We start from the raw sequence: 135,662 nt of genomic DNA, 5'->3' as shown, positions 1-135,662 counted from the left end.
TTCTGACATATTATTCCTTGAAAAAAGACAATATGTTTTGCTTGTCCAGGAAAATGCTTCTTGATTAAAGAAGTATTAGAAATTTGGACTAGAAACAAGACAAAAAAAAGCATTTTTGCAGTGTACCAAAGCTTATCATTGTATTATCATGATATTGATGTACGCTAGGGATAGGATATCATGTCACGATATAAAAATATCATATCACGATTAAAGTAATCTCAAATCCTGATAATGGTATCAATCAATCAATCAATCAAGCCTTTATTTGTCACTACACTTTCGCATAGCGAAATTGGACCCCCCAGACCATACACAAAACATCACAAACAACTTTTCAGGGGAGACAGATCTTAGGAGGTAGCATTTAGAAACGAAGAAAGATACATTTGGACAGTTAGGCTAAAAAACACCCCCTCAGCTTGCCCTTGATTAGGACAAAGTGAGAAAAGGGAGAAAAACAGCCCTATCTTAGCATAAGCACACCGGCAAGACACAACATAGACAGAGGGGATGGGAACAGGGGTAATGGAAAACAGTCCGTTGAGTGCGGGCAGCCAGCTGGTCCAGCAGCCATTTCCGGCGCAAGTCACAGCCCCGCCCACGCCCCACGTGGGTAAAAGCACACGAAGGCGTTTGGATGGGGATCGGTGGTGAATGTTTATCTGTAGATATGTTTGTGTGTGTGTGAGCCTGCATAGTCCAGAGTCCCGCAGGTGTCCTTGACAGGGGCAGGAATTTCAGAGCGTCCGCTTATCTTGCTTATCCCAGGGAGTTGTTTACTTCCAGCCGAGGCCGTCTGGCAGGAGTAAGAGGAGAGCCGAAAAAAAAAAAAGACAGTAAGATACTTCAACTTTAGGTCAATATCTGCCAATTTCACAGATATTTAATGTCCATCACTCGTCTCCCGATCTGGCCAAAATTTGTTGCAGAGCCGCTAGCTTCACCTCGATGGTTTCCAGTTTGCGGTCAAGCACCGTAGTCTGATTCGCGACCCTACCCATCAGTGTTTCAATCAAGCCGGCCAGCTTAGTGGGGTTTTGAGCTGCGCTGACCGCTTTTATCAGTTTCCGATATCCCAGGGCCCCGCATAAGCCCATCAGCAGAAACCCTGTTATCAAAGTTCCGAATAATAATTGATATCTTCAATATCCTCCAGAGACAGAGCAGCTAGACAGAGGACTCTCCACTTCTCCCACTTGGTATATCACAATATAGTAATTATTTTATATATACACTACCTGACAAAAGTCTTGTCGTCGTTCCCATTTGTAAGCGCAACTAATAATAACTTGACTTCTAGTTGATCATTTGGGAAAGTGGCAGAAGGCAGATTTTTCCCATGAATCATCTGTTGAACTGCATCCCAATCATCACTAATCCTGCAGAAGACCTACTGGAAGCTGCCTAGACCCAAGATTCTCATAAAAATCAGTCAAGTTCGGTGAAGGAAAAAATCATGGTTTGGGGTTACATTCAGTAAAGGAGAGATCTGCAGAGTGGATGGCAACATCAACAGCCTGAGATAATAAAACATTTGTGCTGCCCATTACATTACAAACCACAGGAGAGGGCAAATTCTCCAGCAGGATAGCGCTCCTTCTCATACTTCAGCCTCCACATCAAAGCTCCTGAAAGCAAAGAAGGTCAAGGTGCTCCAGGATTGGCCAGCCCGGTCACCTGACATTAACATTATTGAGCATGTCTGGGGTAGGATGAAGGAGGAGGCATTGAAGATGAATCCAAAGAATCTTGATGAACTCTGGGAGTCCTGCAGGAACGCTTTCTTAACCATTCCAGATGACTTTATTAATAAGTGTTTGCAGAGATGTATGGATGCAGTTCTTCAAGCTCATGATGGAGTCATACACAATGTTAATTTTTTTTCCACTGCAGCATGACTTTATATTCTATACTGGACATTATTTCTGTTAAGTGACAAGACTTTTGTCTAAGCAAAGTCAGAGCTTACTGTCCTAATTAAATACTTAAAAATCAAGTCATGATCATATTTTATTGTGGTAAAATAAGCATAATCCAGAGGCCTTTGCCTTTCATATAAGTCACTTCTGATACCAAATGATCAACTAGAAGTCAAGTTAATATTTGTTGTTCCTAAAACTTAGATAGGCGACAAGACTTTTGTCAGGTAAGGTACTGACCACATTTAAAGGAGTAATTATTTATTTGATAAATACCCCAATACTGAATTATTGAATATCAGCATATGTCTATGTTCAGGTGAAGCGGAAAAGAGGGCGTCCTAAAAAGAACCAGGATTTAAGCCAAAAAGAAAATCCAGAAAGTGAATTACAGGCACAATCCAGCTCGGAGATTCAGGAAGTCAATGAGGAGCCTGCATCTCCTGCAACAGATGGGAGTGATGGAGAGTTTAACCCCAGAGAGGAGAGAAGACGAGAGGGAAAACGCAAAATCAAACAGCCAATCAGACTGAAGGGCTTCAGAATGGATGATCTAATGGAGGGGAAGGAGCCGGGGAAAAGAGGACGCAGGAGGAAATATCCAGACACAGAGGCCAGATGTGAGGAGTGTGGAAAAGTCTTTAAAAGCCACCTGTTCTTGAAGATACATCAGCGAACACATACAGGTTCAACACACTTTAACTGATCCTCTGTAGAACTTATTAAAAGCACTGATGATGACGAGCAGGGACATGGAAGGGAAAATAGAGTAAAAGAATTAAGACATAAAAAAAAGATTTAAAGGTGCATGAAGCATAAATTTATCTAATTCTGCAACCAGGTCATTTTTCATTTAACATTATATAGTCTGGTCTATTATTATAATGCTAAAAAAAAAATCTAAATGTATTTACTTTGCCAAGTATGTAATTGTGTAAAATGTTCATATTTATGTTAAAGTTTGGATAAGAGTTTTTCCAGTGTTTTATTTGTATTATTTCTTGATTTAAATCCTATGCTATTTAATTTTTATTTTATTTGTAATTTATGTAATTTTTCATTTGATTTATATTTAATTTATTTTATTTTGAATTTTCATTTATTTGAAATTTTATTACATTGTTTAGTTTTAGTTTTTTTTGTTTGTTTATTTTTTATTTAGTTTTAGATTTAATTTAATTTTGGTTTATTTTGCTTTATTTTTAATAGTATTTTGGTTTAATTTAATTTTAGTTTATTTTTATTTAATAAAATTTTATATTTATTTGAGTTTATTTTTTATTTAATTTGAGTTTATTTTTATTTAATGTTTATTTTTTATTTGATTTTATGTTTATTTTTTAATTTTTTAATGTTTATTTAATTTAATTTTTAATTCAAGTTTGTTTAGTTTATTTTTAATTAGTTAATTTTTAATTAAATTTAAAGTTAGTTTATTTTAAATAAAATTTTAAATTTAATTAATTTTCTATGTATTTTATTTAATAATTTTTTGCTTTATTTTTAATAAAATCTTTATTTTTAATAATATTTTGGTTTAATTTAATGTAATTTAAAACTGTATTTATTTTTTATTTAAATTTATATTTAGTTATAATTAATTCAATTTTATTTTATTTTGCTTTATTTTTAATGACTTTTTGTGTGTTTTTAATAAAAATTGGTTTATTAAATTTTTTTTGTTTTTATTTAATTTAATGTTTTTAATTTGATTTTAGATTATTTTTTATTTAATTTGATTTTATATTTAGTTTCATTTATTTTTAGTTGATTTTTAATTACATTTTTATTTATTTTTAATAATATTTTAGATTAATTTAATTTGATTATTTTTTATTTAATTTGATATTTAATTTAATTTTGGTTCATTTTTATTTATTTTTTTAAATAATATTTTAGTTAAATTTAATTAATTAATTTTGTATTTAATTTGATATTTAATTTAATTTAAATTTATTTTTAATTCAATTTTAATTCATTTTTAATTAAACGTTAGGTTATTTTTGTTTGAGTTTACTTGTAATTTAATTTTATATTTAATTTAAATTTAGTTTATTTTTATTTATTGTTAATAATATTTTGGTTTAATTTAATTTAATTTTTTATGTTATTTTTATTTTAATGTTAATTTATTTTTTATTTAATTTAAGTTTTTTTAAATAATATTTTGGTTTAATTTAATTTAATTTTAGTACATTTTTTATTGAATTTTAGTCCATTTTTCATTTAATTTAATGATATTTTTAATAAAATCTTAGTCATCTTAACATCATTCTGATTGCTTGCAAATCAGTGAGATATTTACAACAGATGTCTTGCAATAAATGCAACATAACGCTATGATGAATTCAATGACACGTCAGTATGGAAATCTAACTAAAGAAATTTTTCTTGCATGCAGGTGAGAAGCCGTTCAGATGCAGTGTGTGTGGGAAGGAGTTCACGCAGAAACACACTCTTCTGGTTCATCAGCGGATGCACACTGGAGAAAAGCCCTACATCTGCACCGTATGCTCTAAAGCCCTGTCCACCAAACACTCTCTGCTGGAGCACATGAACCTGCACACAGGTGACCGACTGCTCCACCAATACACAAATACACCACATCTATACCACTATATGGTGTCATGGCTTTACACTTTAAAAAAAACGTCATTATAAAAGAAGTCAATTGAGCAACGACCACTAACACTAACGAAAGGGTTGTCAATTTGCAGAGAGTGTATTGTTGAGTGTAAAATAAGACTTGTCACCAAAAATTATTCCATTTGCTGAAACAATGTATTAACTAATGTTAACAACCATGAATCTGGATTTTAATCATGCAATAATAAATGTTAAACTATTACTAATAAATGCTGCATTCAAGTATTGTTCATAATTAGTTCATGTTAGTAAATATATATACTAATGAAACCTTATTGTAAAGTGTGATCTGAAAAAGTGAGTGGTCTAAAAAATTGTTTTTATGTAGAGAATAAATTGTTCACCTGTGAGGAGTGTGGGAAGAGCTTCAGTCAGCAGCGGCAGCTAAAGAGCCATAACCGCGTCCACACTGGAAAAGGCTTGCCTGAATGTGCTGAGTGTCATCATAAATTTATGGATGCGGCTCAACTGAAGAAGCACCTGAGAACTCATACTGGTAATAAACAGATTCATTCATTCATTCATTCATTCATTCATTCATGCTACTGGATCAACATCTGTGTTATTCCTGCAGGTGAGAAGCCGTTTACATGCGAGATCTGCGGAAAGTGTTTCACCGCCAAGAGCACATTACAGACACACATCAGGATACACAGGTCAGAAACGACACACTTTTACTGTTCAGTCATGTTATCTGTGAACTAATTAAATAGGAAACACTGGATGAAGTCCATTTAAAGGGATACTTCACCCTTTTTTTTTTTATTTACATTTTTGAGTTTTTTTCTTCTGTTGAATGCAAGATCTTTTGAAGAATGTTGAATTCCAGTAACCATTAACTTGCATGGTATTTGTTTTCCTACTACTGATGTCTGTAGCTGCACTCATTCCACTAAATGTTATTCGTTTTTTATGTTTATTAGGTAGATAACTGACCAATAAAAAATCTATATATAATTAAAGATAGAAAAATGATATTTGTTGCAAAAAGAGAATTCAGATTGGTCAAAAGTGGAGTGGCTAAAAACTATGTCTCTTCTATAGTACTGCTGTCTGATTTACCACACCCGTATGATGTTTAGGGTCTTCATTCTTAAAGGGATAGTTAAACCACAAATTAGAAATGCACTATTTACTTTCACTCAAGTGGTTATAAACCTTAAACACAAAAGAAGGTATTTTAAAGACAGATGAAACCCTGAAACCATTGACTTTCATAGTAGGAAAAACAAATACTTTTAAAGTCAGTGGTTACAGGTTTTCAGCATTCTTCAAATATCTTCTCTCGTGTTCAACAGTAGAAAGAAACTTAAACTGTAACCACTGACTTCCATAGTGGGGAAAAAGAAATGCTATAGAGGTCAGTGTTTACATGTTTTCAGCATTCTTTAAAATATCTTCTTTCGTGTTAAACACAAGAGAAGATATTTTGAAGAATGCTAAAGACCTGTAACCACTGACTTCCATAGTAGGAAAAACAAATACTATGGAAGTCAATGGTTACAGGTTTTCAGCACTCTTCAAAATATCTTCTCTCCTGTTCAACAAAGACACAAACTTTATCTGTAATCACTGACTATCCTTTGTCGGAAAAACAAATACTATGGAGGTCAATGGTTACAGGTTTTCAGCATTCTTTAAAATATCTTCTCATGTGTTAAACAGAAGAAATTTAAACTGTAACCCTGGACATCTATAGTAGGTAAAAACAAATACTATGAAAGTCAATGGTTGTTCAATAGTAGAAAGAAACCTAAACTGTAACCATTGACTTCCATAGTATTTATTTTTCCTACTTTGAAAGTAAATGGTTACAGGTTTTTAGCATTCTTTAAAATATCTCCTTTCATGTTCAACAGTAGAAAGAAACCCTGTCCCCATTGACTTCCATAGTAATTTTTTTTCCTACTATGGCAATCAATGGTTACAGTTTAGGTTTCTTTCTTCTGTTGAACATATGAGAAGCTATTTTGAAGAATGCTGACTTCCACCGTATTTAGTTTTCCCACTATGGAAGTCAATGGTTACAGTTTAAGTTTCTTTCTTCTGTTGAACACAAGAGAATATATTTTGAAGAATGCTGAAAACATGTAACTATTGACTTTCATTGTAGAAAGAAATACTGTGGAAGTCAATGGTTACAGTTTAGGTTTCTTTCTACTTTTAAACATGAAAGAAGATATTTTAAAGAATGCTGAAAATCTGTAACCATTGACCTCCATAGTATTTGTTTTTTTTATAAGGGTAGTCAATGGTTACAGTTTAAGTTTCTTTCTTCTGTTAAACACATGAGAAGATTATTTTGAAAAATGCTGAAAACATGTAACTATTGACTTTCATAGCAGCAAACAGCTTGGAATGACCAAGAGGCGACACTCAATAGAACGTTCCATTGTAACAGCAGCGCCCAGCAACAGCCCCGGATTCCGCCATTTTGGAGTGAAAGTGATCGGCTGGATCTCATTACTGTCGCGATGGAAAGCAGCTGCTTTGTTATTTATTTATTTATTTAAAAAGCGTATTAAAGCTTAGATACAACCTGAAAGACGACAATACAACACTTACTATCACAATCATCAGCACTTTTAATAGTTTATTTCACAGACTTATAATATGCTGTTGTTCTATTGGAGTTTTCATTCCAAAGTGGCCGCCGCGCCCTCAAGTGGCTGTTTCCCAAATTACACTACAGTGTCGCCTCTTGGTCATTCTAAGCTCTTTGATAGTAGAAAAAAAGTTAGTTACAGTTTAGATTTACAGTTTTCTTTCTACTTTTAAACATGAAAGAAGATATTTTAAAGAATGCTGAAAACCTGTAACCATTGACCTCCATAGTATTTGTTTTTTCTATAATGGAAGTCAATGGTTACAGTTTAAGTTTCTTTCTTCTGTTAAACATGAAAGAAGATATTGTAAAGAATTCTAAAAAACCTGTAACCATTGACTTTCATAGTAGGAAAAATAAATACTATGGAAGTCAATGGTTACAGTTTAGTTTTCATTCATTCATTCATTTTCTTGTCGGCTTAGTCCCTTTATTAATCTGGGGTCGCCACAGCGGAATGAACCACCAACTTATCCAGCAAGTTTTTACGCAGCGGATGCCCTTCCAGCCGCAACCCGTCTTTGGGAAAAGTTTAGTTTTCAGCATTCTTTAAAATATCTTCTTTCCTGTTCAACAGAAAAGAAACTTAAACTGTCACCATTGACTTCCACAGTAGGAAAAACAAATACAATGGAGGTCTATGGTTACAGGTTTTCAGCATTCGTTTAAATATCTTCTCTCGTGTTCAATAGAAGAAAGAAACTAATTAAGGTTTGGAACCATTTAATGTGAACTACTGGTGAACTATCCCTGTAATTAACAAAATAAATGAAACAAAACCTAAATGAGAGATATGTACACACAAATAAAATAAGAGTGCACTTACTTTAATAACTACAACAGCATCATTTTCCCCCATGCAGAGGAGAGAAGCCATACGTCTGCAAAGTCTGCGATAAGACCTTCTCTGACCCCAGTGCCCGACGGCGTCACGAGGTGTCTCACACAGGCAAAAAAACATTCTCCTGTTCGATCTGCAAGGTTTCATTCGCCCGGAAGGACAACCTCAAAGCTCACATCAAAACTCACAACAAAGAGAATCCACCGGCACAAGCAGAAAGCACAGATAAACCCCCACACTCAGCACCAGAACAACAACAACAACAACAAGAACAAGAACAACAGCAGCAGCAAACATCAGGAGATAAAGAACTGCACAGCATCCTCCAGCTCCAACCCTTTCAGCTTCCAGCCCATGGCGAGCAGGAGATCCAGCTGCTGGTGACCGGAGAAAACCTCAGCCTGGACCAGGAGCAGAGCATCAGCATCATCACATCTGAAGACACAGAGCAGAGCCTCGCACTTCTCACACAGCCGTCCGGACACGTTCAAAACCTGGCCGTGGTCACTCCAGATGGAAACGCCCAAATCCAGACCATCAGCGTTTTGGGTGGTGAAGTGAACGGCGGAGATCCAGAGCAGATGCATGTGATCACGCTGAGCAAAGAGGCTATGGAGCAGCTGCAGGTTCATCACGGAGCTCCGCAGCAGCTGCAGGTCATTCATCAGCTTTCTGAAGAGCAGACGGGGCCCGTGGCGGGCATTCATATCAGTGGACAGAGCGGACAGGCCATTTCTATTAGCCAGACCACTGAGCAGATCCCTAGTGATCAGATCCAGGGACAGACCTTCCAGATACAAGCTGGAACAGTCTCGTATCTGTACACCACCAGCATGAACCCGCAGAACTGAACATGCATGTGTGTTCGCCTCTAATGTTTGAGTTTCTTTCTTCTGTTGAACACAATAGGAAGATATTTTGAAGAATGTTGGATGCTGGCATCCATTGACTTCCATACTGTTTTTTTCCTTCTATGGAAGCTAATGGGACACTAGGATGAACCCGCAGAACTGAACATGCATGTGAGTTCGCCTATAATGTTTGAGTTTCTTTCTTCTGTTAAACACAAAAAGAAGATATTTTGAAGAATGTTGGTTGTTGGCACCCATTGACTTCAATTAGCTTGCAAAGAAGAAAAAAAATATTATGGGACACCAACATGAACCTGCAGAACTGAACATGCATGCGTGTTCTCCTAAAATGTTTGAGTTTCTTTCTTCTATTGAACACAAAAAGAAGATATTTTGAAAAATGTTGGATGCTGGCATCCATTGACTTCCATAGTATTTTTTTTCTTCTATGGAAGCTAATGGAACGCTAGGATGAACCCGCAGAACTGAACATGCATGCGAGTTCGCCTTTAGTGTTTGAGTTTCTTCTGTTGAACATAATAAGAAGATATTTCGAAAAATGTTGGTTGTTGGCACCCGTTGACTTCCATACAATTTTTTTCCTTCTATAGAAGCTAATGGAACGCTCGGATGAACCCGCATAACTGAACATGCATGTGAGTTCGCCTATAATGTTTGAGTTTCTTCTGTTGAACACAGAAAGAAGATATTTCGAAGAATGTTGGTTGTTGGCACCCATTGACTTCCATAGTATATTTTTCTTTTTTGCAAGCTAATGGGACACCAACATGAACCCGCAGAACTGAACATGCATGTGAGTTCGCCTATAGTGTTTGAGTTTCTTTCTTCTGTTGAACAGAATAATAAGATATTTCGAAGAATGTTGGTTGTTGCCACCCATTGACTTCCATAGTGTTTTTTAGGACACCAGGATGAACCTGCAGGACTGAACATGCATGTGTGTTTGCCTAAAATGTTTGAGTTTCTTTCTTCTGTTGAACACAGAAAGAAGATGTTTTGAAGAATGTTGGTTGTTGGCACCCATTGACTTCAATTAGCTTGCAAAGAAGAAAAAAAATATTATGGGACACCAACATGAACCTGCAGAACTGAACATGCATGTGTGTTGGCCTATAATGTTTGAGTTTCTTCTGTTGAACACAAAAAGAAGATATTTTGAAAAATGTTGGATGCTGGCATCCGTTGACTTCCATAGTATTTTTTTCTTCTATGGAAGCTAATGGAACACTAGGATGAACCCGCAGAACTGAACATGCATGTGTGTTGGCCTATAATGTTTGAGTTTCTTCTGTTGAACACAGAAAGAAGATGTTTTGAAGAATGTTGGTTGCTGGCACCCATTGACTTCTATAGTATATTTTTTTCTTTTTTGCAAGCTAATGGGACACCAACATGAACCCGCAGAAATGAACATGCATGTGAGTTCGCCTATAATGTTTGAGTTTCTTTCTTCTGTTGAACACAAAAAGAAGATACTTTGAAGAATGTTGGTTGTTGGCACCCATTGACTTCCATAGTATTTTTTTTCTTCTATGGAAGCTAATGGAACACTCGGATTATCCCGCAGAACTGAATATGCATGTGAGTTCACCTATAATGTTTGAGTTTCTCTCTTCTTTTGAACACAGAAAGATGATGTTTTGAAGAATGTTGGTTGCTGGCACCCATTGACTTCCATAGTATATTTTTTTCTTTTTTGAAAGCTAATGGGACACCAGCATGAACCCACAGAACAGAACATGCATGTGAGTTCGCCTATAGTGTTTGAGTTTCTTTCTTCTTTTGAACACAATAAGAAGATATTTTGAAGAATGTTGCTTTCTGGCACCCAATGACTTCCATATTATATTTTTCCTTTTACGGAAGCTACTAGGACACTAGCATGAACACAAAAAACAGAACATGCATGTGAGTTCGCCTAAAATGTTTGAGTTTCTTCTGTTTACAACGATAAGAAAATCTTTTAAAGAATGTTGGTTGTTGGCACCCATTGACTTCCATTGTATTGTTTTCTGCTATGGAAGCTAATAGGACATCAGCATGAACTGGCAGAACTGAACATGCATGTGTGTTTGCTTATAATGTTTGAGTTGAGTAGAGATGTTTTGTAGAATGTTGGTTGCTGGCACCCATTGACACCTGTAATACTAATGTTTGGAGTATTTATTTCATGTGTTTGTAAATAATAGACTTAAAATTATTTAAAGGGACAGTTCACTCAAAACTCAAAGTTCTGTTTTTAATTGACTCATCCGTCAAAATCAAAAACACAAAAGAAGATATTTTGAAGAATGTTGGATGCTGGCACCCATTATATAGTAGATGTTGTCCTGTGGAGGTTGATGGGACGAAAGGCATTCTTCAAAATATCTTCTTTTGTGTTCAACAGAAAAAAAGAAACTCAAAGCTATAAAATCACATGAGAGAGTAAAAGATGAGGTGATTTTCATTATTGGGTGAATTATTATTATCTCTTTAATTTATGTTTTAAATATATGTCTGTGGTTCTTGCTGATGATGGTTCTCTGTTGTAAATAGTCATATTTTTTGAATACAGTGGAGCTGGTTAATTGAGGAAAAGTTCAACTTTTTTTAATTTTTTATTCATGACTTTAATAAATGGGTCTTTAAAATGTCCTCTGTTTTTCTGATTAAACTAAAGACAATAAACAGTTAAAAACATGCAACTCTAGTGGTCTATTGACATGAGTAATAATAAATATATTTATTAAAGGGGTGACATGGTGGCTCAGTGGTTAGCACTGTCGCCTCACAGCAGGAAGGTCACTGATTCGAGTCCTGGCTGGGTCAGTTGGCATTTCTATGTGGAGTTTGCAAGTTCTCCCCGTGTTGGTGTGGGTTTCCTCTGGGTGCTCCGGTTTCCCCCACAGTCCAAAGTCATGCGCTATAGGTGAATTGAATAAGCTAAATTGGCGGTAGTGGATGCGTTTCCCATTACTGGGTTGCAGCTGGAAGGGCATCCGCTGTGTAAAACATATGCTGGATAAGTTGTCGGTTCATTCCGCTGTGACGACCCCTGATAAAGAGACTAAGCCGAAGGAAAATTAATGCATACATTGATTGATTGCTTGATTGATTAACTCATAGATTAATTAATTAATTAAAGAACAAATAAATGATTGCATCAAAAAGATTTTTTTAATAAACTCTATATTCAGTTATTTAACTATTTTTGTACTATGATACTGAACCATTGTTTTAGTATCATTAAGGTTTCAGATCAGTATATTTTCGTTTTAATTTGTCAAAGTTTTACTTAATTTTGTTGTGTTTTTGCTATTTTATTTTAATCAGTTTTTGTTTTATTATAAATTTTATTTATTACATTTGACATTTTATTATTTGTATATTCTTTTATGTTTTCATTAATTCAGCACTACTTACTACTGATGTGACATTGTGCACAGAGGCTTTGAAGCATGTATTAATAAAATGATACATCTCGCAGTGAAGCAGTGAACCGGAGCTTGATTCGTTTTGCCATTATCACGTGATCAGTGATGTCTGAAGCTTAATTTTCGCTTATACCCACGTGACTGCTTAGAATTTTGATTCAAAGGTTTAAACACCCTCATGAGTATTGTGTGTAACGGAAAGGCCAGCTGGCGAGTGCAGCCCAAAAGCATCACTTCCATAGCCTCCTCCTTAGAGCATTCGCCTCCCATGCAGGAATCACCGGTTCGATCCCTGCTTGGAACAAGTGGGTGGGTGAAGGACTAGTTGGAATACGATAAATGTAAATACTTTTGAAAACCATGGATTTTACTTGTCATCAGTGGTGTAATGTAACAACTTATGTGTAATGAACTACAGTAATTGAGTAGTTTGTTTATATTACTATTGTTGTATTACTACATGAATGAGTTATTTAGTAGTGAACATTTGACATTATTGCAACAGTGCTTTCCCACACTTTAACCAGCAGAGGTCCTCTTCGGGCTCTGATTTAGAAAGCTTTGAGTAACGAACCTGTTTCCGATACAATTGAGTCGAGCGCTTCACTGGTTTAGAAAGCTTAATTTCACCATCACTACTAGTTACACAACTTTACAAATTTGCAACTAGCTAGTCCTAATGCCCCAGTAAAAGTGAAGGGGACACTATACTGTCAGTGGGCGCTGTCTTTCAGAAAAGACGTTAAACCGAGGTCCTGACACTCTGTGATGATTAAAAATCATTGCACTTCTTGTTAAGGGTGGTAGTGTAACTTGGTTGTCTTGGCCAAATTTCCTCCATCGGCCCTTACCTATCATGGCCTCCCAATCATCCCCATCATCCGAATTGGCTTTATCATTGTTGAGAAGTTTTGTCTTCCTAAACTGCAAACTCAATAGTGTCACACCCCTGTTCAGATTATGGTTCACTCCAATCTCCATTCACTCAATCTCTGGATAATCAGGACTGCCTCAAGCGCTTTATTAACTGCTCCTGATGGGGCGGCATGATGTTACCCTTCCTCTCGTAACATACTCTGACTCTGAACTGTGCAGTCGCCGTCAATGTCATCAAAGTCAAATCCTTTCTGATCGTTTTTGGGCTCATTTCATCAGAAATGACCTCCCCTCTCTTCAGTCCAGACAGAAGTGGCGCACTGACAGTCCTAACTTGCAGCCTAACACTGTTGTTCTTACTCTTGATCCCCAACTTCCCAGATCTCAGTGGCCAGTAGGAAAGGTAATCTCCCTCCATCCCAGCAAGTATGGCCGTTGTAGAATTGCTGATGTTCAGGTTAGGACCGGATCTACACAAGGCCCACTGCCCGCCTGGTTCCTCTCCCGGCCTTACCTGATCCTCCGTAAACTGTCAAATTTTGCATTACAAATTTGGGGGCGGCTGTTGAGAAGTTTAGTGTTCCTAAACTGCAAATTCAATAGTGTCACACCCCTGTTCAGATTATGGTTTACTCCAATCTCAATTCGCTCAATCTCTGGCCAATCAGGACTGCCTCAAGGGCTTTATTAACTGCACCTGTGCCCACAGTTTGCCATTTTCTGGCTGCACATGGCTGAACTGTGCAGAGGACTGAATTTGATTTCCTTTGTTTTCCTGTGTGTGCGTATTTAATCATGTAAGTGGCTTTTATGGAGTGACTAGACCGGACCTCTGTTTTTACCGACAGCACCACTGGCTTCGAGCTAGCTACCTAAACTCCCCCCCCTAACTCCTTTTCAATAACTGTCTCTCCACTCCACCAATAGCTGGTGTGTGGTGAGCGCACCGGCGTCGTTGTCCTGTGGCTGCTGTCACATTATCCAAGTGGATGCTGCAAAATAGTGGTTATTGTGAAGTGCTTTGGGTGCATGGTGTTGTAAAAAAAATAAATGAGTGAAAAAGAAGAGAAGAACCCAGTCCAGGAGACTCGAAACAAGCAGAATTCCTTTATTGAGACGTGTTGGTTGATCTGCAGTCATACAGCGTCTTTAAAATGTCCATGTTTTCGCAGAGCCTACTGGAGGTCTGCAATCTGCAAGTTTTATCAAGTCTCGCACAAGTCTGAATTAAGACAAAGATTTCATGTCTGTATTGTGTTCTTAGGAGGAGGGGAGATGGTTAAAACAAAGCATGCAAATTTAGTATTGGAGCGTGATACTGGCATATAGGTTAATAACCGGCCCAGCTACTGACCACACAAGTTAATCAACAAAAGATTTCTGTAGCATAAAAGCAACACCCGAAGACAAAGACAGAGTTGTTTAAAGCATTTGCATCACTGGCTTAGCCTGTAGTCAGAAAGACAAAGGTTAAATGTCCCTCCTAGCTGGGCTGTTAATGAAATGATATAATTAAAAACCAAAGAATTTCAGTTATGCGTAGATTATTGTTCATTTGGAATTAGATGATAGAAATGTATATTTCCACAATGGCCATACACAATAAATGCCCTATATAAATACACATTACATTAACATTTTAGTTTAGGTAATAAAAAAGAAAATGAAAAGTTTTTTTTTTTTTTTTGTAACTACACTAGCCCTGGTACAAATCATCTCAGTGCTGAATGATCATGAAAACAACGCAAACAATCTTCATGCTTTATTTTGTTTTTCAAACAATCTTCATGATTTATTTTGTTTTTTGAGGTAAAGTAGATTTGAATATGTATAACATAATAATAAACAATAATCGCTAAACATTACTTTCTGAATAATGCTCCATTTTAAATAATTAAACAATAATTTGCCCTGTCGGTGCTATCTCTCTGGACTAAAGTAAACAGTGGAAGAACATTCCAAAATATTGCTGCCTAATTTTTTCAAATTACATTTTTAATTCATCTAAACTTACTTCAGTCAAACTGACAAAAGATATTACATAAAACCTGACTAACATGTTGAAATAAGTTAAAGTAGCATTAAAACATTTGTTGTGACCTTTTTCTTATAATTTTTACAGTGGCAAAAGTCAAAAAGTATCAACTTGTGTGAGTGTGTGGTTTGACTGATTTACTTGTGAAACACTCTACGATTGTGGAGGTGAGAAGATGCGACGCCATCAGGAAGGCTGGGTAACAGAGCCTCAGAAATATCCAGACCAACACCAGTGGAGTTCTGCCAGTGAACAAAAACAAACAAACTGAATGTTCAATAAAGCATTTAAATGACATTCTTTATTCTGTGATCTACAGTCCAGAAGACGTTTGGAAAGACTCAAAAATTCAAATGAATGATGTATGTCAAATTCCCTAACTTTCACTGACAGGCAACCCCTTTCAACTGATTGCCCAATTGCACAGCCTTAAGAGCGTGCATATCATGAATGCTGGGAATCTACTGCACCTACTGGTAACTTGTTTGCCATTTATCAATTAAAAAATTTACTAAAAACCTGCATTATTCTGGTTGGTCACGTTGTACTGCTATTATTTTACACAATACTGTACATTTAAACAAAATCTGATTCATTTACACCATTTAAATAAAACATTTAATTTCAGTCAGCTTTTGTAGCGGCTTACCAATGCCGCTATTGTTGGTAGAGTGAGCAAGTTTTTAACGCGTAAAAAGTCAGAGTCCGTAAGCAAATAGATGCAAATAAAAACATATTTATTGTCCAATCAACTTCCAATCAACAGAATTACTCAATCACTTTCCTTTATCTAAAAGCACACTTCTCTGTTTACCTTCAATTACAAAATGATACCATACGATACGGTCAAAAACTGTGTGCTTCCTACCAACACTGTCTTCCTCCATGCAGTGAAGCCACAGTTATATAGTCTCCTACTGACACCTTGTGGCCAATAGCCAAAATACAATGTATGGCTCCTACATACCGGCCCCTTAATTGTTTATGACAAAATGGCATAACAATTACAAATTTATACAATATGGAGCCTTACACATGAACTCAAAATGGTATCAAATATATATATATATACATGCAAATATATAACCTCAGTTTAAACTCCTGTTTAAATGGTTATATCATAATTTTCCTATGTTGATTCTTGAAGAAGGCAAAGCTTACTAATTGAACGTTCCAAGATGTTGCATTTGGTTTGAACTTTTACAGATCTAACTAAACCTCTACTGTCTGGAAAAGTCTCAATCACTCTTCCCAGAACCCATGATCCACGTGGTGCTGTAGAATCTGCAATGATCACAATGTCGCCAACAGTAAGATTTCGATGTTCCTTGTTCCATTTTTGTTGCTTCTGCAACAATGGTAGGTATTCGCGTACCCATCTTTTCCAGAAGAGGTCTGAAATATATTGCACTTGTCTCCATCTTCGTTTGGCATATGAATCAGACCTTTCAAACAAACCAGGAGGCAGTGCAGGGTTTCCTTTCAAAAGCAGAAGGTGGTTAGGTGTTAAAGCTTCCAAATCATTAGGGTCACTGGAGATATTAGAGATGGGTCGATCATTTAGAATTGCTTCGGCTTCACACAAGACAGTCTGCAGGGCTTCATCATCCAATGTTTGTTGTCGAAGGACAACACACAGACTTTGTTTCACCAGTCTAATAAACGTTCCCACACTCCTCCAAAATGAGGGCTTGAAGGTGGGTTAAAACTCCAGTCCACTCCCTTCTGTAGCAGGGCTCGTTGAATCTTCTCCTTGTTCAATGCACTGAGTGCCTCTTTTAGCTCCCGCTCAGCACTGATGAAATTAGTCCCATTATCAGATCTCATAGAAGAAACTTGTCCACGACGACAGATAAATCTGCGTAAAGCGTTGATACACGAGTCTGTATCAAGCGAGTATGCCATTTCCAAATGAACTGCCCTACTTGCCATACAAGTAAATAGCACTCCATAGCGTTTCACTGTACCACGTCCTCTTTTTACTTCTATGGGCCCAAAGAAATCTACTCCTACATTAGTAAAAGGTGGTAAATCAGGAGTGATTCTTTCCACTGGAAGGTCTGCCATCCTTTGTTCACCCAGCTTCCCCTTAAAGCGTCTACAAATGACACACTTAGAAATGATCTTTCTTGCAACAGAATTGGCATTTGTTATCCAATACTTACAACGCAGTTTAGAAAGCATTTGATTTCTGCCACCATGACCCAGTTGTTCGTGAATGTCTGAGAGTATGAGATGTGATACGTGCTGATTTTTAGATAACAAGATGGGATGTTTTCTTTCGCTTGGCATAGCTGACTTACCAAGTCTTCCTCCTACTAACAGCACTCCATCATGCAACATAGGATCCAGTTTATAGACAGAACTGTTTCTTTTAACAGTGTTACCATGTTTAAGAGCAGCAATTTCTTCCTGAAATTGTTCCTTTTGACTGAAACGAATGATGTTAACCTCAGCCTTATAAACATCTTCCACAGTCAAACTCTGTCGTTCCAGAGATGATTTAAAATGTTGCAATTTTGCATTCATGGTTGCATCATCACTATGCTCCAAAGACAGTTCCTTTCGTTTACGACTTATCTGCAGTAGACGTTTCTGCAGTTTCAAAATCCATGCAACTGCAACCTTTAGACGTTTCCAATCTGAGAAGTAATGTATCAACTTGCTTGTGGCATTTTGTTCGCTTTGCAGTGTCACAGCATTTACCTTTAATTCCCTTTTTACTTCAGGATCATCATCATCCATTGATGTCGAATCACTTGTATGGAACTGTACATCACTTGGCTTCCATAGAAAGCTAGGCCCCTTTAGCCACCGTTCATTGTTCAAAAAAGATTCCACATTCAAGCCACGTGATGCATCGTCTGCTGGATTGTCTTTAGTTGGTACATGCCTCCATTGTTGAGGCTGTGTTGCGTCTCTTATAAATGACACTCTGTTAGCGACAAATGTATGGAACCGTTTGTTCTCGTTCTTTATGTAATTGAGAACAGTTGTACTGTCGCTCCAAAAAACAGAATCCTCCAATGGAAGTTGCAACATCTTCTTTAACATGATGTCCATCTTCACAGCCAAGACAGCTGCTGTAAGTTCTAAACGTGGTATGGTCACATGTTTCAATGGTGTTACTCTGGACTTACCCATCAAAAATGACACATGAACCTTGTCTGCACCGTTAAGCATCTTCAGATAGGAAACTGTGCCATACCCAGTTTCACATGCATCTGCAAAGTGGTGTAAACAAGCATGACTGGGCAGTCCATAATCCACAGGTTTAAAACATCTGTTTACCTGAAATTCTGCAACCTTGTCCAACTCAACAATCCAATGAGTCCATTGCTTCTGGAAGGCAGATGGTATGGTATCATCCCAGCCCAATGTCTTTCTGCACAACTCCTGCAAGATGACTTTTGCAGGCAGAATAACAGGTGCAAGGAAACCCAAAGGATCATACACCGAGCTTACCACAGACAGAATGCCTCGTCTTGTACAAGGTTGAGTTTTCAAGGAAATCTTGAATTGAAAAGTGTCAGCATCCACACTCCACTGAAGACCTAATGCTCTTTCAACTGGCAACTTGTCTCGATCCAAATCCAACTGCTGTATATCCTTGGCCCGATTTTCCTGAGAGATCGATTGTAACACCTCCCGGCTATTACTGATCCACTTTGTCAAACGAAAACCTCCTTTCTGACAAAGACAAGTGAGATCTTTTGCCATAGATATGGCCTTCTCTTCACAAGAGACACTCTTCAAACAATCATCCACATAGAAGTTATTGTTGATCGTTTCAATTACCTCTAATGGAAAGTCACCTTCACTGTCCTTTGCGGTTTGCTTTAAAGCAAAGGATGCACAACTCGGAGAGGACACTGCACCAAAAAGATGAACTTTCATCCTGTAAGTAATGGGTTCCTTATTCAGTTCTCCACCAGGCCACCACAAGAAACGAAGAAAATCTACATCTTCTGCTGCAACTCTGACTTGATGAAACATCGCTTCTATGTCAGCCATAAAGGCTACTGGCTCCTGTCTAAATTTCAGTAAAACTCCAACCAGAGAACTGGTAAGATTAGGACCTTGCAATAAGTTATCATTAAGTGATGTTCCTTTATATGCTGCCCCACAGTCAAAAACCACTCTCAATGATCCCTTTTTAGGATGAAACACCCCGTGATGAGGGATGTACCAAACTTTACCATCCACTCGATCAAGTTGGCAATCAGGTACCTTCTCAGCATAGCCCTCGTGTATGACACTTTCAAGAAAGTGAGTATACTTCTCATGAAATTCTTGATTTATTTCCAATTTCCTTTTTAAACCAAGCAACCGTTGCTTAGCAACACCAAGATTATTTGGTAATGTGACATCAGACTTAAATGGTAATCTTAAGCTGTAATGTCCATCCTGATGCTTGACTGAATTGTTCATTATACTCATGAACTGAAGATCTTCCCTTGACATTTCCTTTTCATCAACAGTCTTCTCATTGAAATCATGATTAAACTGGTTGTTAAGCAGCTCCTCCAATCTAACAACAGAAATTCGGTTAACAGTAACATCAGAATGGCCAACTTCATTCCTATGTTCACTGTTTCCTTCCACAGTCCCATTAACAACCCACCCCAATAGGGTCTTAATGGCAAAAGGCCCATTACCTTGACTGTTAATAATCTTGTGTGGTTCCATCACATTAGCTGCATTAATTCCAATCAGTAAATCAACCTCTGCTTGAATGCAAGGTATCTTCACTTTATCCAGGTATGACCACTTGGATAACTCCTCTTGAGTTATGATGTTCTGAGAACTCACAGGCATTTTCTGTTGTGTGTAAACAGCAGGAAGTGGAAAGAAATTATTAGTGTTAAGACCACTGATTTCCAGACCATCAATAACACTGCAAGACACAGACTTTTCCTGACCCATAGTACGAAGCAGAATATTAATCTTCTTTCCATTCAAATTCAGCTCCTCTTGCAAGTGTTCAGAACAGAAAGTGGCCGAACTTCCTGGGTCCAAAAAAGCATATGTCTGCATCACCTTGTTACTTTTAATGGCCTTGACTTGAACTGGTATGATTGACATTAAAGTTCTTTCAGTCCCGGCCCCTGTGTGACCACAAGTTTGCACAGATGTATCTTTGCGCTTTTCTTCAGCCTGCTTCAGTATTACCTCTTTGCCATAAATATGCAGGATTGTGGGGTGTGTTTCTCCACAAATGTCACATTTCAGTCGATTCTCGCATCTTTTACTTTTATGCCCAGTTTTTAAACAGCCAAAACAAATTCCCTTGGCCTTCAGGAATTCAATCTTGTCACGTTGTGTTCTTTTCTTTAATGCAAAGCACCTTTCCAATAAATGCTGATTTTTGCAAAACAAACAGTCTCCATTAGACTTAGACACATGACAAGATTTTGGTTGTGCTAAAGCATCACTGAACTTCTTTGCTGGAATAGAAGTTGAAATGTCAGTAGCAAAACTACTTCTGGTAAAGGGCTTGTGTGGTTGAACCTTAAGTTTACTTGCACCATGCTTGTCTTGAATGTCACCAAAAACAGGATCAGATGCCATTTTAACCTGTTTTTCAATAAATTCAACAATGTCACAGAACTTTGGCCTGCCATGAACAGACTCCATTATCTGACAGGCTTTAGCTCTCCATTGCTCCCTCAATTTGTAAGGCAGCTTCATAACCACTGATTTCATGTTGCTAGGCATGTTAAGTTCTTGCATATATGAGAGTTCATCCATTGTATTACAACAAGTACGCAAAAACAAAGCATAAGCCTGCAATCCTTGCACATCTTCAGCCTTTAAAGTAGGCCACCCCAGGGCTTTCTCCATATAGGCTGTAGATACCTTAAACTCATTACCAAAATGTTCCTTCAACAACTTCTTGGCCATTGCATAGCCCTTTTCTGAAGACATATATTGGCAACTGCGAACAAGATCTTTAGGCTGCCCTTTTGTGAACTGCTCAAGGAAATACAACTGATCCTTTAAATTGGTTGTTTTTTGCTCAATGCCATGCTCAAATGCTCTAATGAATGGAATATACTGCAATGGGTCACCATCAAATGTTGGAATTTCCTTCTTTGGTAGAATACGAGGATTTGCTTGCTGTTGAACAAGATGCGCTGTTAATTCCTCCTGTTTTTTCAGAATTTCAAGCAAAGGATCACCCTGTGCAGGTAAGATATTTGTAGCATGCTGAATTATGGAGTCATGTTGTGTTTGAGCAGAACAGTTACCATTAGCATGTTCCGATGTTTGTTGATCAATCCATCCAATCCTTTGATCCTGTATTGCAGCTTGAGATGCAGAAACACCAGTGTATCCATCCAAATCCAGTGGCATTGAATTTACTGGGACATAGTCATTTGCATTGGGGTTTAAAGATGTTGTTTGAGAAGAAGAATTTGCAGTGACCACAACCTTTTCAATCTTCTTTGAAGATAAACTGCTTGAACATTTACTTTGTTGATCAAATTTCTGCAACACACTGATCCTTGCTGTGGAAGCTGCTATTTGAGCATCCAAGTCCAACTGCTCTTTTTTCCTTCTCAGTTCTTCCTCCTGAACTTCAATATCATGTTTAGCCTTTAATGCAGCAGCACGTGCCATGAGTGCGGCCTTTTCTGCCTCTGCTTGAATACAGGCAGATGATATGGATGAACTACTGCTGCTGCGTGCACTGCATTTACTGCGTTTTGAGGTAGCATGTGATACATTTGACACACTATCTCCAGGACCAACATCACTCTCTGGATTTTCCACTTCAGATATTTTGTGACCTTCTGATTTATCTGATAACCATTTATTTGTTCGTTCCAAAAACTCATTGTTTGATATCATTTTTGCTTTAAACCAGATATCATGTTTTTCACACTCTTCAACCGGTAAAATAACCAAAAGTGACTCATGAGTGTCTTTTGCCTCTGAACACAACCTCTTAAAATCCTCAAAGACCAAACGTACCTCAGGTTTGCATTCATTGTCATCACATATTAGTTTGTTAATTGACTCTTTAAGCTTTTGTGCTTTGTTTAGCTTTGCTTTTCTTAACTTCTGTAAAGTGTCTAGTTTTTCAACTAAAGCTTTAGCTGTTAATTTAACTGGTCTTTTTTCCCTTTCAGGCTCATTTTCAACAGAAGTTAAACCTTGATCAGTCAGATTCACCATTTCAACATTCAAATTGATTTCATTTTCCATTTTGCAAATTGTAAAACCCAATAAACACACATAAGAAAAGTTCAGTCAGTCATGGGCAACCAATGCATTGGATTTACGCTTTAAACCTTATTGTGTGCACACATAGTTTCCATATGGCCATAATGATGATGTTGTTGCAACAAACATACCTATTGTGCTGTTTATCAAACGCGAAGAGATGAACGTAGCGTAGATTCACCTTAATGCAGGAAACCAGAAGAAAGCCGATCCAAACGAACTCACTCAGATGCTGAAGAAACGCTGTCCTCACGTGCAGCAAATGAAGCCTTGATCCAAACGAACGTCGCTGTCCTTGTCTGTAGAAACACCATGCCTTGCTGTCCACTCCAGCGGCGTCTCAATTGTCCCACGAAGCAAAGTTTTTGACTTTTATGTAGCGGCTTACCAATGCCGCTATTGTTGGTAGAGTGAGCAAGTTTTTAACGCGTAAAAAGTCAGAGTCCGTAAGCAAATAGATGCAAATAAAAACATATTTATTGTCCAATCAACTTCCAATCAACAGAATTACTCAATCACTTTCCTTTATCTAAAAGCACACTTCTCTGTTTACCTTCAATTACAAAATGATACCATACGATACGGTCAAAAACTGTGTGCTTCCTACCAACACTGTCTTCCTCCATGCAGTGAAGCCACAGTTATATAGTCTCCTACTGACACCTTGTGGCCAATAGCCAAAATACAATGTATGGCTCCTACAGCTTTTAACTATAAAATAAACAAACAAAGGGTTACAATAAATTTGAATTGATAATCTTGAAACCATCCCCATCATTCTCTCTCTCTTTTCAGACAAGGTGGCGGGACAAATCAAAGGTTACCATAGCGTCAACTTGGAATTATACGGTTCTATTTGCGTTCTGAATGATTTTGAGATATTGAGCTTCAAAGTTTTTGCATTCCATATAGCAAACAGTATGTGTGAAGCACTTCTCTTTACATTAACATGACAGAGACTCTTAGTTTTCTCTAAATGGAAGTTATCAAAGTTCTCCAAGTTTGCAAATTGGAGTAAAAACACCACGGTAAATGCAGATAGAACCTTCTAATTCTAAAAAAAAAAGTCCTTTTCCACTTGGAATTAAAAGGTTCTGTCTGGCAGATCATTCATTGAAGCATTACTTTTCAAGGAATACAATAAAATATAAATATATAATTTGGTGTTGTAACAATATGTTGATGCTTGAGAAAGTTACAGTTTTGCTTTCTAGAACATTTATTTCATGTTTTAGGATGAATATTTTTTCTTGTTCAAATAAGGCACACAAGGCTGTGCTAAATATTTTATCCAGTGTAGATGTTAATTTAATCTAATTAATATGGTAATATTTATACAATTTTATGCCTAATATGAATTTTTGAAATATATTTATTACATTATTTGCCCCATGAATTAAATTCAGTATTCGCCCTTCAAAGCTTAATATCAAATTTAAAGACTTAAAAAGAAAACAGACAATGAGCAAATGAGATTAATAAACACTGAAAAATGTTTCCCTGACTATATATACACAAAAATATTTCACATTTAATGCATCATTTTTTTAAAAATATTTGTTTCTTTTTCAACAATGTAAAATGTACCACTTAATCTCAATGTCAAGAAATGCTTCACATGTAAAAACATGTCAATTTTGTGTGGTGCGGCATTATTTAGTCGACTCTGATATTGTGTGATTTTGTCTTTCTGGTGTTTCCTGCTGTCAATGGAGAAGTCCGGCAAAATGACTAAGAAAGCTGATCCTGAATGGTCCTCGTGTATGCATTCAAAATGCTGATTGGCTCACAGAAAGAACCTTATAGAGCTAAGCTTTTTTTTTTTTTTTTTTAAATAAAAAGTCTTAAAATGTAAAAAACTTGTATAGTTTTATTTATTTATTTTTTTTTTATCTATTTTTGTATTTATGGTAGTGAACCATTGTTTAAATATGACTCAGATTCAGGTTTATTTGTTTTTCCTTTGTTATAAAATGTATTTTTGTTTTAATGTTAGTCAAAATTGAATTTAACTTTGTTGGGTGTTTTTTTTTTTTTTTGCTATTTTTATTGGTTTCATTATTTTTTATTTTAAGATGACTTTATTAATTAAATATTTTAATTTTTACATAATTTCAGTACTAGTTACACAACTTGAAAACTCAATTATTCATTCATCATTCATTCATTTTCTTTTTTCGACGTAGTCCCTTTATTAACCTAGGGTCGCCACAGCAGAATGAACCACCAACTTATCCAGCATGTTTTACACAGAGGATGCCCTTCCAGTACACAACCATACACACTAATCCACAGTCATACACTACAGACAGTTTAGCCTACTCAATTTTATATATTAATACTATACTAAAATATTAATAATATTTTTAATATTTTACTCTATTCCACTTAACATTTTAGTTTAAGAAATGAATCATTTCAGTACACAATGTAATCCCTTTAAATGAGTCCTACTCACTGTTTTAGGTCTGTCCAGAGGCGTCCAAGTCTCTCTCCATACAGCATCAGCACTGAACTCCTCCAGCGGGTTTATAAAGCTCATGCTTGTGGAAGACATCACTGAGCTGTTTCTGAGCAATCCTGCGACACAACAACACACACAGGTGGGAAAAAAAATCAAGCTTAGAAACAAAAACACACCAGAAAGTGACTGACTTACCTGCTGATGCATTTCTTAAACGTAGCCTTCTTGATGAGGAACTCTGTCGTCCTGAAGCATGAAAAAAAGCAAGTCAGTATGAAGAAAACGCTTCCTAAATACAAGCAGATAATATAAAGCAGTACTGTGAGCACCTGAAGGAACAGTGGATTTACACTGCAGCGCTGCCTCGTAATTCTGGATCTGATTGTGGAGTTTGTCCACATGCTGGAAGGCTTCGAGCTTCAGGCTTCGCTCCTGATGAAGTTGACCTCTCACCTTCACAATACAGAAGCATTTACACTGAATTATTAGTGTATATATAATGATTTTACAATGTTTCTACCACATATTTAAACAATAGTTTGAATAACTCATTTCTAATAACCAATATTGTCTTTGCCATGATGAAGTGCAATTTAAAGGCTTAACTAGGTTAATTAGGTAAGTTGGAGTAATTAGGCAAGTCAATATCCAAGACAGCAAAGAATTCTGGCCCAGATCTGTCATCAATCTGGCACAACAGGCATTCATCCGGCACTGGCATACAGCTTGTGGGCCAAACATGGCCCTGGTTTGGCAGAGGTGACACAGCCTTTAAGGCGGCACACAATACTTGGGCCAGATGTAAAATGTAGTATTTGGCCCAGATGTTTCACTGTAAAAAGTGAAAACTTAAACAAATTACTTCGACTTGTTACAATTAAGTGAATTTGTGTAAAAGAATTATAATGTTGTGTATATACGTATTTATTATATTTCCATTTTGTCAATTTTGTCAAGCCTCCTGTGGACAGGTGTTGAGAATTAGCAAGTTTCCTAAAACACTTAAATAAATGCATTTGGTTGTCTATTGTAATTGTGATGTCCATGTCAAATAAATAAATAAATAAAATTAATTAAGTTTGATGAACTGTACAGTTTTCAGTAATAGATTATTTTTTAACTCTTTTAGGTGTAATACGTTAATAGTAAGTAATTTACTTAAAGTAATTTAAGTAATTTATTTAAAAATAGAAGAATGGAACAGTACATACAGTACAGTACAAATTATGCAATATATTAGTAATATGATAACACAGTTTTTCTTGATTGCTTTGATGCTGTCGTCAACTGGAACTCTATATTTTTAAAACAGTAAACACACAGGCCCAAACAGCGGCACTCATTGTCAAAATTACATATTTTTATTCATTTTTTAAATATGTATTTCTCCTTTGCTGTTTCTTTTAATAATTTAATGGTGTTAATATATTACATACTTTATACATATCAAAAATGCTTTGACAATACTGTAAATGTCATTCCAATATAGCAACTTTAGAGAGAGAGAGAGAAAGAGAGAGAGAGAGAGAGAAAGAGAGAGAGAGAGAGAGAGAAAGAGAGAGAAAGAGAGAGAGAGAATTTTTGAATTTTCAACACGCCTTTAATAAACATTTTAAAGACGTTATACAATCAAATGTTACACATAAAAATTAAAAACAGCCTAATAAACCATAAACTCTAAATTTTCATCACAAATTTGACATAAAACTTCTTTGTGACACCAAATTTTTTCAAAACACATAAGATCACCCATTGTTTTGTAATACTGGAAATCAAATAAAATTCTGAATTTTACCAAGTTAAAAAAAAGATTTTTTTTTAAACAGCCACTTGAGTTTTGCTCAACTTGTACTTTTCTAGTGTCATAAATTGCCATTTTTGCTTGACCCAAAAGAAAATTTAATAACTGACAAAAAAAAAACGACGTTTACGTGTATACTTATAACCACAAATAAACGTTTCCATAGAAAATGTCTCGCCAAAATGAACAAACAAGTTAGTTAAGACCTGAAAAAAGATAACATAAAAGCATGATATAGGGTTTCACGTTGAGAACAAAAAGGACATTCATCACTATTACCTGGATTTATAATTGAAACAAACGCATTCACAGCTATGGCACCATGCGAGAGAGAGAGAGAGAGAGAGAGAGAGAGAGAGAGAGAAAGAGAGAGAGAGAGAGAGAGAGAGAGAAAGAGAGAGAGAGAGAAAGAGAGAGAGAGAGAGAGAGAGAGAGAAAGAGAGAGAGAGAGAGAGAGAGAGAGAGAAAGAGAGAGAGAAAGAGAGAGAAAGAGAGAGAGAGAGAGAGAGAGAGAGAGAGAGAGAGAGAGACCCTTTACCTGTCAGTGTGTGCACATGGCTCCTAAATATCATAAAAGTAAGAGAAATAGTGGATTTCTATTATTTCAACAGCCTTTTTAAAATAACTTTAACCCATTGAAAAAAAAGGTGTATAACAGTGTCATAACAAATAAAAATCAAGTTAAAATCACATTATTTTTTGCACATTAATTTATGTGCCGTGGGAAAAGGGTGTTTTTCAATCCGGCTACCACTGCAGGTATATTTCAAACCTGTGGGAAGCCCTGCACACTGAGGGGATCTCACGAGGAAATGTAACTATTTAACATTTTGTCAGTTTAATGGCTATTTCATGCGAGTTCAGTCGTATGAAAATGTACCTTTTGAAATATGGTACATTGTTTTGACCGGTCCAGCCCACCTGAGAACAGATTTTACTCCATATGGCCCCTGAGCTAAAATTAGTTGTACACCGCTGCTCTAGAGACATTAGAGACTTATTTTACATCTTGTATAAAGGTGCATAATAGGTCCAAAAGCTGAGAATATTTGAAGGTTTAGTTGTGTGTAATGCGTTGAGCTGAGACTGACTTGTCTGATGTGTCTGTGGCTGCGCTGCTGTCTGATCTGTGTGTCGTGGGTGTGTTTCTGAAGTTGTGCGCTCAGTGTCCTCAGCTGACTCTCTCGGTCCAGCACGTCCTCCTGCAGCGTCTCCACACTCTCCATCCTTAGAGTCTGCAGCTCCTGACGGCTCTGAGCATCTCGAGCTGAGCGATGCTCAATGTCCTGCAGCTTCTGACTCTGTCAGGGAAGCAAATCACACGTGTTACCAAAGTCCCTTTAAGGCGAGTCATTTCACTCTTTGAAACACGTTTTGGGCAATACGCTCAGGCATTCTGTTTGATAGGGATCCCTATTTTCATTTTAGGGATCACTAATAAAATTAAAGAACAGCTGATTCTTTAGTTCACTTCTAAACGTTCAAATCACACAAAATCTGCAGAAACTCACGTCAAGTCCGAGCCCTTGCCCCCGTAGAATCATCAGTCTATAGTGATTGCTGATTGGCTCCTATACTAGAAGGTGGGGCTTCATTTACCATACTGACTGTTACACTTTTCCCCATTTAAAACTACATGAGTGACATGTCTTGTGCATTCTTTAGACGAATTACCATGTTTGTAAACATTCAGAATGCGTGCGCAGGAAGGTGTCGGGAAAAAAAATCGGGAGCACTAGCATTTACAGCGAGGGAACGACATCTGATGTGGCACAGTTTGTTGTTGTCTCAGAAATAAGTTATATTGATTACATATTATATATATATTATTTACATGTAATGTAATGTGTATTTTATATAGCGCATTTATTGTGTATGGCCATACACCCAAAGCGCTTCACAATCATGAGGGGGGTCCCTCCACACCACCACCAGTGTGCAGCATCCACTTGGATGATGCGACGGCAGCCACAGGACAACAGCGCCAGTGCGCTCACTAAACACCAGCTATTGGTGGAGAGGAGAGACAGTGATAGAGCAAATTCGGTGGAAGGGGGTGATTGGGAGGCCATGATCGTAAGGGGCGATAGAGGGACTTTGGCCAGGACACCGGGGTTACACCCCTGCTCTTTCACGAGAAGTGCCATGGGATTTTTAATGACCACAGAGAGTCAGGACCTCGGTTTAACGTCTCATCCGAAAGACGGATAATAATGCTTTCAGCGTATTATAACAGCTTGTCACCCAGTAATAAGCACAGTTATTCTGCAAAATAAACCTTAAAGTGAGTGTCGTTTATCTGACAGTATCTGACAGGTCCATTTGCGATAGCACCCTCCCAATGGATATTGGATAAGACGAAATGGCCAAGCATCCAGCCCCAAATATACAATCTCATTGAAGCTCCAAGTGTTTTAACAAGAGAGAAGTTAAAGGCCTACAAGTCTTTGGATGCCTACAATGTTGTTCTGTGTGGTCATGTGCGAGAAATAATGCTCCATGATGACCAGATTTAAAACTTTATAGTGCAAAAAAACAATGTTCTGCCTAGCCAAAGACAGGGAAAGAAGATGGAGCTGTACAAGCTCTGGGTAATCATCAACAAGCAAAACAACTGCATTCTGACAGCGAACTACACCTGAACTTAAGGCAGGGTATGTGATCTTACACATAGAGGTAAAGTTGGTTTTATATACGCACATTCGGACTTTATTATTTGCAAAACTCTAAATAGCTAAATAATTTTAGCAGCCTATGACTATTAAAGTACAATAATGTTCACAGTCAAATAAACAGTGTTAATGTTGTTTTTAAGTCACACTTGCAGGTTACTTCAGATCGAATATTCAAAGTGCCGTGGTAAACAATATAGGGAGTGTGTCACAAGTTGTCACTGAATGAATGTGTGAATATAAAACCAAGTTTACCTTAATAACTTATATATATAACTTATATTATATTCTTAGCATTCAGTGTCCGTGGTTTAATTAACCCTATTTAACTGTTTTTGCTGAAATCATTGCTGCAATCAAAAACGAGTAATGTGTATGATTCAGCATACTGTACTGCTCCCGTTTCTTCTGCCACCTCCCTGCACGCGCATCCTGAATGTTTACAAACATGGTAATTGGTCTACAGATCGTCACTTTATTCAGCTCCCTTTTAGCCAAAGACATCTGCAGTTGGCATTAAAAGCAGTGTGGTGTACGGTAAATGTTAAGTTTTCTATTTTTGGACTTTTGAATTTGGCATCCTACTGCACAACACGACACGTTTGCTATTGCCAGCGTTTTTTTTTTTTTTTCAACCAGGAACCGTGTGGTAATTCGTCTATAGTCTTTGGTGTTACTGAAATATTATTACAGTTAAAGGATAACAATTTTCTATTGTTTTTATTTTATTCCTGTGATGCAAAACAACATTTTTAGCATTGTAAGTTCAGACTTGATCTTTCACACTTATATTTACATTACATTTAATCACTTATCAGATGCCTTTTTTCAAAGCGACTTACAATTGAGGAGGTATTCAGTGATTCAACAAGTTATCAACTTCTGATTTTTAATGTCGAAAAGAATTTAGCAATTTTAAAAATACATTTGTATTTATACCATTAAAGGGATAATTCACCCAAACATTAACATTTCCTCATCATTTCCTCACATTTAAGTGGTTGTAAGCTTTTATGAATTTCTTTCTTGACAAAACAAGATATCCTGAAGAATGTTATCCAAAACACTTTTCTCAACACTCTTGATTATATCTTACTTATAATATTATAAAAAAAACATCTAAATATTGAATAATATTTATATTTACAAATATATATTTTTAACTCTCAGATTCCAGATGTTCAAATAGTTTCATCTCTGCCAAATATTGTCCTGTCAATGGACAAGCTTATACATTCAGCTCTATCAGGGTTATACAAACACTACCTGACAAAAGTCTTGTCGTCGATCTCAGTTGTAAGAGCAACAAATAATAACTTGACTTCTAGTTGATCATTTGGAAAAGTGTCAGAAGGTAGATTTATCCGATGAATCATCTGTTGAACTGCATACCAATCATCACAAATACTGCAGACCTACTGGAACCTGCGTGGACCCAAAGAGTCTCACAGAAATCAGTCAATTTTGGTGAAGAATAAATCATGGTTTGGGGTTAATTCAGTATGGGGGTGTGCGAGAGATCTGCAGAGTGGATGGCAACATCAACTCCTTCTCATACTTCACCCTCCACATCAAAGTTCCTGAAAGCAAAGAAGGCTCCAGGATTGGCCAGCCCAATCACCAGACATGAACATTATTGAGCATGTCTGGGGTAAGATGAAGGAGGAGGCATTGAAGATGAATTCAAAAAATCTTGATGAACTCTGGGAGTCCTGCAAGAACAATTTCTTTGCCATTCCACATGACTTTATTAATAAGTGATTAGAGTCATTGCAGAAACGATGCAGTCCTCCAAGCTCATGATGGAGTCAGTCACAATATTCATTCTTCTTTCACTGCAGCATGACTTTATATTCTATACTGGACATTATTTCTGCTAAGTGACAAGACTTTTGTCTAAGCAAAGTCAAACCTTACTGTCCTAATTAAATCATTAAAAATCAAGGCATGAACATATTTTATTTTGGTAAAAAAAGCATAATCTAGAGGCCTTTGCCTCTCATATAAGCCACTTCTGATACCAAGTGATCAACTATAAGTCAAGTTATTATTTGTTGCTCCTAAAACTTGTATAGGCAACAAGACTTTCATCAGGCAGTTTATATATTTCAAGTCTTTCTGATGGCTATGCTTTCGCATATGATAGATGTGCATACCTGCAGTGTGATCTGCTTCTGTATGTGTTCATATTCAGTCTGACACTGCAGCAGAGCCTCCTTCACTGCATCCAGCTCCTGTCTGGACACAATCTCCTTCTGCTCTGAGATCAGCTTCACTTTTACAGCTTCAGTTTTACACGACGCCTCATTCTGGACACACAGAAGCAGCATTCATTCACAGTGGGGCTGCACGGTATTGGCTAATCTGACATTGCGATATTTCGTTTTGCTGCAAACATGTATTGCGATATTAGCAATTATTACAAACTAAAAATTATTATTAACTGATGTCCCTTTAACACAGTGTTTCTCAACCACATTCCTGGAGAGCCACCAACACTGCATGTTTTGGATGTCTCCTTTGTCTGTCACATCCATTACAAGTCTCTGCTCTCTGCAAAAAATGCTGATGATCTGAATACATTTGGTTGAGGAAACATGGAAATTGTGCAGGACGGTCCTCCAGGAAGGTGGTTGAGACTGATTTATCACGTGCACTTCATACCAGTCTCCAGTGCAGCAGCTCTTTCTGGATTCTCTCTTGCTCTGTCAGCAGCTTCCAGCGGCTAAAGATTCTCAGTTTACACACCAGCGCAGCCAGCCTGCTGTTCTCCCCATCAAGATCCTCTAAAAGCTCTTTCTGAACCCAACCAAGACATAATAATGTCAGATAAACACCACGGAGAAAAGGTAAATGTGACATTTCACCCTAAAAGCCACATTTTTTTTAAAATACCATTGTGGGTTTCTGCATTATAACAAAGCTCATCCCAGCAGCTTACCTGCTGAAGTGTGTGAATGAGACTCTGGTTATCATCAGCGGGTGATAATCTAGTTTTCAGTTTGATGATTCTGTCCACGCCTTCCTTCCTCACGCTGCTGATCAGCTGACGGACATCATGGTCCATTTTCTCATTATAACTGTCCAGACGTGCCTGTGAACGGCAGAAAGAGTCGCACTAAATATATTGTTTAAGTCATTTTATGCATAAACAATTGAACTTTTATGGCTTTATGCTGCGTCCCAATTTGTATACTATCTATCTTATTTAGGATACAAAAAGAATGCGTCTCCCAAACTGTAGTATTGTTTGTTTGTTTATTATTGCCAAATCAGCAGCTTATTATGGCTATTTCATGGTGAGATCAATATGGATAAGAACCATGACTACATACATGTGTGTGTATATACTGTACACTACCTGACGAAAGTCTTGTCGCCCATCCAAGTTTTAATAATAATAACTTGGCTTCTAGTTGCTCATTTGGTATACAAAAGAGACAAAAAGACAAATGTCTAGTCACTTAACAGAAGTAATGTCCAGTATAGAATATAAAGTCATGCTGCAGTGGAAACAGAATGAATGTTGTGTCTGACTCCGTCATGAGCTTGAAGGACTGCATCCATACATCTCTACAATGACTCAAATCACTCATTAATAAAGTCATCTGGAATGGTGAAGAAAGCATTCTTGCAGGACTCCCAGAGTTCATCAAGATTCTTTGGATTCATCCTCAATGCCTCCTCCTTCATCTTACCCCAGACATGCTCAATAATGTTTCAGTCTGGGGACTGGGCTGGCCAATTCTGGAGCACCTTAACCTTCTTTGCTTTCAGAAACTTTGATGTGGAGGCTGAAGTATGAGAAGGAGTGCTATACTGCTGGAGAATTTGCCCTCTTATGTGCTTTATTAATGTAATGGGCAGCACAAATGGAAAAATCTACCTTCTGCCACTTTGCTAAATGATCAACTAGAAGTTATTATTTGTTGCTCTTACAACTTGGATCGGAGACAATATATATGGCACAGACAACTTCATACTCTTCATCAATAAGAGACTATACAAAAAAAAAAAACTTTTTAATATACCATATTTTATCTAAGACATTATTATTTTTTATAACAATTTGCAAAAGGTACACAAATTGGGATCATACAAATATAAAGAAAATGAAGCATCAACAAAAAACAACAATACAGTCAGGTACTGGCAGGTGCCTATATGTGCGTGTGTATATTTGCGCGCGCGTGTGTGTGTGTGTGTGTGTGTGTCTGTGTATGTAAGGGGTCTTGGTGGACAGGTCAAAGTACACACATAAGGGACAACATTATGTATTATAATAATATTATATATTATATTAGAAACATCAAATGTGATTTTTCACATCGATATTTAATAAATAAGTTACAATTCTTTCTGAAGAGACATTTCTAAAAAACAGAATGGGAGTTCATAAGACATTATAATCATTATACGACACTGAGATTTGGTAAAGTTTATTTATAAACTAATTTCAAGAGGATCACGTGATTCTGATTGACCACGGCTGGTTCTGCATTAGCTAAAGCATAATTCACCCATCATGCGATTCATAACTATATAAAGAGCCAGGGTTTCTTACTACAGTCATCTTCGTCTCGAAGAATACCCCCTTCCACCCCTACTTCTCCATCTTTCCCTTCATAGGGCGGCACGGTGGCCCAGTGATTAACACTGTTGCCTCACAGCAAGAAACGTCAAGGGTTCTAGCCCTTAACAGACCGGCTGTCGCTTCTGTGCCAAGTTTGCATGTTCTTCCCATGCTCGCGTGGGTTTCCCCAAGGTTCTCTGGTTTCCTCCCACATACCAAAAATTAGCATCATGAGCAGGGCCAGACAGAACCTGCAGATTTCTTTTGCTATTTTTGCGGAGAATTTTGGTAAAAATCTGCAGATTTTTGTGGAATTATTTTGGAAGTATCATAACTGAAACCTTAATTTGTGAAATAAAAAATAATATCTTTTTAACTTTTATTTATTGTTTAAAATGCACATCCAAATCGATTCACTTATTTGGTAAACAAAGCAAGTCTCTCATATAATATACCAACTAAAAGACAGAAAATATTACTGTACACATTACTGTGCATTTTACATAAATCAGATAAACATTTTCATATTAATCAATAATATTACTGTACTTAATTTAAAATCTGAATGAATATAGATTTATGTCACAACTGTCAGTGACCACCTGAGGGCGCTGTAGTTCAACGGACTCAGTGTATGAACTACAGCGCCCAAAAAGACTACAACTCCATACATACCACGCGCATACACTGGAACACATACACTGATTGAAACGCATGTGACTGACGAAGAACGATTCACAGCTGTCTCCGTTTCTTTTGATAATCCAGACTATATATTCCATCATCCCACCACTGTTTGATCGCGTCGTTCTGTCACGTTTAGCGTGATCAAAACAGAAACAAAAACGGGAACAAAAGATAGCGGATCCAAGTGCAGATTTTAATAGATATATAGTGCAGTATAGTGACAAAAAATCCAAAAATCCAAAATGCAAAGGAGCAAAATAACAAACAAACAACAAAACAAGAAACTAAGACAGATTAACACGAACTAGACTTTAGCAGGATACAAGAACAAGATCAGGAACAACAACTCGGAATATCAGACTTACTATAAACAGGAGACAAGAAAGACAAACAACCCCAGGACAAACAGTGGTGGAATGATAGAATATATAGTCCAGATTATCAACAGAAACGGAGACAGCTGTGAATACAATCAGTGTATGTGTTCCGGTGTATGCGCGTGGTATGTATGGATTTGTAGTCCTTTTGGGCGCTGTAGTTCCAACTCAGTGTACATTGAACTACAGCGCCCTCAGGTGGTCACTGATAATCATAACATATTTTTTACACATTTATTCAAGTAAATAAACAGAATCAATGATGGACTAAAAATCTGCGGAAATATGCGGAATTCTGCGCACGCAGATTCCTTGTGGGCCTACTCATAAGTGAATTGATTAATCTGAACTTAGCACTATAGTCAAACTCTTATCCAGCAGGATATTTCTTCAAAGCAATTATATTCTGCCATCAGCTCTTATCAAAAAGTGGGAGTTCTCGTCAGGGCCGGAGTGGGACTCTTTTTCAGCCCTGGAGTTTCAAGCCTTAGACCGGCCCACCTCAGTTCACCACTGACTATATTAAAATAAGGTTATTTCCAATTCAGTTTCTAATTACACTATCACGTCTATTTTTGAGAAAACAGCACTTTTAGAACTTCAAATGTTCAACAACCCTTACAGTATTATGTCTTAACAATAAAAATGAAAAAAAAAAAAAAAAATTGTTACTTCGACAAGGACCGAACCCAGGTTGGCCGCGTCATAATCTAACGTACTAACCACTGTACCACAACAGCTGTACATTGAATGGTGACTTATCTAGTTATATCATCATTAACCTGCATCCTGCTCACGAGGCTACGAGAAAATAGATAAAAAGAGCAGAGCTGCAGTAAAATAATGAATAAGAAGGCTGTGGTCAAGTAAATAAATAAATTATTTTTAAAAAGTGTGACTGCTGAGAGCAACCGATTCTGGAACTAGGGACACCGGCCCTCGCGGCCAAAAAACGGACCGGCCCACCGGGAATTCTCCCGGTCCTCCCGATTAGCCAATCCGGGCCTGGTTCTCGTGACCTACCTGAGCTCAAACTCCCCTCGCCTTACAAACAGGAGCGAGCCCAGGGCTCAAGAACCTTATGAGCTCAGGGCCCACTCCCGGGACAGCATGCCAAACTTGCTTCATAATCAATCATCAGCTAAGTGTGAACTCTTGAAATGCATGCACATGACAACTGTCATTAAATGCAAAGATTACAAGACTGTTTGAGATGTCGTTGTTATGAAAATCATAACCTGGGATTGAATGATTGTTAATTAAAATAACTAACCTGACAAGAAATATATTTAATTCATTTTATCCACATTACTCATTTCATCTACAACAATGATCAATTATTATAAAGACACGTTTGTGCATTAAATTTCAAATAACATGAAGATAATGATGACATAGTTTGTTCTGAAGTTTGACTACTCTTTTGTTACTCACTAAAAAGCATGTATCTTTCTTCACGATAAGAGCACATACATTTAGGGCATAGTATCAATGGTGAATTAGGATGCAGCATGTGTATTCAAAACACACCTTTAGAAGCAGACATGAGGAAAACAGCTGGTGAACCAGTGTGTCATATCGTTCTCTGTGTTTGAGGTTGAGGTGTTGATCCAAGTTTCTCTTTTCCTCTTCTAGTTGATTAACTTTTGCGCGCAAAGCTGTGATTTCAAGCATCATCCCTCGACACACATCTGACACCTGAGATTAGACAGGTTTATGAATGATTCAGTGAAGAAACATGCTGATATATGCAAAAAGCCGACTTTACCTTTCTGTAAGGATCGCTGGACTGCAGGTTTTTGGCTTCCAGCTCTTTAACATCCTGCAGAAATAGATTGATCTCAGTTCAGAAAGATGCATCCGTATTGTTGCATCACTTTTAAAATATTTTAAACTGAACATATTAATAATATATAACTATTTTAAATTAAAATGACTTTGTGAATGTTTTTTAAACTATTATGTTTGATTTACCAAAGTCACACAAGTGCCAATTTCACATCTGTCACATCCACAACAGAAAGATGTCAAATCCATATTGAAGCTTTTTTGCTCATAAATGCAAAAATGTCAAATAAAATAAAATCAATCCGGTTTGTTCTACAGAGAGCAACTCTTATCCTTCTGATTACCAATATTTCTTTTGGGTTGTGCAATTTAATTCACAGAATTTCTACAAAATATGTTGTATACTGTAAACTTGCAGACTTTTTTGGTCACATCCATATAATGCATGTTTGTTTCCCTCATTTAAAATATTAAACATGTTTAGAGATTGATATTTTTCTGATCCTATAGCTCTGTGGTCATTTATTTTGGAAAATATGTCCATATACAGTTGAAGTCAGAATTATTAGCCCCCCTGAATTATTAGCGCCCCTGTTTATTTTTTTCACCAATTTCTGTTTAATGGAGGGAAGATTGTTTCAGCACATTTCTAAGCATAGTAGTATTAAAAACTTATTTCTAATAACTATTTTATTTTATCTTGGACATGATGACAGTAAATAATATTTTACTTGATATTTTTCAAGACACTACTATACAGCTTAAAGTGACATTTAAAGGCTTAACTAGGTTAATAAGGTTAACTAGGCAGGTAAGGGTGATTAGGCAAGTTTTTGTATAACGATGGTTTGTTCTGTAGACTACCGAAAAAAAAAATTAGCCTTAAGGGCCTAATAATTTTGTCCCAAAAATGTTTTTAAAAAATTAATAACTGCTTTTATTCTAGCCGAAATAAAACAAATAAGACTTTCTCCAGAAGAAAAAATATTATCAGACATACTGTGAAAATTTCCTTGCTTTGTTAAAAATAATTTGGGAAATATTAAAAAAAAATAAAAATAAAATCAAAAGGGGGCTAATAATTCTGACTTCAACTGTACTTACGAATTTTTGTATTGAGTTTTTACTAAAAATGTCACATCCATAATGCTGGAATTGCTCATTCTAATTAGTTTATTGTATCCTATTGGATTGTATTGGATCTTTTATTTAATGCCATGTCAGCATCATTGCCTACCTTCATAGTAAAAACAATCACATAGTAATACAAATATAATGTAAATATAATCATATCTGTCAAGTCTACTGTATTTCAGACCAATCTCCCCCCACCCTCCCGTTATGTTATTTCTCCCAGAAAAATCCCATAGGTTCAAAACCTCACCCCTCCGCCCCTCAGACCTCAGCTTTTTGGTACTGTCTGTAACAACCCCGGGTCATTAACTTTGGTATAGTATACGATTTCAGCGGCAATGCAAAACCCGGTCCATAGTAGTTACTAACACCATAGTACAGTTACTAACCCGGTTCTCAGTTGTGTTATTCAGACACCTTACCCCTAAAATCCCCCTCACTCCTCCCGAATTTTTTTAAAGACAAATGTTGGCAGCTATGAATATATCAACATTGTGGATGTTTCATACAAATGAAAATTATTAAACATTCACATGAACAAACAGAAGAGATGGTATTTGACCTAAAGCAGGGGTGCCCAACCCTGTTCCTGGAGAGCCACCTTCCTGCAGATTTCAGTTGCTACCCATATCAAACACACCTGAACCAATTAATTAGGACCTGAACACCACGTGATAATTACAGGCAGGTGTGTTTGATATGGGTTGCAACTGAAATCTGCAGGAAGGTGGCTCTCCAGGAACAAGGTCGGCCTCCCCTGTTCTAGAACATTGTCTTGATTTTTATATTACTGAACACGTCTTCAAGTGAACATAATTTACTTATATTTTATATTAATTTATAATTTCTATCAGTCTTTTTAGTAAAAATGAGCTCTTCTCTTATTTAATTTACATTTAATTTATTATGTGAGGCTGCGTCCGAAACCGCCTACTACTCAGTAGGTACTGCATTTCAATTTAAACGTACTACTCGGCCATTAGAAAAGTACGTTCTATACAGTATGAATGTGAAAAGTATGAATGGAATTCGGACGTACTACAGTACATCCGCCATTTTGTCATGGTCACGTGACCTATATGTGTCAGTTGCGTCGCTTTACTTCCATTCATGAATTCGCTCGCGGGGCATCATGGGATAGCGCAGCATGCATGGGATGCGCACTCCGGAATCTCGCCGGAAGTAGTAAGTCATCCGGGTACTTCTCGCATACTGATTTTCGAATTCTATGAATTCGGACATACTACTCGGCTCGCATACTGATTTTGGCGTACTATATAGTATGGAATTTATTAAACGTAATTTGTATTTCATTTAACTATTTCAAAATCAAATTTTACACTTTTACTTTATATCATGATTTCATTTAATTGATTTAATTTAATATATATCTACACAGTAAAAAAAAATTCTGATTGCCTTAAATTTTTAAACTTAATCAAATTAACATTATGAGGCCATTGAACTTTTATTATGTTAAACTGACTTAAATTAGCTTACATAACTTATAAAATTAAGTTAGAACATGATTAACTGAGTTTAATAAGTAAACTAAAAACATGTGTCGTCATGACTAACTGATATAATATTTTTAAAGGTTTTAAACTTTTCATTTTTTTGGGGTGAATTGTAAGATATTTTTAAACCATATAAGCAATGGACATTACTATATTCAGCATGTGTGCATTAAATTGAGCAAAACTGACAGAAAATGACATTTATTATGCAATGCTATTAGAAATAAATACTAAAGCGTATCATGGTTTTCACTAAAATATTAGATAAGGAGCAATTCAGCATATTAGAATGATTTCTGAAAATCCACATGAGATTGGACTGTCACATTTAAAAATTACATTTTAAATACAGTGCTCAACATTTATGAGTTTACGCCTTACAAATCTCTCATATAAATTAATATTTTCTTTTCAAAATTATATTTGTGCATATACATAGTTTAGCCAGTACTAAAGCCAAATCTGGAGCTATTCTAACAAAATAACTTATATCAGTCGAAAACTAGTACACCTAAATTTATATGTTAGGGAAAAATAAACATATATAAAAAAGAACAAAATCAAGAGAAACAAAAAATGTATAAAATTTTGCTGAAATTTTGTAGTTTTTAAATTTTTTCAATATTTAACACGAATTTAACTATATCAACTTTCTATTTCAAAGATGTTCGTTGATTAAAATATTGTTTTAATAAGTATTCCTGTTTAATAAATCTGTTTTGTTTAAATGCACCAAAATATATGGCCTATATTCACTGAGAAATGGATAAAAATAATCATTTTTAAAATTAGTTGTAGTCATTTATGTTGAGCACTGTATATTCATATTCACTGTATATTCAAACAGAAAGCACATCAGTTTCCAGTATTACTAATGAAATAAATGCATGTTTAGGTGATGTACCTGCTCTCTCTGGTAAAGCAGTTGCTCCTGCTGTTGGAGGATGTGCTCATAAAACTGCGAATACCGCTGGAAGACGCTTTTCTCACGATTCATTACAGCACAGGACAGCTCAGTCAAACAATCTTGCAGATGAGCAGTGGAGAACGTCACCTAGAAAATACTCTAATTATTCATTACATACCAATATATATTCACAATACATATGTAAAATTCAATCCTTTTTCTTTAGCTTAGTCTCTGATTTATCAGAGGTCCCCACAGCTGAATGAACCACCAACGATTCCAGCATATGTTTTATGCTGTGGATGCCATTCTATACATAAATAGGAAAAGTGTACACAAACGTCAAACAGCCCAAAACTGTAAAACTGATATTTGTATGAAAAGCAGTTTTTGCCTATAGAGGGAACTGTTCACCTGTCCATCAGTCTGTCTCTCCTCAGCGCTCATCAGTCTCTGGATAAAATCCTCCACAATCTGCGGTCTCTCTAAAGATACGCTGTGTTTCGCTGATGGTCTTTTCCACAGATCTTTATCACATGTGAAAACACCAAACAAGACTGAGATGAACAAACCAATCTAGAAAGGACTGTTGTTATCTGTCCAAATATACAGTTGCAGTCATAATTGCTAACCCTCGTGTTAAATTTGAATTATTTTATATACTTTTACCTTAATTTCTGTTTGAAATTGCGCTCACCTAACCCCACCCCTCACAATGACAAAAGTATTGAATGCAGCTCAGACTGCACTGCATCCAGACTCGTCTCATCTCTTTCCACAACGATCTTTGGTACCTGCAGGGATCTGCATGTCGTGTCGCGAGCGCTCAGACATCACTAGAGTCATTTCAGTGTTAATCCTGTTCTGAAGCGCACGGATCATGTCAACCTCCGTCATCTCCAGGAGTCTCAGGAGCTACAACACACACCACAGACAAATTTCAGTCTGTTAGTGCATGTCAAGATAAATAATCACACTTGTAAACTTAAAATAGTCAGACCAGACATTTTAAACGTAAAATTTCTGCATATAAAGACTGCAGATGCTAAAATTTCAAATGAATATTGCTCAGATCTGCATCACTTATTTTGTTTCATAACCATAAAGTATACTGATTTGCTAATTAAAAGTAAATAAAAAAAATCAATAAAATTTTCTTATCAGGTTTACAAAAGTGTTAAATGTGTTATTTATAGGCTATCGCGCACACACACACACACACACACACACACACACACATATATATATATATATATATATATATATATATATATATATATATATATATATATATATATATATATATATATATATATATATATATATATATATATATATATATATATATATGTATATATATATGTATATATATATATCTGATTGGCAGATGTATATTCTGCCAATAACAGCACTCGTCCAGCCTCTTCACCCTTGTGTATTACACTGCCCGCATAAAGTGACAAGCAGAGGACACAATACAGTTTGACAAATATTGCTGCTGTTATTATTCAATTCAACTGTTTATTGTCATGTGCACAGTAAGGAAACACGTTTCCCTGTACAATGAAATTCTTACTTTGCCGTCCACAGTGAAGTCATACACACAACATACAAATCATACACGACATACACATAAATACACATATATACATAGAAGTGACTGAAGTATGATTATAAAATGTAAGTATATAAATATCTATGAAAGTAAATATCTATGAAGGTTTTTTAATTGTGCTTATTATGCAAAAAGTGCCTAATGCAATTGGCTCATGTGCAAAAATAAAAGAAATAGTGCAAACTGGGATGGAGTAGTGTTGTACTGAGCAGAAAAAGAGACTGTTATGTGCATTGGTTATCTATGTTATGTGCATTGGTTATCTAACCAATTATTATTGCGATATCCCAATTGCAACAGAGAAATACTAGGAAATCTCAGTAAACTGATGGCATTGCATGCCGTTCAGCCTTATAATTTTAAAATGTCAGCAAAATCACCTGTTTTGTCATAACTTTAGACATTACGCTAGAGAATCGTTCAAATGCTGCCTCTAAAATGACGTTGGTAAATTTGTAATGGTTTCTGCTGTTCTGACTGTCAGCTGCAGATGTTAAAGAATGACGGAAGAAAGTAGTTCCTTTTATAAAAGGGTTTTAAGACTCTGAGTTAGATTTTTTTATACACACAATTATGCCGTCTAACACTCGTAGCATTGCGATGTGGCTGTGTATCGTCACTGGTGGGTGCACTAATGCACGCCTTCCACCTGTGCCGATATACAGCCACATCGCAATGCTACTTATGTGATAATGCTCATATATATATATATATAAATATATATATATATATATATATATATATATATATATATATATATATATATATATATATATATATATATATATATATATATTATGATTAATAAAGGGACTAAGCCAAAAAGAAAATGAATGAACAATGACATTCATATTTTTAGATTTATGGTTGCTGATTTCAAAGAACTGTTGCTTAAATAACTGCTTATCCAATCCAAAACTACTCCTCGAATACCATAGCTTTCTAATCTATTTACCAATATATCAGGGTTTATTGTATCAAATGCCTTCTTTAAATCTATAAAAAATCCAACTACCTTTTCTTTATATGTTGTTGTTATAAACTTTTTTATTAATAATTTATTTTAATAGTGTTGTGCTTTTGTCATTTTTAATTATTATTCATTTTTAATAATAATAATAATAATAATAATAATAATATATTTAAAGCAAAACTATTTTGGTGTGATTTCTTTTTGATTGTATTTCCAGTTCTAGTGCAACTAAAAGATTAATTTCATATTTATAATGATTTGTTCAGCTGTTTGAAACTTTGAAAAAAATGCTGTATTTTCTCCTTTAAGGAATTAATATGCTGTCTATGTCGCGAAACGTCAACCGTCAATTTGATCTTTGGTCTGCTCAAACAGGCTGATGGCAGCTGATGCATTGAATCTGATGCCCTGAAATTATAAATATTTAAAATATAATTTATATATATTTATAAATAAACTGAATAGTTGCAATCTAAACAACTAAATTCTCGACTAAAAAAAGCCTGAAAAGTTATTATGTTGTCCATATAATTTACATTCATTCATTTATTCATTTTCTTTTCAACTTAGTCCCTTTATTAATCTGGGTTCGCCATAGTGGAATGAACCACCAACTAATCCAGCATATGTTTTACGCAACGGATGCCCTTCCAGCTGCAACCCAGCACTGGGAAACACCCATACACTCTCACATTTCCACACATACACTGCAGCCAATTTAGTAAATTAAATTCTCCTATATTGCATCTCTTTTGATAGTGGGGGAAACCGGAGCACCCAGAGGAAATCCACGCGGGAAGAACATGCAAACTCCACATGTAAATGCCAACTGACCCAGCTCAAATTGGCAACCTTCATGCTGTGAGGTGATTGTGCTACCCACTGCGCCACCACTACATATTTAGATTTTTAAATATTAATAATTTTATGGATTTTTTTAAGTTATACTTTCAGCACGCTGCAATGTCCAAGTTTCTCTGTTAATATATTTTACTTCAGCTTCATTTCATTTAACAATTAGTTTTTAATAGTATGAGTTTTCCATACCAGTAATAATCCTGATTTTATTTTTATTTTTATTACCTGCCATGCTTTGATGTCGACTTCTGCAGCTCCAGGAGGTGGAAGCACAGTTTGAGTCTGAGAAAGCAGAATCTGGTACTCTTTCTCCACGTCCATCTGCTGAGCCAGAGCCTGCATGCTGGGAAAGAAAATCTCCACCCTACAACACAGCATCATGGGTCAGAGTAACACATATACACACACACACACACCTTATAAGCACACCCATATATAAAGACATATACATAAACACCATATACAGTAAACACCACACATACATAACACATACTCACACACTCAAGTACACAAACACAAACCCCATGCATGCACAAACACACACATACAGTACCACACACACAGACACACAGACACACACATAAATATATAAATATATATACTGTACATAATCATGCACAAACACAAACTCCATGCACGCACACGCACACACACACACACACACACACACACACACACACACACACACACACACACACACACACACACACACACACACAAAAAACATATACTGTACATACTCATGCACACACACAAACTCCATGCACACACATGCACGCGCACGCGCACACACACACACGCACGCACGCATGCACGCACGCACGCACGCACACACACACACACACACAGTACATACTTATGCACACACACAAACTCCATGCACACACGCACACACGCACACACACACACACACACACACACACAAACACGTAAAACCATGTTTTTAGGGACTTCCTATAGACGTAATGATTTTTAAACTGTACAGACTGTATATTCTGTCCCCTTCCTCCAACTATAGCCCAAAACCCAACCCTCACAGGAAACAATCTGTATTTATACATCTTCAAAATGCTTCTTTCATGATTTATGAGCTGTTTGGTTTCTCACAAGGACCAAAAACATATCCTCACAAGGTCAACGTTTACTGGTATGGCTGTGCACGTAAGGAATACAGGGTACAAACAAACACATACATACATACAGCTGTCAGAATTGACTTAATAGTTTTAATAACTCATTTCTAATAAGTGATTTATTTTCTCATTGTCATGATGACAGTAAATAATATTTGACTTGATATTTTTCAAGACACTTCTATACAGCTTACAGTGACATTTAAAGGCTTAACTAGGTTAATTAGGTTAACTAGGCAGGTTAGGGTAATTAGGCAAGTTATTGTATGACAATGGTTTGTTCTGTAGACTATTGAAAAAAATATAACTTAAAGTGGCTAATACTTTTGACCTTAAAATGGCTTTTAAAAAATTTAAAACTGCTTTTATTCTAGCCGAAATAAAACAAATAAGACTTTCTCCGAAAAAAAAAAAATATTATCAGACATACTGTGAAAATTTCCTTGCTCTGTCAAACATCATTTGGGAAATATTCAAAAAAAGAAAAACATATTTAAAGGAGGGCTAATAATTGTGACTTTAACTGTACAAACCTCTAATGTTTTTAAGAGTGAACGAATAAATGTTATTGACCTGTAGAGCTGAGAGAAGTGCTTAAACAGCGCTGGTGTGTTGATGGTTTTGAAACTGGTCTGTCGTTGAGTCCAGCTCTCTTTAAAGACCTCCATCTGCTTCCAGAGCAGCAGAAAACCCTTCTGCTTCAACAGGCTCTGAAACGCATCTTCAGCTTGACACACACACTCTGCTTTTTTCTTATTGTTTGCCATGCCGTCATCAAGAAGCTGAAATATGACATGAGAATAATGGTTTAAACCAGTGGTGTCAAACTCTGCAGCCCTCCAGAGTTTAGTTCCAGCCCTGCTTCAACACACTTAAGCTGTGGTCACGCTAGTGTTTGAGCTTGCGAAATTCTGTTGTATGGCGCTGCGAAAAGGGGCGGGATTAAACAAGATAATTAGACATACAGTATAAAAAAGCGAGCGATTGATCTATGTTTTAAATTTCTGTCCAGAGAGGTCATGTTTTGATCCTCGATTGATCTCACGCACTCAAGTGATGTGATTTCGTGAGTCAGAGTTCATCAAGCTTGAACTTTGCAATGCAGCAAACTGCGAAACTTGACGCACGACCTTGCGTTTCCGTTCTGACACATTCGTGTACGTATAAATGGAAGTTTATTGGGCGAAAATTCCAGTGTGACCGCAGCTTAACCTGTGGATTACAAATAAGCCTGAAGGACTCAATTAGTTTGATTAGGTGTGTTTAATTAGGGTTGAAACTAAACTGTGCAGAGCTGCAGCCCTCCATATATCATCGTATTAAACAGTGACTACGTTTACATGGACATCAGTAATCAAATTATTTGCCCTAATCTAATTAAGACAATAAAAAGCTTAAGGCATTTATGCCTAGTTCAGACTGCGTGATTTTAGCCCCGATTTTGGCTCGCCGACAGGTTTTGAGAAATCGGCGACAAATGCCTGAAATCACAGGCAAATCGCTGCTCGTGCACGTGAGTGACAATCACACAGTATGAACTTTCAAAGACACGCTCTGAGAGAATCGCAGATGAGTCGCCGATGCCTGTGAGATATTTGGCGTGCTAAATATCTGGAGCTGTCGGCGATTCAAATCATGCCGTGTGAATTGAGTTTTGACTGAAAATAACATCAGCGATCGCCTACAGCCAATGAGAGAGCAGCTTTCACTTGTGTGTGCGTGTGTGTATACCTGCTGCAGGCCAGCGGGAGGCTGGGGGAGAAGTTAAAAGCACTCTTTTTTGGTTTATTTGGACCCACGAAATGGAAGAAAAACTAGTGGAGGTTTGACAGGACTCAGGAGCAACCGTGTCTGTTTGACGTTTCATACAGAAAGAAATTAGTTTATTATCAACGTTGAGGAGAAATGGCTAATTCCCTTTAAAACCAGGTGAGCAAACATGTACATGTTCAACCCCATTAAAGGCTTCTTTCTCATTATGTAGTTAATAACAAAAGATATACGACGTGTTTTTGGCTGTGAGACTTAGTTTGGACGAAGTTATCGGCGATTCTTCCTATAGTAAAGTCATGCAATGTGAATGTCCCTGTCGCCGATCCATCTTGCAGTGTAAACAAAGCAGCGATGAAACGCTAGCCCAGATAGTCATGCAGTGTGAAAACATCTGTGACACGACTACTTTGAAAACCATGCAGTCTGAACTCTGCATTACATGAGTTGCTTGTTGAATGTTTCTTTCATGATCCGGTTAACATAGCACATATTTAGATTAACGTCATTGAGTCACCACGTTATCCGCATTTCCTCCGGAGTTTCATGTAATTTCGGGTGTTACATTATTAATTTGTTGACTTTAACTGCGGTTTGGCACTTTCACTTTTATTTGGGCATGCCCCTCGTGACAAACGGGATATTGGATACAACTACTGTATGAACCGTTGTTTTAATGGAAGTTCATACTGCATGCTGAATGAAAGTAAAAAAACCTCAGCATTACACCATGCAGGTGTCTGTGGTCTGCACTGACTCGGTAGGTGCAAAGAGTGTCAAACAGACATGTGTGTGTATGTGTGTGTGTGACCTGTCGCAAAACGCGGCGAAAAGTCCTACATGACGGTAATAGTTCAATTAAGGTGTTTACAAGTCTGTGCTGCACTTTAATAATGTGACTAAAATACGATTTCTCTTTAGTTCGATCAAGACCTTAACCTGATTAAATTTATCAAAAATCGTTGTTTACATGGTCGACTCTTAATCAGAGTATTGGCTTAATCGCATTAAAATCACATTATTGGTGTCCATGTAAACGTAGTCATTGATATATGAGCAAACTATGAATCCACACACAAATATTTACATTCAGATTACTGTGTTCGCATTTTACAATACATTTAGTCATTTAGCAGACACTTTCGTCCAAAGTGACTTAAAATTGAGGAGGCATTTAGTGATTTAACATTGAGTGACTCATTGTGAAATACACTGCATTATGAGCGTATTTATCACTGGGTAATGCCCTCTCTTTAGTTTTGGTCTTATGGCTGTAGTATTGGTACTGGAAATGCTTGTGTTGTTGTTGTTTTCACATTAGATTAGCTCAGGGGTTAGCTCTGTCACCTCACAGCAAAAAGGTCACTGGTTTAAGTCCCGGCTAGGTCAGTTGGTGTTGGGTCTGTGTGGAGTTTGCATGTTCTCCCCGTCTTCATGTGGTTTTCCTCCACAGTCCAACGACTAAAGGTAAATTGGATGAACTAAATTGGCTGTAGTGTATGAGTGTGTGTGTAAATGTGAGAGTGCAACTTGGTTGCACCTTGAAGAGGATCCGCTGTGTAAAACAAATAATGGACAAGTTGTCGGTTTATTCCTCTGTGGCAACCCTTAATAAATCAGGGACTAAGCCGAAGGACAATTTTTCTTTGTAAACCAAGACAAATCTGTAAAACCCCAATTTCATTCATTCATTCATTTTCTTGTCGGCTTAGTTCCTTTATTAATCCGGGGTCGCCACAGCGGAATGAACCGCCAACTTATCCAGCAAGTTTTTTACGCAGCGGATGCCCTTTTAGTCGCAACCGATCTCTGGGAAACATCCACACACACATTCACACCCACACTCATACACTACGGTCAATTTAGCCTACCCAATTCACCTGTACCACATGTCTTTGGACTGTAGGGGAAACCGGAGCACCCGGAGGAAACCCACGCGAAGGCAGGGAGAACATGCAAACTCCACACAGAAACGCCAACTGAGCCGAGGTTCGAACCAGCGACCTTCTTGCTGTGAGGCGACAGCACTACCTACTGCGCCACTGCCTTGCCTAAAACCCCATTTTGGCAGTTTAATTCATGATATACTTTAAAATGACCCCATTTATATGGGGGGAAAATATGGCAGAAACGAGTTTGGTATTAGGTATTTGGTATTTTCATTTCGGTGCATCCTTATAAAACCATTTTGCACTGTAAAAAATGCAGGGTTTCATAAAATTCATTCAGGTTGTCCCAACCCAAATCTATTAAGTTAACTTAACAAATTTAAGTGGATTGACCATAAAACAATTAAGTTGTCCTAAAAATTTGCTTAAACTCATTTTACAAAATCATTTCAGTTTCTTATGTGCACTTACAGTAAGTCCCTGATACTGTTGTTATGCAGATTAAAAACGCAACATAATATTAATTCAATGTACACTTTAAATGGATAAAACCTGTAATTAATTAGCAATTTAACTGATAACACTTTACAATAAGGTTCATTAGTTAATGCATTTACTAACATGAACTAATCATGAACAACACATGTACAGCATTTATTAATCATAATTGAACATTTACTAATGCATTACTAACATCCAAATCCATGCTTGTTAACATTAGTTAATGCACCATGAGTTAACATGAACTAACAATGAACTACTGTATTTTCCTTAACGTTAACTAACATGAACAAATACAGTAGTAGATGTATTGTTCATTGTTTGTTCATGTTAGTAAATGCATTAATTAACATTAACTAATGAACATTATTGTAAAGTGTGACCATTTTACGTATGACAATCATATGATTAATCACAAATAAATATTTAAATCTATTGATAGCTTAATATCTATATCTAAATATGAATAAGGATTTATTTCTAAAATTCACAGATCGTCTTTACAGTACAATGACCTTGTATATATCAAGCGATCAGACACATTTTCATTACTCAATTGATAAACACTTAGATAAAAATGTATAATCCACACAAATGTATACTGTTTTGTTTTTTGGGAGTATGTTGTTGTATTTTGCACTGTCTGAGGTTAGCACCAAAGCTTTTCACTCATCACTGCACATGTGCTGCTGATAATGTGACAATAAAAGTGATTTAAAATGCAATCCGTTTAGTTTACTACCTGTCTTAAAGATTTATAGGACGTCTTAACACTGCAAAAATGTTTTTGTTACCTCGAGTTTTTGTCGTGTTTCTAGATAATATTTTAAAATTCTTAAATCAAGAAGTATTTTCTAGACAAGCAAAAATATTGTCTTGTTTTCAGAAATAATGTCAAAATTAAGTCTGATTCTTATATAATGAAACTGAACTGATACTAATCTGCCAATGAGGTAAGTAAAATAATCTAAACAAAAGCAAGATTATTTTGCGAATTCATTGGCAGATTATTTAGCTTGTTTTAAGGAGAAAACTGCATAGTTTTGACCTAAAATTTCTGAAAACGAGACAATATTTTTACTTATCTAGAAAATGCTTCTTGATTTAACAATGTTTAGATATCTGGACTAGAAACAAGAGGGAAAATGCAGTGTATGAACTGTCCTGCCAATGTGGAAATGTTTTGTACATTTAAAACCTGAATGTTTCACTGTATTCTTCTGAGTTAAAGAGAAGGCCGTTTTGAAATGCCGAATTGTCCTGTACTTCTCTGTCAGATGTCGACTTGTTGTCGTCTGTGGTCTGCATCTGTAGCGGCATCGCATCTCTACCACTACTGAGCACATCGTCCATGATAAGAGAAACACCCAGAATCGCTCCATTCGCCTCCATTCTGCAGCGGTCGTTCAGATCACACAGACACAGCTACAAAAACACAACATTACATCATCCCGAAGCTAATAAAGCCTTACAAAGTTAAAAATTAAGAGTGCAAAAGATGCAGTAAACACAACACAGAAAATAAAACATATGGTAAACATTAAACACATAAACAGCAGTAGAACAGAAATGGAAAAAATAGGAATGTAAAAATGACAATCAGAATAAACAGTGCTTATCATTAATAAAAATAATAATAATAATACTAGTAGTACTAATAATAATGGTAATAATGGTAATAATGATGATAATAATAATAGTAATGGTGGTAACAATAATAATTATAACAGCAACAACAATAATAATAATACTAATAATAATAATAATAATAATAATAATAATAATAATAATAAAGTAATAATAATAGTAAAAATAATAATGATAATAATAACAACAACAACAACAGTAACAACAACAACAACAACAACAATAATAATAATAATAATAATAATATCAATAATAACATCAATAATAATAAAGATAATTCTGATAATAATAATATCAATAATAATAATAATAATTATTATTATTATTATTATATCAATAATAATAATCATAACAATGTAAATAATGTCAATAATTATAATATCAATAATAATAATAATAATAATAAAGATAATAATAATGATAATAATATCAATAATTATAATATCAATAATAATAATAATAATAATAATAATAATAATAATGATAATAATATCAATACTTATAATATCAATAATAATAATAATAATAATAATGTAAATAATATCAATAATAATAATAACAATAATAATAATAATAATAATAATAATAATAATAAAGATAATAATAATATCAATACTTATAATATCAATAATAATAATAATAATAATAATAATAATGTAAATAATATCAATAATAATAATAACAATAATAATAATAATAATAATAATAACAATAATAATAATAATAATAAAGATAATAATAATGATAATAATATCAATACTTATAATATCAATAATAATAATAATAATAATACTAATAACAATAATAATGTAAATAATATCATTAATAATAATAACAACAATAATAATAATAATAATAATAAAGATAATAATAATAATGATGATAATAATATCAATAATTATAATTATAATAATATCAATAAAAATATTAATAAAGATGATGATAACAATAATAATAATAAGGTTGGTGAAATTCTGTAGATAAGGTATATTAAAAATTTTGTGATGAAGGCAACACTGATATCAATAATAGTGAAGATAATAACAGTAATTAGTAGTATAGTATACAAAGTACAGTATAATGAGTACAATGTTCACATTTATAAAGTAACACACCTGCATGTAATGTTCAATGGGTGAGACGTCCCACATGACCAAGGGATGTAATCCATGAATTGCAAGGAAAGATCTCCATGGATATAATTTTTGGGCCTGAAACCACAAACGGAATTGAAGCAAAATTCACTGGAATCCAGTTATGATTTGGCAGACATAAAGCTGAAGTCAGAATTATTAGCCCACCTGAATTAATCACCCCTTTTTATTTTTCTCCAATTGCTGTTTACCGGAGAGAAGATTTCTTCAACACATTTCTAAACATAATAATAACTGATTTTTAATAACCAATTTATTTTATCTTTGCCATGATGACAGCACATAATATTTGACTAGATATTTTTCAAGACACTTCTTTACACCTTAAAGTGACATTTAAAGGCTTAACTAGGTTAATTAGGTTAACTAGGCATGTTGGAGTAATTAGGCAAGTTATTGTATAATGATAGTTTGTTCTGTAGACTATCAGAAAATATATATAGCTTAAAGGGGCTAATAATATTGACCTTAATATGGTTTTTAAAAATTAAAAACTGCTTTTATTCTAGCAAAAAATATAATAATAATAAGACTTTCTCCAGGAGAAGAAAAAATATTATTAGACATAATGTGAAAATGTCCTTGCTCTGCTAAACATCATTTGGGGAATATTTGAAAAAGAAAAAAAAAATCTAAGGGGGCTAATAATTCTGACTTCAACTGTACATTAATGGTGCAGATAGAAAAATAGGAAAGATATGGGGACTAAAATGAACTTATAAATAAGCTTGTACAATAATTTCATTAGGTAGATCAATCTGAATGTTTCTCACCTGAGAACTGGCTGCTTCTAGAGGCTGAGGAACGGAGAGGAGATTGGCTCCTCCCACTATCATGTCACTCATGATAGGGAGGGCGTGGCTCATGTTTTCAGTCATGCTCTGATAGGCAGACAGGTTTCCAGAGGAGAGGAACGCATCCCTTGTGGAGAGACAAAAACTGTAAGACACTCTTGTCAAAAAATAAATAAATAAATAAATGAAAAATAAATAAATACATTTAATAAAAATTTAATTAAATAAAATGTGGTGTGTTCGTATTTAATATTAAACAACATTATTTTTTCCTTAAAAAATAAGAACACATAAAATAAAATAGCTTACAAAGGACAATATTCATATTATATTGTAGATTTATATTCAATATTCAACAGTATTTATGTTTACCCTAAAGACTAAGAACACATTATTAATATTTTTAAATAATATTAACAATTATTTGATATTAATATTTGTATTCATATATTAAGTAGTTATAATAATAATAATAATAATAATAATAATAATAATAATAATAATAAAGAATATTAATAAAAACTTATATTTAATATTTAACAATCGTTTTTTAGCTTACAAATATAACAAAAGACAATATTTATATTCTATTAAAGTTATATATTTAATATTCAACAGTATGAATTTTACCATAAAAAAGGAACACATGTAATATTATATTAATATTCATAAGAATAACAACCATAATAAAAGATGCAAGTTAAAGGAAAATTTGGATTTTTTTTACCAAATAAAAACACTGCTAAATATTTACAAAATAATAAATAAATAAAATTAAACAAAAATAAATAAACAAACGGATTAATGAATGAATAAAAAAAAAGCAACCAGCATTAATAACTAGATTATATATCTAATCTGGTCTTTTCAAAGACGTTCCCCTCTGCCTCCTCTCAAACTTGATTACATTATTAACATCAACACTAATGCTGTGAGTTAAATCTGTGGTTAACCAGCACCTGATCATGTATCTGACTGCGGTATCAAAGCGCAGGAAAAGCACGTCTCTGTGTAACTGCAGGAGTCGCCCGACACTCTCTGAACTGCTGGACTCACAGAGAGACTCAATCTGTCGCTGGACGTCCCACAGCTCAGCCCCTTCAGGCAAACAGCACAGCATTACCAAACACTGTACAGTACATTCACGCAAAATACACACAAATACATCGTACATACACACAAAATGTTAAAAACACTGCATTACAACCTTTTTACTACACCCCATGGTGATTTACATGAATTCTCTATTAAACAATAAACACTTCATATTCTACCATAGGTTTATATTCAGGATTCAACAGTAATTATTTTAACCTAAAAATAAGAACACGTATATTATTATTATTATTATTATTATTATTATTATTATTATTATTATTATTATCATTCTTGTTGTTTGTAATTACTGTTTGTTGATTTGTTTCAGTTGTTTTGAATGGAATTTTCCCCAAACCAAGTGTATAACTCATAATTAAAATGCAGTCGTATGTGGAAGAGGAAAATAGCTTGTGTTGTACATAGATGATCACGTACCGATGCTCTCTAAACCTCCCCAGTCTGCCGTGAGCTTCTGAGTGCTGCTGCGACTGCACAAAGAGTCGGAATTCCCCAATCGTGCAAAGCTCACCAGGTAATAAACAATATCATGAAGAGCTGACATGATCTGCAGAGAGTTTTGAAGAGCCTGCTGACGCTCCTGCAGCAAGAGCAAACAATATATGATTTAATACATTCAATAAAAGACTCCAGATCAGCAGATGAGTCAAACAAATAAGGTAAGACTGAAGGTGAATAGTGTATAAGCAAACAAACCAGTGCTGTTTCAAGAGTTCACACTTAGCTGATGATTGATTATAAGCAAGTTTGGCATGCTGTCCCGGGAGAGAGCCCTGAGCTTGAAGGTTCTTGAGCCCTGGGCTCCCTCCCGTTTAAAGGAAGAGAGGGGAGCCTTGAGCTCAGGTAGATCTCGACAACTCCCCCTTGATAAGAGCTGATGACTAAAAATTGAATGCTATTAAAATATATGCTGCATTATGAGATTACCTGTATAGCAAATTTAGATTGATCAATTTACTTGTTGTGCATGTTTTTGGAATGTGGGAGGAAACCGGAGGACCCGGGGAAAACCCACGCAAGCACGGGAAGAACATGCAAACTACACACAGAAACGACCACCGGCCTGTTAAAGGACTAGAACCGGTGACGTTCTTGCTGTGAGGTGACAGTGCTAGTCACTGGGCCACCGTGCTGCCCTATGGAGGGAAAGGTGAAAAGGTAGGGGTGGAAGGGGGGATTCTTCAAATCGAAGATGACTGTAGCGAAGAAACCCTGGCTCTTTATAGTGGGTTAGGAATGGCCTGATTGGTGGATCATGCATGCTAATGCAGAACCAGCCGTGTTCAATCTTAATCACATGCTCCTCTCGAAATTAGTTTATGAATAAACTTCACTAAAAGATTAATCATGATTAATTACATTCAAAATAAAGACTTTTATTTGCATAATAGGGCTGCATGATGGCGCAGTGGGTATCATGTTTGTCTCACAGCAAGAAAGTCGCTGGTTCGAGCATTGGCTGGCTCAGTTGGCGTTTCTGTGTTGAGTTTGCTTGTTCACCCTGTGTTCACGTGGGTTTCCTCCGGGTGCTCCGGTTTCCCCCACAAGTCCAAAGACATGTGACATTCGGTAAGCGAAATTGTCCATAGTGTATGTGTGTGTATGGATGTTTCCCAGTGATGGGTTGCAGCAGGAAGGGCATCCGCTGTGTAAAACATACGCTGGATAAATTGGCAGTCCATTCCACTGTGGCGACCCCAAATTAATAAAGGCACTGAGCCAAAATAAAAACGAATGAGGTAATTTGCATAATATATACAGTCAAGCCCAAAATTACTCATACCCCTGGCAAATTTTGACTTTAATTTGCTGCTTAAATATGAGTAGCAAGATTTTTTTGACTGGAAATGACAAGGGCTTCTCCAAAAAGACAGTAAGATGATTTACACGAGGCATTATTGTGGGGAAAAACAAACAAATAAATAAACAAATAAAATATATATAGATATTTAGTTGTATTTCCTCTTTGCAATCTGGGGCCTGGGCCCGGTTTTTCAAAGGTTTATTGATCTTGATTCAGTAATCCTTTTTTTGCGATCCATGATCACGTAATCTAGCTTACTTTTTGAGCCAGTTTTTCAAAGCAACATTGGAACGGGTCAATCTGATCTGGATAGGAATTTTTCTGTATCACTAAATCTAGCAAACCAGTGCTCAAACAGAATAGGAAATCCCAATATAGAACTATAGATATGTAAAGAGCAACAAGTAGAATAGCCAGTGTGGGGTCAGTATAACTTTATTTTTATTTGAAATGAAAACACACACATTTAAAAAAAAAAAAAAAAAAAACCCACCCCATCCTCTTCCAGCTGTCCGCTCTTCTGAGAACTACAGCACAAACACTGTACTGTGCAAAACACTGCACTGTACACAAACACTGTACAGCTGCGCTGATGGTCGTGGGGAGTGGAGAACATGAGTCTGATTCCAGCGACGCTCCAGGGACTGACGAGTCTTCGCTGAGGCCATCTTCCAGCCTAAACCACGACGAATGAAGTTCTGCACAAGACTTTTGGCCAGCGGAGAAATTCAAATGGTCGTGCCCAACTGAGTCTGGTTCTCTCAAGGTTTTTTTTCTTCACTCCCATCAGGTGAAGTTTTTTTTCCCTCTCCGCTGTCGCCACTGCCTCGCATGGTTCAGGATTGGTAGAGCTACGCATCGATGAACTGGCTCTTCAGTGTTTGAACTCTCAGTAATGATTAAATCACACTGAACTGAGCTAAACTGAACTGAACTGAACTTAAACACTAAAACCTGAACCACACTGTTCCAGTTACTGAACCACACTGTTCCAGTTACTATGACCATTTATGTGAAGCTGCTTTGACACAATCTACATTGTAAAAGCGCTATACAAATAAAGCTGAATTGAATTGTACAAGTTTCAAATATAGATGTATTGAATAAAAAAAAGACAATGTCAAAACCTCCACAATAATTTCAGACTTCCTCATCTGATGTGGAGAGACCAGCTTGTCTGAGCATAGCCTTTAGGAGGCGGATCTCAAGTCTGGCCTTGGTTTGCTGCAGTTTGGTCAGAGTCAGTTGTTTCTCTGCCAGACGAAGCTGTGCTTCTGCCCTTTCAGTCTCTTTTTGCAATTAATGAAAGTGATTTCAAAAATCAGTGATTGTTTATTCTGTAATCATTGCATGCATCACTAATAAATATTCTAAAAAGAAAAATATTTCTATTGTGATGAATATATATATATATATATATATATATATATATATATATATATATATATATATATATATATATCAATTAATGACAGATTAAAATGTATTGTTTTTGGTCAATTTTGACAGCTGTTTGAGGGATTATTTTATGAGGCCAAACTCTTTTTACTTTGCTGTAGGCCTATACTGAAAGGCTGAAAACGTTAAAGCCTACCTAATCACTATAGCCTGACGGATGGACAAATAAAATTAAAAACCTTATGAATAAATATCTTCTAAGTTACTGCATAATCCAAATATAGTATTATTTGATACTTTTTTAAAGTTTTCATTACATTTTGGGCATGAAATCCACGCTGAATCCACCCTTCTGATGGGATCAGTTTAATCCAGATTTTTTGGGTCAAAGTGATCCAGATCATACAAAAAAGGTCGGAAAAACCCAAACTAAATGTTTGATCCTGATCAAAATCAAGATTGGAATACGTGATCTAATCCGATTATGTAATCCATTTTTTTCTTTTGAAAACCCATTTTCAAGATTTGATCCAATCCCTTATCCAAAATCCTAGTGGATTACTTTTGAAAAACCGGGCCCTGGAGATCACAATATTACTATGGTATGAATACAGCACTACAAAAAAAAAAAGAGATCAGCAAGTCATTTACCTGTTTAATAATGATTTGTTCAGCTGTAGTTTAAAATTATGCTGAGTCTTTTCTCCTCTAAGGGTTTATCTTGTGAATGACAATCGTCATCTTGTGAATGAACATCGTCAACCGGCTTTGCTCAAAGACAGGCTAATGGCCGTCGATGCGCTGTCTCTCAGAAATGATAAATATCTTAAAATAGGCTTTATCTTTTTAAATAAACTGCAAATTTGCAATCTAAACAACGACATTCTTGACTAAAAAAAGCTTCAAAAGTACATTATGTTGTCCAACAGCAGCAATATAAGTCATACTGTAGAGTGTCCTCTGTTTGTTGCTGTATGTGGGAGGATTGATACACAAGGGTGAAGGGTGAAGGGTGAAGAGGCTGGACGAGTGCTGTTACTAGCAGAATATTGCACAACTATCAGCCAATCAGATTTAAGAACCAGACAGAACTGTTGTATAAATATAAATAAATACACACATACACAAGAAAATCCAGATTCATATTTATAAATTAAATATTTTTATATAATACAAATGATATATAAATAAAAGCACATTTATATCTTTTTTGTTTTGTATTTATTTGTATTATGTTTTGTTTACAGTATGTATACGCAATATTTATACAGACTGTACACACACTTATTATGTAAATACAAACTTTTATTTTGAATGTGATTAAACGCAATTAATCGTTTGACAGCAAATAATAAAACAATTTTACTCATGTTTATCAGCATATTTCCACAGCTGATTGATTATATTAGGAATTGCAAACATTTTTGCATTTTAAGTTTTATAAGATGCAAGTTCTGAAAATGCTAATTAAGTATTTATAAATGGCAAAGATTTATTTGAGATTAATTACATCCAAAATAAATGTTTGTTTTGATTCAAGACATGCCTTTCTATTAGGATATCCGAGTCATTTAAACTTGCTTTATCCTTTATATGTTTCAGGTTTTTATGTATTTTATGTAGTTTTATTTCTTTGGTCTTATTTGACAAATACACTACCTGACAAAAGTCGTGTTGCCTATCCAAGTTTTAGGAACAACAAATAATAACTTAACTTCTAGTTCTTATATGAAAGGCAAAGGCCTCTAGATTACGCTTATTTGACCAAAATAAAACATGATCATGCCTTGATTTTTAATTATTTAATTAGGAAAGTAAGCTCTGACTTCCCTGAGACAAATGTCTAGTCACTTAACAGAAATAATGTCCAGTATAGAATATAAAGTCATGCTGCAGTGGAAACAGAATGAATATTGTGTCTGACTCCATCATGAGCTTGGAGGACTGCATCCATACGTCTCTGCAATGACTCAAATCACTCATTAATAAAGTCATCTGAAATGGCAAAGAAAGTGTTCTTGCAGGACTCCCAGAGTTCATCAAGATTCTTTGGATTCATCTTTAATGCCCCTATCTTCATCTTACCCCAGACATGCTCAATAATGTTCATGTCTACTGAATGGGCTGGCCAATCCTGGAGCACCTTGACCTTCTTTGCTTTCAGGAACTTTAATGTGGAGGCTGAAGTATGAGAAGGAGCACTATCCTGCTGGAGAATTTGCCCTCTCCTGTGGTTTATAATGTAATGGGCAGCGCAAATGTCTTGATATCTCAGGCTGTTGATGTTGCCATCCACTCTGCAGATTTCTCTCGCCCCTATACTGATTGCTTCACCAAACTTGACTTATTTCTATGAAAATCTTAGGTCCATGCAGGTTCCAGTAGGTCTGCAGTATTTGTGATGATTGGGATGCACTTTAGCAAATAATTCATGGGAAACCTTCTGCCACTTTTCCAAATGATCATCTAGAAGTCAAGTTATTATTTATTGCTCTTAAAACTGGATTGACAACAAGACTTTTGTCAGGTAGTTAGCAGTTTGTGCACAGCACAATAGTCAATGACTGATGTTGCATTGTGCTATATAAAGTAAATTAAAGCAAAGCTAAGTAAATAAAGAAAAGTAAAGTAAGGGAGGAGAAATGCATCATGCAGCATTTGAGACATGAAATCACAATGCAAAAGCAGTTTAAATGTTCTGTATTTAATTTTCTTCAGGATATTTTGCTTTGTGTTCAACAGGAGATAAAAATTAATAAAAATGTATAACCATTTGAGTGAGTAAATTGTGAGGAAGTTTATAACATTTGATGAATATTTGCATATTTTATGCAAGGTATTGTACCTGTGCATGTATCGGTAACATTTGAAATGCTGCTTTGCTAAACCGAATGCTTAGGAGTATTTTTAAAAGGGCCTGGGGGGAAAAAAAGTGTTCATTTTAGCCAAAGATGAGTTTCTGACCTTCTCCTTTAGAGTCCTGAACATGAGCAGTACTTCTGTATAATGAGGGATGAACCACAGATTCAGCAGACTCTTTCCATCGGCTGATAACAGTCTTCTGGGACAAGGCTGAAAAGTCCTGAATGACCAAAAGTTGATAAGAGTTGATTTAAAAAGGCAGTTACATTCTGGAAAGTGTGTTTTTTATGTATGAATGAATGCATATACAGTATTTATGCAGAAATGTCATTTTTGTAATGCCTCTAATTTGATATTATACATTTATGCATTTTGTTTATCACAGATAACATTTTTTTAAATAGTTTTAGCATTAAACAATGTGAACCATTGGATCAACTGAATTTGGTTATAAGTACATTACAATAAGTTGACTTTTTCGAGTGTAACAAAAGAAATGTTTTAAGTTGATCCATAGGTTTACTTTGTACAGTAATAGCCTTTCAATTTAACATAACTACAAAACGTAACCTGCCTATCTCTATAAATCATTTTGCCTTCAGAAGTGTCTTAATCCTTGGTGGCGTTGATTCAACAAGGTACTGGAAATATTCCTTAGAGAATTTGGTTCAGGATGACATGATAACATCACACAGTTGCTGCACATCCATGATGTGAATCTCCCGTTCCACCACATCCCAAAGGTGCTCTATTAGATTGGGATCTGGTGGCTGTGGAGGCCATTTGAGTACAGTGAACTCATTGTCATGTTCAAGAAACCAGTCTGAGATATTTGGTGCTTCATGACATGGTGCGTTATTTTCAACCCAGGCTCATTGTGGAAACGTAGTCCCGCGGACGTTTCTGGAGACCGCGGAATACGTCCCGGCGGGTACGTACGGCTGCAGTTTTTGTTTTTGCGAATCCGCGAGAGGCCGCTGTTGTGTGATTTTTCTCATCTTGAACGTCTCTCGCGAGTGCGGTTCGCGCCCGCACTGTTCTCGCGTCAACCCGCCAGAGGCCGCTGTCCGACTGACCGGATGATTGACTGCACGACGCCAACCAATTTTACCGATTGACCCGCCCGCCCGCTCGCTTCCCTAAACCCGAGCAACAGTTTACAAAAGCCGTTCAAAAAAAGAAAAGCCCTGATTTTTTTTTTCTACCGCGTTTTCGGATTTCACCGCGTTCTCACCCTGTTATGAAACTCGTTCACTTAATTTTTGGGATTCTGTTTTTGTCTTACCTGTTTGCTGGAACCAATCTTCCCCGGACTCCAAACCGATTGACGTGGTCGACTCCTCTCTGCATCTCGAGCCTGCCGACGTTACACGGTGAGCTGAGTGGACAAACGGGTTGCAGCGGGAAAGCCCTCCACAAGGAGGTAAGCGGTCAGCCGGCAAGCGCGAAAGGGAACAGCGTCACACCGCCCCGCAGCGTTCGCTTGAAAAAAATAAATGCAGCCGTACGTACCTCCCGGGACGTATTCCGCTGTCTCCAGAAACGTCCACGGGACGACGTTTTCAGAATGAGCTTGGGTTGGTTATTTTGCTGGAAGTAGCTCTCAGAAGATGGATACACTGTGGTCATAAAAGGATAGACATGGTCAACATCAACAGCAACAATACTCAGGTAGGCTTTGTGCCAAAGTGTGCCAAGAAAATATCCCCCAAACCATTACACCACCACCACCAGCCTGAACTGCTAATACAAGGCAGGATGGATCCATGTTTTTATGTTGTTGACGCCAAATTCTGACCCTACCATCCGAATGTCACGGCAGAAATCGAGACTCATCAGACCAGGCAATGTTTCTCCAATTTTCTATTGTCCAATTTTGGTGAGCCTGTGTAAATTGTAGCCTCAGTTTCCTGTTCTTAGTTGACAGGAGTGGCACCTGGTGAGGTCTGCTGCTGCTGTAGCCCATCTGCCTCAAGGTTGGATGTGTTGTGCGTTCAGAGATGCTCTTCTGTAGGCCTCGGTTGTAACGAGTGGTTATTTGAGTTACTGTTGCCTTTCTATCAACTGGAACCAGTCTGGCCATTCTCCTCTGAACTCTGGTACCAATAAGGCATTTACGTCCACAAAACTGCCACTCGCTGGATATTTCCTCTTTTACGGACCATTCTCTGTTAACCCTAGAGATGGGTGAGCGTGAAAATCCGAGTAGATCAGCAGTTTCTGAAATACTCAAACCAGCCTGTTTGCACCAACAACCATGCCCCGTTCAAAGTCACTTAAATCACCTTTCTTCCGCATTCTGATGCTCGGTTTGACCTGCAGCAGATCATCCTGACCATGTCTACATGCCTAAATGCTGTGGGTTACTGCCATGCGATTGGCTGATTAGAAATTTGGGATAACGAGCAGTTGGACAAGTGTACCTAATAAAGTGGCCAGTGTGTGTGTGTATCATTAGTAATAATTGAAAGACTTTAACTATATGTTACATCATTGTTTTTGCTTATTTTTTTATTTATTTTTTTACAAATATTGCATTATTTAAGAATCAAATTATTTAACATGCTCTTGGCATATCAAATTTTTCTTCAATATCACCTAATTTCCCTCCACATGTTCACCTGGGATCAGGACTTGGTCTGCCCTCGGCCTGCAGGTCTGCTCGGGGGTCTTCAGGTTTGCCCATTATGAAGTGCTGGTCTCTGATGTGTGGCACCTCACGCAGCAGTGACAAGAGACTGAAGGTTAGAGAGATCAGCTGCCCTCGAACAAAACACTCACATACACGCTCATTAAACCTGCAAGACACAAAGTAATGCAGTACATAAAGTAATGCAATACAATGTTGAGTTACTCCCTAAACTAGTACATAGTTACTTTTATGATAAGTAATGCGTTACGTTACTTTGAGTTACTTTCGTGTTACTTTCCTTACCTTTTGGGCTTGGGGCCCTATCATATACCCGTCACAAAAAGGAGCAAGATGTGTTTGGCGTGATTTGTTGCTATTTTCAGACCAGCACAACTGTAAATTTTCAAGTTTTGCACCACATTGTTTAAATGGCAAATCCATTTGTGCCACTTTGTGGATAATTTTCTCTTAAACGAGCACAAACAGTTACTAAAGTAGTCGAATGCTTCATTATAGATCTGTGCAGTCTTAAAGTGACACCTCTGTTATCAAACAAAACACAATGAGAGATTCATTTGCTGCTTTCACTAAATAACTATCCGCTTGTTAAGTGGTGACGTGTTTGTGACGTTTGTAATACTGTTTCCGTGTCCAAGCCGCCATTCACTTGAGTAGAGAAATCATTCGTTTATGATCACTTTTATTCCTATCACACATTAAAGTTAATTTTACATAAAGTCATAGTGTACACAACAATCTCTGGGCTTGCTGCATAACAAATACCAAAAATTTCACAATTTATAAAACAATGAATCACTTTCTGGCCATCGGATATTAGGCATGGACATATATATTGCGATCATGACTTTCGAAAGTATTAAATCGCTTTGTAAACGTTTATTATTACCATTTTATGAATCTCCCCATTCAGTTGAATAGAGCGCTTGGACCCGGAAGCCGCTCCGCGTGACGTCACACTTAACAAGCGGATAGCAAATACAATAAAGTGAGGTAGATTTTATAGCTTTATTTTCTGTACAGGCCATTGATTTTAATGGGCTAAACCTATTTTATTTTATTGTCAATATTTTCTAATGTTTGTTATGTATTGTATCATTTGAAGCTATTTGCTTTCCCATTTCTTTTACATCCCAACGTAGATGGGTATGGCATAATAACATGGTTGCTAATCAATAAATAGCTATAGTGCTATTTGTTAGTTTTAACATCAGCTAATGTTATGGAAGAGCATAGATAGTTATGGAAAATAACAAGCAAATGTGTAAAGATTAGATCTATTCAGCAAAAACGTTAATTGCATTGGCATATTTATCTGACGTTTTCCTAGCTTATAGTAGTCGATCAAAAAGCTATTTGGTTTCTTATGACTATTTGTACACTAGCAGTGGAATTTATTGCGATGTGACAGGGCGTCACCAGAAATCTTGCCTAGGGCGCAAAACTGGTTAGGACCGGGCCTGTATAGACCTTTTTCTTGGAACGCAAAATTACCCATTATGCTTTGCGTGTATGCGCAAGGAGAATGCGAAGAACTTCCGGTCGGCAGCTGATGCGTGTAAACAGTCACATTTGGACAGCTTTTAAACGATAGTTTTAATCTATTTTACCTGCTTTTATCCTCTTTGAACTAATTCTGTTGTCCATCAGCAGCATCTCCTGGACTGATCATTTAAAGAAATGCGATTCAATATGATGGAAAACAGCTGCTGTGAGGCGTTTTCCCCTCGTTGTCAGACGGCATCTTCTGCAGTTTAAATGAAGCCTCGTCATCGCTAAAGTCAACATTTTCTCTTTATTTCAAATATATAACCAGCCCAAACAAATGTAGTTCACCAAAATGTTTGACACACACACATGGCCTGTACTGTGCCACTGACACACTGATTTAATAACTGTGACAAAGTGAAAATATAGGCTAGTGTCATTTCGAAATGACAGAAAAACACAAACCGTGGTAAAAACAACACACGAAATAAAACACAAACGGCTCGCGATTAGAATGAACAGCAAATCAGCCAGCAGAGGATCAATAACAGACTTTTATTGCTCATTTTTGTAAATTGCACGACTTTCATACCTGTTAAATTTCATGCTGGTTTGCTCTCTCTCTCTCGCTCTCTGTGTGTGTGTGTGTGTGTGTGTGTGTGTGTGTGTGTGTGTGTGTGTGTGTGTGTGTGTGTGTGTGTGTGTGTGTGTGTGTGTGTGTGTGTGTGTGTGTTAAAGAGCCGCTGAGCTAACAGCTAACAGGCCGGGTACACCCACTGTATTTCTGACGGCAGACACGTGAACTAGGAGAACGTTTTTCTCGTATTTCTGACGCGCTTGAACCACATGTGACAGATTATAACGGCTTTAACAGACACATTTCTAAGTTGTGTGTCACAAAAACACTCTGTTATCCATTAAAAACGTCATTGAAACCCATTTTTTGGAGCGCAAATTACCAGTTGTACACGCTGTAAACGGAAGTTTTTAGCATTCTACCGGAAGACGCTGGTCGCTATGGCGCCCTCCATGCAGCAGCCATGAAAAAGGTCTATAGCCCTGCAGCGCACCTGTGACAGAAATCCACGATCAGCTTCCTCTTGATTCTGCACACGTCTTCCTATAAAAAAGAAAAATTGACTTAATACTGAGGTAGATATGTCTGCATATTGAGTAAATTAAGTCCGTACATACAGAGTTCATCTTCAGCGAGCCCATCTGCTCTTTCTTCTTTATAAACGTATTCAGCATTTCATCTCGGAGAGACACTTTCTCCAGCTGAATGGACACAAAAGCTCCCGCAAACCTGAATTACAACACACTTTTCTCAGTTAAAAGGGAAGTATTATGCTAGAATCACTTTTATAAGAGGTTTAAAAAGCAGTCTGTAAATATAACCAGCTAATAATGGTAAAAACTGATTATTTTAATTTTTATAATAAGACTTAATAAAAACAGAGACAATTTGATTGACATTCTCTCTTTGTACGTATCATCAGAGAGCGTAAGCCCATTAGTGACCATCTCTCCCTCATTAGCATAGGATGTCAGTCTTGTTTTTGAATCAGCCACAATGCTGACACAAAGGTATTTGTAGCTCCTCCCTCTTTTGAAAAGAGCACAATCTCATTTAAATTTAAAGCGACAGTCACCAAAATGACACAATTAGGACCGAAGCCTAAAAGGGTCAGTTTCAATAAGTTATATAACATTTTCCGTTTGGTATTTTGAGCTGAAACTTCATATACATCCCTCTAGGCACATCAGAGATTAATTTACATCTTGTAAAAAGAGGCATAATAGGTCCCCTTTAAAACATGTCTTAATGTCTATTAGGCTGCATTTACACTGCAGATCTTGATGGTCAATTCCGATTTTGTGACTGCATCCGATTTATTTGATGACCTGCTTACATCATTTTTTAAAGGTGACTTGTATCCTATCGTCTACATTTACGCAGCACACGGCAAAGGCGCAATGACCAGGAAAAAAAAAAGAGCGGGCGCTGACTAACAGCTGATAATTAAAGAGCGCTCTTTTCTCTATTCCTGTATGTCTTTTCTTCGCAGCTTTTGACAAGCTGTTTCACTATAGTTTATGACAGAAAGGCTCTTATTTTTTTTATCTTCTTTTGATAAATAGGCTTTTTTAAACCTTTAGGCATCTTAATGTAATGTCCATGGCGTGATTTATGCACGTGATGTATGCACTAGTTTTATATTGGTTACGTGGCGGACCTTGCGTTCTCTCGCTCTCATTAACATGCTTAAATACTTGTGCTACATAACAATATAAAAGCTGTTTAAGTCCTCGTGTATGAGATTTAACATTTGGGACTCTCCTGAAGTCTGTTCTGAAAGTAAAGTGTCAGACTTGACGTCATTCGCTACGGTTTTTAAATGACGCGCGACTCGCATTGACAGGTGAAAATCCGATCTACTTGCTTACACTGCAGACAGGAGAACACAGATCTGATTCATTTCAGATAAATTTCCACAAACAGTATGAACGAGGCCTAAATCTGATTTGGGTAAATCAGAATCCATGTGATTTGTTCCTGCTTAAACGTACATGGGCCACATCCAATCTCTGCCACATGGAAGAAAATAATAGGAATTGAGTCACTTCAACAGTAAACGCAGCCTTAAGGCCCGTGCACACAGAGATGTTTTTTGCTCGTGTTTTCCGTCAATGTTTAACGCCTCGTGACTATATAAAGGATGTCAATGTGATTGTGCACAACAATGCGCAAAATGGCAAGCGCAAAAGCATCATTTAAAAAAAAAAAAAGCCTCAAGGCTCCTACACACCGAGACACTATTTGTTTGCGTTTATCGTCAGCGTTTTACGAGACGTTTTTCTGTATTCAAACCTAAGCGATGTTAGATGGCGCTAAACAATTAAGCTTCTGACACCCGCTTATAACACAGAAGAAGAGGAGGGGAAGTTCACACGCTTGTTAAAGTTACTGGTGACTCGAACAAGCATGGATGGTTCAAGCAGCAGCTCCAGCTCTAGCGATGAAGAAATGATTATTGTTTACCAGTGCAATAAGCAGCTACACGTTCATATCGCCTCTGTGCATCTTCTTCGATGTGCGCTCACATTGACAGTTTTGCGCTTGAGCGCTTCCAAGTGCTGTTTACTGTAACACATTGACGCCCTTTATTTAGTCACGAGGCGTTAAATGTCGACGAAAAACGCAAGCAAAAAACGTTACGATGTGCGCAGGTCTTCATGCTTGTTTTTTATTTTTTTATTTGACGTGCCGCGTTAAAACCTTCTCCGCCAATCAGGTTGGCACTTTTGTTCACATGCACAGAGCTGCTGAAGTCACAGTTAACAGCATTTGGAGGCGATCAAGTGCAAAACTGTCAATGTGAGCGCACATTAAAGAAGATGCTCAGAGGCGATATAAACGTGGAGCTGCTTATTGCTCTTGTGAACAATAATCATTTCTTCATCGCTAGAGCTGGAGCTGCTACTTGAACCATCTATCCTTGTTCGAGTCACCAGTAACTTTAACAACAAGCATGTGAACTTCCTCTCCTCCTCTTCTTTTGTGTTACAAGCGGGTGTCGGTAGCTTAAAGTTGTGTAGCGCCATCTAACGTCAAAGAGGGATTTTGCGTAGTCTTCTGCTTGACGCCAGTGAATATCGCTTGGGTTTGAATGCGGAAACACGTCTTGTAAAATGTTGACGATAAACACAAATGAAAAGCATCCCGGTGTGTAGGAGCCTTTAGAAACAGATAATGGGACAAATGTTTGGAACAAATAATTAAGATTATTCTTACTCTATTTAAATGTAAATAATAATTTTTTATGAATTAAATATAGTTAAAACTATTAATAGTTACAATTTCCTACAACATAAATATATGCATTTGTGCCATTTTTTAAAACAACTTTTGATAAGGATAAAGAAATCCTGTATTATCATTTAAAGGGACAGTAATTTGTTTTGTTTAATCAAAACAAGTTTATAATGATATTAGAGATACAATTATTGATTAATATACCTTAAATTCAATAATTGTTCAATATAAATTAATTAATAATACATCCCTCTCAGTGGTGTCTTTGTTTTGAGCATATAAAACAGCTTTCAAGTAAAATTACACAAATCCATTTATATTTTGTCTTTCGTATCATTCATTTTCTTAATGCCCAATACACTTGAGGTGAAATAGGATTGGGATCGGTTTTATGCAGACCTGTTTTTATCATCTACAGCTCGTCTCCTGGTTGTAGATGAAGCAGATTCTTCATGTTGCAGTTTTAGGTCTGAATCTGAAGACTGATCCAGTTTCTCTGTCCTAAAGCACACTGAGGCCTGTTTCAGTGCTCCAATCAGAGCGTTTCTCTGAACCACCTGACACATCAGAACCACCCGCAGGTTCTCCACACTGGCCTCATTCATCAGCTGAAGAGACACAAGCAGGTAATAAAAGAAAGCATGTGCATAACGAAAACACCACCCTGATCCATACTTACAGAAACCTAATTATTTTTATAATTACACTTCTAATCTATATAAATTCCAATAATCATAACTGCTTTGTTCTTCATGAAATTCCTCACAATATATGGCATTTTGTGGCCTTTTTAAAAAGATGGAGAAATATTAATCACTTGTAGGGATGCTACAATTAAAAATAAAAATAAAAAAACACAAAAGAAGTTATTTCGAAGAATGTTGGAAAGCACACAGTTGTTGGTCCCCTTTTGACTGAAATGGTATTTTTAGTCACTTACTATGAAAGTCAGTGAGGACCATGCATTTTTTTGGTTTCCAACATTCTTCAGAATATTTTCTTTTGGTTTTAGCAGAAAAAAGAAACTCATGCAAGTTTAGAAACAAAATTTTGCTTTGTTTTGTTTGAAACATCATCAGATTTTCTTCCCAGACACAGACCTGTGTTGTCAATCATTGTGTAATTACCTGTAAAACTGCTTCTTTCGATCGAAAGCTGAATTTGCAGATATGATTTTCATCAAGTTCCTGAACAGCAAGAGGAAGACTGTTTGGGATAAACCTAGAAAAAAAGAAAGAAGCCAAAATCAACAAGAATGTATTTTCCAACTGTTCAAGAAAACTTAAAGGTCCTGTGAAGTGCTTTGAAAAAAATTGTATTCGATGTTTGAGTGATTGAGCTCAAGTACCTCAAATGAACAGCTTTTGATTATGCTACCTCATTTTGGTATAGTAGCTGCTCACAGAATATGAAGGAAAAATAGCAAAAGGCACAAAATAAATTAGTACGAATAATTAAAAAATATTTCCTAGAGCACATTTACACAAAGTTTTTAAAGAATTAGGTATGTTAACAGTAAAAGCGTGAAAAGTGTAAAAGTGAACGGCTCCTAAATCTTGTTAAATACTCATCCTGGACTTGAAAACAACTACTGATTACAGCATTGAGGCTGCAAAACACCTACTGTAGTTGGTTGGTTTTAAAGGTTCCATGAAATTAAGATAAAGTTTTTTTGTAGACATTAGTATCAGTATGTTAGTTTTAAGGATCTCTATAAGCTAGTGTGCTCCTAAAGCAGTGACAAAATTCGCATTTAGAAGACATAAACTGATATAAACCAAGGCATCTTCAAGCGAAGTCATTTCACTTGGCGGCCATCTTTGAAACGCCAAAGTGTGCTTGGGCAGTCTGTTTAAATGGGGATTCATCAAATTCTCCAAAACTACTTGCCAAGCTTATGATTACATTTCATATTGTGAATAACTAATGAAATTAAACAACTGTCTTTTTAGTTTCATTCCTAAATATTCCTATCACACAAAATCTGCAGAAACTCACTTCTGGTAGGAGCTCCTCTCCCAGAGAATTGTCATTCCATAGCGATCACTGATTGGCTCCTGTAGAAGGCGGGGTTTATTCACCATATAGCGACCACTGATTGGCTCCTGTACTAAAAGGCGAGGCTTCATTCGCCATATTGACAGTTACACTTTTCCCCATTCAAAACTATACGAGTGACATGTCTTGTGTATTATATAGTCTTTGTATGAACATAACATTTCTCAATAAATCTTGACCAATCAAATGCTCTCTAGTATCTGACATGCTCCGCCCCCTTCAAGATGCTTCTTATTTGCCTGTTATTTCACGTGCTTGAGCTCAACCACTCTCACTAGCAGAGCTGTGATAACAACAAAACGCAACTGGCTGTTTTTTTTTAAAAGGGGAGGAGCTACTATACCATACTATCGATAACATCAAACATCAAATATAAAATGCACATTTCAAAAAACATCACGGGGCCGTACATACTCATCTTGGACTTCAAATCAAGCATTGATTACAGCATTGTGGCTGCAAAATATACCTAGTTTGTGGGTTTTAAAGCATGCAAGTAGAGTCTGAAACCCAGTGTTTCACCTGTCAGCCTCCTGTCTGTTGTCCTGGAGGGCCGTGAGGAACACTGGAAGCTGTTTTGGAGTCTCTTTCCTCACTGCAAACTCAAACTGAACCAGACGCATGTATAGATGAACTTCATCAAAACCTATCACTCTGGACAGTGATTTATATAATCTAGAATAACAGAAGGAACAAGACATCCAGTCTAGCTATAGTCACATTATTTACATGCTGTTTAGCTACCAACATGCTCAAGAAACAACAATTGAGCGATTTCATGAAACAGTGCATTTAAATATGATGAACTGATTCTTGGGTGGCACGGTGGCTCAGTGGTTGGCACGGTTGCCTTACAGCAAGAAGGTCGCTGGTTTGAGTCCTGAGTGGGTCAGTTGGCATTTCTGTGTGAAGTTTGCATGTTCTCCCTGTGTTGGTCCCTGTGTAGCTGGGACTCGAACCAGCAACCTTCTTACTGTGCGGTGACAGTGCTAACCACTGAGCCACCTCTATATTTTATATTCTAAATTCTACATTGCTCAGCAGTCAGATACTCAACTGGGACAGATGTTCAGTCTCTGCCGCTGATTCAAAGATGCGATGCCGGAGCGTGACGAGCTCTAATAATGTGCAGAACGTCTCCAACATGAACATCTGTCTGTCTTTGCCTTGTTTTCTCTCCTGTTCATCTGCACATCTCACAATGTACAGTCCCAGATCTCTGACCAGAGCAGGATCCTCGATGAACACATCTAAGAACAACTGAAGCAACACACAACGTCAAAAAATAACTTATTACCTTATTAAGCTTATTTTACCACACTACAGTGTTGAAAATATCCATAAACTAGCAGTTTTCCGTATTGTGTGATTCATGTTTTTATTTCTCCCTGTTTATTTATGGTTTTGAATTGCATTATGGTATCTTGATCTCTTTCTTTCAACAACTTTTAGCCTTGAAAAGATCGAAGAAGTACTTTTATGAACATTTTTAATAGTTTAAAGGGTAACACTTTAGAATAACTATCCGTTATAATGAGTTAATAGACCATTAACAAACTTAGGTAACAAGTTATAAATGACTTGTTAAATAAAAGTTAATAGTTTGTTAATTATTTACTACTGTGCCTTATAGATGGCTAATAGATAACTTACAAGCTTTTAGTTAACAAGTTGTAAAAGACTTCTTAACTGTATTTTAATGATTTATAACTATACCTAATAAATTAGTAATAGATCATGAACAAGCAGTTAGTAAATAACTTAATAAAGACTTGTTAAGTATCAGTTAATAGTGTATATATGTTATTGGAGCGTTATTCTAGTTGCAGCTGTTTTTCATTTATTAACTGTTAGTGTTTGGGCACACGCTGATTTTCACAGAGGCAAAACAAACACAGACGCAGGGGAGAAAGACAGTGACTGTGTTTGTATGGACATCAGTAATCAAATTATTTGACAAATTATTATTTGTCGACTTTAACTGCAGTTTGGCACTTTCACTTTCATTTAGGAACATTTCATGCATGCCCCCTGTGACAAATGAGATTTTGGATGAGAGGAACTGCTGGAAGAGTGTAGTTTTAAAAGTGCTCCGACACTCCCACCTAAACAGAGATGGACACACCCACTTTCCCGACTTTTTCAAACTAGAGGTGTGAAAACACTGCTAAGACAGGGGGGTTTCTTGGCCCTTTAAATGCAAATGAGCTGCTGCTGCTTTACAGCTTGTGCTTCAGATACTATAATAAAAGCAAACAAAAAGTGTGCATGGGTTTTAAAGACTTACATACATTTCTCTGAATGCACAGACGTGAAGCATGAGCACAGAAAGACATACTAATTGAGTAAGTATTAAATTATGTTTTTGTTGACATCTACTGTCAAATACAAACAAGTAACGTATGCACAAAGAGAAACTGAATTTGTAATAATACACAGTTGTACCCCTATTACATTTAAAGAAAAAATGAGTTTTAGTTTTATATTCTGACTAAAATTACTAGCTTAACTACTAATTAATTCATAACAACTAATTAATATCATATTCATAACAACTAACAACTAATAAAAAAAAAAAAAAGGCACATACGTCTCTTTGGATCTGAGGACTGTAGGTTACACCCGGAGAAGTGAGTGTGTGCCAGTGATGCAGTGCTGTTTTCAGGAGCTTTTGCTCAAGTTTGACTCTCTGAGATGGTGCTTTCGCTCTGTGCAGCTCAAATAGTTCAGTACAGGCTCGTTCCAGACCCTCATACAGCTGACAGGCCAAACCTAATGAAGGATGAATCTCCAAAAAATACACACTCTTCAAGGCAGGCCTGCAATGATAGTACAAAGAGACCCTGTTAAATTTGTTTTTCATTTTGTGTTTCATGTCAATATTGCATTTATTATTTAAATACAGCAAAAACAGGAATATTGTGAAATTGTATGTCAAACTAAAGGGCGACTATGATGCAAAATCCACTTTTGGATGCTGTTTGGACTGAACTGTGTGTTGGTATAGTGTGTCCACAGTCATATTGGAGTGATCAGGGCCGAAGCAAGCTGAATTGCCGCTCTAGGCAAAGAACGGTCCCGCGGCCCTTAACCCTAAAGTGAAACGTGGATATAACTGAGGGCGCAGGCGGTGAGGGTAGTTTCGGGGATGCCACTCTCTCTATTCTGCCGCCCCAGACACGGATATAACCGAGGGTGCGGGTGGTGAGAGTAGTTCAGGGACGCCGCTCTCTCTATTCTGCTGCCCCAGACGTGGATATAACTGAGGGCGCGGGCGGTGAGGGTAGTGTCGCGGACACCGCTCTCTCTATTCTGCAGCCCCAGACGTGGATATAACTGAGGGCGCGGGCGGTGAGGGTAGTGTCGCGGACACCGCTCTCTCTATTCTGCCGCCCCAGACGTGGATATAACTGAGGGCGCGGGTGGTGAGGGTAGTGTCGCGGACACCGCTGTCTATTCTGCCGCCCCAGACGTGGATATAACCGAGTGCGCGGGTGGTGAGGGTAGTGTCGCGGACGCCGCTCTCTCTATTCTGCCGCCCCAGACGCGGATATAACTGGGGGCGCGGGTGGTGAGGGTAGTTTTGGGGACGCCGCTCTCTCTATTCTGCCGCCCCAGATGCGGATATAACTGAGGGCGCGGGTGGTGAGGGTAGTTTTGGGGACGCCGCTCTCTCTATTCTGCCGCCCCAGATGCGGATATAACTGAGGGCGCGGGTGGTGAGGGTAGTTTTGGGGACGCCGCTCTCTCTATTCTGCCGCCCCAGACGCGGATATAACTGAGGGCGCGGGTGGCGAGGGTAGTTTCGGGGACGTCGCCCTCTCTATTTTGCCGCCCTAGGTGGCGAACAACTTCGATGAATACACATATAGAGAAACACTTTCGCATGTGCTTGGGCAGTCTTTTTGAATGGGGACACATCAAATTCCTCTAAACTACTTGCCAAGCTTATGATTACATTTCATATTATGAATAACCAATGAAATTAAGCAACAACTGTCTATTTAGTTTCATTCCTAAATATTCCTATCACACAAAATCTGCCGAAAACTCACGTCTGGTAGGAGCCCCTCTCCCAGAGAATTGTAATTGCATAGCGATCACTAATTGGCTCCTGTACTAGAAGGCGGTATTTATTCACCATACAGCGATCACTGATTGGCTCCTGTACTAAAAGGCAGGGCTTCATTCGCCATATTGACAGTTACACTTTTCCCCATTCAAAACTATACGGGTGACATGTCACTCCCGGCCCTTGGAGTGATATAAACACAACAAGTCTCTTTTTAAAGTTTCCACACGTTAAAATAGGATTCAAATCCAAATCCTAAATAGTCAAATCAAATTTGAGGCTGACTGCAACATGATGTGGGAGTGTGGTTTCCCCATCCACCGAATTAATTGACAGGTGCATATTAACATATGTAACATAAAGTCCGAAGGTAAAATTCCATTGTAAACTCTAAAAGGGTCTACGAGAAAAGACTATTGATGTATGGGACTTTGTCAGAGCTCGACGGGAACTTCATCAGTACACAGTTCATGGATCAGTTTCTTACTCTATTTCACAAGTGTAAGTGCGATTAAAATTGTCGCCTCCTTGTGCTCTCTAGCTTGCAAATTATGCATTTAATTATGTTTAGTGACTTGTTAACGCCTGTACTGTATCTGGGTAACTACTATATTTTTTCTATTCTTTATATTCTCATATTATTTTATATACTATATATTTTATATTCAGTTTTGGGTGAACCTCATAGGCTAATCCTTTATGAAAACTAAGAGGGCACAAATTCTTTCAGAGGGAGCAATGAATTTCTGGTTCGCATGTAAAAGGGGCCGTGTGAAAGCAAATAATACCAAATATTTAAATACCACCAATAACACCAAACAAATCAACCTTATATTTGGTCGGGAGCAAAGCAAGTGAACGGTCTTTTCTGGTGTGATTTCTGCACACCCTTAGGCTTACCTGCTTCCTCCGATTGACACCAAGTGTTTAGGGATGTAGTTTGGAGGCAGGCCATATTCACTGGGAGAACCTTTCTGTCCATCTCTCCATATTCTCTGCAGATACTGCCTCTGCTCGTCAATCTAACATTCACAAAACATCAGAGAATAATATAATGTGGCAGCCCATTTTGGGTTGGGGTTGAACATGATTTAAGAGTTACCTGATTGTTCAGCACTAGTTTGATGAGCTGCTGGTGGCTTTGGAGACAGACAATTGAGTCTCTGTATGATTGAACAAAATATCCAGCGGTAAAATCCATCTGTGGTCGTCTGTGCATGATGTCTGTGATGACCTGAGCCAGTCTGAACTGCTCTTCTGGGTCTGTGACGTGCTGATATGCCTCTAGATAACAGTTCAAGAGCTGCAAACACAAGCAACAATAATCTTTCATTCATTTTCTTGTCGGCTTAGTCCCTTGATTAATCTAGGGTCGCCACAGCGGAATAAACCACCAACTTATCCAGCACGTTTTTACGCAGCAGATGCCCTTCCAGTCGCAACCCATCTCTGGGAAACATCCACACACACTCATACACTACAGACAATTTAGCCTACCCAATTCACCTGTACCACATGTCTTTGTATAGAGGGGGAAACCGGAGCACCCGGAGGAAACCCACTCCAACACGGTCGAGAACATACAAACTCCACAAAGAAAAATGCCAACTGGCCCAGCTGGGACTCGAACCAGCGACCTTCTTGCTGTGAGGCGACAGTGCTAACCACTGAGCCGCCATGCCGCTTTGTTTTAATTCGTAACAAATTATTCATTCAATTATTCATTTTCTTTTCAGCTTAGTCCCTTTATTAATCCGGGGTCGCCACAGCGGAATGAACCGCCAACTTATCTAGGATATCTTTTACGCAGCGGATGCCCTTCCAGCTGCAACCCATCTCTGGGAAACATCCATACAGACTCATTCACACTAATACACTATGGACAATTTAACCTACCCAATCCACCTGCACCACATGTCTTTGGACTGTTGGGGAAACCGGAGCACCCAGAAGAATCCCACGCAAACGCAGGGAGAACATGCAAACTCCACACAGAAACGCCAATTGACCCAGCCGTGGCTCAAACCAGCGACCTTCTTGCTGTGAGGCAACAGTGCTAGCCACTGAGCCACCACACCTCGCTTATATTTTCTATTTTCTAATGTAAGTTGTTCTTTTTATCAATGAAACCTGAAAAAAAACAGTTAAAACAAAAGTATTTAGCTGCTGATTTGCTATTAATCATTGATGATGATGATGATGATGATGATGATGATAATAATACTAATAATCATAGCCTGCTTCACAAATACAGTGCTCTAGGCGCAATAATGCGCAAGACGTGTTTGGTGCAATTTGTTGCTATTTTCAAACCAGCGCAACAGTTTTGCTTTACGTTGTTTAAAGTGGCATTTGTGCGCATTGGTGGACTCATGGGCATGCTGGTCTAAAATACAGGTGAAATAAGGCACATCGTTGGCACATTGCTATTTTGAGGAACTAAAATAGACTGCGCCATTGACCATCTAAAAGCTGCACTGAAGTCCAGCGCAGAGCGTGTTAGTTATGTACGTAAACCTTTACACATTGATTAATACACACAGGATGTACAGCCATACACAAATGTCTTTGATATGAAAACAATAAACGATTAATAGCTGAAAGCTGATTCGACCTGCTTTGACTGAACTCTTGGAATTTCTAGTTTATTTGATCCTAAAGATCTGAGTGATCTGTTAGGTTTGTATTCAGTGAGCTTATCTGTAATGTATTTAGGTCCTAGGCCATTTAGTGATTTATAGACCAGTAATAATACTTAAAACTCTATTCTGAATGTAACTGGCAGCCAGTGTAGAGACCTGAGGACAGGTGTGATGTGCTCTGATTTCCTGGTTCTGGTCAGAATCCTGGCCGCAGCGTTCTGGATGAGCTGCAACTGTCTGACTGTCTTTTTGGGAAGGCCCGTGAGGAGGGCGTTACAGTAATCCACCCTGCTGCTGATAAAAGCATAAACAAGTTTCTCTAAGTCTTCACTGGACACAAAGCATCTGATTCTTGTAATGTTTTTGAGATGGTAGTATGCTGATTTACAGACTGCTTTGACATGACTGTTGAAACTCAGATCTGACTCCAGAGTCACACCAAGATTCTTGACCTTATTTTTTGTTGTTTGACCTTTAGAGCCAAGGTACACATTTACCTTGAAAACCTCATCTCTGTTCTCAAACGCAATGACTTCAGTTCAGACTCTTTGTTTAACTGAGGAAAGTTTTGGCACATCCAGCTGTTAATTTTCATCATGCACTGGCAGAGGGTGTCAATGGGGCTGTAGTCAGTTAGGCTAAATAGATCCAAGTGTCATTAGCTGTGTTAGGAGATTTGGTTCTTTCTCATTATTTGGCTCACACGGAGCATATGAAGGTTGAACAGGAGAGGTGCCAGAATCGAGCCTTGTGGGACTCCACATGTCATGGGTGTCCACCTCGACCTACGGTTACCTATACTGACATAGTTACCACTCCTTTTAAGGTAAGATCTGAACCATTTGAGGACCGTCCCAGACAGGCCAAGCCAGTTTTCCAGCCTATCCGGAAGTATGCTGTGATCGACAGTGTCAAATGCGGCACTGAGATCGAGCAGTACTAGTACTGTTATTTTACCTGAATCTGTATTTAGGCGTATATCATTGATTATCTTTATAAGAGCGCTCTCTGTACTGTGATGTGCTCTGAAACCAGATTGAAAATTGTCTAAACACCCCTTGAACTTTAAAAACTTGTTAATCTGGTTAAAAACAACTTTTACAGTGATTTTGTCAATGAAAGGGAGATTTAAGATTGGTCTGTAATTGCTCAATAGGGTGTTATCCAGGTTGCTCTTCTTCAAGAGGGGTTTAACAACTGCAGTTTTAAGTGAGGTTGGAAAAATCCCTGATAGAAGTGAAGCATTTACCACTTTTAGAAGATCCATTTCTAAACAGGTAAACACCGTTTCGAAGAATGATGTGGGGAGCGTGTCAAGACTGCAGGTTGATGCTCTCATAGCTTGCACAGTCTCTTCTAAGATTTTACCGTTAATTGCCATGAAATCAGACATAATGTCTGATTTCTTAAGTTGTGGTTGAGCTTGTCTGACGTCGACACAACTTGGCTGATTGGATGAGCTGATTGCCTTTCTGATATTATTGATCTTATCAGTAAAGAAATGAGCAAAGTTTCTTATTGTCAGTTAAATGTCTGTTGAAGGAGCATATCAACAGATATTATGCAAACAGTCTACTAATGCTTACTGTAAATGGACCATTAAACAAATCTCCATTTTTGATAAAATAAAGCAGCTTTTGGTGAGCTTCTTTTTAAATAAGCAATAAACAATCTCTAAACTGAAGTGTAAAATTGCATCATGTACCTGTATTTTGTGCTCCAGAAAATCTGCTTCGCATGTCCATAGGTCTAAAAGCACAGCTATCCGATCCACATCCGTCCTTGCCAGACGCTGAAGCTCTTCTTCAGATCCACAAGAAGTATGCAAGTCTGACCAAAAAAAGAGAAATGACATAAATGTGAAAGACTGCAAGCTGAAGATGTTTTTTCACTGCTGAATTTTGGCAATAGCATGTAAAATACTAGCAAAACTGTTTTCTTGCTAAGCCAATTTCTTTGGTTAAACTGTTTTTGACACCACAGCAATTTTTTATTTATTTACTTATTTTTAGCGATAACCTACGGACAAAAGGTCAACCAGGTGAGTACTCTGCCTGTTAAAATACACTTTATTACTTTAAAAAAAAAATTCTTTATGACGGTGAATGTGTTTTGAACAGTTTTTGTGAGTTAAAGCTATGTTTTTCTTTATGTTTTGCTTGCTTCGCCTTTCAATCTATTTAAGTGAACTGTTTTTCCATAAACCGTTTCTAAACATGCGTGTGTATGTGGTTTATACAATATATTGTACGTCTAGTTTTTACATTTAATGCAAATGTATCTTGATTTGATCATTTCTTGATATATTAGTAAGAAAATAATGACATGATTTAAAGTGAACCTCAGATTTTTTAGTGTGTTTTACACATAACCATATACTCAAAAATATATATGGCTGTTTGTTCAAAGTACTTATTTAAAATGAGACAAAACAAAAAAAAAATTTGAGGGTTTTTGGGACAACTTAATTATTTTATTTTTAAATATTTTAAGACAATTAAGTTAACAAAAATCCTTCATATTGTCTCAACACAAATCGATTAAGTGGAACCCAGCATTTATTTTTACAGTTTTACAGTGTATGTGTATTAGATTGATAAAAAAATTAAATTAAACTTAAGATTAGACTTTAAAATCTGTATAAACTGAGAAGACTTTAAATCACAGTAAGCAATGCACAAGCTGTAAAAACTCCACTCCCTACTGGAAAAGAGATGACAATCAGCAGCTCATTTACATGAAACGAATTACCTTGCAGGACCATGGTGCTACATAAATAAACATAAATATGCAAAACAAGACATAAGAGCTACTTTAAACCTATACATAACTAACATAGATCTAACTAAACTAATCACTAATTACCGCAGCTCTGCTCTTTTTATCTATTTTCTCGTAGCCTCGTGAGCTGGTTGCAGCCTGCAGGTTAATGATGATATAACTAGATAAGTCACCTTTCACCGTACAGCTGTTGTGGTACAGTGGTTAGTACGATTGGATAATGACGCGGCCAACCTGGGTTCGGTCCTTGTATGAGTAACAATATTTTTCTTTTTTCATTTTTATTGTTAAGACATAATACTGTAATGGTTGTTGAACATTTGAAGTTCTAAAATAGCTGTTTTCTCAAAAAAAAAAGACGTGATAGTGTAATTAGAAACTGAATTGGAAATAACCTTATTTTAATATAGTCAGTGGTGAACTGAGGTGGGACGGTCTGAGGCTTGAAACTCCAGGGCTGAAAAAGAGTCCCACTCCGGCCCTGTCACTCAGTGTGTACGAATTTGATTTGACAAAAAACACCACCAAGTCAGGCGTGAAAACATCTTATAATGTGTACATGTGATTATTTCTGTTGAGAGAGAATTCCATAGATTTGAGGCTTTATAGTTAAAAGAGGATTTACCAAAAGAGGTCTTACGTCTAGGAATAATACATTCCCCTCTTACCATAGAACGCGTCACTTGCGGTGTTTTCTCTGATTTGGAATTTAAAAATGTTTTTAACGATGGAGCAGAAAGATTGTGAATAATTTTAATTTAAGTGCTCTCTTGTATAATGATTCCAACGGTGTTAAAGATGATTTACATGCCTGAAACCAGCTCGTTACAGTACAACAAATGTGGATCAATTATAGTATTTAAATACATACCAGAGGCCTCATAAGTCAGACAATCTCTGATATGTTTAAAATTTCTTAGATTAAATCTCAGTGTCGTAGCAAGTTTTTAAATATGAGTTTTAAAATTAAGGTTTGAGTCCAACGTGATGCCTAAATATTTAAATTCAGTAACATTTTTAATACTTTGCCCATTTATTAAAAATTCTAGAACATTTCCAACCTTATACCTATTTGAGAAACACATGGATACAGTCTAACGCAGTACATAAAAGGAAAATAGGAAATAATATTTAAGTTACTTTTTAAGAAATGCAATGCAAGTTACTTTTTATTTGAATTATTCAGCTTTTTTTTTTTATAAATTGCTGATAAAAAATAAACCCAGTCATGTTGAGTCATGCACTCAATGAGAGAGTGTGTTTATGTATTTTTTTAAACGCATGGAAGAAAAGGACAAAACGATAAAAAGAAGTAACCTCACATTGCTTTTAACTTTCAAAAATCTGTATATTTATATGGCATGTAAAGCTCTGGGGTAAAGACGTTCTTAAAAGATAACATTATCCTGTATAGGCCAAGGTTATCCAGTGTGTTGTTAATTTCCTCCTAATGCAATAATTCCTAATGTAATGTTAAATTCCTCTATTTAAAAAAACAAGAAGAAGAAGAAAAGAAAAAGAAGAAGAAGAAGACGACCCTGTAGGTTCTGAAAGAGATCTGAAAGAGTGCAGCTCTGCACAGGAAGTTTGGCCAGAGAAGAAATGGTCGTGCCCAGCTGAGCCTGGTTTCTCTCTAGGTTTTTTTTTTTTTTCTTTCACTTTCGTCAATTGGTGAAGTTTTGTTTTTCGCTGCTGTGGCCACTGGCTTGCATGATTTGAGACTTGTGCAGCTCTCATGGATGGATTCGCTCCTCAGTGTTTGGACTTTCAGCAGTGAAAATTAAACCACACTGAACTGAACTAAACTAAACTTCAACTCTGAAAACTGAAATGACACTGTTTTAAATTTACTACAACTTCAATGTTAAGCTGTTTAAACACAATATACATTATTGACATTATTCTCCGCAGACGAGCGGGCGTTGCCATTTGAATCTTTTTGGCACGAGACTTCCGGTCTCATTCACTTCCATTCATTTTTAGACATTAAAAACTGCTCGTTTCATTGTTTGATGTTGCAAACTGATATTTCCTTGTTGTATTATTCTACTTGGTCTGTATAGTCATGCAAACATTTGTTTGTAGAGCAAGTAGTTTGACCGTTTTTTGCCGTTTATTATTCCTTGTCATTTCTCCCATAGGCGACTGAAACGGAAGTTCTAAGACAATCGCGAAAACAGACGCACTTCCGCATTTTAGAATAAGGTCAATAAAAGTGCTAGAGAAAAAAAAATGAATTGAATTGAAGCCTCATCCAGGTAAGGAAAAGCAAAAGTAACTCATATATAATGTAAGGGATTACTCATCATAAAAAGTGATGCATCAGTTGATTTTTGTAACTTAATATTGAAATGCATAACTTTCCCCAACACTGACTACACATAGCCTAAGACAGACTATACAAGCACTTTTCCATAAGACAGAACAATATTGTGCAAAAGAGGTATTTAAGGTTAAAGAAAACAAGATTATTTGTGGTATATTCACAGGTAAACATTGTTTTCTTTTTGACTCCTTGCAAGATGGAGTTTAGGCAAAGTGTCCAGAGTAAATAGAGAGAAACGTATTTCTAAGGGCGTACTTGCACTATGCCATCCGTACCGTGCCCAGGCCCGTTTCCCGGATCATTTAAGAAAGTGTGAGTGCTCTGAATCGCGCTCAGGCAAGGTTCACTTGGCCGGCCCTGGCCCAGTTGGAAGAAGTGTGCCTGAGCGCGGTTCACTTGGGCGTTGGCGCGGTATGCTTGTGTGTGATTGCAAAACGCGCCTAAGCCTGAAATGATTGCTTATGAGCGTCAAAAGTGGCTGATTTGTTTGGCAAAATATTTGAAAGCGTGTCACTGCATATAACTAAAGAAATGTCCACTGTGCTGAGCAAGAGCTTACTGAACAGCACAGCATCGATGACATAAGTGTGCCCAGGGAGGGTGAGACGGGAGGGTGGACAAGCGTGCCTTGGCCCGGTTCAAGGCAACTTTAGTGTGAGTACGGCCTGTAAGGGAGTAAGGGTGGTTTTTCAGGCCCACTCACAAATGTGAAGCACTGGTTTTGAGCTGAAACTTCCCATTCTTATAAAAGTTATATTGTTGAAAAATGCACAATCAGGCCTTCTAAAAAAAGAGAGACACCAAATCATCTGACCTGTGCTCTTCAATATGAAATGAGACGCGGTCAGCAGCAGATTTTGCTCCAGCTCCTCCAGGTCCTTTAGAGCCACATCATAGACAATATAAAGACCCCGCTGGTCCTGTGTGTGAATGAATCTGCCGTCTGTGCTGTAATAATCATGAAGGTTTTCCACCTCAGGAAACTCCATAAACTCAGCACAGCGCACCTACAATACAGATTGACCTCCAGTGAGATGTAATAAAAATGTACTGTATGGAATTACTATATGTAATATACTACATCACAATCATATTCACAGTACATCTTTGTTTTCAATTTGTGGAATGAATTACCAACTATTCCAGTTTATGTTTTATGCTGTGAGGCAACAGTGCTAACCATTGAGCCACCATGCCACTTTGTTTTATTTAGTAGCAGATAGAATGGACATGCACCAGATCATCAGATCATCGATATTTGAATGATTTGTTTAAATAAATCATGAGTTAGATAGTTACTAGTTTCAGAAATTAATTACTTTTCAGATGAAAAGGTAATGTAAGGGATTACTTTTTATTTTTGTGTCATTTAGTAACAGTTACTTATAAAGTACTTGCCTTAATGTACTGTTCATAATTTTGTACAGTTCCAGATAAATCAATTATAGAAAGAAGAGCAATAATCATTTTTTCTTATACACATCTAGAGGTATATGCAGTGGGTAATGCTGTTGCTTCACAGCAAGAAGGTCGCTGGTTTTCTAGATGGTTTTCGCTGGTAATCTAGATTTATTTCAAGGTTACAGTGAGATTAGTCAAGATTAATTTTAAGATTACAGTGAGATTAATCTAGATTAATTTCAATTTTACAGTGAGATTAATCTAGATTAATTTCAAGACAGCAGTAGGATTATTCTAGATGAATTTCAAGATTACAGTAAAATTAATCTAGATTAATTTCAAGATTCCAGTGAGATTAATCTAGATTAATTTCAAGATTACAGTGAGATTAATCTAGATTAATTTCAAGACAGCAGTAGGATTATTCTAGATGAATTTCAAGATTACAGTAAAATTAATCTAGATTAATTTCAAGATTCCAGTGAGATTAATCTAGATTAATTTCAAGATTACAGTGAGATTAATCTAGATTAATTTTAAGATAACAGTGAGATTAATATAGATTAATTTCAAGATTCCAGTGAGATTAATCTAGATTAATTTTAAGATAACAGTGAGATTAATCTAGATTAATTTCAAGATTACAGTGAGATTAATCTAGATTAATTTTAAGATAACAGTGAGATTAATCTAGATTAATTTTAAGATAACAGTGAGATTAATCTAGATTAATTTTAAGATAACAGTGAGATTAATCTAGATTAATTTTAAGATAACAGTGAGATTAATCTAGATTAATTTTAAGATAACAGTGAGATTAATCTAGATTAATTTTAAGATAACAGTGAGATTAATCTAGATTAATTTCAAGATAACAGTAGGATTAATCTAGATTAATTTCAAGATAACAGTGAAATTAATCTAGATTAAATTCAAGATTACAGTGAGATTAATCTAGATTTATTTCAAGGTTACAGTGAGATTAGTCAAGATTAATTTTAAGATTACAGTGAGATTAATCTAGATTAATTTCAAGATTACAGTAAGATTAATCTAGATTAATTTCAAGATTCCAGTGAGATTAATCTAGATTAATTTCAAGATTACAGTGAGATTAATCTATATTAATTTTAAGATTACAGTGATATTAATCTAGATTAATTTTAAGATAACAGTGAGATTAATCTAGATTAATTTCAAGATTACAGTGAGATTAATCTAGATTAATTTTAAGATAACAGTGAGATTAATATAGATTAATTTCAAGATTACAGTGAGATTAATCTAGATTAATTTTAAGATAACAGTGAGATTAATCTAGATTAATTTTAAGATTATAGTGAGATTAATCTAGATTAATTTTAAGATAACAGTGAGATTAATCTAGATTAATTTTAAGATAACAGTGAGATTAATCTAGATTATTTTAAGATAACAGTGAGATTAATCTAGATTAATTTCAAGATTACAGTGAGATTAATCTAGATTAATTTTAAGATTACAGTGAGATTAATCTAGATTAATTTCAAGATAACAGTGAGATTAATCTAGATTTATTTCAAGGTTACAGTGAGATTAGTCAAGATTAATTTTAAGATTACAGTGAGATTAATCTAGATTAATTTCAAGATTACAGTAAGATTAATCTAGATTAATTTCAAGATTACAGTGAGATTAATCTATATTAATTTTAAGATTACAGTGATATTAATCTAGATTAATTTCAAGATTACAGTGAGATTAATCTATATTAATTTTAAGATTACAGTGATATTAATCTAGATTAATTTTAAGATAACAGTGAGATTAATCTAGATTAATTTTAAGATAACAGTGAGATTAATCTAGATTAATTTCAAGATAACAGTAGGATTAATCTAGATTAATTTCAAGATAACAGTTAGATTAATCTAGATTAATTTCAAGATAACAGTAGGATTAATCTAGATATAATTCAAGATTACAGTGAGATTAGTCAAGATTAATTTCAAGATTACTGTGAGATTAATCTAGATTAACTTAAATTTTACAGTGAGATTAATTTACATTAATTTCAAGGTTACAGTGAGATTAATCTAGACTTTAAAAAATAATCTATGCATACTTATAGTTTTATACATAGGGTTTTTTGAGGTCTCTTAAGTTAAAAACTTCTTAATTGTTACATTTTAATAAAGCTAAAAAAAATGTGTTTAAACCAATTTTTGGGTCACACTTTAATTTGATAAATTTAAATCACATTGCATCTACATGCCAACTAATTCTCATTAAATTATAAGTAGACTGTTAGGTTGGAGTTAGGGTTAGTGTTAGGGTTAGTACTTGCAAAGTTTCCTATAGTCAGTTAAGTGTCTGTTGAAGGAGCAGTATCAACAGATATTAAGCAGACAGTAATACTCAAGTGGACCATCAAAATAAAGTGTTAACAATTTTTTTTTCCTCGGTGACACGTTTATTCATAATGATCAGGATGAAAGTACAATGTGCTTTCAAAAGCACAAAAACATTGTGACATAGGTTATAGATGCCAAATGATCCGGTTAAATGTAAAGAATTAAGAGTTATATTGCTCATGCATTAAGATTAAAAGAAATGTAAGCAGTATTGTGTCAAGTAATTAACATACTTGGAGTAACTAAATTACTTTTTTAGACAAAGAAACTAGAAAAGTCATTTTAATCTAATTTTAATGATTAGTAATTCATTTCTTTTGTGATGTCCCCAGCAACACTGCTCACCACTCAACTTCTATGCATTTAATATTTTTTAAAACACTGGGTGGTACCTTATAGTCAACTGGAGTGTTGTAGATGAAGTGATGTGAATTGAGAGCTCCATCATCTTTCCTCACAGCATATATCCAACCCGTCTCCTCCATATTTCTGACCAGATCTCCACCGACTGACTCCAGACCAGCTCCGTCCATCACTAAAGTCCTCTCCACTGAGCGCAGGTAATTCAGCAGGCTCAGACAGACACGCTATAAACGAGCAAGCAAGTGCCGGCATTTATTTAGAAAACCAAAAAACCCTTTATATAAGATACCAGGAGAAATGTTGCATGCAAAAAGTACACAAACGCATATTATTTAAACATAAAAGCACAATTTTGTAGATGCAGGTGGAAACAAACGTCTGATTTATAGTCATTTTGAGTTTTTTAAGTCAATTATACACAGTTGAAGTCAAAATTATTAGCCCCCTATGAATTTCTTATCTTTTTTAAATATTTCCCAAATGATGTTTAACAGAGCAAGGAACTTTTCACAGTATGTCTGATAATATGATTTCTTCTGGAGAAAGTCTTATTTGTTTTATTTCAGCTAAAATAAAAGTTTTTATTTAAAAAAAAACACTTTAAGGACAAAATTATTAGCCCCTTTAAGCTATATTTGTTTTTTATAGTCTACAGAACAAACCATTATTATACAATAACTTGCCTAAATACTCTATCCTGCCTAGTTAACCTAATTAAAGTAGAAGAGTTATTAAAACTATTATGTTTAGGAATGTGTTAAAAAAATCTGCTCTCTGTTAAACAGAAATTGGAGGGAAACATAAACAGGGGGGCAAATAAATCTGACTTCAACTGTATACAAGACATTAAAGCTTTTATTCAGCAAGGAATTTGATGAAATGTTTAAAATATTAAAAAGGCAAATGCTTTTGTGACTGATAGCTCAAAATAATAATTAGTGTCTTATTTTGAGCATCAAATAAATATATTACAATGACCAAATGACTCTGAAACCTGAAGTAAAATAACACAAATAAATTATGAGCTGTTTGTATATTTTCAGTATATATAATGACTTGCAGTCTCATTACATATATTAAAAAGACAACTTTTTAAATGCACAAATATAGTCTGGAATCAGTTTTTATTATAATTATTAATTTTATTTAATACTTTCAAGAGTTCACAATTAGATATTGTTTAAATGTTTTGGCATGCTGTCCCAGGAGACAACCCAGAGCTAGGAGATAATTTAGCCCAGGGCTCCCGCCTGGTCGATAGAGTGTGTAAGGGGAGTACGAGATCAGGTCACTTCATCGGAAAATGATGATAAGGGAGTTATTTTTGCCAGACTACTTATAGTGAGTTTGGATTAATCTGATTGGCTAACTAATGATTGTAGATGAGAGACCAGCTGCGGTCAATCATATCACGTGCTCCTCTTAAAGCTGTGAAACTTCACTAAAATAAAACTATTCTGTTCATCAAGGCGCCATTTATCAAATGTAAATTTGGTATTTTAATATAAGTATTTATTACTTACGGTCCCACTTTATATTAAGTGTCCTTAACTACTATGTACTTACATCAAAAAATAAATACAATGTACTTACTGTGTTTAAAATGTATTTGAGAACACTTGTGGTTCCTTTGAAAAAGGGATAGAGGTTGGGTTATGGACAGGTTTGGTGGCATGGGTAGGTTTAAGGTGTAAGGGATGGTCAACAGTGTATTTACAAATGTAGTTACTAAAGTTAATTACAGATGTAATTACATACATGTATTTAATCAAGCATAAGTACACAGTAAATACATGTATTTGCACAATAAGTACATTGTAGCAAACTATTAATTCCTGTGTAAGTACATATTAGTTAAGGCCACTTAATATAAAGTGGGACCTTACTTACTGTGTGTAGTCATTCATTTATTTTATTTTCAGCTTAGTCTCTTTATTAATCCAGGGTCGCCACATGCAGTGAAATGAACCGTCAACTTATTCAGCACATGTTTTACGCAGCGGATGCCTTTCCAGCTGCAACCCATCTCTAGGAAATATTGTATGTAGTTTCAAATGAAATTATTACTCCAGTCATTATTGCTTTTATTACCATTTAAAATAATAATAATAATAAGATTATTAATTAATATTAGAGTGATTTCAGAAGGATCATGTGACAGGAGTAATAAAGCAGAAAATTCATCTTTAAAATCACTGAAATAAATGATTCAATTAAATTATAAACTGCTTTTGAACTGTTATTTTAAGTGCAATAACATTTCATGACATTTTTATTATTAGCATTTCCTATAACTCTTTTTATACCTGTAACTTTTTTATTAATTATGACAATAAAATGACTCATTACAATGATTATTTAATAAATATAACATCAGTAAGATAATGTGACCAAAACACGTTATGTAATTGCATGACAGATGTCCAGAAAAGCATGGTATCACCATTATACATTTCGACTACACTTTATTTCATTGTGTCCTTGTATGTATTGGTTTACTGAGTAATATTAAAATAATTTGTGTAAGTGGTTAGATTTAAAATGAAGATTATGTTTAGTGTTAGTTGCACACAATTCAGCATTATTATTTGTAACTACATTAGTAGAGCCTGCTTGTTGTCTGTAATACAATTAGATCAGTGCTTTAATGAATACACTCTACTTTGTTTTTATGTAAATTGCCTAATTTAAAGGGTGAACATTACAACCTAACAATGGACACCTCAAAATACAGCGTTACGCAAATTTCCCCCAAAAAAGCATTTTAATATGCAAAGTAATATTATATTCTGGTGTTTTAGTAGTTGCAAAGACCAAAACCTCTCAAATCATCTGCTATTTATATGCAGATTTGGCCTGTTTTTACCTTGAGTTCTCTGATCCTGAGGTGTCTGAGAAAGATTAAAGACTCAAACGCTCCTCTGACCATTACAGAATCATCTACAGCATCTTCATCCTTCTCAAAAACACAAGCACTCTGGGTTTGACCACAGCTGTAAAAAAAGACAGAAAGAAAACTTGAAGGAAACTCTTACTTACGGTGGCTGAGAGTGCTCAAATGCAGTGCAAATTATGAAAACTCGTGCAAGAAAACACCTTCATCAGCTTGACAACACACACACCCACACATGCAAACTCTGACAACACATCGAAAAACAGGTAAAATAAGCAGGAAGCTGCTGGGTTTGTCAGTTTTTGGGGTCGCTCGACACATTTCTGTAGTGATTTGCAGTGTTTTCCGAATTCATCTTGATCAGTTTGAATAAACATGTCACACACACAAAAAAACATTGGAATCAAACATATTTTTTTAGCTTTATTAAAAATGTAACAATTAATTGTAAACTGTAAATAGTGCAGCAACATGATTTTTTGCATGACAATTTGTTTGCACACTACAAGAAATGCTTTTCTTACTTAGATATTTTGTCTCATTTCTAGTCCAAATATCAACAGATTCTTAAATCAGGCATACTTTTCTAGACAAATAAAAAATAATGTCTTTTTTTTAAAAGAAAAAAAATATGCCAAAATTAAGTGAGTTTTTTCTTAAACAAGCAAAATAATCTGTCAATGGGACAAAAGGGATAATCGTATTTATTATTTTGACATGAGATTATTTTGAACCCAGGCTCATTCTGAAAACATACCCCCCTATAAACATTTCAGGAGAGCACCAAATACATCCCAGAAGCTACTTTTTTGCAGTTTTTTTTTTTTTTGACAAATCCACCAGAGGCTGCTGTGTACGTTTTTTGAGACCTCAAATTTCTCTTGCGAGTGCCATTCACGAATGTTGTTCTCACATAAATCCATCAGACGCTGCTGTCGACTGACTGACTGACCCACCCTCCTCCTTCCCTAAACCCCACCGACAGTGTTTTCTACAGCAATCCAGAAAAAGTTTACCACAATGTCAGATTTTAGCACATTCTCACCCTGTTATATACATGTTTATTTTATTTTTTGGATTTGTTTTCGTCTTTCCTGCTTTCTGGAACTGTTCTTAACCAGACTCGAACCCCGTCAATACGGTCAACTCCTCTCTGCGTCTCAAGTTCGCCAACGTACGCGGCGAGCCACTGGACAAACTGGTAACAGCGGAAAAGCCATCCATACTTAGGTAAGCGGTCAGCCGGTGAGTGCGAAAAGAAACAGCATCATACCGCCTCATAGAGTGCATTTTATAGACAAAATGCAGCCACACATACTTGTGGCTACATAATTCGCGATCTCCAAAAATGTACATAGGGCTACGTTTTCAGAATGAACCTATGTTGATTACTTTCCTTTATTTTGCTTGCTTAATGGAAAAACTCACTTATTTTGGCACATTGCTTCTTTAAACCAGACAATATGCTTTGCTTGTTGAGATAATACTTATTAATTTAATAATTTTTAGATATTTGAACTAGAAACAAGACAAAAACTCTAAGTAAGAAAAGCCTTTTTGGGCCTAAAATTACCCTTCACTCTTTCTCTCAGAGGGCCTCTGATCTGCATATTTGGGTAAACGAATCATTTGTCCAGTAGTCACCTGAAAAAAAAATGCACACAACCATTAAAAAAATTGAATTTAAAAAGTTGAGAAATACTGTTTTCATGCATGTGTCAGTTTTGAGATTTTGGCCCTTCATAAAGTGATTTTCCAGTGTGATGGAAAGAAAAAATGCACTTAGAATAAACTTTTAAGTGTATATTTATTCAGAGTTGATCAGTTTGTGGCTGAAGATTTTAAATTTATTTTTACAAAATGCGTATTTTCTCTAAATTTTTATTTCAGCCACACTTACAAACACCAGGCTTCACTATTTTATTCAGATCTATCTTTTCTGAGGGTTTTTACACAGTGATATGTTCATACAGTATGTTATTTGTCTGATTATACAACATTTTATTTCACAATGAAATGTTGAAATTACATTTACTTTCCTGTTTGCACTATTTTCTGAATTATGAAGTGATTAAAAAAAAGAGATTAGTGAAAACATTTAACTCATGTATGGCAAAACAATTCTGCAAGAACTTTTGAACACGCCTTGATCCAAAGTTTAGATTTTTTTGTGTTAGAAGTTACAGCATATTTACTGAAATAATGCATTATTTGCATGTTTAAACATAATATTTTAGAAAACTCATAATACAAAATAAATCAATCTTAGCAATTATATATGTAAATATGTGAATGTCTTGCTTTAGCATTTTCTACATTGCAGAATTATGGAGAGATAAAAAAAATTAGTGAAAACATTTGACTCAAATATTGCAAAAAATTCAACATGAATATTTGAACCCACCTTCATCCAAAATTCAGATTTTTTTGTGCTACACTTGACTGCATATTTAATGTTTAAACTTAACATTTCAAAACTCTTAATACAAAAAGCAATCTTATGAATTGTGCATGTAAATATGTAAATGTATTGCTATCATATTTTCTTGATTTCAATATTGTCTGAATTATGGACTGATAAAAAAGAGATTGGAAACATGACTCAAAAATGGCAAAAAAAATTCAACAAGATGTTTTGAACCCACCTTCATCCAAAGTTTAGATTTTTTTGTGCTTCAAATGACTAAATATTTAATGAAAAAATACATTATTTGCATGTTTAAACTTAACATTTCAGAAAAATCATAATACAAAAAGCTATCTTAGAAATTTTATATGTAAATATGTAAATGTCTTGCTATCATATTTTTGATTGCACAATTTTCTGAATTATTGAGTGATTAAAAAAAGAGATTAGTAAAAACCTTTGACTCAAATAAGCAAAATTTAACAAAAATATTTGAACCCACCTTCATCCAAAGTTCAGATTTGTGTGCAAGAAATTAATGCAAATTTAATGAAATAATATATATATATATATATATATATATATATATATATATATATATATATATATATATATATATATATATATATATATATATATATATATAAATCCTAATGTAAATATGTCTTGCTTTAAACTAAGGGGTGCCCAAACATTTTCTTAAAAAAGGCCAAAAACCAAACTTAATTGAAGGCCTGAAGTAAATATAACAAACTGTATTACATTAAATTTACCATTCGTAATTTCCTAATTTATTTGCAAATATTTAAAAATAACTAGAAAACGTTGCTTTAAATCATATTAAGTAATAATGCGGTATCATTTTATAATGAAATTACTGCACTAAAAACAGAAATAATCCCAAAGTGGAATACACTACTAGTTGATCTGTGGCTTAATTTGCTCACGAATTTCTTTTGCATTTCTTCTGCATCTTTCAGTCAAGTGACAGAGTGGCTATTTTTTGTAGCTCAGCATTTATTAAAAAAATTACATTAAAATTGACAAGACAATTGGATGGCATGCCAAATGAAAGGTTAACATGGGCCACCTTTGGGCATCTCTGCTTTAAATGAACCGTTAAACCAAAAACAAAACACAATAGGACCGTGTATTTAAAAACTGAGTGTGCTTTTATGTTGATCTTGAGAATATAATTTTAAAGCATCTATTTCTCTACTGATACTCACCTGAAGCATGTTTGCTGTGTTATAAATGTTTCTCCACACATCAGAGGTATCTTTAAGGGATGAAGCTTCTGGTTGGCAAACTGATGTAATGAGCTGCTTTAAAGCATCGGTCACTTTATGAAGATCGGAATCCTTCAGGAGACAAAACAGCATCAGTGGAGCAATGCTGGATACAGGACTAATTCCACTGTTACTTAAAATGACCAACATTCACATGAAAGCACTGACTTCCAGAGTATTTGCTTTCTAACATATTTCAAAATATCTTCTTTTGTGTTTGACAGAATAAATTAACTCATAAAGGATTGGAAGCACTTGAGGGTGAGTAAATGATGCGAATATTTTAGTTTTTGGATGAACTATTCCTATAATGCATTATCCTGCATTCGTTAACAGTGAACAATATTTTTGCTAATGACTGCTCAGCATTGGTTCACCTACTTCGAATGTTATCATTCGATTGAATGGGTATTATCAGTAGTTATTAGCTTATAGATATGGGCCAGTAGGGGCCATCTGCGTTTACTGGTTGGCTCAGAAGGCTGTTATCATCCATCCACATGGTTAAACAGCTATACTAGTAGAGAAGACTCCATAAACAGATCTGTTTTTACATTACTGTGATGGTTAGGGTACGGGTTAACGTTACAGCTGCACGATATTGGAATCTGACATTGCTGTATTTTGTTTTGTCACAAAATACATTGCGATATGAATATAATTTGAACAACTCGTTTTTGGAAAATTCATTCATTTAGATTGTCTGATTTGATAAAATCTCTTTCTATGCAGTGCATCTGCATAAATTCTAATAAATTACAAGCAAAAATAAATAGACAAACACTGCTTTATGGTTTTCTGGGGAGTCTAACAGTATTTAAGTAAAGAAGTTAAACAATCAAATGTAAAATCGCATGGTCATCATTGTAAAAAAAAATTTAAAAATAATAATCTCTTCATCTTTTTCTCTTTATTAAATAATATTTACCATTGCGGATACACACATCGCGATATTGATGCTCAAACAATATATTGTTCAGCCCTATATGTTAATAAAATACAATTAATGGGAAATTTTATAAATAATATAAATAATTCTCGTTTACTTAAAGCCACAGCCATATGTGATCTATGGCTGATTAACCATGTGGATGGATGATAACAGCCATTCTAAACTTACCAGTAAGCGCTGAAGGCCCTTGGCCCATATCTATCAGTTGATAATCACTGATAATGTACATTCAATTGAGTAATAACATTCGAATTGGCTGATTAGTTTGCATGTTATGTTACGGAGTTAATGACAAGAATTTAAGAGTAAAAGTGCAAGTTAAGATTAAAGAATATATTTTAAAAATGAATGTTTTAATGATTCTAATTTTTACAATGGTGAAAAAAGGTCTTACAGGTATAACTAATGCTTAAAAATCATTTTTTTGTTGCTTTATTACATTATTATTTATTATTGTTCACTATTAACACTTATTTATAGTTAACTAAATCTATTAATTAATAAAACTGATTTAACAATTTATTTGAAAAATGTATGAAACATTAAAAAAAGAAAGTACCCACAAGTGTATCATAAGTGGACAGAATAAATTACTTTTAAAAAGCCACTTCATGACACCTTTATATCTATAAAACTAAAATTTACGTAACTAAAAGCTTTTATTATTTAAAGAGCCCATATTATGGGTTTTTGAAAATTCCCCTCCATGTAGTGTGTAACACAGCTCTAAGTGAAGTGAAGTATCCAGCTAAGGCTTAAATCTGTAAGAGTACAGTGTTTAAAACGGTTGATTCATCTATAAAAGAGTCGACTGTCAGGGTAGAAAGGGAACAGATTCAAATGCAGGTGAAACAAATTTATTCTTCTCAAAAAAACACAAAATATCCTCAAAAAGGCAGTTCAAAACTCAAAAAACTGGACTCAGAAATCGGCGCAGTTCCGGGCGCTACCACCAGATGGCAGGAGAGCGCTCCCAAGGCTTCACTGGGCAGCAGAAGGAGAGATGAAAGGAATCAGGGGAGTTCCGGATAATACCGCCAGGGGGCGATAGAGCAATACCAGACGCTCGGCCAGCACCGGAGAAGAAGAGCCTTACGGTGTACTGCTGGGCGTTCTCCCTTGGTGGAGATTCAGTAGTGACAATGGGACAGCCAGACCAAATCACAGCGAGCCGGATGACAGGACAAAGTATCAAAATAAAGGAGGGAGAGAAAAAACGAAACCAAAACAAGCAGGAGCTTGGAGTCTGGGGAAACAGGACACGACAAGACAGATTACTCACAATGGATATTAGCTTAAAAGCCTCACGAGCATGCAAAACGGACTGACGAAAGACAAGAGACGAGAGGAGACTAAATAGGGGAGAAATCAAGCAGCAACAGGTGAAGGAGAGGATCGCAAATTGATTACCAGGTCTCTAAGGCGGGGAAACAAAAAGCACGCGGACAAGCACGTGGCCAGCTGTCAAACAAACCCACGTGCTCCAAACACACAAAGACAACGCAAACAGGTAAGTGATTCCATACTCTTAACAGTACCCCCCCCTCCCAGGGGCGCCACCTGGCGCCCCCAGAAGGGGCTCACCTCGCCGCCGATGGAAGTCCACGATCAACGACCGGTCCAAGATGTCCCGTGCCGGAATCCAACACCTCTCCTCCGCACCATAGCCCTCCCAGTCCACGAGGTATTGGAAACCCCGACCACGACGTCTCCGGTCAAGGAGTCTCTTCACAGTATAGACCGGAGTGCCGTCCACTAGACGAGGGGGAGGTGGAGCCGGGGAAGTAACAGGGTTGAGTTGGGATTGGATAACAGGCTTTACCCTGGATACATGAAAAACAGGGTGAACCCGACCAAGAGTGCAAGGAAGCTTGAGCCGAACCGTCACTGGACTCAAGACTTTAGTGATTCGGTATGGCCCAATGAACCTGGGTGCCAGCTTGCGAGAAGGCACCCGGAGAGGCAGGTCCCTTGTAGACAGCCAAACCTTTTGACCACAAACAAAAAGGGGAGCAGGAGTCCGGTGGCGGTCAGCCGCCCTCTTAGTCCGTCTGGAAGCCTGGGCCAAGGCCTCCTTAGCCCTCCTCCATGTGTGGCGACACCTTCGGACAAAGGCCAAGGCAGACGGAACAGCGGCATCGGGTTCCTGAGCGGGGAACAAAGGGGGTTGATAACCAACAGAACATTGGAAAGGGGACATACCTGTAGAAGCTACCGGCAGGGAGTTGTGGGCATATTCAATCCAAGACAACTGCTGGCTCCAAGAGCCCGGATTTTGAGACACCAGACAGCGGAGACTTCTCTCAAGATCCTGATTGGCTCGTTCAGTTTGCCCATTGGTCTGGGGGTGAAAACCTGAGGACAGACTCGTAGAGGCCCCGATCTGTCTACAGAACTCTTTCCAAAACCGGGAGACAAATTGGGGTCCTCTGTCAGAGACCACATCCATCGGAAGGCCATGAATCCGGAAGACGTGGTCAACTACCGCCTGAGCAGTCTCCTTGGCTGATGGGAGTTTGGGTAAAGGGATAAAATGGGCCGCTTTAGAGAAACGGTCCACCACTGTTAAGATTACAGTGTTACCTCTCGATGGGGGTAGGCCAGTGATAAAATCAAGAGCCACATGTGACCAGGGTCGAGAGGGAATAGGAAGGGGACGTAACAGACCAATGGGTGGCCGATTAGATGTCTTATTCTGGGCACATACAAAACAAGCCAATACAAACTGTCTGACGTCTTGGGCCATTGAAGGCCACCAAAATCGCTGTTGGATATTGACCAGCGATCTCCGGACTCCTGGGTGACAGGCTACTCTGGACTCATGACCCCACTGGAGTACTTCGGATCTTAAACTGGCTGGCACAAATAGCCTTCCCTCTGGACACCCTTCTGGAGCTCCCCCTCCTCGCACGGCCTCCTCTACCCGCCGTTCGATGTCCCAGGAGAGAGTTCCCACCACCACCTCTCTAGGAAGGATGGCTTCGGGGGTAGCCTCTCCTCCTGGCACATCAAACAGGCGGGAGAGTGCATCAGGTTTTATATTCTTGGACCCAGGCCGGTACGAGAGGGAAAAATTAAAGCGTCCGAAGAAAAGTGCCCATCGGGCCTGACGGGAACTCAATCTCTTGGCTGAACGGATATATTCTAGATTTTTGTGGTCCGTCCAGACCAAGAACGGTTGTGCCGCCCCCTCCAACCAGTGGCGCCACTCACCCAGGGCCAGCCTGACCGCCAGCAGCTCTCTGTTACCAATGTCGTAGTTTCGTTCGGCTGGGCTCAGACGGTGAGAGAAGAAGGCACACGGATGCACCTTCCCATCCCTAGAGGATCGCTGAGATAAGACCGCGCCTATCCCGACCTCCGAGGCATCCACCTCAACGATAAACTGCCGTTTAGGATCTGGAAGACAAAGGACAGGAGCAGTGATGAAACGGGACTTGAGAACATCAAAGGCCTCCTGTGCCTGACTGTGCCATATAAACGGTACCTTAGGTGAGGTGAGAGCCGTTAAGGGTGCAGCGACCGAGCTAAAGTTCCGGATGAACCGTCTATAAAAGTTGGCAAATCCAAGGAACCGCTGCAGAGCCTTACGAGAGTCAGGGACTGGCCACTTGGCAACGGCCCTTACCTTAGCGGGATCAGCCTTAATACCCTCCGTCGAGACAATATGCCCCAGGAACGAAACAGACTTGCTGTGGAACACGCACTTCTCCGCTTTGACATACAGCTGGTTTTCCAGCAGCCGCTGTAGCACCTGGCGGACATGCTGAGTGTGTACCTGTTCTGACTCAGAAAAGATAAGAATATCGTCAAGGTACACAAAGACAAATCTGTTTACCATGTCTCTCAGCACATCATTCACCAGGGCCTGGAAGACTGCAGGGGCATTGGTGAGCCCGAAGGGTAGAACTCGGTATTCAAAATGCCCCGTTGGTGTGTTGAACGCAGTCTTCCACTCATCCCCCTCACGTATCCGGATCAGGTGATAGGCATTACGGAGGTCTAGTTTAGTAAAGACCTTGGCTCCCTGCAATAACTCAAAGGCAGAAGACATTAAAGGCAGAGGATACCTGTTCTTAACAGTAATGTCATTAAGACCTCTGTAGTCAATACAAGGGCGCAGAGAACCATCCTTCTTTTTAACAAAAAAGAACCCAGCCCCGGCTGGAGAGGAAGAGGGACGGATGAGGTCGGCTTCTAAAGACTCTCGAATATACCGGTCCATGGCCTCTCTCTCAGGAGCAGAAAGGGAATACAATCGACCCTTTGGCGGAGAAGTGCCTGGGAGGAGTTCGATGGCACAATCGTATGGCCGGTGCGGAGGCAAGGAAGTGGCTCGAGACTTGCTGAAGACCTGGCGAAGATCGTGGTACTCCACCGGGACTCCAGAGAGATCCACCCTCTCCATCTGAAACACATGAGACACAGAACCAGGACACGGAGCAGGACCAAGACAAACAGCAAGACAAGACTGACTCCAAGACAACACAGAATTCCCTGACCAATCAACGTGAGGGTTGTGTTTACTTAACCACGGGTGCCCCAATACCACTGGAGCACTCGGGGAGTCGAATAAATAAAAAGTAATAACCTCACGGTGATTTCCAGAGACTATCAAACTTACAGAGGGGGTAGAGTGGGTGATGGATGTGATGGCAAACCCATTAAGGGAGCGCACAGTGATGGGAGAGGAGAGAGGAATGGCTGGGATGCCCCAAGATCTGGCCGTGGTGCTGTCCAAAAAGTCTCCCTCAGCTCCAGAGTCAAGCAAGGCAGGACAAGAGTGAGTCAATCCATTGAACTGGACTGAGACTGGGAGACAGGTGCGTTGTGTGGGGGTGTCGAAACAAGGGAGAGTGCCCACCAGAATCCCCCGGTTTACTGATGGGCTGGAGCTTTTAAAGGACACTGCAATGCTCTGTGACCCGGCTTCCCACAGTACAGGCAAAGGCCTCGAGCCAGACGAAGCCGCTTCTCCTCAACAGTCAGTCGAAGACGACCTAATTGCATCGGCTCTGGTGAGGTGGTAGGTAATGGGGTGCGAGGATCATTTGAAGGGCCCTCATTCATCCATGAGGCACCAGAGACTCGTCTATGCTGGCGACGATGCAGTCGGGCCTCCACCCGAAGAGCGAGATCCACCAGGGCATCAAAGTCTCGGGGAAGGTCATGAGTGGCAATCTCATCTTGTATGTAGTCATCCAGACCATCCCTAAATCTGGCACGAAGAGCCGCCTCATTCCATGTGCAGGCAGCTGCCAGGGTTCTGAACAGAACAAAATAATCAGTAACCGAGCGCCCTCCCTGACTCAGCTGGGCCAGTTGGGAGGCTGCTTCATCTCCCTGGGCGGATCGGTCAAACAGCTTGGTCATTTCTGCACGGAAGTCCTCAAACATGGCACAGAAAGGGGCACGTGCATCCCACACTGCTGTTGCCCAATCACGGGCCCTGCCCTTAAGAAGGGTGATTACAAACGCCACCTTTGACTCTTCAGTTACATAGCGACGGGGCTGTAGAGCGAATACTAGGGAGCACTGTGAGAGGAATGCCCGGCAAGAACTAGGATCCCCGTCATAGGGCGGTGGGTTGTTGGCGTGAGGTTCAGGTTCGAGATGAGGAATAGCCACCTGTCTGCCACCCCGGGCATTCTCATGAAGCTCCTGAATTTGAGCATTAAGCTCGATTACTTCGGCCCTTAACATCTCCACCTCCTGCGAGGCTGCATTTAACTGTGTAGCGTGCTGGCCAAGGAGAATGCCCTGCTGTGCCACTGCGTTTCTTACATGCTCAGCACCTGCTGAATCCATAATTTGGTCAGTCCGTTCTGTCAGGGTAGAAAGGGAACAGATTCAAATGCAGGTGAAACAAATTTATTCTTCTCAAAAAAACACAAAATATCCTCAAAAAGGCAGTTCAAAACTCAAAAAACTGGACTCAGAAATCGGCGCAGTTCCGGGCGCTACCACCAGATGGCAGGAGAGCGCTCCCAAGGCTTCACTGGGCAGCAGAAGGAGAGATGAAAGGAATCAGGGGAGTTCCGGATAATACCGCCAGGGGGCGATAGAGCAATACCAGACGCTCGGCCAGCACCGGAGAAGAAGAGCCTTACGGTGTACTGCTGGGCGTTCTCCCTTGGTGGAGATTCAGTAGTGACAATGGGACAGCCAGACCAAATCACAGCGAGCCGGATGACAGGACAAAGTATCAAAATAAAGGAGGGAGAGAAAAAACGAAACCAAAACAAGCAGGAGCTTGGAGTCTGGGGAAACAGGACACGACAAGACAGATTACTCACAATGGATATTAGCTTAAAAGCCTCACGAGCATGCAAAACGGACTGACGAAAGACAAGAGACGAGAGGAGACTAAATAGGGGAGAAATCAAGCAGCAACAGGTGAAGGAGAGGATCGCAAATTGATTACCAGGTCTCTAAGGCGGGGAAACAAAAAGCACGCGGACAAGCACGTGGCCAGCTGTCAAACAAACCCACGTGCTCCAAACACACAAAGACAACGCAAACAGGTAAGTGATTCCATACTCTTAACATCGACTCATAGTGCTTCAAAGGAGTCGCCTTGATACCGATTCATTAGGTGTTTCGCCATGACGTACGAACGAAACCAAGTTATTCACGTGCACGCGCAAACCCGGGAGATTTCAAACCTGAGGCCCCGCCCTCTGACGCAGAAACCCAGACACACACACACACACACCCACAAACACACACAAACATGCCGGTCGATTGAAGTCACACTGCAGATGGATATATTGAGTCTCTACCCAAAGATGAAACCTCAGCATTATAGCCAAGCAGTTGGAAACTACTGGAAACTTCTGGAAACTACATGCTACAAAGAATACTTCATCTGCGTTTGTTAAAGGAAGGATCAGTAAAGAGTAACTTACTGCTGGACATCAGGATGGGTTTCTTCCTTCATTTCTCACGTGTAAGTACGTGCGATTAAAGTTGCCTCGTTGACTCTAGCTTGCAAATGTATTTAGTTGTGATTTGTTACTTGTAACCGCGTGTACTGTATCAGGTTAACTGGCTATATTCTCTTATCGCGTGCAAAGTCACGTTAAAAACGCGACGCGTGCTGCTTTGTTAACGGAGCTCCGTGGACGAGGAGTAGTGTGTCACTGTGTGTGCGTGTGCGCGCGCTGTCGTCCGGAGGTGTGTGTTTGTGTTTGTGTGTGTGTGTGCGCGCGCGCGTTGTCGTCCGGAGCAGGGTTAAGTGCGTGTGTGTGTGTGTGTGTGTGTGTGTGCAATATGTGTGTGTGTGTCTGTGAAAAGAGCAGAGTGAGAAGCTAGGAGATTTCCTCAACTGTTTTTGGAGTTTTTGCTCAATAAAATAGTTAGTCGTCTGTATTTTCAAGTCCATAGTCTGTATTTACATTGACCCACTGGCAGCTAAAATCCACGCCTACACTATCGAGCGTGTATGAACTGTGATTACTTTTATATTGCTGATTAGCTGTTGTGCATTTCACTCTCTGACTGAAGGCAGTCGACCAATCGCAACAGACTGTCATTGGTCCAATCAGCGCAGATTAGCTTCGCGCTAAGGAGGGGTTTGGGAACAAATGAATCACTGGACGATTCATACAGGAGTCGCTGGGATAATTAGGTAAAAATAAATGCAGATTATAAGACCACGAAAGTGTTTTTTGACCTTGCATGCATATTAAACTGTTGTTGGAGACCCTTACAACCAAGATATGACCCTATTTCATGTATAATATGGGCTCTTTAACTGAAATAAAATGTAGAAAATGTAAAAAAGCTTAATTTTCAATTATCATGTCATGTTTTAGTGGTAAAAAAAAAAAAAAACCTTTATAAAAAAAAAAAACTCACCTGCCACTTTATTAGGTACACTTGTACAACTGCTCGTTAATGCAAAATACTAATCAGCCAATCACATGGCAGCAACTCAATGCATTTAGGCATGTAAACATGGTCAAGACGATCTGTTGCAGTTCAAACCGAGCATCAGAATGGGGAAGAAAGGTGAATTAAGTGACTTTGAACGTGGCATGGCGAGCTGGTCTGAGTATTTCAGAAACTGCTGATCTACTGGGATTTTCACGCACAACCGTCTCTAGGGTTTACAGAGAATGGTCAGAAAAAGAGAAAAATTTCAGTGAGAAGCAGTTCTGTGGGCGGATATGCCTTGTTGATGCCAGAGGTCAGAGGAGAATGGCCAGACTGGTTGCAGCTGATAGAAAAGCAGCAGTAACTCGATTAACCACTCGTTACAACCGAGGTCTGCAGAAGAACATCTCTGAACACACAACACATCCAACCTTGAGGTGCCACTCCTGTCAGCTAAGAACAGAAAACTTAGGCTACAATTCACACAGGCTCACCAACACTGGACAATAGGAGATTGGAAAAATGTTGCCTGGTCTGATGAGTCTTGATTAGTACCAATTGAGCATCGTGTCAACACCATAGCGTACCTTGGTATTGTTGCTGACCATGTCCAACCCTTTATGACCCCAGTATACCCATCTTCTGATGGCTACTTCCAGCAGGATAATGCACCATGTCAAAAGCGTGAATCATCTCAGACTGGTTTCTTGAACATGACAATGAGTTCACAGTACTCAAATGGCCTTCACAGTCACCAGATCTCAATCCAATAGAGCACCTTTGGGATGTGGTGGAATGGGAGATTCGCATCATGGATGTGCCTACAAATCTGCAGCAACTGTGTGATGCTATCATGTCAATAAGGAGTAAAATCTCTGAGAAATATTTCCAGTACCTTGTTGAATCTATGCCATGAAGGATTAAGGCAGTTCTAAAGACAAAACAGGGTCCAACCTGGTACTAGTAAGGTGTACCTAACAAAGTGGCCGGTGAGTGTACAGGTAAATGTTTATTGTATAATAAAATTAACCAAATGAACTGGAAACACTTCACAATATTAACTAATACACCCTTATTTTCAAGTGTTACAAATCTATTGGAAGTAAAGACATAACGTTCGAGGTTACAGAAGTAACCCTTCGTTCCCCGAGGAGGGGAACGGAAGTGCCATAAGTGGATGAAATCCACGATGGGAGGATTCGGATCAGAAGCCGCTTGTCTGGAGAGTATTGAACGGGCCAATGAATGAAATTAATTGGCAGCGTAAGCTTGCGCAGGTGTGCGGCATCTGCAATTATCTCAGCATATAAGCACACCTGAAGCCAGCAGACGCCATCCTTTTAAGCTGAAGAGACTTTCAAACAGCTAAGGGACAGTCATTATGGCGACGGAGTATGGCACTTCTGTTCCCCTCCTCGGGGAACGAAGGGTTACTTCTGTAACCTCGAACGTTCCCCTTCGGTTGGGGAACTTCAGTGCCATAAGTGGATGAAATCCACGATGGGAGAAGTATGGAAAGCGCCATAATGACTGCACCTTACCAACACCCCCGATGAGGAGATAGTCAAGCAAGCGTGACGCACCCACATCATGGGGGGCGCGGTCCTCCAACGTGTCCCTGGCCCTAATTTATCCTACTTCAACAGAAGTTTTACGGATTTAGATATATTTTTTGGGAAGTCGTGAGCATCTAGATAATTCTTGGAAATACGACAGTACGTTGGGAAGCGTGCAATCCCGATAGGGAGGACGCTGCGGAGGCCATCCGTTACCCAAGGGGGGGATAGATGGCAGAATTTACATATGGACTAGCCCTAAAAAGGGGGAGTACTCATAGCAAAAGCGTGGTTAGCGGAGAGGGAAGACACGGGTCCGCCCAGGGGGGGGACTTAACCGTGGCGGAATGAGCATATGGGATCGCCTAGTGGGGATCACGCATAGCAGGCACCTATACCCAAAACGCGGGCTGACCAGCGGGCAGACCTACAACGTAGTGGGCCAGCAAGTGACTCCTCCGCTGAGTCAGTGCTGGGGGCCACGGAGGAATCTGCAGGGCTCACCTGACGGGGAACTTTACTGACAGATAAAAAGGCGCACGTACCTCCGTGTTAGGGAGAATGGCGCAGCAAGCGTGTTTCAACACCCTACCGAGTTGTCTCCTCAATCACCAAAGGGTTACCTAATACCCTTGAGGAAACCGGCTCCACTCGCAGATTGTAAAACCTTGCAAATGTGTTGGGTGTCGCCCAGCCCGCAGCTCTACAGATGTCTGTTAGAGAGGCGCCGCGTGCACGCGCCCAAGAGGATGCAACGCTCCGAGTGGAGTGTGCACGTACTCCCGGGGGACACGGCTGACCTCGACTCGAATAAGCGAGTGAAATGGCATCCACAATCCAGTGGAATAATCTTTGTTTCGATACGGCACTTCCCTGCTGCCGACCGCCATAACAGACAAAGAGCTGCTCAGATGATCTAAAATTCTGAGTACGGTCCACATAAATGCGCAGAGCGCGAACTGGACAAAGTAAAGAAAGGGCTGGGTCTGCCTCCTCCGGGGGCAGCGCTTGCAGGTTCACTACCTGATCTCTAAAGGGGGTGGTAGGAACCTTGGGCACATAACCGGGGCGGGGTCTCAGGATGACGTGAGAGTAATCCGGCCCGAATTCCAGGCACGAGTCACTGACCGAAAATGCCTCCAGGTCCCCGACCCTCTTGATGGAGGCCAACGCAACCAGCAGAGCTGTCTTCAGGGACAGAAATCTTAGAGATACTGATTCGAGTGGCTCAAAGGGATCGGATCGCAGACTCGTGAGAACGAGGGCGAGATCCCAAGAGGGCATGAGAGGGGGGCGAGATGGATTAATTCGCCTAGCACCCCTAAGGAACTGGATGACCAGGTTATGCTTTCCCACGGTGCCGCCAGCTACCGCGCTATGATAAGCGGAGATGGCGGCCACGTAAACCTTGAGAGTGGAGGGCGACAGCCTGCTGTCCAACTTCTCTTGAAGGAAAGAGAGCACAACACTAATCTGGCAATTTCGGGGGTCTTCTCTGCGAGAGACGCACCATTCAGTGAATAGACTCCACTTCAGGGCGTAGGCGCGCCTCGTGGAGGGGGCTCTAGCCTGAGTGATGGTATTAACCACCGCAGTCGGTAGGTTACCTAAGTCTTCCTCGCGTCTAGGGACCACACGTGGAGGTTCCAAAGATCGGGGCGAGGGTGCCAGATGGTGCCCTGTCCCTGAGAGAGTAGGTCCTCTCTCAAAGGGATCCGCCAGGGGAGGGCCGTCGCGAGGAGTGAGAGCTCTGATATCCAGGTCCGGTTGGGCCAAAGGGGCGCAACTAGCAGAACCTGTTCCTCGTCCTCCCTGACCTTGCACAGAAACTGCGCGAGCAGGCTCACTGGGGGAAACGCATACTTGCGCATGCCCCGAGGCCAGCTGTGGGCCAGTGCATCCGTGCCGAGAGAGCCCTCGGTCAGGGAAAAAAACAACTGGCAGTGAGCGTTCTCGGGGGAAGCAAACAGATCGATCTGGGCCTCCCCGAATCGCGCCCATATCAGCTGAACAGACTCGGGGTGGAGTCTCCATTCTCCAGGGCATAACAGCTGTCGTGAGAGCGCATCGGCTGCACGATTGAGCGTGCCTGGAACGTGAATGGCGCGCAGCGATTTCAGCCGCGGGTGACTCCAGAGGAGCAGACGGCGGGCGAGCTGAGACATGCGGCGAGAGCGCATACCCCCCATGCGGTTGATATACGCCGCCGCCGCCATACTGTCCGTCCTGACCAGCACGTGTTGCCGCTCCAGCACCGGTAAAAAGCGGTGGAGAGCGAGGAACACTGCCAACAGCTCTAGGCGATTGATATGCCAATGCAGCTGGGCACCCTTCCACAGGCCCGCAGCCGCATGCCCGCGACACACGGCCCCCCAACCCGTGTTGGAAGCGTCTGTTGAAACAACAACATGGCTGGACGCCTGTCCTAGAGGCACACCGGCCTGTAGGAACGAGGGGTCGTTCCAAGGGCTGAGGGCGCGGCGACACAGCGCAGTAACCGAGACCCGGTGTGTGCCCGCGTGCCATGCGCGTCTGGGGACCCGATCGTGAAGCCAGTGCTGAAGTGGTCTCATATGGAGCAACCCGAGCGGCGTGACGGCGGCTGCGGATGCCATATGCCCCAGGAGCCTCTGAAAGAACTTCAGTGGGACCACTAGTTTGCTGTCAAGCTCCCTCAGACAGTTCAGCAACAGGCGAGCGCGTTCCTCGGAGAGGTGCGCTACCATGGTGATCGAGTCCAGCTCCATCCCGAGAAAAGAAATCCTCTGCACGGGGGCGAGTTTGCTCTTTTCTCGGTTGACCTGAAGCCCCAGTAGGCGGAGATGCCGAAGCACCTTGTCCCTGTGCATAATCAATTGCTCCCGCGAGTGGGCTAAAATCAGCCAGTCGTCGAGATAATTGAGTATGCGAATGCCCGCGAGCCGAAGGGGCGCTAGGGCACCCTCCGCGAGTTTGGTGAAGACCCGCGGAGACAGAGAGAGCCTGAAGGGGAGGACCTTGCACTGGTCCACGCTCGACCCTCGAACGCAAACCGCAGAAATTGGCGGTGGCGTGGAAGAATGGAGACATGGAAATACGCGTCCTTCAGGTCTATGGCTGCAAACCAATCCTGAGGACGAACGCATTGGAGAATGCGCCTCTGCGTGAGTATTCTGAACGGCAGCCTGTGCAGACAGCGGTTCAAAACGCGCAGATCTAGGATTGGCCGTGACCCACCGCTCTTTTTGGGTACGATGAAGTATGGGCTGTAAAACCCACTCTCCATCTCGGCTGGAGGAACCGGCTCGATTGCACCCTTCGCCAGGAGGGCAGCAATCTCCTCTCGCAAGACAGGGGCGGACAGGGGGTTGACCCTGGAGAAATACACGCCCGTAAACTTGGGGGGCCGTTTCGCGAACTGAATCGCGTAACCGAGTCTGATTGTGCGTATGAGCCACCGCGAGGGGCTGGCCCGCGCTAACCAGGCAGGCAGAGCCCTCGCTAATGGAGTCATCGCTACAATCGCTGACGTACCAGCGGTGGGGCAGCGCGGAGTGGGTGTGCTGATCCGGGAAGCACGAGGGTCCCGCGGAAGAGCTGGAGGAGAGCGATTCGCTCTGGCTCCGCACCCTGACTCTGGAGAGGGGGCTGGAGGGCTGAGGGAAGGGAGACCGTCCCCCCAGCGCTCGTGAGCCACTGGCAAAGCACGTAGAGTCTGCGAGCCGGAAGGCAGCGCGTCCCGGACTGGCAGAACTCGTGCAGTCACATCCGGGGAAGGGAAAAAGTGCTCTTTTACTGATGTTTTGGTGGCACTGAAAAGTACCGTTGTTATCGGGGCCCCGCCCTCCAGCGGGGAAAGAGCAAGTTTCCTCTTCTCCGGATGGCCTGTCTCAGGGACGCTTCGCGGTCCGTTTACCGGACTTAACGGCGCCCTGGGCAGGAGGGGCTGCCTGCTTTCGAGGTGTACGCCGCGCCAGCTTGGCCAGAGGCGCAGGCGGGGGCGGGGCAGCACTCATTGGCGGGCGCCCCCGGCGAGGAACAGTGGAGGTGGATGGCTCGGCGGGCGGAGCGGGCTTACGGCCACGCCGATAGATGACATTGCCCATCGCATCCGACTGCTCTTTCACCGCCTTGAATTCCTGGGTGAATTCACCGACGGTGTCGCCGAACAGGCCAGCCTGGGATATGGGCGAGTCAAGAAAGCGAACTTTGTCAACATCGCGCATATCGGGCAGGTTTAGCCAGAGGTGGCGTTCCTGAACCACAAGTGTGGACATCGTCCTCCCCAGCGCACACGCGGCGGACTTAGTAGTCCGAAGAGCATAGTCGGTCGAGGTGCGCAGCTCATGTAATAAGCTTGGGTTGGACCCGCCCTCGTGCAGCTCGGCCAGCGCCTGCGCTTGGTAGCGCTGGTGGGTGGCCATCGCGTGCAAAGCAGAAGCAGCCTGGCCCGCAGCCTTATAAGCTCTGGCTCCGAGGGAGGCAGACAACCTACAGGCTTTGGACGGGAGGCGGGGCAAACCCCGCCACATAGAGGCGCCGCGCGGACAAAGATTGACCGCGATAGCGCGCTCCACTGACGGGATCGCCTCATACCCCCTGGCAGCTCCGCCGTCAAGGGCGGTGAGGGCGGAGGCACACGCAGCACGGGCAGAGAAAGGTGCCCTCCAAGACTGCGTGAGCCTACTGTGCACTTCCGGGAAGAAGGGGACGAGAGGCTTCGAAGGCTTCGCCTTCTGGTCCTCTACGTAGCACCCATCTAGTCGGTCCGGCCGCGGAGCTGGGGGATAAACCATCTCCAACCCCACGGCCGAAGCAGCCCGGGAAAGCACGGCTAACATGTCCGCTTCAGGATCCGATTTGACAGTGCTCACCTGCCCGGAGGGGGCGAGCGGGTCCGGATCTTCGTCGGACAGTGAAAGCCCACCCTCCGATGCAGGACATCTGATCCGGAGGACATCTGATCTCCGGTGTCAGCGAGTGTGAGAGCTACCATCTGGTTAGACGGATCACTCCCACTACCCGAAGCTTGGATGGAGCGCCGTGAGGAGCGAGAGGTCCGCGAGCCCGTGGGCGGCAGATTATCTCCCGCTAAAACCCTCAGATCTGCCCGAGCGCCCACTGCTTTTTTAGAACAGGAGGCAACTGGGGTGGCTCGCTCTCTTGCGAAAGTTAGCCGCGATCTTAGCTGTGCAACAGTCATGGCATCGCAATGACGACATGAACCGCCCGCGAGCACCGCATTAACATGCTGGACCCCCAAACATGCAATGCAGTGATCATGTCCATCATCCGGAGCCAGGAAACCCCCGCATCCAGAAACGCACAGTCGGAGCGCCATCCTGAAAAGGACGTGCTGCACGACTGTGTTGCTCTTTTAGGAAAGTTGCAACAATACGCACCGCTCTGGAGGACCGGACCCAAAGAACCGCAGGCAAGGGAGAAACCCAGCTCGACCGTCTGCCACCGCGAAGACCCACTCTGGACCGGGAGACACACTCGTTCGCTCTGAAGTGCTGATCAGCAAGAGGAACCCTCATCGACTCACTCAGAAAGGATCTGAAGCGAAAAGGATGGCGTCTGCTGGCTTCAGGTGTGCTTATATGCTGAGATAATTGCAGATGCCGCACACCTGCGCAAGCTTACGCTGCCAATTAATTTCATTCATTGGCCCGTTCAATACTCTCCAGACAAGCGGCTTCTGATCCGAATCCTCCCATCGTGGATTTCATCCACTAATGGCACTGAAGTTCCCCAACCGAAGGGGAACAATAAATAAATAAAAAACATTCAATAAGTCGTAGCACTTGTTCACCTTTGTAAATGTTATTTAACCATTCGTTGTGAGGTCACGTTACCTCAGGTCCATTAAATAATATTAACAGATACACTTTTATATTATAATAATGCATAGAAATTAATGTTAACTAATATTAACAAAATGTTATTTTACGTTGTCTGTTCATGATAATTAAGTTGTTAACTTATGGAACTTTATTATGTAGTGCTCTCAGTATGTCTTCAAATAAACGGCATGCATGATTAACCAAAGGAATCGTAAATGTTTATGCATTCGCTAAATTTCACCTCCAGAAGGCTGCTGTGCATCTGCAGAAGTTCATCCATCAATCTGAGCTCCTTCAGTTTGGCCATTTGTTTCTGCTGCCAAGGATCTCGCTTTGGTTTCATCTGTTTGTTTACAGAAAGAGGCAACACTTTCAGACATTGTATTATTGCATAAAATATTACATATTTTTAAATACTGTAGGATTGTTTCACCTAAATAGTTTTTATCGTTTTGAAAATTAATTTTTTGTTATAACATCATTTTTAAACTAATTTTACTTTGCTATATTAAAGGTTGTGTTAGTTTAATTTATTTATTTTTTCTTCATCACAATTCTTTATTCATTTCTTTTCGACTTAGTTCCTTAATTATTCCAGGGTCGCCACAGCGGAATGAACCGCCAACTTATCCAGCACATGTTATATGCAGCGGATGCCCTTACAGCTGCAACCCACCTCTGGGAAACATCCATACATACCTATTCACATTCATACACTACGGACATTTTAGCTTACCCAATTCACCTATAGCGCATGTCTTTAGACTGTGGGGGAAACCGGAGCACCCGAAGGAGACCCCTTGCAAACGCAGGGAGAACATGCAAACTCCATACAGAAGCGCCAATTGACTCAGCCGAGGCTTGAACAAGCGACCTTCTTGCTGTGAGGCGACAGCACTACCTACTATTTATCTTCAGTTTTAGTCATTCTAGTTTAGCTGAGTTAAACATGAGAACATGTTTACAGTTGACCAAAGCGAAGTTTATTGTATAAACAGCTTACATTTACTCTTGCGCAAACTTCTAAGTAATAAAATAAAAAAGCTAAAACCATACAAATGGTGAGTTATTTATTTAATTTCAGTTAACAAAAATAGCTTTTGACCAAACATTTTAATTTTGGTTTCCTGAAAAAACCTTGCACCTGAATATGAGGAATCCAGCTGGCCTGTTTTCTGAGCGTCATGTTTGGACTCTTTCTGCCAAATCTCCTGTCCGTGGCTTCAGTGCTGTCATACTGAAGGAAGATCTTCATCTCCTCCTGCTGTTTAAACACAGTCCTGAACACATACAGAACCTACGGATATACAGCAGAAATAACATTTGACACTTTATAGGGCCAATATTTAGACATTAACTGCCCTGTAAAACCTTACCTAAAAGCTAAACTCAAAGGTTTTAAGACATTGGGCCCTATCATACACCCGGCGCAGCGTGGCGCAAGGCGCTGCTCAATAGTGTTTTGCTAGTTTCAGCTTGGCGCAAAAGTCGTTTTGAGGCGTTGCGCTACGCTGTTTAAATAGCAAATGCATTAGCGCTCATATGTGCGCCCATAGGCGTTCTGGTCTAAAAAGGAAGGTGTTCTGAGGCGGACCGCTGGCGCGTTGCTATTTTGAGAAACTATAATAGATTTTTCATTAGACCAAAACAAACCCGGTCTAAACTCCGGCGCAGAGTTGCGCCTCGCTTACACACTGCTTAATACGCACAAGAGTGCAATAGGCAAATATCTTTACATATGAAAAAATTTAAATAATATGGATATATATATATAGGATATAATAAGAATAGATATAGGATGTAAATATAAAGGATTAAAATATTACAAAACATATTATTTTCTAGCCTACATAAATATGAAAAATCACTGCTTTTATGTCTTCTTCATCTCGAGAGGCTTTTTCAGTTCATTCATAACAATTTGCTTTTGTATAGTTATTATTATTAGCAGTTTTATTTATTATATCCATATTTATATTTGTTTTATTAAAACAAGCTTAGATTTGCCCACCTGTCAGGTTTTAGACCATATGGGGCACAGCATGTGTTTTAGGATATAACTCAGGTTTTTGAGCACACTTCGTTATTATTATTCATTTATTCGTTTGCTAGAAATTAGAACTGAATTTAGAAATAGTTTTGAAACGAATATTTGCGCTTAACAAACAAAAGTATTTATTTATAGACTAATTGATGTCTGTGCGTAAAGGTTTCCCTATCCAAGAGCAAATGTGAAAGTAGATCCATTATCTCTCATTCTCACGCAGTAGATGCTCTGTTTAACAGTTTTCTGTTAAAAAACTGTCAACTGTTAACTGTTTGCTTGTGAAATGCTCATTTTTTCCACTTAGACTTACTATGCGTCCTGTAAATAGCGAATGCGCTCTTGGCGAGACGCAGCTGACTCTTAAAGGGAATGGGAGATGAGACTCTAATTGGTTTATTCTCAAAACACACCTATAACTCATTAAGAAAATAAACTCAATCCTTTTAGACCATGCGCCTTGGCGCAAGGCAGATTTCCCATCCTTAAATTAGCAAAAACGCGTCCTGACACGCCCTGAAAGCGTTTGCGCCCTGCGTTTTGCGCTCTGCGCATGGACCGTCAAAATAGAGCCCATTAAGTTACTAGTGTATCCAAAAATAATCATAATTATTATTTCTAATAATTTATTCCTTATTATTATGTTATCATATTTATCATTATTATCTTTTATCATATTCATTGTTGAGTGAAATAAACATCACTGCTACAAGCAAAAACTGCAAGATCAACTAAGGATACAATATTTAAAGAAAAATGTTTTTTGTTCTATTTTTGATATTTTTATCATGTTTTCCTGATATACATTTTATACAAATGTTATATTCCTTTACATACACCCTACAGTGGGGGAAATGAGTATTGAACACTCCATCATTTTTCTCAGAAAACATATTTCTAAAGGTGTTGTGACTTTATATTTTCACTAGATAGTAAGAAACAAAGAAATCTATATAATTTAAAAGCCCAGACAACAGCTGAAATCTCTCAGTAATTCTTCAGCAACCCTCTGCCCTTCATCATTGTAAATGATTATCAGCTGCTTCAGTCCAACATCTACAATAGCAGGAGGGCGAAGAGGAAACCAGGGTGGACATTTCAGCAAGACAATGATCCAAAAACAGCCAAAGAAACGCTCATATGCTTTCAGAGAAAGAAAATTAAGCTGTAGAATGGCCTAGCCAATCACTTGACTTGAATCCAATATAGAAAATACAAAATAAAGCTCAGATTTGATAGACGAGACCCACAGCACCATCAAGATTTTAACACTCTGTTGAGGTCTGTGGAGAACTCACACCTGAGCAACACATGTGACTTCATTCTCCATATGAGAGGCGTCTTTAAGCTGCCATCACCAAACAAGTCTTTTATATAAAGTATTAAATACATTTCAGTAGTTCAGCACTTTCTCTTTGTGTCATTCCATTGTTATTACACATAAATCATTTCAAAGATCTTGTTGATTTTTTTTTGTTTTATTTTTATGTTTGTATTGTTTGGGTTTTTTACCAAATCTGGTTCAATTTCATGCCAACAGCTCCTTAAGAATTATTATTCTTAGGAAATCACATGACGTGTTTAATACATATTTCCTCTACTGTATAGAATCGAAATAATCATGTATCTTTTTTGTCCTAAAATTATCCAAATGTATATTATGTTTTTGCAGGTTGACATTAAAATATGTTTGTTATTCTTAGAATTATGAACTTTCCTGTCAAACATGTCTTGAGTAATAAAAGAAAACTTTTCAATGGTAGGCAATAAACCTTTAATACAAAATATTATAACTAATCATTAGCTGCTTATTAACAGTTATTCAACTAGTTTATATACAGCAGCTACGCTAATTATTCTCTTTATTCTCCATTTCCACCTGGGGATACTCATCCCGAGGGCCTCAGACTGTGCAGAGACACTGATTCGATTCAAGACCAAAGACGAGATGATCCCAAGGTTTCCATATCCTGGACCAGGCCGTATCCTGAGCAGCTGCTGTGGTGGTCATGGAGGAGTGGAGAGTATGAGACTGATTCCTGTGATGCCCCACACTGTTAACCCTTACTGTAGATTATGCAGTAAATAACTGTAAAATAGCCAGTGTTTAGCTGTAATGAAAAGAAACAGTATTTTACTGTAAAAGGAGCAGGATTTGTATGAAATTCTGTAGTGCAAAGAATAAATTACAGTTATTTACTCTATGTACCATTACAGATATTTACTGTGATAATAAATGGTAAATTACTGTTCAACCATTACTGCTCCATCTACTCTGATGCTTTATGTTGCTATTTTATATTTATTTTATCTCTGTGTTTTCTTTGGTTCCTTTTATGTTTTTAACATTGAGTATCAGGAGTCAACCAATACCACAGAGCTTATTAAAAGGTAAGTGTAAGATATGGACGAAATGCATTTAAAGGCAAAAATATTCACACAGAGCAAAGAAATTGTCACAATAATTTTTATAACTTTGTTTACTTTTTCTATAATTAATCTAATTTAATTGCCTAGTTTGACCTATAGTTAAGATTTTAAATCGCACTTTCAACTGAATATTAGTATTTTGCTAAATAACTAGTAAAAATGTGTTATTTAAAAAATATATATATCTTAAACAACACGCATATACATTTTTGCAGAGACTCAATGAATTTGCCTGTAAAACTGGCAAGTAAAAGTGCCATTAACAGTTTAAAGGCTTTCCTAAATAAATGTATAAATCATGATATTTGTTGTGTTTTTTATTATTACTACAGATTTGGAACAACATGATAATTAGATTATTTATTTATTTATTTTTTCTATGGATGAAGTTTATATTAAAGTATATTTTTATTGTTTTTATTAAACAATATGTGCATAACTGTGATAAATGTAGGCAGTTGCTTTGAAAATATGCTATGTACCAGAGGTGTCAAACTCCTGGAAGGCCACAGCCTAGTAGAATTTAGTTCCAGCCCTGCTTCAACACACTACCTTTACATTTAGTTTGATCAGGTGTGTTTAATTAGAGCCAGGTGTTTGATTTGTTTACTGCTGAGTGTGCTCTATTCTCTGTCCATCAATTCAGATGTTGAGTCTGATATGTTTTAGGCTTTAAATAAGAATCTAAAATGAGTAAGTAAAATGTGTTAAAATGTTTTTGAGGGTTTATAAAATAAGGCTGTGTTTTAAGTTATATTGTTGTTATCTTGAACTGTGTACTTGAAAGCTACATTGTTAGCTAGTTAGCCTCTCCTCATATAACTTCTTACATTACTTTTGTTTAAGTATATGTATTTATTGGATATTGCATACTGCCATAATGTACAGATGCTAACAGTTGTATGTATCTTTCTGGCAACTAAGCCAAAATTAAATTCCATCATCTCAGTAAGGTAACATGTGCACATCATCACAGGGAGTCACAAAAACATGATACACATAGCCATCCACACACAAAAGCTCCACTGTCAGGTCCCAGGTTGTGAGTTTGTTGCTAAGTATTTTTCAGAGCTGTGTTTTCATCTATGAATTTATATTTGAAACAATAAAAAAGTTTGTTGTCATGAGATAATTATAACAATAAAAGATTGGATCCTTTGGTTTTTCGGTGTTGCCAACTTTATTTTTGTTTTCTATAATTATTTTAAACTTTTTTTTTTTTTTTTGCATGGTCAGCATTGAGGAGAGAGTAACACATTTCATTGCAGCACTTTGTGTGTGTGTGTTTATTGGATATGTGATTGTGATAAATGTTAGCAGTTGCTTTAAAAGTATGCTATATATCAGGGGTGCTTAATCCTGTTCCTGGAGATCTACCTTCCTGCAGATTTCAGTTGCTATCCATATCAAACACACCTAAACCAATGAATTAGGACCTGAACACCACGTGATAATTACAGGCAGGTGTGTTTGATATGGGTAGCAACTGAAATCTGCGGGAACGTAGATCTCCAGGAACAGGATTAAGCACCCCTGCTATATACCATGGGGTCAAACTCCAAGTTACTGGAGAACTGCAGCGCAGCAGAGTTTAGTTCCCACCCTGCTTCAACATTACCTGTAGATTTCTAACGAGCCTTAATTAGTTTTATCAGGTGTGTTTTATTAGAGTTACAGCTTAAAGTCCCGGTCACACTGAACTTTTCTCCCTATAGACTTCCATTCATACGCATGTGAATGCTGCTGACCTGGAATGCATGCTCATGCGACAAATTTTACAGTTTGCAGCATTGGAAAGTTCAAGTTTGGAGAACTCTGAACTGCGAAATCACATCATGTGATTGCTTGAGACAAATCAAAGATCAAACCATGACCTCTCTAAACAAAAACTATGGACCAGTTGCTTGCTTTTTCAATCTCTAAATATTTTGTTTAATCCCACTCCTTTTCGCAGAGCCATGTGACAGAATTTTGCATGCTTAAACGTTAGTTTGACTGCAGCCTTGCTGTGCAGACCTGGGGCTCTCAGTAATATGTAAGATGATATTTATGTCTGCTGATTTCTTCATTTTGTTATACATTTTCTGTTTTATATTTGTTTGCTGCCAAAACAATAAAATAAATTTGTCAGAATTTACAACTTAATTAATTTAAAGAATTAATAACAGGTAAGAATACTAATTAATTTTAGTAACACCTTGACATACTATTGTGTATGCAGTATAATGCTGTGAGTTGTAACACTACAGTACAGTTATTAACTGTACACAGTTTCCAGTTAGTTACCACTACTGCTCTATTACAGTATTTAACTGGCAACACTGTTGCCAGCTACTCACTGCAATGGTACGGTTACAGTAAACAACTGGCAACACTGTTGCCAGCCACTCACTGTAATGGTTCAGTTTCAGTAATTAACTGGCAACACTGTTGCCAGTTACTTACTGTAACCAAACTTTTACAGTGAGTGGCTGGCAACAGTGTTGCCAGTGTTCTACTGTAAAAAAGCCTGGTAAGGTCTAACAGTGCAGAGACAGATGAGTCTTCGCTGAGGCCAGCTTTCAGCCTCCGCTGCTGAGACTACAGCTCTGCACAAGACTTTTGGCCAGCGGAGAAATTAAAATGGTGGTGCGCAACTGAGTCTGGCTTCTCTTAAGGTTTTTTTTTCTTCACTTTCGCCAATTTGTAAAGTTTTTTTCCCTCTCTGCTGTCACCACTGGCTTGCGTGGTTTGGGACCGGTAGAGCTGCACATCGATGGATTTGCACTCCAGTGTTAAGACCCTCAGTAGTGATTAAACCACACTGAACTGAACTGAACTGAACTGAACTGAACTTAAACACTGAAAACTGAACTACACTGTTCCAATTTATATGATCTTTTATGTGAAGCTGCTTTGACACAATCTACATTGTAAAAGCGCTATACAAATAAAGCTGAATTGAATTGAAAGTTAGTACAGATTAAATGTTAGGTTTAGATTTTGAGTAGGATTAGAGATGCAGAATAAGATCATACTTTTGTACGTTCTAATAAACACCCATTATCTTAATAACAAGAAGGTAATAAACAAGTAATAGAAATGAAAGTGATTAATAGTGGGAATTATACTAAAGTATTACTTTTTAATTATTAGTTTATTTATGTGGATTCTAATAATCTAATGATCTACACTACCTGACAAAAGTCTTGTCACCTATCCAAGTTTTAGGAACAACGATTAATAACTTGACTTCTAGTTGATCATTTGGTATCAGACTTGGCTTATATGAAAGGCAAAGGCCTCTTGATTATGTTTATTTTACCAAAATAAAACCTGATCCTGCCTTGATTTTTAATGATTTGATTAGGACAGTAAGGCCTGACTTTGCTTAGACAAAAGTCTTGTCACTTAACAGAAATAATGTCCAGTATAGAATATAAAGTCATGCTGCAGTGGAGAAAGAATGAATATTGTGTCTGACTCCATCATGAGCTTGGAGGACTGCATCCATACATCTCTGCAATCACTTATTAATAAAGTCATCTGGAATGGCAAAGAAATTGTTCTTGCAGGACTCCCAGAGTTCATCAAGATTCTTTGGATTCATCTTCAGTGCCTCCTCCTTCATCTTCCCCCAGACATGCTCAATAATGTTCATGTGTTTTGACTGGGCTGGCCAATCCAGGAGCACCTTGACCTTCTTTTCTTTCAGGAACTTTGATGTGGAGGCTGAAGTGTGAGAAGGAGCGCTATCCTGCTGGAGAATTTGCCCTCTCCTGTGGTTTGTAATGTAATGGGCAGCACAAATGTCTTCATATTTCAGGCTGTTGATGTTGCCATCCACTCTGCAGATCTCTTGCATGCCCCAATACTGAATTAACCCCAAACCATGATTTTTCCATCACCAAGCTTGACTGATTTCTGTGAGAGTCTTGGGCATATGCTGGTTCCAGGTCTTCTGCAGTATTTGTGATGATTGGGATGCAGTTCAACAGATGATTCATCAGACAAATCGACTTTCTGCCACTTTTCCAAGAAGTCAAGTTATTATTTGTTGCTCTTACAACTGGGATTGACGACAAGACTTTTGTCAGGTACACTGAAAAAAATTATTCAAAGATGATTCCTTAGATTTACTCAATTTTTTTATGTTAAGAGGTTCTAAACAATTTATTTGTGTTGAATTTAAACAAACAAATTAAGTTGAACATTATTAAACTTAATTTGTTTGTTTAAATTCAACACAAATAAATTGTTTGCAACAATTCTGCATGCAACACTTTTTTCAGTGTAGTGAACATTATATTATAAAATGGTTTATTTTTCAGAATACAACAGAATTCATCATGCGTTGGGTTTTAAGATTTCATTGCTGGTTAGTGTATGTTGTTTTAGATTTTTTAAAGGCATTAAATGTTAGTGTATTTTGATCAGGATTACCAGACTGATCAGCTCCATTTCATCTGCTGTAGTCTTGATGCTGTTTGTGTTGTACTCGACGTCATAATGTGACAGCAGAAAATCCAGCTGGACTTTAAAATCCTCTAAATTGGTCGAAAGCAAGGGAAGCTCTGACATCGATACAAACACCCCTGATGGGTCAAAAAACAGATTCATGCATGACATACTATTCAGTTAATTATATATGGATGCAAAACCTTTCTAATTCATTTTCCTTCAGCTTGGTCTTTATTTCAGCGATCTTCACAGCGGAATGAACTGCCAACTATCCCCGCATATGTTTTACGCAGCGGATGATCTTCCAGCTGCAACCTAGTATTGGGAAACACCCATACACACTCATTCACACACACACATTATGGCCAATTTAGTTTATTCAGTTCACCTATGCTGCATATCTTAGGGGAAACCGAAGCGCCTGGAGGAAACCCACGCCAGCAGAAATGCCAACTGGCTCAGCCGGGACTCAAACCAACGACCTTGCAGTAAGGCGACAGTGCTGAGCCACTGTGCTGCCCGGATGCACAATAAAAAAAATCACTTTGGTGTGCATCTGCATTAGTTAGGCATCAAATAGGGATCATAGCAGAGCAGACACTGCAGTTCAGAACGCATGTGTGATTTGTGGAATACTTACAAAGTGAAACTTTATCATTTGTACATGCTTTTAAAGTCTATTACTGTGTAAATATTTAAAGAGAGTGTTTCCAAATGTTTTAAACATTTTAAACATGTTTTAAAAATTGCGTTTTTACCATCAAAATATGCAGGTGACGTCAGATCTCCAGCAATAGACGTGTGATCGTCATTCCACTCAGTGGAAAGTAGATAATGAAGAACCTGCAAGTAACAAAATATAAAACCAGAATGTCTTTTGTAGCGACAAACATACAGTAATAGACACTAAGAGGGAAATGTAAATCTCTAAAACAAATTTTATTTATTAATTGTCTTTTATTGTTTGGAGATCAAATGGGAACGTAAAAATATGTTTGTTGTAGTTTGAAGTTTAAATGTTTGCAAAGTCAGAATGATTGCATGTTTAAAAGTCTAATTAAATTAATAAATTAATTTTTTTACACTTTTTTTATATTGTGGAAATGTATCCCCTTAATTATTATTTTTTTATTTTCTATGATGAAGGCCTAAATCATTACGAATTTTAAACCATAATCATTACTTCTGGTCTTGAATATTCGGCTATATTATTGTGTTTCCTCACATGCAGAAAGTTGTGGATGTGTTTGACGGAGTGCAGATGGCAAATGAGCCACTGCAGGTAAATGTTGATGTCCTCCTGTGTGATCACAGCGATGGGACTCTCCAAACCCAGCAGCACCTTCTCTCTGGATATGGCAAGACGACGTGCACGATACACACAATCCTCAAATTCAGTTGTTAAATGTGTGATCTGCTTCTAAACAAAAGACCAGGGACATGATGAATGCATTCATTTTGCCACTGAATGCATACAAATACACAAAATTTAATGCATTCATTTTGCCATTAATGGATAAAAATATTTTTAATTATTGAAAATTCATGGAATGCCTAAAATATTTTAAATTTCACACTTTTTTTTACTACTGAATGCATAAAAATATTCAGAATTTCATGCAATTATTTTGAATCCTAAACGCACAAATATATTCAAAATTGTATGCATTCATTTTTCTTGAATGCATAAAAAGACTCAAACTCCCATGCATCAACTTTGACATTGAATGCATAAATAAATACTAAACATTCAATGGCTTCATTTTTCCAGGGAATGCATAAAAATATTCTGAATTTCATGCTTTAATTTTGCCACTGAAGGCATATAAATACTCATTTTATCATCCTTCTTTTTACCACTGAATGCTTAATAACTCTGAACATTCCATGCATTAATTTTGTCACTGAATCATAAAAAATATTCAAAAATGCATGCTTTAATTTTGCCACTGAATGCACAATAAATTACAAATTCCATGCATTCATTTTGCCACTCAATGCATAAAAAATCTCAAAAATACAGAAAATTCAATGCATCAATTATTTTGCCACTTAATGCATAAAAGATTTTAAATTTCATGGATTTATATTACCAATGCACAAAATATTTAAAAATACTGATAAAATTCCATGCATTAATTTGTCCAGTGAATGCAAAAAAAAAAAAAAATCCATACATTCATTTTGCCACTGAATGCAAAAAATAAAAATATGTAAAAATATCATGCATTAATTTTGACACTGAATGCATAAAAATACTCAAAATTTCATGCAATACAAATATTGCCAATGAATGCGCAAAAAATATAGCAAATTTCATGCATTTGTTTTGCCACTAAATGCATAAAAATATTCAGAATTTCATGTAACTATTTTGCACCTAAATGCACAAAAAATTCTAAATTTTATGCATTAATAATGCTACTAAATGCAAACAAACACTCAAAATCTCATGCATCAATTTTGACATTGATGGCATAAAAATACTCATTATGTCATCCATTCATTTTACCACTTAATGCTTAATAACTCTGAACATTCTAAGCATTAATTTTGACACTGAATGCAATAAAAATATTAAGAAATGCATGCTTTATTTTTGCCACTGAATGCACAATATATTACAAATTCCATGCATTAATTTTGACACTCAGTGCATAAAAGATTTTAAATTTCATGCATTAATATTGCCAATACAAAAAATATTTTAAAATACTGAGAAAAATCCATGCATTAACTTTTCCAGCAATTGTATAAAAATACAGAAAATTCCATACATTCATTTGGCAACTGAATGCAAATGTATTTATTTTTTAATATCATGCATTCATTTTGCCACTGAATGCACAAAATTACTCAAAATGTCATGCAATAATAATATTGCCACTGATTGCACAAAAATATTACAAATTTAATGCAGGAATTTTGCCACTGAATGCATAAAAATACTGAAAGTTCTATGCATTCATTTTGCCACTATATGTTTTTAAAATACAGAAAATATCATATATCACATTTATAATATCAATATCATTAATTTTGACATTGAATGCATAAAAACATTCAGAATTTCATGGATACTTTTTTGCCAGTGAATGGACAGAAATATTTAATATTTCCTGCATTAATTTTGCCACTAAATGCATACAATTACTCAAAATTACTAATAATTCCATGCATTTATTTTGCCACTGAATGCACAAAAACAATTGAAATTGCATGCCTTAATTTTCCCACTAATAGCAAAATATTATGCAAAATTTCCTGAATTTATTTTGCAACTGAATGCATAAAATCATACACATGAATTCCCCAACAAATTGCAAAAAAATATTCAAAATGTATTGCATTCATTTTGACACCAAATTAATGAAATAATTCAGAATTTCATGTTTACTTTATACTGGGGGTACAGTTTCTCCAGGACAGTGGAATGGCGGCCAAATCTCCTCCATCTGAGCATCAGCAGGTACTTGCACCGTGCCAATTTATACGTTTGATCTGTGTAAAACTGAGGCAGAATGATCAGAAATGTTCATTACAGAAGATTAAACTGGTTAAATCACTGTATAAACAGAATAAACAGAATCAGTGATGACATTTATATCAAATATACACTCCCACAAACAAGAATACAAAAACAGTGTCTGACACCTTTTTATAGCGTACACTTTTCTATTTTTAGGTTATATTTTGCTCAATTTATGTAAGAATAAATTCCTTTTCTGTACCGATTTGAACCATTTTGGTAAAAATCGGTTCTTATACCTTTATTTTGGAGAGTGTAGGATTAAAAACGACAATAATCTCGTTTTTCTTCTCAATTCAGAGCTGATTAACAAGATTGAACTATAAGTGTATTATAAAATAAGAATCTCAATGAAATGGACCTGATGCAGCAGTAAAGGCAAACCGTCGGCTTTGTGCTCTTGATTCAGACAGATCTCCATCTCTCTCTGAGCCACTTCTGCTTGAGAAACTACAGGCTTAGTGGACGACACCTAACATTTACATCAAAGACAGCATTAAATGTCAAATAAACCACTGCAGGCATACACAGGAGCTTAAAAACTTCAAAGGGGACCTATTATGACCCTTTTTACACGATGTGAATGCCGTTTTGGTGACTGTCGCTTTAAATTCAAATGAGACTGTGCTCTTTTTAGAAGAGGGCAGAGCTACAAATGCTTATGTGTCAGCATGGTGGCAGATTCAAAAACAAGATTGACATCCTATGCTAATAAGAGGGAGCTTGTCACTAATGGGCGGGGCTTTTCCACTCTGATGACATGTACAAAGAGAGAATGTCAATCAAAGTGTTTCTGCAGACTGTTTAAATCAAGTATGATAACGAAAAAATAAAATGAATACATTTTTAACTTTACATGCTGGCTATATTCACACACTGTTCCCAAACAATTGTGTTTAAACGCCTTGAGTGAGTTTTGCATAATAGGTCCCCTTTAATACAACCCAAGAAACAGTAAAAACTCACCTGCAGCGCTTTGTGAAGCACCCGCTGCCTCTCCAGACGAAAGTAAGATGCATCTTTTGGAATATGAACAGAGCTGAAAAGGTCAGCGAAACGTAATTACATATAATTTAGCAATTTTTAGTGCTGGGCAAAAATTAATCGCATTAATTAATCAGATTATTTGCATCCAAAATAAAAGTTTGTTTTGACTTGAATGTGTGTGTGCTGTGTATATTTATTATGCGTATATAAATACGCTCATGCATGCATATATTTGACATTTTTTCATTTATATTTAGAAATAAATTTAGCATGTATAGGATACAGATTATACAAAAAAATTGAATATAGATGTAACGAAATAGTTTTGTGTAATTTTGTTTTGTTAAATGTGTTTATACAACAGTTCTGTCTGGTTCTGTGTCATACTGAGCAGAGCAAAGACGGTTGACGTTTCGCCACAAGATGGGGACAAAGACTGCATAAGTCCTTATGATCACAGAAATAATTAGCGAAAATTTCAAATTACAGCTGATCAAATGACTATAAATCAGGTATATGTCATTCTAAATTGATCTCTCTCTTTTAAATGTTGTAGTGCTGTATTTATAGCAAAGTAATCTGGTACTGTTTGCTTTGGATTTTCAGGGTTAATTATTGTGATCTCTTGATTACAACAGAGAAATACTGGAAAATCTCTGTAGACTGATGGCATTTCATGCCGTTCAGCCTTATAATCTTAAATGATTTGTCATCACTTTAGACATTACGCTAGGGAATCATTCAAACATTAGATCTAAAGTGACGTTGGTGAAGTAGCAACCATTTCTGCTGTTCTGACGTCAGCTGCAGATGTATACAAATTGCGGAATAAAGTAGCTCATGCAAAAGGATTTTTAAAACTCTACATGTTTGATTATCTTTTTTATATACACGATTATGCCATCAAACTGTTGTATGTATGCATTATCACACTCATAGCAGAGTGATGTGGCTGTATATCGTCTCTGGTGGGACACTAAGGCTCTTGGCCTGCAGCCTCGAGCCAACGCACGCCTCCCACCAGTGCCACTATACAGCCATATCGCTCTACTGCTTGTGTGATATTGCTCCAGCCTGATTTCACGAGGAAACGTAAGTATTTTACGTTTTGTCAGTTTAGTGGCTAATTCTTATGAATTTGTACGAGTTCAGTCAATCATATGAATTCATACGAATTAGCCACTAAATCAAAAAGTTATGAATTGCCATGAGCTTGTGTTGGCATTTCATGCCGTTCAGTCTTATAATCTTAAATGTTTTGGGATCACTTTAGACATTACGCTAGGGAATCATTCAAACATTAGATCTAAAGTGACGTTGGTGAAGTAGCAACCGTTTCTGCTGTTCTGACGTCAGCTGCAGATGTGAACAAATGGTGGAAGAAAATAGTTCATACAAAAGGTTTTTTAAAACTTCGTGTTTGACTTTCTTTTTTTATACACACTATTATGCTGTCAAACTGTTGTATAAATGCATTATCACACTCATAGCAGGCTGTTTATTATCTCTAGTGGGACAATAAGGCACTCGGCCTGCACCCTCGAGCCAACGCACGCCTCCCACCAGTGCCGATATACAGCCATATCGCTTTGCTGCTCGTGTGATGTTGCTACAGCCTGATCTCACGAGGAAACGTATTTCACGCTTTTTCAGTTTAGTGGCTACTTCGTACGAATTTGTACGAGTTCAGTTGTACGAAAATGTACAATATTAAAAAGGAGGCGTGGCACCAGTGGTGGGTCACTCATTGGGTGATGAGCAAATTGTATTAAATTGGACGAATTAGATCATACGAATTTATATGAATTCGCCACTAAATCAAAAAGTTACGAATTGCCGTGAGATTGTGTTGTATTGCTCATGTATTACGTATACATAATAATTATATAAAATACACAAATACAGTATATTATGTCAAGACAAACTTTTGATTTGGATAATCTTTAAATGACGCTAGCAATTTTAAAATAATTAAATAAAACAATTGAATAAAAGAATTTGCTTAATAAAAATAAATAAATAGAAAGTAAATCAAATACCCATGAAAATCTGAAATATAGGATATGTGTTTTACTGATGTTATGCAATCGATTTTAGTGACCTGAAATAAATCTCAGGCATAAATCAAATCAAGTTAATGAATAAAACCATGAATAAAACTTAAATGCATACATAGTTCAAGTACGCATCTGTTCACGACTTATTAATGAAAGTGATAAAAGTTATAAATGCAATCATCTGTCTGACCTGTATGGTTTTGAGAATATTTGATGTGAAATGTCCTTGTCCTCAATCTCAGTCCTCAGAGAGTGTATCTGAGCGCTCAGTTCTGCTTCCAGCTCCTCCACCTTCACTGGCGAGCTGTAAGTCTGTGACATCTTTACTTCTCACAGCAGCTGAATAAACTCGTGTATTTGTTAAACTTTAGAGCTACACGTAAATGAGACTACAAGGTGCGCGCTCAAATTATAGAAAAAGAAAACACGCACACGCGCACACAAAAAACTTTTAAGAAGTATTCCAAACGTTCCAAACTTTCGTTACAATGTATCAGTGTTTGAGTCGTTGCTATAGTGACGCCAGACGCGCGCTCAAATTATAGAAACACACACACACACACACACAAACAAGTATTCCATTCGTTCCAAACTTTTGTTACAACGTGTCAGTGTTTGAGCCGTTGCTATAGTGACACCAGACGCGCGCCTCAAAGGAATGGCGGTAAATCAAGATGGGATACAGCTGAGGAAACTCACATCAATACAGCATAATTTTTGTGACACTCGTTCGTTCATTCATTCATTTTCCTTCGGCTTGTTCCTTTATTAATCTGGGGTCACCACAGAGGAATGAACCACCAACTTATCCAGCTTATGTTTTACACAGCGGATGCCCTTCCAGCTGCAACTCAGTACTGGAAAACATCCATACACACTCTTTCACACACTCATACACTATGGCCAATTTAGTTTATTCAATTCACCTCCGGGAAACCGGAGCACCGGCAAGAAACCCACGCCAACACAGGGAGAACATGCAAAGTCCACACAGAAATGTCAACTGGCCCAGCTGGGACTTAAACCAGCAACCTCCTTGCTGTGAGGTGCCTTTTGTGACTCTGTGCAACAATAATAGGGTTGGGGTAGGGGTATACGTAATGAAATACAATTTAAAGGGTACTTTAATAAAATAATCGGAATATAAATAATTTTAGTTAACTTCCAGCTGTATGCCAGTGTTAAAATAAACCCACTCAATTTCATTTTTTTTTTTTAAAGGTTACATATAGAATTTAACAAACACAGTCATCAAATTGTAATGATTAAGTAATCAGAAAGTAGGGGCGACATGGTGGCTCAGTGATTAACACTATCGCCTCACAGCAAAAAGGTCGCTGGTTCGATTTCCTGCTGGTTCAGTTGGCATTTCTGTGTGGAGTTTGCATGTTCTCCCCGTGTTGGCGTAGCTTTCCTCTGGGTGCTCCGGTTTCCCCCACAGTCCAAAGACATGCTGTTTGGGTGAATTGGGTAAACTAAATTGGGATAGTGTTTGTGTGTAATTATGAGTGTGTATGGGTGTTTCCCAGTACTGGAAGGGCATCCGCTGTGTAAAACATATGCTGGAATAGTTGGCGGTTATTCCACTGTGGCAACCCCTGATAAATGAGGAACTAAGCTGAAGAAAAATTAATGAATGAATCAGAATGTAATTTCTTCTTTATTATTTTGATTCTAAACTGTCCCAGAGATGGGTTGCGGCTGGAAGGGCATATGCTGGGTAAAAATTTGCTGGAAAAGTTGGCGGTTCATTCAGCTGTGGCGACCCCAGATTAATAAAGGGACTTAGCTGACAAAAAAAATGAATAAATGATTCTAAACTGTCCTAGAAATTTCATTAGCATTCATCTACACCTGGGCAAACTCGGTCCTGGAAGGCCGGTGTCCTGCACAGTTTAGCTCCAACACTAATTAAACACACCTGAACAAGCTAATCAGTGTCTTCTCGATCACTAGAAATCTATAAGCAGGTGTGTTTGATTAGAGTTGGAGCTAAACTGTGCAGGACACCGGCCCTCCAGAACTGAGTTTGCCCACCCCTGCTCTACACTGTAACAAGTTATTTTTTTATACTCTACTTTTAAAAAGGTGAGTAAACCTGTTGCCTTAAAATCGACAAGTTGACTTTTAACTTAAAAAAGTGAGAAAAACCAACTGCAACTTGGAAATTTTAAGTTGATTTAACTTAAGGTGTATTATTATGCACACAGTTTAATGTACTTAAAATGTTAAGGCGACAGGTAAAGTAAAGCCAACTAGTTGTTTTTAAAACAACAGGTTTACTTCATTAATAATTATTATTATTATTATTTTTGGTTTAGACCCTTTACTAATGCAGGGGTTTCCACAGCAGAATAAACCACCAACTTATCAAGCATATGTTTTACGCAGCTGGTGCCCTTCCAGCAGCAACCCTGGGAAACACCCATACACTCCTGCATTCACACTCATACACTACAATTTAGTTTACCCAATTCAGCTATAGCGCATGTGTTTGGACTGTGGGGTAAACCGGAGCACCTATAGGAAACCAGTGAAAATTAAACCACACTGAATTGAACTAAACCGAACTTCAACTCTGAAAAGTAGACTGACACAGTTTCAGTTTACTAGAACTTCTATGTTAGGCTGCTTTGTCACAATCTACATTATAAAAAACGCAATAGAAATAAACATGAATTGAATTAAATTTAGTGTTATTAAACTGGGATGTTCTGTAGCCAATCTGAAAGTAATATGTTAATTGTTGTTTAATTTAAAAATAAAAATGAAAAAGTCCAGCCAAATCAAATGACTTTTTTTTTTCCAAGAAGAAAAAAAAAAAAGGAAATACTGTGAAATATTTCTTTAAAAAAAAAAATGAATAAAAACAGGAGGGCTACTTAATTGTGTTATACTTTAATACACATTTTAATATTTAATTTATGCAAAATAATTTATTCAATCAATCATTTCAAGGTGTTTGAACCTTTATATTTTTACATCTATTAGTTTTTTAACCTGCAGAGGGCGATGAAAACTCAGTTAACATAACAATTTTAATAACTAATTTCTTTCGTCTTTGCCATGATGACAGTACATACTATTTTACTAGCTTGCAACTAGCTTTATTTGCTTGCAAGATACTAGTATTGAGCTTAAAGTGCAGTTTAACTAGTTTAATATAGGAAAATCATTGGACAACAGCGATTCGTTCTGTAGTTAATTGAAAAAAAATATTTGAATTGTCGTCAAAAAAAATTAATAACTGCTTTTGTTCCAATCAAACTAAAAGAAACTTTTTTTCCAGAAGAAAAATAAATGACAGGAAATATTCATTCATTCATTTTCTTTTCGACCTAGTCCCTTTATTAATCTGGGGTCGCAACAGCGGAATGAACCGCCAACTTATCCAGCAAATGTTTCACGCAGTGGATGCCCTTCCAGCCGCAACCCAACACTGGGAAACACCAACACACTTTTGCACACACTATGGCCAACTTAGCTTATTCAAATCATCTATACAGCATGTCTTTGGGCTTATGAGGAAGAGGAAACCCAAGCCAACACGAGGAGAACATGCAACCACACAGAAATGCCAACTGGCCTAGCCGGGACTCGAACCAGCGGCCTTCTTGCTGTGAGGTGATTGTATTACCCTCTCCACCACTGTGCAGCCTTATCGGAAATAATAAAACAATAAAAAATTAAGAGGATTTTTTTTAATTTACAGCCAAACTAAATGACTTTTTTTTCCCAAAGAAAAAATATGATAGGTAATACTGTGTTAAGTTTCTTGCTCCCTTTTTTTATTTTATATTTGAAAAAATAAAATAAAATAAACAGGAGGGCTACATAACTAAATATATACTTTAATACACATTTTAATATATAATTGATACAAAATAATTGAATAATTAATCATTCCAAGGTGTTTGAACCTTTATATTTTTACATCTATTTGTGTTTTAATCTGCAGAAGGTGACGAAAACTTTGTTAACATACCAATTTTAATAACTAATTCCTAATAACAAATTTCTTATTAATATATATATTAATATTTTCTTAGTTAATATAGGCAAGTCATTGGACAACAGTGATTTGTTCTGTAGTAAAACAAGTAAATAAATAAATTGTCGTCAAAAAAAATGTTTAAACTGCTTTTGTTACAACTGAACTAAAAGATACTTACCCCAGAAGAAAAAGTATATAAGACATTTTAAAACAATAAAAAAATTAAAAGGATTTTTTTTCCCAGCCAAACTAAATGCCTTTTTTCCAGAAGAAAAAATATTATAGGAAATACTGTGATAGATGTCTTGCTTCCTTAAACATTCATTAGAAAATATTTGAAAAAGAATAAAAAAAAATAAACAGGAGGGCTATTTATTTAAACATATGATGTACTTTATTATATTGTTTAATATAGAATTAATATAATTTATTTAATTCAATCAAGGTATTTGAACCTTTATATTTTTACATCTATTTGTTTTTTAACCCACAGAAGGCGATGAAAACTCAGTTAACATAACAAGTAATTTCTAATAACAAATTTCTTTTGTGTTTGTCTAACTTTAGTTGCTTGCAAAGACACCAGTATTGAGCATAAAGTCATGTTTAACTGCAAAGTCATTGGACAACAGTGATTTGCTCTGTAGTCAATTATTCATTCATATTCTTTTCGGCTCACTCCCTTTATTAGTTAGGGGTCGCCACTGCCGAATGAACCAGCAACTTTTCCAGCATATGTTTTATACAGCGGATGCCCTTCCAGCTGCAACCCATCACTGGAAAACACTACGGCCAATTTAGCTTACCTAATTCACCTATACTGCATGTATTTGGACTTTGGGGTAAACCAGAGCACCCGGAGGAAACCCACTTAAACACAGGGAGAACATGCAAACTCCACACAGAAACGCCAACTGGCCCAGCTTAACTACCAAACTAAAAGAAACTTTCTCCAGAAGATGAAAAAGTTATAGGAAATATTGAAACAATTTAAAAATTATGAGGAGGGGTTTATATTTAAATATATGATATACTTTAATACACAATTTTACATGTAATTAATAAAATTTAATTTATTCACTAAGGTATTTTCACATGTACTCGTTTTTTTAACCAGCAGAGGGCGATGAAAACTCAGTCAAGAGCCTCGATTTCATTCTGCTGACACAAGCAAAGGGCAAATCAATGTGAAAGGTCTACCTGAACATTACATTTTAAATAATTGTACCTGATGTTACTCAAAAGACGTCTTTTAATGGTGTTACAACATGTAATACCTCAAACAGCTTGACGTTGGTGACGTATCACGTATTTGACTGAAAATTCTGCAAACCAAATATCTCCCCTACAAAAATACTCAGCTAACGCTTGTCACTTTCAACACCCACAGCGAGCGAGCATACATTCAATCAAGCGAATCCTAATGTATAATTCAATCTATCAGATCCACCTTCTCTGGATTTAAATAGCTCAACATTCCAAGTTGACTTGGATACAGATGCGCTGATTGGTCGGCGAATCAGCCAATCAGAGTTGATCACCGAGCTGCCGCTTCCACCAATGAGCGCGCGGGCACATTTTACAAGCCTTTGCTTTGTCACTAGGGGTTGTTTTCCTCCCTGCAGAGAGCAGCACAACATTATGAATGATTTCCCTAATACAATCAATCACACTGATTGTACAGCGCCTGTGAATGAGCGCGTGATTGCCTGAATACACACTACTAATTCTGACTAAAACATCAGCAATCAAATACGACAACAGGGGCTCCAACCAAAGAGAACATTTCATGCATTTTGTAAAAGACAAGTCTCCTTGGAAACCATTCACAATCTGGATGCCCTTCAGTGAGGGGAAAGCTAGGGGGAAATGAGCAGGTTTGAAATGTGTGCCTTCAATGCTAGTTGTAAACTGTCCAGACACCAGACATCTCTTTGGGTCATCTCTGGTTGAAAGTCATGGGACAAAATCTAAACATTTTGAGGGGAAATGACCAGTGTTCACTCTCCTTTAAAAGAGTAGTGGGGTCTATGCACATCTAGAGTTTTAAAGCCAATTGAAAGCTTAATGTGAGTATTTTCAATTTCACAAGGTTGTTTTTACAGCATCGATGTTGTAATGTAATTACAATACTTTCAGTTAAACAGACTTAAGCATTCATTTAGTTGTTCAAGACCATTGTAACTAGGGTTAGGCGATGTTGACCTGTTAGGCATCGTACGATGTCTAATGTGAAACATCGCGATAGACGGCATCGTCGTCGTAGGCGGGGGTGTTTTTTGTTACATATCAAATAATTCATAACGAATTAATTAATTGTAGCCTACCATTTTCACTGCCTGACCCACATGACCTTTGCTTTACCCATGACCAAACCATTAATAAAGTTACTGTAACCTCACCAGTTCAACGCCACCCAGCTTACTCCGAGCTGGTATCAAACCGGCGACCTTCCGCATGGGAGATGAAAAAAATAGCTATGCTACCGAAAAGCTATTTAATTTAGAAAGTAGCAACGCTACCGCCACGCTACTGAGAAATATAGTTAAGCTTGTAGCAACGCTATTGCCCAACACTGACTCCTGGTCATTGGTGTGTGCCACTGACTGTGTTACACCCGCACTACTCTGCCTCTGATTTCCAACGATGGAAATGTACTCTATTTAAGCCAATCATTATCTTCTTAGTTACACCACGTTTACAGACACACCAATCATCCTCGCTGATTGGTCATCACAGCCCTAAACACACACACACACACACACACACCCCAGAGAAAGAAAGGGCTGAGAGAGACACTGCTCGCATGAAAACCGCTTCAGTGTTTTCAATTATAGTAACGCATATTTAATTGCCAGTAGCGGTAACGGCATTGTAACGTGGGAAATAGTAACTCATTTGATTACTAATAAAAGTATTGCCGTTAGTAGCGCCGTTTATTTATATCACCATTATTCTCATCACTGGAAACTACTGAGTGATAAGAGTGAAGAAATCTGATAAAATGCAAAACACAAAACCACAGACATATCAGTCTTGCTGAGATAGAAACATCGTGATCTGTGTTTATATTTAATGTGTCAAAAAAACAGAGGTGTGACAGGAAGGAAATGGGGTGAGAAATTTTAATCACTTTATGTATTTAAGCAAATGTGAGCTTCTGTAAGCCAAAGATAAACATGTACTTTTTGTGTCAAATAACCTAAAGGATTGCTTAAACCATTTAAGTGTATTTTAACTACAGATCAAAGCAAAATGGCCTAGAGAGTAAACACTGTGTTTAATGAGTAGAGTCTATGTGCATTCAAGATACACAGAAAACTGTTCCTCTAAAATTAAATACAGCAGGGAAAATAAGTATTGAACCCGTCAACATTTTTCTCAGAAAACATATTTCTAAAGGAGCTGTTGACTTGAAATTTTCCCTGGATGTTGGTAACAAGCAAAGAAATCCATATATGCAAAGAAAACAAATCTAATTAGTTTACAAATTAAGTCATGTGTAATAAATTGAAAGCCCACAGGGACAAAGTATTGAACACATGAAGAAAGAGAGCAAAAGCCCAGACTACAGCTGAAATCTTTCAGTAGGTCTTCAGCAACCCTCTGCCCTTCCTCAGTGTAAATGAATATCAGCTGCTTCAGTCCAACATCTACATTAGCAGAAGGATGAAGATGAAACCAGGGTGGACATTTCAGCAAGACAATGATCCGCAGCTAATGAAACTCTCAAATGCTTTCAGAGAAAGAAAATCAAGCTGTAGAATGGCCCAGCCAATTCCCTGACTTGAATCCAATAGAAAATACAAAACAAAGATCAGATTTGATGGACGAGACCCGAAGAACCATCAAGGTTTTTACACTCTGATGAAGTCTGTGAGAAACTCACACCGAGCAACGCATGAGACTTCATTCTCTATATGAGAGGCGTCTTTAAGTTTCCATTACCAAAAAAGCCTTTTATATAAAGTATTAAATATGTTTCAGTAGTGACATGATGTGTTCAATACCTCCCGCTGTATGAGAAAATTATTTCCAAAAGTGTCTGTTAGAATTAAAGTGTAAAGGTTGGTACTTAAGTTCACACATTTTTCAATCCTTCTTTTCTTCTGTTGAGCACACACTCTCACACACAAAAGGATATTATGAAAAATGTTGGAAACCTGTAACCATTGTATTTGTTTTTCCTACTATGGAAGTAAACGGTTACAGGTTTTCAACTGTCTTTAAATCCTATCAGATGTAATGAAGACCAGAATTCCCCAGGCCTGTCACGAGACAGTTAAAGTCAGAATTATTAGCCCCCTTGGAGTATTAGACCGCTTACTTATTTTTTCCCCAATTTCTGTTTAACGGAAAGATTTTTTCAACACATTTCTAAACATAATAGTTTTTATAACTTATTTTTAATAACGGATTTATCTTTGCCATGATGACAGTAAATAATATTTGACTAGATATTTTTCAAGACACTTCTATACAGCTTAAAGTGCCTTTTAAAGGCTTAACTAGGTTAATGAGGTTAACTAGGCAGGATAGGATAATTAGGCAAGTTATTGTATAACGATGATTTGTTCTGTAGACAGTGGAGAAAAAATATAGCTTAAAGGGGCTAATAATTTTGTCCCTAAAACGGTGTTTAAAAAATTAAAAACTGCTTTTATTCTAGCCAAAATAAAACAAATAAGACTTTATCTAGAAGAAAAATATGATCAGACATACTGTGTATTTTTCTTGCTCTGTTAAACATCATTTGGGAAATAGTTAAAGAAAAAAATTCAAAGGGGGCTAATAATTCTGACTTCAACTTAATGTATTTTGTGTTGAAAGAAATATTGTCATAGAAATTATTGCGGTAAGTGATATTGTTATTTTAAGACTTTATTTATGCCTGTTTATATAATGATTCTACAACAGGATTTACATTGGCATAAACACATTCAAGCGTCTAGATGCAAAACCTTTTAAACCCATCAAATCTCTTTTCTTGTAAATGAGCATTTTCTATCAGGCTCCTTAAAATTGGGTTAAAAAGTTTCATTTTATAGATAATGATATTAGCTAATAAATAAAATACCTTTCTTTCAAAAATGTCACTTTAGATAATTCTTTGATCTTTAACAATGCTTAGTTGCCCAATGTATTACAGCAGTAATTTTAAGTCTAAACACTTATATATAGTTGTATACTATATCAGACCTCGTACTCACACCATGTACAGTTGCCTTGAACCAAGCCAAAGCCAGCTTGTCCTCTCTACCGTCTCCCCTGACCTCCCCCTAGGCACGCTCATCGGTGATGCACTGTTCAGTAAGCGCTTTCGCTCAGCATAACAAAGATTTCTTTAGTTATATTGTTTTAGTCGTTTGATATGCAGTGACACACATTAAAATATTTAGCCGAACACATCAGCCACTTTTGACCCTCATAAACAATCATAAAGTCCTTGTGCTGTAAGAATTAGGAGGTTTGCTGAAGGTGCAGCTGTCGTGCAGTGAGGGGTTTGCGTCTTTAATAATCTACGACAGTTTGCGTTCATTGAACAGTAAGGATGATTAATAAATCCATATCAAATGGTCCCTTAAAAGTAACATCTCGTCTTCAGTTTTGGGCTCAGGCGCATTTTGCACTCACAAGCGTACCACCCCAAAGCCCAAGTGAACTACGATCAGGCACACCTCTTCCAACTGGGTCAGGGCCGGCCAAGACAACCATGCCTGAGCCTGATTCAGTGCACTCGAACTTCTCAAACGATCCAGGAAACGGGCCTGGGCACGGTTCGGATAGCATAGTGTGAGTGCGCCCTTATAGTATATCTTATATAAAGATATAGTATACAACCAAGCACATGTGGTCAGAACACCAAAGTCGCAGGTAATAAAGTATTAAGCAAAATGCTAGCAGGCGTCTGTAGCTCCGCTCACATTCCACCTCTTTGCCCTTGTTTTTTTGTTTCCGGGGCGGTGCGATGACACACGAACAAAGTGGCGACGGTTGGTCACGCCTACTAATAGCTTCTTTTGAGTTCTTCAGAAACCTATGAGCGACGTCACAGACACTACAGCTGCGTTTCAAATGGCACACTATACACTCATGCACTATGTACTAACACACTCAATAGCACAATATATGTATGTAGTGTTGTCCCAAATGGCACACTAATTATATTTTACAAAGCGAAAATTCAAACCGTTTCCTTGATGACGTTTGACGGTTGCCAAATCAGAAAACTAAATGACCAAACAATCAAATAATACCTGCCATGAGTATTACCGCATTCACCATCGGGAGGCGCTATAATCACTCTCATAGGAGAATTTCTCTTTCACCATCCAAAATAAATAAAGTTATTCAACATGTGCGCCCGACAGCTCCGCACCTTCCACTACGTGAGCAAAACTGCGGTCATTAGCTGCGTCCCAAATCGCAAACTTCTGCACTATTCTACACCATTTTGTAGTATAAATAGTGTAAGTAGTGCATTCACACTGAAAACTGAAAATAAGTGCACTTTAATTACCCGGATGATGCACTCATTCAGCCGGTAAAATGAAGTGTGTAGTAATAGACACTTTACACACTCAACGACCGCAGGTTTGCTCACGTACTGTAGCAAGGGAGGCGAAGCAATCGGACGCACATGTTGGATAACTTTATTTATTTTGGATGGTGAAAGCAAAATTCTCCTATGAGAGTGATTATAGCGCCTCCCAATAGTGAATGCGGTAATACTCATGGCAGGTATTATTTGATAATTCGGTCGTTTATTTCACTGATTTGGCAACCGTCATACGTCATCAGGGAAACGCTTTGAATATCCGCTTAGTAAAATAACATTAGTGCTCCATTTGGGACAACACTACATACATATACTTTGCTGTTGAGTGTGTAAGTGCATAAGTACATAGTGCATGAGTGCATAGTGTGCCATTTGAGACGCAGCTGTTGAGTGCGAAAACCCATCATTACACTCTTCATTTTTTCAGTGTGAACGTACTGCTTACACTATTTATACTACAAAATGGCGTAGAATAGTGCATAAGTATAGCTGCGTCCCAAATGGCACACTTATGCACTTATGTACTTATGCACTTACACACTCAACAGGATAGTACATGTATGTAGTGTTGTCCCAAATGGCACACTAATGTTTTTTTTACCAAGCGGAAATTCAAACCGTTTCCCTGATGACGTTTGACGGTTGCCGTAAGTATTGCCGCATTTACCATCGGGAGGCGCTATAATCACTGTCGTAGGAGAATTTTGCTTTCACCATCCAAAACATATAAAGTTATTCAACATGTGCGTCCGATAGCTCCGCCCCTTCCGCTACGTAAGCAAACCTGCGGTCGTTGAGTGCGTGAAGTGTCCATCATTACACACTTTATTTTAGCGACTGAATGAGTGCATCATCCGGGTAATTAAAGTACACTTATTATTTTTAGAATTTTCAGAGTGAACACACTACTTACACTATTTATATTACAAAATGGCGTAGAATAGTGCATAAGTA

At 37.7% G+C, this 135,662-nt stretch overlaps 2 protein-coding genes across 3 annotated transcripts in view; one reads left to right on the top strand and one right to left on the bottom strand.

Annotated features, from left to right (window-relative positions):
- The window catches only part of zbtb24 (zinc finger and BTB domain containing 24), a 20,197-nt gene extending 8,624 nt beyond the window's left edge, over window positions 1-11,573 (top strand). The window contains exons 3-8 of one of the 2 annotated variants that reach the window (XR_012392746.1): window positions 2,242-2,608; window positions 4,324-4,491; window positions 4,897-5,064; window positions 5,143-5,224; window positions 8,037-11,140; window positions 11,241-11,568. Coding sequence is in view for 1 of the 2 variants with exons in the window: in NM_001023572.2 (NP_001018866.2) it covers window positions 2,242-2,608; window positions 4,324-4,491; window positions 4,897-5,064; window positions 5,143-5,224; window positions 8,037-8,865 (1,614 nt within the window). In the remaining variant the exon portion in view is untranslated. Of the gene's footprint in view, window positions 1-2,241; window positions 2,609-4,323; window positions 4,492-4,896; window positions 5,065-5,142; window positions 5,225-8,036 lie in introns of both variants that reach the window. The other variant, NM_001023572.2, reaches the window with a different exon arrangement.
- Window positions 11,574-14,263: 2,690 nt separating this feature from the next.
- si:ch73-242m19.1 lies at window positions 14,264-124,800 on the bottom strand. Its single transcript, XM_073928126.1, has 46 exons — window positions 124,346-124,800; window positions 122,078-122,150; window positions 121,473-121,583; window positions 120,980-121,093; window positions 118,808-119,002; window positions 118,341-118,425; window positions 117,565-117,716; window positions 109,813-109,965; window positions 108,910-109,011; window positions 92,398-92,529; window positions 90,335-90,405; window positions 88,735-88,861; window positions 85,898-86,092; window positions 82,526-82,718; window positions 78,310-78,434; window positions 75,065-75,265; window positions 74,863-74,984; window positions 72,481-72,709; window positions 70,948-71,150; window positions 70,413-70,565; window positions 68,960-69,053; window positions 68,232-68,440; window positions 65,210-65,321; window positions 65,086-65,135; window positions 62,499-62,675; window positions 59,980-60,097; window positions 54,231-54,393; window positions 53,657-53,795; window positions 52,677-52,824; window positions 51,865-51,960; window positions 50,369-50,527; window positions 45,516-45,724; window positions 44,035-44,173; window positions 41,158-41,278; window positions 40,778-40,890; window positions 40,361-40,510; window positions 36,786-36,839; window positions 36,548-36,715; window positions 32,322-32,474; window positions 32,045-32,179; window positions 31,537-31,689; window positions 27,800-28,009; window positions 25,237-25,360; window positions 25,103-25,153; window positions 24,902-25,023; window positions 14,264-15,455 (listed from the first exon to the last, which is right to left on the bottom strand). Exons 1-46 carry the CDS (start codon window positions 124,474-124,476, stop codon window positions 15,351-15,353), a joined length of 6,339 nt encoding a protein of 2,112 aa, XP_073784227.1. The 5' UTR covers window positions 124,477-124,800; the 3' UTR covers window positions 14,264-15,350.
- Window positions 124,801-135,662: the final 10,862 nt, after the last annotated feature.

This window comes from Danio rerio, chromosome 17 (assembly GCF_049306965.1).
Source record: "Danio rerio strain Tuebingen ecotype United States chromosome 17, GRCz12tu, whole genome shotgun sequence".
NCBI classification, from domain to species: domain Eukaryota; kingdom Metazoa; phylum Chordata; class Actinopteri; order Cypriniformes; family Danionidae; genus Danio; species Danio rerio.
The sequence above is the reverse complement of the archived record's forward strand: the minus strand, read 5'-3'. Positions and strand labels throughout refer to the sequence as shown.

Coding starts and splice junctions, on each gene's coding strand:
- si:ch73-242m19.1 (XM_073928126.1), bottom strand. CDS start 124,476: ATGTCACAGACTTACAGCTCGCCAGTGAAGGTGGAGGAGCTGGAAGCA. Junction 121,584..122,077: donor TGCTTCACAAAGCGCTGCAG/GTGAGTTTTTAC, acceptor TGTAAATGTTAG/GTGTCGTCCACTAAGCCTGT. Junction 65,322..68,231: donor GCTGTAGATGATAAAAACAG/GTCTGCATAAAA, acceptor GTTGTAATTCAG/GTTTGCGGGAGCTTTTGTGT.